Source organism: Equus caballus, chromosome 22, assembly GCF_041296265.1.
Source record: "Equus caballus isolate H_3958 breed thoroughbred chromosome 22, TB-T2T, whole genome shotgun sequence".
NCBI classification, from domain to species: domain Eukaryota; kingdom Metazoa; phylum Chordata; class Mammalia; order Perissodactyla; family Equidae; genus Equus; species Equus caballus.
This window is the reverse complement of record NC_091705.1, coordinates 2,900,881-3,043,551: the sequence shown is the minus strand read 5'-3', so window position 1 is coordinate 3,043,551 and position 142,671 is coordinate 2,900,881. Positions and strand designations below refer to the sequence as shown.

Here is a 142,671-nt window from a genome sequence, read left to right as displayed (position 1 = left end):
CCACCCGGTGGTGTTGGCCCACCAGAAACTTCTCTACAGGGAGTCTCAAGAGCCTTCTGCCCCTGCTCCCCAGACGGCCGTGGCAGCCTGGGCAATCGGATGCACTGGCTGGCAGCTGTCCTTCCCAAGGGCGCAGCATCCAGGCCCAGGAGCACACCCAGGAACCACACCTCACCTCGAGGGGGAAGGGGCTCTCAGCTCACTGCAACATCAATGCTGGGATCTCTGGCATGAGCCCCCCAGCCATCCCCCCGCCCCTGCCCTGGGGACTTGTGTCTGAGTCTTATGGAAATCAGGTGCAAGGTGATAAAATGGAAAAGGTGTTAACTCTAAAATATTGGGATGTAGTAAATACAAGTTTGAGATCTTCCTTCCCAGAGAGAAGCACAAGGGGACGCACAAAAAGGAGCTTCAGGTTCCCTCCTGGAGACCATGGCGGGCTGAAAACCCCAGTGCCCGCAAGGACAAGACCTGGTGGAGACCCGGAGCCTGACAGCCAGGACCCAAGTGGGAGATGCCCACGTGGGGCACCCGTGGTCCCTAGCAGGTGTGAGGCAGGAAACGATGACAGCCGATAGGATTCGGCAAGTTCACGAGCACATGTGAGGGACCCTCTGAGACCCACCAGAAAGCCTGGAGGGAGCTCTAAGAGAGCCAACGTACTACAAGAATAGATGGGGGAGAACCCGTGGCTTTGGAGTCACTCATAATGGCAACTACCCCAGCAGGTAGGGAGGCTGGGGGGACGGAACTTAGTGCTATCATGTTGTAACCAGCGTGGTCTTTGCTGTCAGACCCGTCTTCAAATCCTGCAGTGCAACTTGTGAGCTGTGTCACCTCTCTGGGTGAGTTTTCAATCTCCCTGAACCCCAGTTTCTCCATCTATCGAGTGGTGATAGGTTGACGACCTCATGGGGGTGTTCTGAGAACGACAGGGACAAAGCATCAAGGACTTAGCACAGCACCCAGCCGAGATCAGGTGCTTGGTAGTGGCAGCCAGGGTTTTCACGTGAGTTGTAGTGGAATTATCGTCTCTCAGAGTAGTACTAATAGACAAAGATACGGAACGCAAGTGAGGCCTCAAGAGGGGTGTGTTAGCAACTGGAGTGGATTCAAAAGAGCCGTTCACAGCCAGGCCTTGAAGGCTGAATGAGAGGTCATGTAAAGCAGATGAGGAGGGAAAGATGATTCCAGACAGAAGGAGGAGGCACGCAGGTCGAGTGGCAGCAACAGCATGGAACTCAGGGTGCTCCCAGCTGTCAGTAGACGAGGTGAGGGGCCAGGAAGACTAGGGCTCCTAACTGAGGGCACAAAATGACCAAGACAGGACTAAGCCCTCCGGCCACGTGTCGGGGAGCCACAACTGTGGGGTGCTGGTTCCAGAATGCCCAGGGGCGTCTAAGGTTTATAAATAAATATTTTTCCTTTTCAATAAAAGCAACTTGTGGGGCCAACCTGGTGGCATAGTGGTTAGGTTCACATGCTCCACTTTAGTGGCCCGGGGTTCATGGGTTCAGATCCCGGGCACAGACCTACACATGGCTTATCAAGCCATGCTGTGGCAGCGTCCTACATACAAAGTGGAGGAAGATTGGCACAGATGTTAGCTCAGGGTCAATCTTTCTCGCCAAAAAAAAAGCAACTTGTTTAATGTATAGCCCAGATATCAGCTCAGACCTCAAGTGCCACAGCTCCCCAAAGATCTACGATTGTGAGGTCACTGCCACCTCTAAGTTCTTGCCCCCGAGAACTGGGCTTCACGCATTCCTTCTCTTCCTTGGTAATATTCCACAAACAGGAATCAGCCTATCAGGCACAGCTCCAACAGCAACAATAAAGCAATAAAATGCCTGCTTACATGGAGCTTACGTTCCAGTCGGGGCGGAAGAGGTAAGGACAGACAGACAACAAACAAACAGTCAAGGAAAATATGTTGGATATCACCTGGTGATAAGAGCCATGAAGAAAAAACTGTGTGGCTGGTGAGGGTGAAAAAGCAAGAGACGGAGCCCCAAACCACCCTGCCCTCCACCCCCGCCTCCTCCGTCTGCATCCTCTGGCCTCCTTGGCTTCGCTTAGCTTCCTTTGGTGATGAAGATCTCATGCGCACCCCTCTCCATCCCTAGGAGCACGCTGAGCTCAGCTACTCGGGGCAGCATCAGTGGGTCCCAGTAATTTCAAAAAAAACAACTGTTCTGAAATAACATGAGCAATTAAATTGTTTAGAAAACCTAAGGGTTTGCCAAGAACAAATATCACATTGTTCACATTTTAACTGTAAAGATTACCCAGTGACTCCTGCTTTTCAATCTGATTGTTAAAACCTGATAAGTCAGCTTATTTTTGTTAACAAAACTGCTGGATTCCTCCTGCGACGTGACATTCAACTGAGTTAACAGAGAGTGGAGGCAAAGCTGGACGTAAGGAGTAACTGAGCTCACAGCAAGTGTCTGTTAAGAGACTGATTAAAATGGGTTTTGATGGTTTTAGGAAATGTGGCTCATCTGGGTGTACAGCAGGGGCTGCGGGCTCAGAGGACTGCTCACGGCTCCGGCTCCAGCTGGCGGCACTCCTCGTCAGAGCCTTAGTGCATGAGGCTGCTGACAGCCTGTGTTGTTCAATGCTCAGGGAAATGGTTTTGTTTTGAAGCTTACTGAACTATTTTTGCCCTGTTAATAGAAACAGGCTCTTTCCCCTCTTAATACTTAAAAGTTTCCCAAACTGGTCCTTGTGGAAAATACAGTGGCAACAAACAGCAAAATAACACGATCACCACTCTGCTGTCAGTGAGTGGAACAGTCTGGGCCCCAAAGCTCTGTCCTCGCTGATGGGGACGCCTGTCTGCAGCTCTGAACTCACTGACGGGGACGCCTGTCTGCAGAAAGGCTGTGGGGCGCACGTGCTTTGAACAGGTCGGCTCATACACAGGCCCTCTGTATTCTCTGAGAAGTTAAGAAAAGTATTTAAAATGCGGAAATAAGGCAAAAAAGTGGGTGGCACAACCTTTTATTCCCATACTGAGGAAAAGTTTAACGAGACCACCCAAGGATTCCCCAGCTGTCTAGGGGAATGGACCTGAGCTTGACCCGCCGTTTGCTATTACCTGAGGTTAGACCCTGGGAAATTACATGATATACTGGAGACCTCGAATGGTAGAGATGCATAGAATGTCTGTCCTGTAAATATTTGGGATCATAATCCCAAATATTACAGTTTTATCACCCCGTGGGACATTAACCAACCAGTGGTGGCCCTAAGGCAGCAAACTTGTCTCAGGATGATTTTCCGGTGGGCTGGAACCTCAGGCTTCAACTTCTTTTTGAATCAGCTCCACCATCTTGCCGGTTCCCTTACTAATGAGCTAAATACAGTATTGAGCTTTTGTTCATTCTATGTTTGAGTCTCATTTTTAAACTTTTGGAAACTATATACATTGACAGGAAGGACAAATTATATGTCCTTGGGCGTTGACAATGTTAATTTATTTTTTCCTTTACCTGAGCCTGGGGCTTCACCTGGAAACCCCCACCCTTTGTTCCTGGGAAGAGCTGGCCCTCCCCACATCACTTAGAGAAGATACTCTGATGCCCTCCCTGTTTACCTCCAGGGACCCTGCGGCCACACACAGACCCTCTGCATTCCCATTCTTTGCCTCATAAATGATTAGTTGAACTGCTTGTCGCCACAGACAATCCAGACAAAATACCTGCTACCTTGAATTACCCAAACTCTAGTTAAGCTTCTCTCCCTCTGTAGGGGCATTAGCCGGCGTGCCCCTTTAACAGCCATGTGCCCTTGGGGCTTCTTATCTGGGCTACACGCCAACACTCGCGATGATAGCAGTCCTGGGCCTGGCTGACCCAGCTGCTTTCTCGGGGGATAATTGGCCCCAAGACCCTCAAGGTCTCAAGGAGGGAGCAGGGGCTCTGGTCTTTGGAATGCAGGTCGTACAGGGATGATCCTCCTAGGCAAGCATGCAGCCTTTGTTGCCCTGCCTACTTAAGCAAGCTTCTCCCAGGAGACGGGAGCGGTACGCAAATCTATGTCCATCTGGCCGCAACTGGACACTCTCCCTGTAAGTAAGGCTCAGTAAACTTATATGTCTTGTTCGCAGTCTCCGGGTCATTTCTTTGGGCTCTCAGCATGATACCCGGCCACCCTAGCCCAGCTGGGCTTGTGGCCTTACACCTTCCCCCATCAGGTCCTTGAGCTTTGGCCTTCTCGGCCTGAACTCTAACACCCTAATGTCGAACACCCCCTCTTGAAGTCCCTCCCAGGAGAGCACCCGGTGGCTGTAAGGAAGACGTGCCCTGCTCGGCTGTCCTATGGCGCTGCCTACTTATCCCACTGCCTCCCGCACAGGGTCATGCTAGCCTTGCTTGCCCCGCCCTTTCTGCCTGTCCTTGGAGATACTTGCAGACATCCTGGTCTGGTCCATCTCCCTACTGCAATGGTCCCCTCCCTCATTGCAGGGGTCTTTTCCAGGGGAGTCTCTCCTCATCTAAATCTGAATTTGATTTTATCTGACCCCATCTGACACTGTGAAGAGGAAAGACCCAGTCTTACTGCTCCCTCTGCAGCCTATTCCTCCTGTCCTACCTGCCTCTTCTAGGGATCCAGGTCGCATGCCAGTCCGTGTCCACACTGCTAGCCACGTGCCTGATCCCACAGGGGATGAGTAACTGCTAACATATTCAGTGGCATTCTCTAGAACCTTGAACCAAAATGCATATGGACCAAAACATCCAGGACATCCATAGGCTTGTCAGAAATTCAGAATCCTATGCCCTACCCTAGACCTCAGGACTCAGAATCTGCGTTTTGATAAGACTCCCAATTTATTCATTTGCACATCCAATTTAAGAATCCCTACCACAGAGCACAGGGGCGAGCTCCGTCCAAGCCGTTGCTCTCCCAGCTCTGTCCCCAAGGCCAGTGTGTCCTAAATGGAAGGTCTTTTCAGCACAGCCTGACCTCAGCTGCTCTCTCTCTCTCTCTGCTCCAGCTGCTGAGAGCAGCAAAGCAATCTGCACACACGCCAGTTTATATGCTCTAATCCTCCCGGCTGAGCCAGTCAGCTCTTCACAGGCATAGTTTTCTTTTTATGAGAGATTGTCGCTGCATCATCCTTAGACAACGTTAGCTATTCTCTGCAACTTCTTTTCTTCTCTACGGGAGAAACTGGATTTCCAAAGCATTAAAAATGATGGCTCGGCTGTACTGCACCTTAGAGCCACTATCATTGGAGTCGGCAACATGATCTTCTGGCTCTGTGTATTCTCCTTGCAGCTGAAAAGTACACCCGAGGCCTGCTAACTAGCTTGCCATCCTGCAAGTGAACAACCTACTGGTCCCCAGGCCTCTTTATTCCTTCAGATCATCCGCTCATCAGCTCAGCCTGGGCAAGGGGACGGGAGCCTACGGAGAGAGATGGTGGGGAAACCCCCATTGGGGCAGCCCACCTTGGTGTCCCGTCAGCCCTCAGGGGCATAGGAGGCATGTGCCAGGCCCTGGACTGAGTCACGTGGCCGGGGAGCAGGGCAGGGGGGCTGGAGAGCACTGATGGAGCAGGTAGGGACTTCGGTCCAACTCAGCCACTGGCCGGTTGTGTGATGTAATCAGATCCGGCCTTCCCAGTTGTCTCAACTGTAAAAAGGGAGCGTGTTCTAGAGGGGTGGTTCAACACTTGAGTGTGCACCAGCATCCCTGAGAGGGTGTGGTAAACCCTTGTGGCTGGGTCCCATGCCCGGAGTTTCTGGATCAGCAGGTCTGGGGCAAAGCCTGAGAATTTGCATTTCCAACAAGTTCTCAGGTGACGTTGCTGGTCTGGGGACCTCACTTCGAGAACCTGTGTATGAAGCCCAGGTTCCCAACCAGTCTGCTCCTTAGCAGCCCCGTGGAGCTTCTGACAGCGGCCGATTCCCAGGGCCACCCCCAGAGTTTCTGACCTGGATGAGCAGGACAGCTGCCCAGGGGTCAGCATTTTTCAAAAGCTCCACCAGGTAACTGGTCAGGGTTGAGAGACCCCGGGAGGGAGGTTTCTAAGTTCCCACTTAGCTGTCACATTCTGCGATGCGATGACTCAACCAGAGTGGCCCTGCCCTGAAGGGACCAGCAGTAGAAACAAGGCAGGAGGCCACTGTCGCATGTCGGGATGTCCCTTTCTGAAAACCTGGTGACCAAATGTCCCAGCTCTCCTTAGAGCGTGGTTCTCTAGGTGAGGTCCTGCCCGGCAGAAACCTGTAGAAACGCCAGCTCTGGCCCCTCCCCAGGCTCCCTGGATCGTTGACTCCAGGTTCAGGACCCTCAAGACGGCTCAGACGACGCTGTTGTTGGAAACCCCTGCCTGAGAGGAAGAGCAGCTTTCTCTAACCAAAACCAAACCAAATCCTCCACCGGGAATGCTCAGCGAGGGCTCTGGCCTCAAAGGGAGGCTGCCCCCGTGCCCCTTCCTCGGACCGTGGGAGCCTGAAACACATTCGGTTAATCCTCTTATAAGTCCAGCTGCCCCAGCTGCTCCATGGAGGACCCCCTTCCGGCATGAAGAAGAGCCTACTGGCTTAGGAAGTGCCCCTTCAGGCCCAAGGATCCAGAATCTTCCAAGCTTCCAACCCAAAGCCTCTGCAAGAGTGCTGGGGGTGGGAGTCACAAAGGACTCGGGGGGCCACGGACCATTTCTCATCTCCCTGATGCCTCAGGCCCAGGCTGTCCCACAAGGGTTAGAGGTTGTTACAGGGGGGAAGTTTGCTGTTATGAATTAACAGAAGCAAAATGAGCCCATCCATAGTCAGGGTCTAGACGAGTGGTTCCCAGGCACGTGTATAGTTTGCAAACACTCCCGGGGGGCCTAGGATGAGGCCGAGGTGGGCATAGGGTGGGCTGTGGCCTGCCAGCAGCCTCAGGTTAAAATTCTCGCTAAGTGACCTCGGCAGTTGACATGCTCCCTCTAAGCCCCCATGTCCCCATCTGTCCTGCCATCCTCCTTAACATCCGGGCCAGCCTGAGCTGAGGCTGGGCACTTGGCAGGTGCTCAACTTGCTGAATAAATGGATGGTTTGGAGCAACGTACATACAACAATATGTATCTCACAGGGTGTCTGAAAGGACCACACATGGAAAGCACGAACCTGCTTGGTAAGCCGCCTGGCAGCTGTCGCTGCGCATTAGTGTTGGCCGCGGCTGTCAGTCTGCATTCTCAGGGAGACAATTTTCTCGGGGTGAAGCCCACTGATGGCTATAGACGAAGTCAATTATAAGCCAAGCTATGTCTCATTGATACAAACTGAAAATCTCATTCAAAAAAACATGCATCCAGATTTATGCTTCCACAAAAAGTAACAAGAAACAGCTGTCAGCTGGGCAGTGACCCTATCGCCAAGGGAACGGATCCCTTGATCACAGGTGGCTCTGGCAAGGTAAGCCCTGGCTGTGACCCCCAGGTCTGGCTCTCATGCACACACACACTGCCAGGAAAGCCTGGCGGCCGAGCCCCGCCCACAGGTGGAAATAGCTCCTCTGGAGTCGCTGGCCACTGTCCAAGGGGAAGCTCATGCGGGGCCTGTGCCGGTGGGCTTTCCCATGAAGAAAGCATTTCCAAATTGAGGGAGAGTCTTAGGAAAGCTGCCAAAGAGCCATGGGCTCACCGGCTCCTTCTCAACAATGCATTTCTATGACGACACGTCCCCACCCTCAGTGCATGATGTCAGGTCCTCATAGTGCCATCAAACTCTGTAACTGTCTCTCCTGGGCCCTACCCTCCAGGAAAAAACATGAAGGGACGTTGACCGAAGCACACCCGTTAGGATGAGGGCCTCTGGGGCCTGGCACCCCAAGCTTAAAATTCTGATCTCCGCTCATGTGTTGGGCAAGCCATTTCTTAAAAAATATCAGAACAAATGACTTTCCAGTTTGGCACCAGATGATTGTTACCCTGAATACATGGCCAGGAAGAGTTGGAAGAGGCGGGGGTGGGAGATGCCTACCCCAGCCCCTTTCAGAAGCTGCTCCCCGACTCCCTGACCAGGCTCAGACCAATGTGCAGGAAGAAGACAGGTTTGAGGAATCAGATGGACCTGCATTTGATCGTCCCTCCACAATGGTCTAGCTGTGTGACATTGGACAAGTGAATGAATTGACCCAGCTATGGTCATCTCACCTGAGAGAGGACCAGATGTTCATCATTTTCCAATCTTAGTGGCGTATTAATGACACATGGATGAAAATTCCTCGTGTTTGGCGGAACTATTATAAGAATTGGTGAAGTGCTGGGCCCGTTTCCACAAGTTGGAGCTGGGAGAAGGAGGGAGGTATGGGGTCCTGGCTTTGGAGCTGGAAGAAGCAGGGTTCTTGGTGTCAGAGACAATGAGAAGCCAGGCAGGGAGACAGAGCTGATTCAGCATAAGGGAACCCATCCCCCTGCCCTGCCTCAGATGCCTTGCCTTCTCCCCATGTCCTGGGCTGTCCCCCCACCTCCTGTGGTCTTTCCTCTGCTTCCCTCGCATGGTCTTCTCTTCCCTCTCTCTCCTTTCCCAGAGTGATCTTTATGAACATAAATTAGACCATGCCATGCCTCCTCTGAGAACCCTCCAATGCATCCATCCTGTTGGATTTATGATAAAACCCTGACTCTTCTCAGTGGCCTCCAAGGCCCCATGGGATCCGATCCCTGTCCCTCCCAACTGAACTCACCAAGGCTGTCTGAGCCCTGGGCTTTGCACTGGCCACCCAAAGATGCTCCTTGGTATTGTCACATGGCATGGTCCTTCTCACCTTTCAGAGAGCCTCATCTTTGGAAAGGCTTCCTGGAGCACACTGCCTGAGCTCCTTCCCTCCTCCTTGTTTTCCCTCCGCGCCAGCTCCCTCTGTGCCGGCACAGCCCTGGGACTCAGCCTCATGAAGGCTGGGCTCAGAGGGGCTCTCCCCACCTGGGGCAGAGCAGGAGCCAGGCAAGGGACTGGGGTGGGTGCAGTGGTGAGATATCCCCACTCAACGCCCATGCCAGGCCTCCAGGGCCCTGCACCCACCACAGACTCTCCTTGACCCCACCACCCACCTAAGGCACTCACGCCGTCCTGGGGCCCATTCCTGTACTCAGAGTTGTAAACCGATTCAAGCTCAGGTGTCAATGGGTGGTCATCGGTGGGCGGGTTGCTCCTTGCAGACAACATTTGAGTTTCCCAGGGTCTCGGGGGTCTTGGTTGAGAAGCATTTCGGGCACTGGTACACTCTCCTCTGCAGGCAGTTTTGGACAGAGGGCCTTCAGTTCTTCTCCACATAGTTCCGCAAAAGAGCCTCTCTTTGTGCCTGTCAGAGATCAACGTGCTAAACTGACTGGTGACACCTCTGTGGCTTGAGACCCAACCCTGAGCTGGTAGCCCAGATGCTGGCTCTCCTTGCCTCATTATGTGCCCAGGAGTTTACTCAGGACTCAGCTTCCATAATGAGGGCCAGCAATTGATTCCTGGCACTCGTGACTCTAGAGTGAGGAAGTCATGAGCTTTGCTACAAACATGGTTAAGCTTGTAGGAGACAAAATCGTCACTGTTGACATCTCACAAAAAGTGCAGAGATCAAAGTCGCACCCACCCTAGGAACTGGGTTCTCACTGTATCTCTCCTTTTGTTCATTTATTTATGTTTTGGCTTCGGACAGTCCATAAAGACTGGGATGATGACATTCATACTGAAAGGATGATATCAGGCTGGAATTCATGCTGTCAGGATAAATAGAAAACCCTGCGCTATTTTGTTATACAGCAAGAAATTAATGGCTATCTGTAAAATGTCTAATAAAATGATATGTTTATTCTAGAAGCTGCAGGAACAATCTTTTTTTGCTCTCCCCACCCTTGTGCTGGTTCTCCTTAGTGTGAGATTGTTACTGCACATAGGGTACAATCTGCTTGCCCCAAGACAGAAGCCAGTCATCAAGAGGCAAGATGGTGGCAGAGAAAGCACATTTTATTACAGCTTGCTAGCAAGAGGGAAGATGGCCGACTAATGTCCAAAAGAACCATCTTGAGGGGGCACAGAAACTTGAGGCAGTTAGACGGGCCAGTGGGTTACAGGGAAGGGGTGGGAATGTTGACCCTCTGGTGTTACAGACTGGGAGTGGCCACACCAGATCTTCCAGTTTTCATTGATGACAGCTGTGAGCATAGACTCTCTGTTTGGGGGCCATCACATTCCAAAGGAACTAAAAAGAACAAAGTTATCATTTTATCGCAGCTGGGAAGTACATGCACTAGCAGGGGTCACAAAATCTACAGAGCAGGTGGATCTCCTGGAGGGTGCAAATCCAGTTGGGTTAGTTAGTCAGAGGTCATCCAAAGTTACAACATGGGCTCTTTTCTACAATATGGCTTCCCTTACGTCAACCTTGTGTTGAGCCGGTTTCAAGATGACTAATTAGGGGCTGGCCCCATGGCCAAGTGGTTAAGTTCGCACGCTCAACTTCCGCGGCCCAGGGTTTCACCGGTTCGGATCCTGGGCATGGACGTGGCACCGCTCATCAGGCCACAGTGAGGCGGCGTCCCACATGCCACAACTAGAAGGACCCACAGCTAAAATATACAACCATATACTGGGGGGATTTGGGGAGAAAAAAACAGAAAAATAAATAAATAAAGATGGCTAATTAGCTTGACACAGTCATACAATCACTGCAGGCTGCTGGCTGCACTCTCCTGCCCCCTTTTGTGCTGAGCCGGCAGAATCAGAGCAGTGCACGCCCCGGGGACGGAGCCTCAGGGAGAGCGGGCTTGTTTGCTATGCACTGCATTGACCTCTCCCGTCTTCCTTTTGGTCAGTGACCTACAACCTCCTCCACTGGCAGCTTTGAAAGCCAAGGATAGGGCCCACGGTGCGAGCTTTCTGTGAGGGTGGAGACCTCATCTTCTTGTTCAGACCCAAAGCCCAGCCACATGTGGTGTCGTGAGCCAGTTCACAGAGGGAGCAGGAGGCTCTAGAAGCTCCGTCGGCACGGGTCTCCCCTGGGCTTTCTTGCTCGAAGCCCCTCAGCTGTCACCCACATCTGCTTTTACTTCTCCCCATCACCGTTCCTTTTTTGGCTCCGGGGAAGTTTTCTAAATGCCCAGAACAAGCTGTTTTCAGTTGATTATGCATACATTTTCATTCAATAACAAATTTTATTTCATCCGCTATGTCTAAAACATTATCCTTTGAACATTGAGTCCATTATGAAACTATTGAGATGTAATCTCATGTTTGATGTCATCTTTAAAAGCCAGCGTGTACTGCCCATGTCTCAGGACTCACTAGCTCCTCTTCACGTGCATCATGGCCACACATGGCTGATGGCTACTGCAGCGGCCAGCACACAGTTCTAGATAGCAGAAAAGGAGGAAACACTTACAAAAAGCTTTGAAGTCAAAACTGTACAAGGCCAATAAGAGAAGAGTAATAACAGACCAATCGCTTATCAACATAGATGCAAAAAACTCCAAGCAAAATATTGGCAAACTGAATTCACTCAATACACATAAAAATGGAAAAGATCATGTCAAATTGTTATATTCCAGGAATTTAAAGGTGGTTTAACATTAGAAAGTATGTGTGTGTACGAGTGTGTAACATCAGCGTGAACAGATTATGAAGAGACAAGGCCACTAATTTTTAACGATTTCATCTCAGAGTGATCAGGTTTGGGTGATTTTTAGTTTACTTTTTATATTGCTTATACTTTTTACATATTAAAAAGCAATAAAACTATTTTCATAGCAGGAGAATAATAGGAGAAGAGAAAAACCCAAAATTAGAAATGAGAATGAAGAACTAACAACAGAAACAGAGGAAAAGAAAAAATTTTGAGAGAACATTTTAACTCCATGCAAATAAAATAGAGTGAATGTCACTATAGAAATATATACAGGATCTGTACTTTTCCTTATCTAGAAAAAAGTACTTCTGACCTCAAAAAAAGTAAATAGAATATCTAACCAGACAAGTTAGCATGGAACAGTTGAAGGTGTCACTAAAGGTCTGAAGTCTGCCACCAAAGTCCATATCAGTCTTATGAAATTTGATGAAACCTTCAAATTCAAGTAACAGGTAATTCCAGCGCCATTTAAAATGTTCTAGGTGAATGAAAAGAGAAAGCTTCATGTCTGTCTTTATTCAGTACAAGAGATACCAAATCCTGAAAAAACAGGAATAAATAATAAACAATAAACTAATTTCCTAAGATCACTGATGGAAATATCCTAGTGGAATATAACAAGTAGACCCAGGAATATGTTTAAGAAATGAAATGCAAGCTGGGTCCGCGTTAGGAACAATGGCCATTCATCCACTTCCTGTGAGTCTCACTCCAGCGTTCCCGGAGGCAGAGTCTGAGATGAGGGTTCTCACGCAGGTGCTCCATCATGGGAGCTCCTGGGACACAGTCAGAATCGGAGGCAGGAGCGGCAGGGAGATGCTGGGTGGACAGGAGGCTCCCTTGGAGTCCAGCTTTGGTCTGTCCCACAGGGGGATCTGAAGCGGGAAGAGCACCACCGTCTGCTCCACCTGGAGGCCAGCGGACCGGCTTTTGTAATCGGTACAGCCCAGCGTGACTGTGGGCTGGCCCCACACCCAGGGGGTCTCTGGGAAAAGGGCCCCTGTGGGCTGAGGGCAATTCTCTGGGATACATGGGCGGGGCAGCTGTGAGCAGTTAGTCGCTGGCACTCCCAGCAGCTGGTGGATCTGGAGTGAGGGGCTTGGGAGTGGGGTGCTCCATCAGCATCTCCTACAAGTCAAAGGAGAAGATGCCTGATTGTATTTAAAATTAATACACAACTTACTAAGATGCAAAACTTTAAAAGCCTCACTTTGCCCCTCGAACTTCAAGTTTGACAAAAATTATTATTCTATTTGTATTTCTGGTAAAATTTGTGTACAGACAAGTAGACATTTCCTCTTTGCTTAGTGTTTGGGTAATTCCAGATTAACTGCTAAAATCCTTCAATAAGCAACCCTCTTTATAAGCTTAATTGCTTCAATAGCCTATTTCCGTAAAGCAAACTATCCCAAACTCAGTGGCTAGTCATTACTTCCCAGAATTCCGTGGGTTGGCAATCTGGGAAGTTCTATTGCTGGTCTCCCCTGGCCTCATATGTACAGCTGCATCACTGAAGGCTTGATGGGGATCAGTCAGTCCACGATGGCCCCTCTCACATGGCCGGCACCTCAGTTCTCCTCCTCGTGGCCTCTCCAGGTGGCTGGCCCACGTTTCTTCACAACATGGAGGGAGCTCTCAGGCTGCCAAGAGAGGAGATGGGTGCTTCCAGGTGCCTTGGGCCAGACTCCAGCCTCCTTCTCTCAGTGAGAGCCCGCCAGGAGACGGGCCCAAATCCAGAGAGGCGGAGAGATCGTCTTCCTCTCTGCGTGGAGGCGCAGCAGTGCTGCACTGCAAAGAGCCTCTGACAGGCGGGGACACATTATTATACAAATACCACATTAACTAATTACTTTTCTTCAACTTTTTAAACTGTATTTTAAAATGGAATATACTCCCCGTGCCTGTCCGAGCAGCACTATAAATCTCCCAGGCACGTTTTTCTAAGTGCCTGTGATAGACAGAATAATGGTTCCCCCAATGATGTGCACATCTTAATCCCCAGAAGCTGTGTGTTAGGTTACATGGAAAAAGGGGATGAAGATGGCAAATGAGATTAAGGTCGCTAAGCAGCTGACCGTAAAATAGGGAGAGTACCCTGTATGAGCCGGGTGGGCCCGGTAGAATCACAAGGGTCCTTAGAAGTGGAAGATGGATGCAGAAGAGTCAGAGGAAGACATGGACAATGGAAGCAGGCTCAGAGCCACTATGTACTGGCTTTAAGATGGCAGGACGGGGCCACCAAACAAGGAATGTGGGCAGCTCTAGCAGCAGAGAAGGCCAGGAAACAGATTCTGTCCCGGAGCCTGCAGAAGGGCACGTGGTCCTGCTAACACCTTGGTTTTAGCCCAGTGAGACCCAAACTACAGAATTGGAAGAGGACGTATTTCTGTTGTTTTAAACCACTAAATTTGTGGTAATTTGTTACAGCAGTGATGGAAAACTGACAGCACTTAAACAGTCCTTTTAAATCTAATAAATCAAACTTGGAACTGTAGAAAATCAATGTCGTGTTAAGCATTGCAGTACTGATTTACAAACTTCCTCACATTCCTATGTACTTACCAACAGCAACTAGACCAATTTCACTTTCCAAATTTAACCCACATGTTTATATGTCAGGTATGCCACTTTATTTTCCGCTTTATACAATTGAAAAACAAACACATGGATGGTGCCAATGCTTATGAAGCGTTTTCTTCAATTGAGTGAAACTGCGCCTACTGTGGGTTGGAGTCACCCTGTGGTGCTCCCCGGCGAGCCCTGAGCGGGCGCCTGCATAGGGCTGCTCTGCACGCATTCCCCATGCCTCACATCCACATTGCCGTATCCTGTATTCTCATCTTCAGTGCAAGCTCCTAGAGATCAAGAATCCTGACTCAGACCCTTGCTTCACCTTCCTATGCAGCATTTTCTTGAAAGCAGTGTAGGCTTGATAGCTGTTTGCGAGTTGATCAGCCATTTTGGAATGATCGGCCATCATCTCCATCATTCTCTAATTGCTGGCATAGTTATTTTGCAAAAGGTCAAAATGAGGCACTGAAGCAGACACTGATGCAGCAGGTTCCACTTCTGCTCCCTCTCCATGCAACCCAATGTGTTCAGGGCTCCACCCATTCCACCCCCCAGCTTCTGCTCAGCCAAGGCCAGTCAAGGGCATCCCACCTCTTCTTGCCATGATTGGTTCATGAACCTAGGTTTTGACCAATCATGGCATTCCCCTGGGGTGGGGGTGGGGATGAGGATAAGGGCTGTTACTGGTCTGGGCTGGCTGTGACTTAAGTTGGCCCAATTCATCTAGAACTCTTTTATCTCACAACTGGCCCCTCTTTTGGCAGAAAGTAGGAAGACTAAGCCTGACTCATGATTTCAAACAATTGCATCACCTTGTTTCAGGTCAGAAGGGCTTTGCTAAGTGCTCCTGGTGGGCAGAACACTGACCTCCATCAGACCAAAGCTCACGTTAGAGGAAGCCCCAAAGATGTGTGGGTGAGCCCTGACCTCTGATGATTCATGGATGCAAGAGCTCCGCTTGTTTTGAAACCCCCACACAATCCGTGCTCATCCTGGAACTAAGCTGATGCTCAGGAAATGCCTCACTGGCACGGGCAGACCAGGGCGGATGCCAGGCCTGTACTGAAGGACAGACATGCATCCATCTTGGATGACTGGTACTGTCGGCTGCACTGACCCCAACCCGTGTGTCCAGTGTCTTTTCCTGCTACCGCAAATCAGACTCCCCTCTCCCGGAAACTGAACCTCGCGGAATGCCCACTTTCCCTATGTGGCACACCCTCTTGATTGACCTGCAGCCTCTGTTCTCAACTTCCCCTGCAACTCCACAGGCTAAAATACCGAGCAGTGGCTCCCCAGCCAGCCTTGCAGCTGGGGGTGTCCAGGAGGTGGGGGAGTTCTGCGGGACTTCCTGGGAAGGTCTTTTTCTTCCAGAGAGCTCTCTCTCGGTCTGCCTGCCATTGGCAATGAGGCCTCTGGGCAGGGGCAGTTGTTGGTCGTATTGCAGACCTGCAGTGTGAGCCTGAAGACAGAGCCTGCGTGTTAAGGAAAGGGCCACTAGGATGAGGACGACCTGGATCTTGACCCGCACCTTACCTTGGGCTGACCACTTACAGAATTTCTTATGGGGTAAACAGTGAATATCTTTTAAGTCACGAGAGCTGATTTGGGGTTAGTTGTATGTAAACTACATGCAGACACACCTTTTTGTCTGAGTTGCTCCGTCTCTGCACTTCAGGACTCCACCTGGCACTCGGCTGCCCTGAAGATGACCCGTATGAGCCTGTCAATCGAACCTGCGGTGCTGGTCTTGGCCTGGAGAACTTCCACACGCTCAGGGTCTCAAGGCTTCCCAGGCCCACTGCGGACCAGCTCCTAGTCCCCAGATGTCCCAGCTGCACCCTCTCGCTGTGTGGACGTCGCACAAGCTGGGTCAAAGCCTCTTCATCCTTAAACTGCTCCGAGCCCCCCGCCTAGACTTGGGTGAGCAAAGGGACTCCTCGTGGTGCGGTGAGGATGGCCACTGCCAGCGGCTTCGTAACTCCTGGTCATCAATAGGTGTCATCCGGGCTTCTGCTTTGGCCAAAGGAGCAGAGTCCAGTGAAATTTCTTAGTTTTAAAAGATGAAGATCAGAGAGATCATTTTAATTGACTGGTTTTGATCGAGTTTCAGTGAAACTCCAGAAGCTCCAAACGTGGGATAAGAGAGCAGAGCCGGTGGCATCGGGGTACACGGGATGATGCGGGGTTTGAAGAGCAGGCGTCCAGCACAGCTGGCCAAGGAGATGGCCGGGCTCCCCTCGGTGGCCCACTGCCCCTGATGAGCTTCTCCTCACATCTTTGCATTTTCTTGTGGTGGCCTCTTCAGACCTAACACAGCTCAATCTTACTGCCCTTATGGACCAAGCACTGTGTTCAGTGTTGTTTTTTTAATCTTCACTCCAAGACAAGGAGGGGTCTTGTGAACTTCGACAGCTGAGGGAACAGAGAATTCCAGCGTGGGCCTGGCTTCACACCCCCGAGTGGTTCACGTGGCCTCACCCCTCCCTGGCCACAATGGACTGAGCACAGGGTGCACAGCCGGTCCTAGATCAGCGAGGGCCTCTGGCTTCTGAGCCTTGCTCAGACCATGTGTCAGTCATCAGGAACCCCTCTTCTGTTGACCTAGACTGGGAAAGTGGCAGTCTGGGCCAGGGAGGGCATGCCAGAGCTGAAAGGCCTCCAGGTAAACTTGGGGGTGGTGAGGGCAGCCCTGATGGTGCCAAGCAGCTTGAATTGGTGCACGTGTGGTTGAGGAGAGGGGAGAAGGGAGCAGAGGCTGCCCTGGGAGAGAACTGCCTGCTCCTCCATGCCCAGTGGCTGTCTGGTCCTCCAAGCTGTGTGAGTGCCCTTAGAATAGCATTCTGTTTCGAGGAAGGAAAGAGGAAGGAAGGAAGGAGGGAAGGGAGGATGGAAGGAGAGAGGGAGGGAAGGAAGGAAAGAAGAAGAGCGGAAGGGAAGGAAGATGGAAGGAGGGAAGGAAGAGCTTGGCTGCCTTCCTCCTCTCCATCCTTGCTGCTCCCTGCCCAGCCACAAATGTAGGCAAGTCCAGTCATTTTGAACTGAAAGAGGGACCACATTATGGAAGAATGTAATCATTAGAGTGGCCCTCATATGTCTTGTCACCCCTCAGAACAAACCTCTAGTACATTCTGAACCCAAAGGGACACAGGGACTCATTTTGGTTTGTCACAAAGATCCGGTACCCCAAGCCTGCAGCCTCCTGTGGCTGCTCTGCGTGGTCTCCTCCCTGGTCACTGCGAGATGGTGAAATGAGCTGCTTGCCCAACGTGCCTGATGAGCTAATAAATCACGGGGGCCGTGCGTGACACTGATTTCCTGGTTGCACAATCTCTGTGCAGGCAGGTCCCTGCCCTGGGCACCCCCTCAGCCCCTGATGAGGCAAAGACCCAGCTCTAGTAGGTGGGAGGTTATACTCCAGGCACAGGCTGAGTGTGCCAAAAAGGGGCGTGGCAGCAAGGGTGCCTTAGGGCTTGCTGGAAAGGGTCCGTCGTCCTTAGCACCTGATGAAACACGGCCAACGGGGGGCTTTGTTTTGAACCAGCTCAGTGCTCACCAGACTCTGCCTTTTCTCCTCCCTGCCAGGCTCTCCCAGGGAGCAGGCAGGCCAGTCTGTGCAATTCAACAATGGGCTGCAGCCTCTCACTGGCCAAGGCTCTGTGCGGGGCGTGTGGGGGACCAGGGGGACTGGGCCATGACCCTGGCCCCATGAAGCTCGCAGGGAGGAGGCAAGTGGGCAGCAGGCGTGGAGCTGAACTGCCTGGCTGAGTCTCCTCCGGACGGAATGCTTACTGAGTCACTTTCCTTGTTGTAAGTGGTGATGATAACAGAATACAATAGCAGTACCTCAGTTTGTCTGAATTAAATGAGATAATACATGGAAAGTCCTTAGACCAGTGCCAGGCATAGAGTGAATGACTAGCTACTGCTGGATTAGCTTTTGTTAATCAAAATAAATGCATATTTCCCCAAAGAAAGAAGGGAGGGAGGGAGTCCTATATTTTAGATGCACATAAATAAAGCTGTGGACACCATATAGCCATGAGAGTCTGGTGAGGGACATTTGGTGAACATGCCCAGTGGTTTAAGGCTGACAATGCAGAAGGCAAGTTGCTTCCCAGGGCTGGGATGGGCTGTCGCACCCTGGAACACAAAGGCCTGCCTGCCGAGGGGGCAGGAAGGAGGAGTGGGGACCTTGGCACTGAGGAGGCATCGCACCCTGGAACTGGGAATATGACCTCGCCTTGGGAGCCGAGCCTTGTCAGTGACAGCTGCCCAGAAGAGAGGTCCCCAAACCTGCCTGCTCAACTCCTCCTTGAATTCCTTGAGAAACCCCAGCATCTTTGCAGTGAATTCCCTTTTCCCTTTCAACTGGCTCAAATTGGTTTCTTTTGCCTGCAGAAACAAGAAATGAACCTGAGGCAAATTCCTAAGTTCTCAAATATTTTTGAGCGCTTCCCTTTCTGTCTGCACCAGCTAATGTGCAGCAGAAACCGTGGTGGCCGTTCAGCTGAGGCTTCCCCAAGACGAACGAACGAACCAGAGACGCCCTCTGGACTTCCCTCTCTTCACTCAGGAGGTGGATCTCTCCCTCCACCGGCCCCAGCACACCTGGATTCCAGGACTAATGCCAAGTTTTGCCAGCAGCAAACAATCCTGCGGGCAAGGAGGAGAGGAGGGAGAGAGGATTTCAATGTGGACATCCACAAATGCCGGCCTCAGAAACTGGGTTTAGGTGCTATAATTAACCACTCAAAAAAATAAAATATGAAAATCGGGCCCAGTAATTTTTCCAGATATTTTTCCGCTTAACTAAAAGTCCAGGATGTTTTTTTCCTAAGCTCCTTGGCTCTGAAATATGTGTATTTTGAAGGAAACAGGGCCCATATGTTGCTTATTTACGTTTCACACAAATGCTCCTAGGGAATATTTACTCAAGGTCCAAAGCAACTTCCATTTGTTTATGTTTTTAAAGAAACTCCCCGAACTTAAAAACAGGAAGTCCTTGTTGGCGAGTAACTACGAACTTGGCTCCATGGGTTTGGGCGGCTTGGGAATTGGCAACCCTGATGAGATCAGAGGGCTTTTCAGATTCCCGGGGGTGCACTGATCATCTTGCACCTGGTTGACAAGCGTGGGTTGATTCAACCAGAGACAAGCTCCATGAAGCAGTGGCCTGTGCTTTATGCCAATGACAGTTACATGGACGCTGGTGAGGAAGGGCCAAGGTGCTTTGGTGCCTTGGCAAGATGCCCCCTCCCACTGCCAAATAGAAGTGGCACAGGGCAGGCGAGAGGCGGCAGGATGGCGGCCTGGGACTAGTGGAGAGAGTGGCAAACGGAGGTGGACCTGTATTTGACCTTCCGCCTCTGCTTTTCTCTACCTTGAGCTCCGAAACCCTGCGAGGCTCAGTCTCATCATCTGTAAAATGGGAATAATGCGCCTATCTTATAAGATTTGAGGATCAGAAACACCCATCTAAAATTCCCAGCACAGTACCTGGTGATCAGCAATGGATACCCTTAGCAGACAATACAGGAGAGTCTGGAAGGCACCAGTGGGGGCCACACTTGCCCTAAGCCAGTGTGCTGTGGAGTTTCTGGGTCAGTTTTCAGAGGATGCCTGTGCAGGTGTGGGCTCAGGCAATAAGGAGAACTGAAGTTCATTCCTGTCAGCACTTCACTTGTGTCAGCGCTCTCCAAAGTGAGGTGTGGGACCCCAAGAGAGCGCAAGACGCACAAGACATGCTTCATATTTATTTCGCCTGGATGTGATAAAGCATATCTCCTAATTCTTAGTGTAAGGACTGGCTGCCTCGTGGAGTACCGCAGTCACAGAAGTCCGAGAGTGCTCCTGAGGGAAGGGTGGGAACTCCCCAGCAGGGAGAGGCAGGCCGAGCACCCTCCTTCTGAGTACTGGGCAGCTTACCTGCGCCTGGTGTGTGGGTTTACGTACATGGAAGAATCTTTGCAATTCTTTGGCATGATATAAAGAGTGATCATCCATGTGAGTCCCTGTGCATCTGACGTGCTCAGACAAGCCTTTCTGGAGATGAAGTGGGCGAGTTTCTTTTTAAAAAGGCGGGTACTTCTTTGGCTGAACTCTGTGTGCAAAGGCCAGTCATCAAAAGCAACTGACAGGGTTTCTGCAAACAGAAACACGCGAAAGCTGTCTTCAACGTGAGGGGATGTTTTAACACTGCATGAGAAACAGCTGCTTTTCAAGAAACTCATCCTATGGGGAGAGTGAAATGGGGAACTTTTCCATCCTTGTTTTTGTTTCCAGAAATAACGTGAGCACACCACTTATAGAAACTTTCATATCTGTGCCCTGAAAAAAACTTGCAAATGAAATTTTCCAACCTATTTAAAAATCGTCCAAAGTGTTTTGGTAGATTTTGAAGCTGTTTGTTTAAAAAGTATAAAAATGCAATACCTTGTAAGAAAAACTGTTGGACATCAAAAATGCATGGCATTTAGTAGCCACATTTCCCCACAAGCCTTTGTGTTCTTGGTGAACGGCGTTGAAGCAACGTGGCCGGGCATCAGGTGGTGTGCTGGACCCCTTTGGAGTTTCCTGTGTCCCTAGACGGAGCAGCCAGTAGAACCAGACCCAGAGAGCCCCACACTGAGAAGCCCAGGTTGTTGCATCAGAAAGTGTGGTCCCAGATTCACAAAGCCAGTGGAGTCCACTCCGTCACGGTAGTAATGCTGCCGGTGCTGCTTTAGTCAAGACAAAGGAGATTGGGTCCATAATGAAAAAGGTAAAAGTTATCTTAAATATTGTTTATTTCATCTGTTTTATTTATTTTTTATTTATTATTATTATTTTTTTTTTGCTGAGGAAGTTTCACCCTAAGCTAACTTCTGCTGCCAATCTTCCTATATTTTGTATGTGAGTGGCTGTCACAGCATAGCCACTGACAGACTGAGTGGTGTATGTCCACACCCAGGAACCAGACCCAGGCTGCCAAAACAGAGTGTGCCAAACTTAACCACAAGGCCACTGGGCTAGACCCTGTTCTTATTTTTTTTTAATTTTTTTATTTTTTTTATTTTAATGTATGTTCTATTATCCAGATAATATACTACTTCAGAGTCATGAGTATAGAATATATGCGTGTGTACATATATATATAGGTACACAAATAATGTATTGATATATTGGGGATGAGTTTTTAGATTTTCCAGAATTACAGTGGCCCAGATGTTTCCACTGGGTGGTAGTTCCAAAGAGCTACATGTGATACCAGCCTCCTAGCTGTCCAGACCCACCCAGTCCTCAGCCCGGCAAAGCCTGTGCTCACCAGGCTTCATCTCCCCTGAGCTCTGGCCTGTCTGTTCCTTACCTGGCCCTGCCTGGCCTCAAAACACGTGGAGGCTGTACTTTGGCCAAAGGGCCCATGTGGAGATGACATGCAAGTTAGAACCTTCCAGCTCCGTGCCAAAGTCTCGCTCTGGCCTCCCTGCCTCCCCTTGTGTGGCACCCGGTCTGCTCATCCTCCTAAAGGACTGATCTGATGGGCTGGTTGCGGGACCTGCTCAAGTCACGAAGCTGCACTGTGAGCAGCCACAGGACAGGTCTCTGCTCCCAAACAGGGCATGTTTGAGCCTGGCCCAGCCTAGCCTTCCTCTTTTGTCCTCCAGCCCAGCCCCACTGGACCACCCAAACAAGCCGCTGTTACAAAAAGTATCCAAAACATGGAGATGCAAAGACAAGTCCAGAGATCACCATGTTCCCTTCTGAATGTCATGCTGAGGCACTGTCTACCAGGCCTGCCTGAGGAGCATCGGATCCCAGGGGGCGGGGGCGGGTAGTGCGCTGGTTTTAAAGAAATGCCCACAAGTTCTTTGATAATCCTTGCCTCCCAAAGGTGGAGCTTAATTTCCCTCCCCTCGAGTGGACTGTGCTGGCCGCCTCGCTCCTGGAAAACAGAACACAGCCGAGCAGGGGCATCACTCTGACATCAGTTTCTAAGAAGACTATGCCTCCATCTTGGGTCCTGCCTTCCCTCCCTCTCTCTCTCCATTCCTCTTGGTCTGGTGTCTCTCTCTCCCCCCTCTCTCCCTTCTCCTCCCCCCTCCCTCCTCTCCGACTCCCTGTCCCTCCTCAACCTTCTCTCTCATCACTCCCCCCCGGGGAGGCCAGCTGCCCTGTCTTGTGAACGGCCCTGCAGAGAGGCCCCATGACAAGGAACTGGAACCTTCTGCCAACAGCCACCTGAGCAAGCTTGGAAACGGATCCTCTGGCATCTTCCAAAGACTGCTGCTCCGGCTTACAACTTGACTGCAGCCTGATCAGAGACCGTGAGCCAGGGCCGCCGAGACAACCTGCCTCCAAATTCCCGGCACTCAGAAACCCTATGAGATAAGACACGTTTGCTGTTTTAGCTGCTGAGTTTTGGGGTGCTTTGTCACATAGCACTAGATGACTGATTTGCTTAACATCTTCTGTTGATTGAGGGCAAGACTCCATAAAGTCGTGTGTTAACTTGGGGAATGTTGATAAATTGCAAACGGTTTCTTCTGGCAGAGTAGATAACCCCAAAGATAAGGACTTTATTGTCCTGTAGGACATTAACCAGTTTTGTATGTAATTTTACCATCTTGTTCCATCATCCCTTTTTAGACTATCTCTATCAGTATTTCAGATCTTTTGAACCAGCTTTATCATTTTGGTGATTCCCTCATTAATGAGCTAAATAAATATTTGACACCAAAATATTTGTGAGAGAATCGCGTTTTAACATTTTAGAATCACGCTTCAACATCGTGTACTTTCATGCCTCTGTGTTTTGTTCCTGCTGGATCTGGAGACCAGAAACCCTTCCCTGTTCGAGAGCCACTTGTCCTACAAGACCCACTTCTATGTCCCTTCTCTGAGGAAGCTTTCTCTGAGCTCCAAGGAGGAAGCCGTTTCTCCCTTCTCCATTGTCTTAGGGCTCTCCAGAGAGACAGAACCAATAGCGTGTGGATAGACAGATTGAGCGATCTATATCTATATCCATGGATCAGTCGAGAGAGATTTATTACAAGGTACTGGTTCATGTGACTATGGAGGTAGAGAAGTCCGTTATCAGCTGTATGCAAGCTGGTGATCCAGGAATGCCGGTGGTGTGGTCCAAAGGCCTAAGAGCCAGAGGGCCAACGGTGTAGGATTCAGTCCTGGTCTGAAGGCCCAAGATCCAGGAGCACCGAAAACAGGAGAAGATCGATGTCCTCGCTCAGTCAGACAGTCAGAGAGCAAATCTAACCTTTCTCTGCTTTTTTGTTCTATAAGGCCCTCAACAGATTGGATGATGCCCACCCACACTGGGCAGGGCCATCTGCATTACTCAGTTCACCAGTTCAAGTGCTGACCTGCTCCAGAAATGTCCTTGCAGACACCTGCAGAAATAACATTTAACCAGGTAAGTGGGTGTCTCATCGCCCAGTCAAGCCGACGCCTAAGATTAACCTTCACACCCTTGTTCCCATAGCACTTTGCTCATAATGCTACTAGAGAATTCCTCAGACAATATGAAGGGTTCTAGGTCCATCCCCAACACTAGACCCCCAGGCCTTTCCTGAGGAAGAGAGGCAGGCTGGCCTTGAAAGTAAAAAGTCATTTTCCCAGGAGTTCTCTCCATTTGAGCCAACCCAAGAGGAAGGATGAAGCCTCAGCGTGGAGGAAGATGTGGCTGAAAACCTCGAGACTGGATAGTTTGTCAGACAGAAACGAGGGAGAGAAGTGCCTCAGCTGCAGAGAGCCAGAGAGGGTGGTGTGCCGGGCGGCCGGAAGTGTGCAGCCAGAGGCCAGGGCAGAGAGGAGAGGCCGGATCTGAGGGGGCTGGTGAAGGCGCTCTCCTGAGAAGGCCCAGCACGTGGCTCAGTCAGCACAGCTTCTGAAAGGAGTCTCTCTGCTCGGGGAAATCACGATCTTCACGAGGGCAGAGGGAATGTTGCATGTATCCCAGAATCCACTGCCTCACTCCCAACACATGGTACGTAAATGCTTATTAATTAATAAACTCACAAGTAAATGAATGACTTCAAGATAGTCATTCAGATAAATTTTTTAAAAAACAAGTGTCTTGTAAAGCGTTTTCATCAAAATGGCTGGTAAAATATTCCTCTTCGGTCCTCTAAATACACACCCTTCCCCACCATGTCAGCACCAGCCCTTTTCTCTCTTTCTTGTCCTAAAGCTTCCTCAAGGCTATAGGAGTGTATACGTATCAGCTTCTGCCGCAGAGCAAACCACCCCAAAGCTTAGTGGCTGCGTAAGTTCCCTTTTGCCGCTGTAACAAATTACCACAAATTTAGTGACCTACAGCACTACGGAGTTATTCTCTTACAATCCTGGAAGTCAGAAGTGCAAATGAGTCTTAAGAGCTAAAATCAAGGTGTCAGCTGGGCTGGTTCCTTCTGGAGGCTCCAGGGAAAAATCTATCCCTTGCCTCCTCCAGCTTCCAGAGGCTTCTAGCATTCCTCGGCTTGTGGCTGCATCACTCCAATCTCTGTTTCTGTTTTCACATCTCTTTCCTTTCTGTCTGACCCTCCCGTGTCCCCCTCCTAAGGACCTTTGTAATTCCATTGTGCCCACCTGGATAGTCTCCTCATCTCAAGGTCCTTGACTTGATCGGATTGCAGAGTCCCTTTGACTGTAGAAGGCACATCCTCACAAGTTCTGAGGATTAGGACAGGCCATCGGGTTTTGGCGGAGGAGGAGGGTAGTATATTATTCATCCTGCCGCAGTGGCTTGGAACAACAGCGATGTGTTCTCCCTACTATCTGGGCCAAGCTCGGCTGGACATGTTTCTGATCCCAGCTAGGCTTGCTCATGTGTCTGCAATCAGCTGCTGGGCCAGCTGGGGCCTGGCTGGCCGGAGCTGGGATGGCTCATCTCTGCTGTAGTGGTCTCTTACCCTTCAGCAGGCCAGGACAAGCTTGTCTACATGGCGGCTGGCCAGCATTCCAAGAGAGGGTGAAGGCACGCAAGGCCTCTTGAGACTCCGTCTCAACTGGTCCAGTGTCACTTCTGCCAGTGCTGTTGACCATAGCAAGTCACGAGGTCATCTCAGATTCCAGGAGAGAGCAAACAGGTGGAGCCACAAATTCATATTGCAAAGGTCATGGGTGCAGGGCCGTGGAGGATGGCAGCCCTTCTTGCAATATACCACAGTGAATGTTTAACCACTGCAAAATCTTGAATTCACTGCATATTTATTGAGCACCTACCATGGGCTCTGCTCACAAACAGGCAACAGCCCCAGGAACCCCAAAAATCAGAGACCCCGAAAGCCACCCTTTGTCCTCCCTGTAAGAATTCTCTGCTCCCGACCATCGCATGTTCCAACTTGTTCTATTCCCACCACTCTGCACATGGCAGGTATATCCATCTGCATGTCCTTCCCCGTTCCTCTCCTCCTCACCAGACGCACCCCCTGTCAAGGCCGAAACTAAGCCGACATCAGGAAGCCTTGCGGCATCCCCCAAGGGCGTCATCCACCCCCTCCCTACAGCCCTCTGTGTTAAGGTGTGAGCTGTCTCTCCTAGTCCAAGGCAGCTGGCCAGGTTCCAGCTGGGAGGCAGAGCTGGGCCAGCACCGCACAGCTGAACAGGTAAGCTCTGTTCTCAACAGCGACACCGTGTGGCAGGAGGAAGCGATGGCAGTGTGGTCTGAGCAGGTGTGGGTCTTCGCCCACTTGGCTGTGGAGTGAAGACCGACCCTCCCTCTCCGTCCATAGGGCTCAAGGCCGCTCCAGGAAGACATCCCGGCCTTCCTGCCTTTGAGACACTAAGGCAAACAGGGACGATGAATACGTAGCGGCTGAAAAACAAGTGGCCAGACCATACTTGCCCCCACTTGTTGGAGCAGGCCAGCCTGGTTACACATGAAACTTAGAGCTGCTTTCTCAGCGGCACGTTTTGTTTTTGTAACTTTTTACTTTGATATAATCTCAAACATAAAGAAAAGTTGCAAGCATAGTACAAGGAACTCCTCTTTACTTTTCACCTGGATTTACCAATTAAGTACATATTGTTCCATTTGCTTTATCATTCTCTCTCTCTTTATATATATATAAAATCCACATATATATATATGTGGATTGTTTTCCTGAACTGGTTGAAAGTAGGAGAAACTGTCTTCCAATTTACCACTAATTTCGGTGTGTGATTCGTAAGAACAGGGACAATCCCTTGCATATCTATAGTTTTATTATCAACATCAGAAAATTTTACATTGATGCAATTCCATTGTCTAACGCATAGCCCATATTTAAATTCCATCAAATGTCCCTATAATGTCCTTTACAGCAATATTTTTTCCAATCAACATACCTTTTTAAATCCTTAATTGATGGGGGATCGGTGAGCCGAGGAGTCGAAAGAAAGATTTCTTAGACTCTCAAGATCTGGCAGTAGTGCTCTTTTATTTAGAGAATAGTGTGGAATAGCATGGGGACAGGACCCATGGGCAGTCAGAGCTCCTGCTGCTGCCCCCGCTGGCATGGGGACAGGTCCCATGGGCAGGCAGAGCTAGTGTGTGGGGACAAGACCCACAGGCAGTCAGAGCTCCTGCTGCTGCCGCTGCTGCTGCCCCCGCTGGCATGGGGACAGGACCCATGGGCAGGCAGAGCTGGTTCGTGGGGACAGGACCCACAGGCAGTCAGAGCTCCTGCTGCTGCCCCCGCTGGCATGGGGACAGGTCCCATGGGCAGGCAGAGCTAGTGTGTGGGGACAAGACCCACAGGCAGTCAGAGCTCCTGCTGCTGCCCCGAGTTGAGGGTTAGGGCTAATTTTATAAGGCATGGGTACGTGACTTATTTTTACTGGAGAAAAGAAAAGATGATGTAAAAAGTCATTAAATGATTTCAGTGCAGATGGGGTCTGGTTATTGTGCGGTCATATAACTTTAGATACGAATCTGGCCATATAGATCGGCATGTAGGTGAGGATGCCCTGGGCTTCTCTCCCTGGGGCGGTCCTAATTCATACCATAAAATAAAGTCCACTGGGTCGTATAGTTTGGCATGTAGGCCAGGTCACCTTGGGCTTCTCTAGCTGGGGCAGCCTTATTCCACATCATTAATGACTAAATACGTAAGTTTGGTTGACAGAATATTATAAGGGATTGAATAACAAGTCAAATCTGTCCACATTTTGCACCCAGCGGTGCAGGGTAGCACAGATCCAGTCGAGCTGTGTGGTCAGTTGAAAGAGGCAGGAGCGCTCAGTGATTCCCGGGGAGCGGACCTGGTATGAGTCAGAGGGAAAGACGGTGAACCGTGTTTGCAGCGCATACTTTCCTGCAAGGCCGAAGGCCCCTCCCGCCAGTCTCCAGGCAGGAGGAGGGCTCTAGTAAACTCACGACAGACACTGCTCCAGAAAAATCACCCCTGGCCATGGCAACGACAGGGCGTGAGCAAATAGAGACAGAGACACACCACGCCAGGAGCAGCGCCCTCGTGTACCACTGCCAATGTTTGCTTCAATGCAAAAATCAGTTTCCATCCCTGTCTGCTTCTGTGATGAGGACGCGGCTGAGGTGGGGGTGAAGGATTGGCCGGGCTGTGCTCCAGAGCACCTCAGGGGCGCAAGAGCGGGTTTCCCACTCAGTCCAGGAAACAACATGCTTTCTTTAGCTTCGCCGCCTACAGCAAATCTTACTATTTGCCTTCTGAACATGAAGTCGTCATTCAAAATAAAAAAGGGGATGGGGGAGGGCCACACTTGGCCGGGATGGCGCTGATATCAGGTTATGTAACTTCTCCCATGACATTCCACTGAGTACAGAGGGAGACCCCTACACAAAATGTATCCACCAACGGTTGCACGTAGAGAGAGTCCAGGCTGAAATCACACCGATTCAATGGGAAAAGCTGTCAGGTCCTGGGAATCTCTGTTGTTCAAGACAATGTCTTATTGCCCTCTTCCTTCCTGAAAGCTCCCTAGCCAAGACATTCTAATCACAATCCCCACGTATTAAGCTGCCTTTTGTAAGATCTGGAGCACGGATTGCGACAAGCAGTGGACCGTGCATGGAACTTTTGGTCAAACTTTAGTAGATTTGGGAGAAAATAGCATCATTTGTGGGCCCATTTAGGGCTAAATCATGCCATACAATTAAACCGGATCCCACACAGTAAATTGCTCAGCATGTGACAGGTCAATGAATGCAGAGAACGTTAGTGACATGAGAAAGCGACTTGAACCTGAGTCACCAGGGTAGGTCTCCTGTGAGAGGCAGAACTTGGACTAGTCTTGAGAAGAAATTCAAAAGGCATCTTAGGCGAGCCCCTCCAGAAGCCGACTCTAGATTAAAGATCCAAGGGCAAGTTTCTTTGGAAGGTGAGGCCAGGAGCCCAGGCAGGGGCTGGGAACTTGATCCGAAGAAGGGAAGGCAGCAAGTGCAGGCGCCTGTGTGGGGAAGCCCTGGGGGTCAGGGGAGGGCACACACTTGTCAACCCTGAGACCGAAGAGCTGGGGTGCTCACACCCAGTCCCCCAGCCATTGGCTGAGAGCTGCTCCTGGGCCTGTGAATTCCCTGGCATCTTCAGTCTGCCTGTGGGCCACAAAGCTGCTGCATCAGGCGGCAGAGAAAGCCCTCTGAAAGCAAAGACATGCCCTTGCAGGTAGCCAGAAGACTGATGAGCCCTGGAATGTTAACAGGGAGGGGATACCAGCAGAGCAGCAGCCGCCCCTGCTACAGTGACATTTACCTGATCCAAGGTAACGTGGAGTCACGGAGCCCAATCAAATGTGGCTCACACAGCAAGTTGCTAATGATGTGCCAAGTAGAAAAGTACCTGAGAAGGTAGAGAATGAAAAAGCAATACCAACTGAAGTTATCAGATGGAGTTCCCTATAAGAGGTGGATTTAAAACCTGTATTTGGAGGAAATTCAAACTGCCTAACATTGCTCATCAACTCAGAAGGTCTCAGGAGGTCTCGAGTATTCATTATTAACCCGGTCAGGCTCCAGGGGCTTCTGCGCCAGTTAACAGAGATTCCCGTTGGCTAGAACACCTGCTGAGCCAGCCTGTGCCAAAAAGGGTCAGTGTAGACAAGAGCAGGATGTGGTGTTTCTGAGCTTGTAGGTCAGCGCTGCCTCGCGCGAGCATCTTCCAGACGTTCCCACAAGCATGACTAGCCCCCCCAGAGAAAGGAAGCTGAAGAGCTGTGGGGTCACCAGCTCAGAAATGTACTTCAGAACACTGGGCAAAAGATGACCACATTCTGAAGGCCGGGCCAGGCGGCATCTGCAGGAGCTGCTGGGACAATGCCTGGAGGGGCTGCCTACCCGTGTCCCACCAAGAGAGCCCCCGGCCCTGCCCAGGAGGAAGGAGGGAGCACAAGGACTTGACACATTTAGACGAGGGAAACAAGGAGCTCTCTGTCACGGGCACTCTTATTTTTACTATTATTCCCACGACTATTTATTGGGCGGGCACCGTGACGGATGCTGCCCATTTTCTCTTCTCAATGTCATCTTCTTTATCCCATAAAACAAATCCTGTGAGGTGGGTGTTATCAATACCCCAGAACGTGGTTCCCTGCTCATAGACACCCAGCTGTGCTGGTGAGTCTGGAATTCCAACCCATCACTGCCTGCAAGGAAAGCAGCCCAAGGTTACGCCATCCTGCCTCCCCCACGCCTCAGTGCGCGCCCTGCCCGGAACACTGCCTGGAACGGGGGAGAAAATGCACAAATAAATGTGAGTCAGTTAAGTGACCTGCAAGATACGTGCCGCTGGGAGCCCGTCGCTAAGGAGGCCCAGTGGCGGTGCCTCTGGATCCCTGCCCCTCTCAGGAAGCCAGGAGTCCAAGGTGGCTCAGAAGACACGAGCACAACGCGCAGCAGGCTGAATTCTCACCTCGGGCTGCTGTGGGCAAAAGCCAAGCTGTGTTTCAGTTCCTTTCTTCCAGCAACAAACCTTGTTTATGCCCTAAATCAGAGGTGTTTGTCGTGAGGAGATAGGCCCTGTGGGTGTAAACAGGAGCTCCGTGTGCTCGCGAGTCAAGCCTTCGTTACACCTGTTTACGTGGGCGCCCTGGGCCGGGGATCCAGAGCCTGGGCCAGCACAGCCCACGCTCAGAGCTGCCGGAAGGACGCCAGCCTGTTACTGAAGCCCCTCGGAGCCCAGGGTTTCTTCGCTGCCTGTTACATTCCCCCTGCTGTGCATCCCCCCATCCTCTCGTTTTCTCCCAATTTGGCGTATTGCCCAGGACCTCTAGCATCCAGAGGGGTGAAAACGTGATCGTTCCTTTATCAAACCACAACTCCTGCCCCTGCTTCACCCCCGATTTTTGAGAAAGGAAATGAAGGAATGCCCCAAATCAGGTGAGAACCAAATATTTATACAGCAAACCCAATTTTATTAATGCAATTAAAAGGTAAAAATGTTTAAGTCATATCATGGTGCTTCTGCTCATTTTCTGATTCTGATTCTCTTGGACATGGTCCTGACACATAAGCCCAACCTTCCTCTCATCTATCATCTAGAACGTTTTCTCTCTCCCCTTTATTCTTCATACCCCGACCTCATCCTTCAAAGGGTTTGTGACAGTTCGCATTAAAACATACACATACACATCAAAATGGTGAAATATACACAAGTCAAATCAGCTTCTCCTTCCTGGCACACAGGCAAAGAGCAGACAATCAGAACAATGGAAACACAGTTATGCTGGCCTCTAAGAATTCGTAGTCGCTCTATTAATTAGTGTGAAATTAATTAGCTAGTAGAAAACGTATATATTGGTCTCTGCCCCGCTTCCTGGCACACAGCTCCTAAAAACCCTTGTCATTTCCTAAGTGACAAGAGCACTAGGAGCATCTCTGGTTCTAACATTTGGTCTTCGACTCTGTCCCTGACCAGAGCTTCTAAATCCCTGATAAGGGACTGAAGCATCTTTCGTTCTAATGAGGAGACTCTGGGTGGCTCCTGGAGGGGGCTGGTCACCAGACAGACCAAGCCATGATTAGAGCTTGGCATTTTCAGCCCCTCCCCACCCCCACTTTTCTTCAGAGAGGGGAGAGGGGCTGGAAATGGAGTTAATAATTGGCCATGCCTACATGAGGAAGCCGCCATGAAATCCCAAAAGTATGGGGTTCAGGGAGCTTCCAGAAGGGTGACACACCCAAGCTCCACAGGGACAGAAGCTCCTGCGCTCGGGCCCTCCCCAAACTTGCCCTGTGTATCTCTTCATCTGGCTGCTCATCAGTATCCCTTATCATATAATATCATATCCTTTAATAAACTGGTAAATGTGGGTAAGTGCTTCTCTGAGTTCTGTGAGCCACCCAAGCAAATTAATTGAAACTGAGGAGGGAGTCACGGGACGCTCTGATTGGTAGCCAAGTTGGGCTGAACTTGTGTGTAACCTGGGCATCTGCTGCTTACACTTGGCATCCGCATGGGGCGGGGGCAGTCTTGTGGGACTGAGCCCTTAACCTGTGGGGTTCTGTCGCTGTCTCCAGCTGGGCAGTGTTGGAACGCAGCTACAGTGTAGGCCACCCAGCAGGTGTCCTGGAGAGTTGCTTGGTGTGGGGAAGCACCCACACACATCTGGTGACCAGAGGGTTGGGGGTCAAGTGCTCTGTGAGTGTGGGAGGGGTGTGCGAGTGAAGGAACGCACTGGAGAGAGATGCACAGCAGGGGAAGACCGGGATTTCCCTCCACAAATAGTTAATATGATATTTTAAGACTTAAGAGAGACTAACAAGTGTTGCAGATGTGGTGGGGAATTACGAATTCTCACACACCGCTGATGGGAGTAGAAATGTGAAGGGAGACTTTGAAGGGGAAACTGGCAATATCTGGCAATGTTGAAAATTGGGCTCCCTCATGACTCAGCAATTTAAATTCTAGATAATATGGACATAGATCCCTGAAATGTATGCATAAGAAGGTATGTATATGACGTGGGGTTTTTTTAAGCACTGTTTGCAACAGGTAAAAACTGAAATGATCTAAATATCTACCAGCATCAAACAGGTAAATTGTGATCTATTCATACAGCAGACACACTGTGGTGGTTAAAATCAACGTGCTAGATGTGTATTCTCAATGAAGAGCAATCTTTAAAAACAAATGGTGCTAAGGGGAGGGGAGAACGTGTAGTTATATACAATGGGGACAGAATTTCAGTCTGGGAAGATACGCAAGTTCTGAAGATAGATGGTAATGGTTGCACAACAGTGGGAACGAACTTAATGTTGATCAACTGTAACTTAAAAGTGGCTGGGCCAGCCCTGGTCGCCTCGTGTTTAAGTTTGGGGAGCTCCACTTTGGCAGCCTGGGCTTGGTTCCCCAGTGTGGACCTACACCGCTCGCCTGTCAGTGACCATGCTGTGGCGGCAGCTCACATACAAAAAGAGGAAGATTGGCAACAGATGTTAAGTCAGGGCGACTCTTCCTCATCCAAAAAAAAAAAAAAGGCTAAATTTTACATTATATGTATTTTACCACAAAGGGAAAAAACACAAAATCTCACTTGTTAAATAATTTGATGTACTTTTCTGTATGTTTAAAATATCTCATAATATAAATACATGCATAGATAAATAAACAAATAGACATGAACACTGCTGACTCCAGCTTACCCTAAAAAATCCTTTAGGTAAACAAGTATCTTCAGGGCAGGCCCAGTGGCATAGTGGTTAAATTCGCACACACCACTTCGGTGGCCCAAGGTTCCCCAGCTCAGATCCCGGGTGCAGACCTACACACTGCTCATCAGGCCGTGCTTTGGGAATAGCTCACATAGAAGAACTAGAAGGACTTACAACTAAAATATACAACTATGTACTGGGGCTTCGAGGAGAAAAAGAAAAAGAAGAGGAAGATTGGCGACACATGTTAGCTCAGGGCCAATCTTCCTCAAGAAAAAAAGCATCTTCTAAAATCCAGATGTTTGGAGAGCTTGCAGCATGTCGCACTCATGTACATTAGCTCCCTACCACATTGCTGCCACCCACCTGGAAAGGAGCCGTGGGTGGTAGGAAGTGGATGACGGAAGTTGGGTCATGAGGCATTGCTCAGAGAGGGCAGGTGGCACGAATTGCTGGTTGACCAGGTATCTGAGGGAAGTCTGAGGACCAGTGGAGGAGGAGTGGGTGAGCCCACACAGCCTGACTCCCCCGGGTACCTGGCCGGGCCTAAGGGGCAGAGCTGGGGGACAACTGGCACGTCCTCCTTCACTGCTGGGGCTCGTGTAACTTGGAGCCATCAGACACCAGCTGAGTTCACTGACCACCGAAGGACAGTGTGACTGTTCTTGACTCTGGGGCTTTCATCAAGGTAGTGAGGAAAGTGTCTAAAATTGGAACCATGATGAATTCAGATGCACTCGGCCATCCTGCTTGTTGGGAGACCCCCTGACTTGAGCTTTGCCCAAACCGCTCCTTGGAGCCACCCGGCGAGTGTCTGCCACGGGCTGGAGAGGGCGAGGGGGGGTGCCATTGCCACCGGCCACCAGAACCAGAATCTCCTGGCAGAGAGCTGCCGACATGAGTCCAGGCACCTGCCCTCACGCATCCCCCGAGCTTCTCAGTGCCGTGCACGCCTCGCTCTGAGACATGCTTTCACACTGGCTGTGGAAAGGAAATGTTGGGGCGATCGCCCAAGCAGAAGTTCCCCACTGGAGAGCTAGGCACGCGGGGCCCACCCTGCACCCTTCTTGACCCTCAGGGTTGACCTGAGTCCGTGCGGGGCAGTTCTCACTCTAGATCCGGGTCAGCAAACCTCTGCTGCAAAGAGCGGGTGGTAAATATGTCAGGCTTTGCGAGCCATTCCGTCTCTGTTGCAACTAGTCAACCCTGCTGTTGTGGCTTGAAAGCAGATCTAAGCAAAATATCAACAAATGGATGTCACTGTGTCCCAGTAAATCTATTTATGGATGTTGAACTTTGAATCTCATATAATTTTCACGTCATGCAATATTAATCTTCTTTTGATTTTTCTCCCAACCATCTAAAAATGTAACAACCATGGGCCATGCAAAACCAGGCGGCCGGACAGATTTATTCCAAGGGTCCTAGTTTGCTATCCCCTGCTCTACACACAAAAAGACTATTGAAGCCGAAACCACGATCTCTGACGGCAGCTCTGTAAGAGGAGAGAAGAATGCGGAGAAGGAGGAAATCTAGACCCTCCCATTAGGACCGCCTAACCCTCTGTGGTCAGGCTGATCGTCTGCTCTCCACTCGGCTACGCAGCTGAAGCTGAAACACAGAACTCCGACAGCGACCACCACGCGCACGGACGCCTGCCCTGGGGCCCTCACGGCGCCCTCCTGGATCCTGATCCTTCCCACAGCCGATGCGGCAGGTGCTGCTAGCATTCCCATCGTTCAGGGGAGCAAACTGAGGCACGGACATGATGAGGAGCCTGCCCAAGGCCACGCAGGTAGCATGGGGTAGATTCAGCACTGGGCACAGGCGGTCTGGTCTCCGCCTCCGTGCCAGCCCCGTTTCCAAGGGGACAATTCCAAGGATGCTGATTTAGGAATGTGTTGGTGCCGCCCTGCCTCCACCCAGGGTCCTGGAAGGTCTGTCTTATTGCTTGTTTCCAATGCCTTTCTCCTCCCCTTCTCCATGTGTACAGGCCCAGCAGGACACGTGGGCATCTATGCCCAGGCTGGAACACAGTGGAAGCTGCTGCTCTGGCCCACTGTCCCTGAGTGACCTCTCAGTCACACACATGCCTCCGCACCCCTCTCACCTGCTCTAGGCTGCACTGAGTCCATTGTAGGAGGTAGTTAGGACTGGGTCAGTAGGCAGGGCTTGGGTGGAGTGGCTGTCTGCAAAGGGTGAGCAGCAGTGTGTGGGGTCCAGGGGAGCCTCTGGCCCCATGGGGGCAGCAGTGGGGAGCAACAGGCAGGGCTGATGGTAGAGCCCCCAGAACACCCCCGTTCACCACGTCTGCCACCATGGCCCTGGTCCTCACCTGCACAGCCCTGTCTCCTGCTGCTGGCTCCCCTTGCGGCTGCCTTTCAGTCACGCACATTTCTACCCCCATCAGTAATGTCTGAGAATTCCCACTTCCCCACCTGGTCTCCAGGACTTGGATTCTTGAAAATTTAATTTTTGTCACTTTTCCAGGAGTGAAATTGTATCTCATTGTTTTAATTTGCATTCTGGCTGTACTCTCAACTGAGTGGTCAAGAGAGGCCCCATCCAGGTGTTCTCTCTGCCTCAGGGCCTTTGCGCCTGCTGTTCTCAGTGCCTGAGAGATTTTCCTCAGATGTCCACATAGCACCTCCCTCTCAGCCTCAGTTCCCCCTTCACATGTCACTTCTAGCCTGAGCCTTATGACCCCACCCAGAAGAAGACAGAATTTCTCTCCCCCAAAGGACCACAGACCCCTCCTAGGAGTGGCCTGGCCTCCATGTTCTCCCCTGCAGCACTGTAATACTTTGTGAAAACGAAGCACCATGTGCGCAGCAGCAGAGCTACAGCGGGAGGAGGAGCCACGTGACCAAGGAACTTCATGTTGAATTTATACAGAACTAGATGACCAGAGTCAACAGCGAAAACACAGGCAGGACTCCAAGACTCGAGGCTCCCTCCTGAGGACTGAAAAGAATGGCCCGGAGCACAGTGACTGTCTTCCTCTTAGAATGCGCTTCCACAGAAATTAGAATGCCCATCTCTTTGAGTCTTTATTTTGCCGAACTTGTCATTGACTATTCAGACAACGCGTTATTGTTTAAGCTTTCACAAATAAGACTTAAGTTTCATCGAATTGTTCAGAGCGAGGTAGTAAACGGGCAGCCCGTCAGAGCTGGCGCCCAGAGGCCTCAGCCAGCTTGGGACGGCCACGGCGGGGCCCAGAGAAGGCACAAACTGGCCACCCCTGGAGCGCCAGAGGCTGGGGCAGTGGGGGAGGAGGCCGCATTGACAACAGCTGGGTGGAGCCGGGAGGGGTAGGAGGGAGCCGGGCCACCACACCAAGTTGCCCCCTCACCCTCCTCAGAGCAGCACGGAGGCCGAGTCTTGCTCCCAGGTGTGACCCGAACCCACCCTTGTTCCCCCTGCCCCTCCAGCCGGCACAGACCAGCTCCAGCCCAGACCCCTGGCACGGCCTCCTCCGAGACTCTGCACCTCCCCTCCGCCTCCGGGCACCGCTCCGGGTCCAGAAATCTCACAACCTGGCTGGGCTATGACCCCCTTCTTCAAACTCAGGGACCACAGAAATGTCCTCGTCCTCTCTCAAGGCCTTTGCAACTGCTGTTCCCTGCCAAGGACCCACCCTGGCCCGGCCAGCAGCTCCCCACCCTCGGGTCTCCACTGGGCCACCACACCCCAGGGACGCTCCATGTGGGGGTCTGCGTGTGTAATTGTATCTGTGTTTATGTGCGTGTGTGTGTTTGTGTGTCTGTGTGTGTACTTGTGCCTCTGCGTATATCTGTGTGTCTATATGTGACTATGTATCTGTATATGTGTCTCTGTGTGTCTATATCTATGTGTGTATATGTGTCTTTGTGCATCTGTGTGTGTCTGTGTGTATTTGTGTCTGTGTATTTGTGTGTTTGCATATATGTCTCTGTATGTGTGTCTGTATGCACGTGTGTCTATGTATGCATATATCTGTGTGTCTATGTGTGTGTGTGCACCAGTCCAGGCGTCTCCTTCAGCTGCTGCACAAGCACCTGCAGGACGAGGCAGCCCTGACTCTGCCCTCTGCCCTCTGCCCTCCTCACCTCGTCATCCCTTCCCTGTGCTTCCTGGCATCACCTCTCAGATAAACCACCTGCTCTAACCCAAACTCGCCCACTCAGAGGGCAAACTAGGTGCCTGCCCGGCTTCCCCCGCCCCGTGGTGTCCAGCCCCATGGAAGGCGGTGGGCAATGGAGTGCTCTGAGCGTCCGAGCACCTCTGCCCGAGAGCTGGCAGGGCACCCCTTCTCGCCAGCTGCCCTCAGTGGCCGGGCTTCGGTCCTGGGGAGACGCCCACAGGTCCCTGTTCTCTCAGACATCTCTCTCCATCTTCCTCTCTCTGAGGGCCCCTTGCCCTCTGTCCTGGTCATAAATAAATAAACAGACTCAAACCGTCTGCTAATGGACCATGAGCTGCCTTGTGTTTAAGGAGTCCCAGCATTACTGCCCGAATCCTAACAGCTGTTAAATTAATCAAACGAAGGACAATGAAATTTGTACAACAGTTGTGCAAAGGGGAATTCTAAAATAAGCGATATTAACAATAGCACAGTTCTGTAAGGTTGGCGTGTGTCATCACCACCAGTTGCCACGGGCATCCTCAGAGATGGGGGCTTCTCCCCACTTTACAGTCTAGAGAAAGGTCTCGGGGGCAGAGGCACCTGCCTGGATCCATCACAAGTTTCTGGCCCATGTCCCTAATACCATGTCCTTATGCTATTGTTTTTTGGGTCACTGCTCACTAAGAATTGGAGGATATAATGTTTTCTAAAAGATTAACATAAGAATGAAGGTACATCGTAGCCTCTCCATTGCTTACACACCAAGGAGAACGAACAGGCTGGAGAGGTGCTCCCTGAATGACAGAATCGTCACGGTGTCCAGAGCACTCGGCAGTGGGGCAGGCTCAGCACAGTGGCCAAGAGCCCAAAGGCAGTGGAGCTGGACCTCTCGGTGCGGCTGCATCATGGCTTGAGGCTGGACGGACTTTTCACTAAGGATTACAGGAAGGGCCTGGTCCTTTAAATCATCACTCATCGCTTGTACCCGGTGGGAGCACGTTGCCTTCTTCACCTCCACACCTCCCCTTTCTGCCTCACCTTCCACTCTTAGGAAGCTTTGGTTGTGGTTTGCAAAATCAGTCCCAGGGCCAAGACCCTAAATTTGGCCTGGAATTTTTGGGCTCCACCTTTTGGCAAAGGACCACGGAAGTGGCCTTTGGTCCACCCTACAGGACACTCTGCCTCCGACGCTGTGTTTTTCAGAAGGATGTGCTGATTCTGCAATCCCTGTCTCCTGGGCTGGGTGTGCATCAGCAACGCAGCACAATCGGTCGCATTTGCTGACCCATATACACCATTAATCTAGCCACAGCATTTTCCCCCAACTTGCTCTAACGCTAATGAGAAAATTTTTCTCTCTATAGTTTGTACTTCAAAAGGTTTTATTTTCTTAGCTGCTGAAATCACTCAGATTTCCACTGACGGTGAGCACTTTCTGATAGTGCAGAATGATGCACGGCGACCTGCTCAATGGGACTACCAGCCCCTGTTCTGAGCAGACACCGAGAATGTGGTTCTGGTTCTCAGCAAATCTCCTTGATCCTGGGAACAACAGCAGAGGGCTTGTCCTAGCCCGACATTTCCAGCACAGCCTGTCTGTGTGGAACCCCCAGAGGACTCAGGGGTCTCAAGCTGTTTTCTGAAGTCATAATACTTCTTATAGTTTAGTTCAAGACCTAAAAACGAATGTGTCCTTTTATTAGGGACTTAGTGGTCATTTCTGATCTCTGGGAAAGGTGGGCTCTGGGAGGCCCGGGCTTCAGCCAGCCTTGGCCAGTAAGGCAAGAGCAGAGGGTTCCCGGGCCTGGCCGTCCTGCCTCTCAGGGAGGATGAATGGGACACCTGGCTGGTGAGCCGTGGACGCTCGGGGAGGGTGCAAATCTCAGAGAAGTGGAGGTGCTTGTGATGGACAGCCGGGGCCAGGGGCCTCCCCCGGGCCTCGGGCCCTGAGTGTCCTCTGGGCTGCTAAAGCTCCTCTTCCAGCTTTGACCCGACTTTCAGCAAATGACATGTTCATCTTGGGAAACCTTTCCTTCTCGCCGCGGCTGTGAATCATCGAGTGACTTTTACACACTTGTCTGCTTCTCCTTGTTCGGTCCCTGTCTGAGAGGCTTCCACACACAGAGCCCTCCAGGCCCCCACAACAACTCAAGCAGGCAGCAGGAGGGAGTGAGCGAGGTGCACAACAATGACCCTCGTTCAAACCCGCCGCAGGGAGCCGCCAGACGTGGATGGTTGTTCCGAGGTCCAGGGTGCTGCTGCATTTGCCTGGTCCTTGCTGATCTCAGGAAGATCCACCCTGGGGTAACCCATTTTGGCTTCGCTGTGTTTTTCCCTCTGAGCCACATGGAAAGTTTGAGCAAATGGACTTTGGCAGAATCTGAAGGGGGTCTGTGTAGTGTAATGCGGTCCCCGCCCAGACCCCAGATGAAGGAAGGAAGAGGACGCCAGAGGAAACGGCATCTCCGAGCAGTGGGCTGGGTCTGATCTCCCTCAGGCCCCAGAACCCGTGAGCGCCCCTCTCTCGTGCCCAACCCAACCCCTGCCTCCCCTCACAGCCCAGGCCGTGAGTCTGCCCAGAACTCTGCACCACCTGGGCCACGAGCTCTGAACCAGCCCCGGGCACCCGGGCAGGCCTTGCGCAATGACATCCTTTAAAATATGCATTACACAGATAATCTGCTTTTGTAGAAAAATTAGAAAATGAAGAGAAGCAAAACCAAAAAGGTTAAAATTAGCTATGATCCCATGTCCACACCCCTAAAGATCTGCTGTTTTTCTTTCCAGTGTGTATTATACATAGGCACATACATATATTTTAGAAAAATAAGTTCATTCTGTAATCTGTTTTTCTCCTAGCAACTTGTTTTTTTAATCACTATTTGAATACATTGCAAAAGGGTCAAGCACTCTGGGAATAAACAGGGGCCCCTGCCGCTCAGCCCTCACACTCAGCGGCACCCCCGGCTGGGAGCCCTCTCTCTGGCACAGAGCGCAGCGACCGACGAACACCTTCCGGCGGCTCCGGGGGCACTCGTTTCTCTGGTGTGGACACAAAGAGGTAGCAGTGCTCAGTCAGAGTATGTGTATACGCTTTATGTCAATACAAGTGCCAAATTGTTCTCAAAATAGCTATATTGACTTGTTCTCCCCAAACTGGAGCAGCTGTTTTCCCACATCCTCATTTTAACGTTTGCCAGCCGCCTAGGTGAAAGTGTTATCTGGCGGTGGTTTTGGGTTAAATTTCCCTGAACACCGGTGATGTTTACATTGGCTGCTGAGTCGCCTTTACCATGAACAATGGCACATATCCCGGCCCCTGTGTTGTTAGTGTTTTAAAATGATTTTAGAACTTCTTGCTACGGTCTGGTATTAAATCTTCATATGATAGATTTATAACATTTTTCTCCCAGCTTGTTACATGTCTTATAACTTCACTTATGATGCCTTTTATCATAGAGAAGATTTTTTAAATTATTTTTATGTAATCCAAACTTTCAATTTTTTCCACCGTAACTTTTGTGGGTTTTACCCTATTTACATCAGCGTCATGGCATACCAACCACAGATTGGTTTTTATAATCACCTCTTTCTCAAAAATACATTCCACCAATATCAGTGATATAAAAGAGGGATCTAATTTTTTCCAAAGGTTTGTCGGAGGATCGGACTGAATCCGAACGTCAGTATAGAGCGCGCCAAAACGCCCCCGAAACCGCTCTCGCCACGTGCGGTCATCACTTTGCATTACGTGACCGCGCTAAAATCAACTTCTGTTCGCCCGGTTTCCAGGAGTGCCGCGTCTGAGGCCGTCTCTCGTGGAGCTGAGCGCTCATCCGCGTGCCGGAGTCCCCTCCCTCTGCCTGTTCTTTTCCTCTGCCCAGAGCTGGGCTAGCGCTGCAGATGCGGCCGTGGCTGAGCCGAGGAGACGGCCTTCCTCCCTCGCCTCCCTCCGCGGTGTCGGGGGGCTGGTGCTCTGCCCGGCCTCACCGGCCCCACTGATGCCATCCCGCTGAGGAAGGGAATGACCAGCCTGGGACTTCCAGACTCAGTTTCCCAAATAAACCACCTTGAAGGACGTTGGGTGCCTCCACCCGCTTCTCACAGCCCTGGACTCCGGGCCCCCAACAGCTCCTACCTCTGGGGCTGCCTCCTTGGAGTGCTGGGGGCACCTCTGCCTCTGCTGCTCCACGGGTCTGTCCCTCTCTGCTTTCTCTCTCTCAGAAATGCTTCGGCATGGCTGACCCACAGAGGTTTTCCCACATGTAGGGAGGAAGGTTTATTCTTATCTGCCGTTTTACTGGATTTTGGATGATCTGACCTTCTCATCCCTCTTCTTGAGAGTACATCATCATTTTACCTGAATCCCACCTGCGCATGTTAAACAGCGTGGGGCTCGTATCCTTTCTGATTTTTAATATTATAAATAATCACCATGAACGCCATTATACACATATCCTGGATCATTTGTTATTTCTTATGATAAATTCTTTTCTTTATTTATGCTTTTTGGTTTAAACTGGCTCCGAGCTAACATCTGTTGCCAACCTTCCTCTTTTTTTTCCTCCCCAAAGCCTCAGTACATAGTCATATATCCTATTTGTAAGTCACTCTAATCCTTCTATGTGGGACGCTGCCACAGCACAGCCTGACAAGCAGTGTGTAGGTCCACACCCAGGATCCAAACTTCCGAACTCTGGGCCACAGAAGCGGAACGTTCGAACTTAACCACTGGGCTACCAGCCAGCCCCTCTTATGATAATTCTTAGAAGGAGATCCAAGGAGTCAAACTATACGACCATCTGTATGGCATATGACCGTAGTATTACCAACTCGTCACCCAGACGAGTTACATCTGCTTATGTTCCACCATCTGTAGAGAGGACTCGTTTCTCCCTCCTTCACCACCCAGTTAAATCAACTTCTCCACTTGATTTTTTTCTACCTAATGGGTTTGACTTTGAAATCAAATTAAGGACCTCTAGGCTCCTATCTGGAATTTGTCCCATGGCTTTGCAGCTGACTTTGATAAACTTACTAAGACTTGGTTGTCGTGAAATAGGCTCTGAAGTGACAACTATACCTAAACATCCGTTGCTGAGCTCCTGTTTCTGGTCCCCACCATGAAACCCATGTCCTGTCCCTGTCAGACTTGCAGACTAGGGAACCCAGGAAGGACCAGCCTGCTGGGGGCCTGTCTGCCCTCTGCCAGCCCTGCATGGGTTCAGTGCCCACTGTGAGTCATGACTCCGCCATCATCTGGTCCCCTTCAGTTTCTCATTAAAATTCCAAACTCCTCCATAAAGCATCTTCGCTCTGAGTGTGAGAAAATCATGTTTTTGAGAAGTTAAGTAACTTGCCTGGAGCAAATCCAGGATTTACACTCAAGTCCGGCTACCAGCACAGCCTGAACCACCATGGAAATTGCTCAACTTGTGCCAGCAGCCCACCTTCTCCCAGTCTTCAAGCACCGACATCTCCCATGATCAAAGGGACGTGATCAATTCTGATGATGTCAGACTCCACCTCAGAGCTGACCACCCCTGCTTCAAGCATCAACTCTGAGGAAAACCATCGTGAACATTACTACAAAGATGGGAATCGTTAAATGGCGTGTTTCATGGTGAGTTCCCAGAGCCCAAAACAAATATTGGCGGCCCAAAAGTAAGTTTTAGTGAATGAACAAATGCTTAGTTGAATCTGTTAGCTCACAAGGTGGAAAAAGATGAATAGAACCAAACGAAGAGCGTGTGCGTTTATTCCAAGAAGCATTTCAACGGAACAGCCACCACTGGCCTATCCTCCCGTGGTGACTGTGCCTCCGGCCCACTTCCTAGTAACTCAAGGTCTGTTCAGTCTGTGAATTAAGGTCAAAAAGACTCTTTCCTCCTAGCCCTAGTGAGGAAGATTTTGCAATTCCTTTGGGTTTGGCGGTGGATGAGCTTGGCACAGGCACTTCTAAGGGTGGGGCGTAAACCATGGGGACTCCGGGGATGTAAGAGCCCAGGGAGTCTGCATGGAAGCAGGTGACCATTAATAACAAGGGCCTGCGAGTAGATGACCCCAACCAGGGAGCGGAGATGAGAGGCTCCAGGGAGCATGGAGGAGCCACCAGGAGAATCAACTGTGAAGCCCTGCCAAGACCAGAGAGGGCTCAGCCCTGCCCACACCAGCACCGAGCAAGTGAAAACTGCCCTGCCATCGCCACACCACCCACCGCCCAGCCGCCCCCTCCTGCCCTGTCCTGGAGGGTCTGAACTGAATGTGTCTCACGGAAGGCAGGGGACAGACAAGCATGCAAGCCACCTTCAGAGGGCCGCCAGCCACAGCAGGCCTGAGAGGTGAGTGACGCTTTGCAAAGCTCAAAGCTTCTGCTTGTGACTGTGGGCCAGTCAGAGCCAGCACTACACTCACATGGTATTTTCTGACCTAGTGAGCCTAGAGGGCTACTTTTTGTAACCTGGGATGTCCTTCTAGCCCACCAAAGACATTCAAAAGGACTTGGGGAAAGACATAAAGGTACTACGTCTAGCTTGTTCTGGCCACACCTTGGTCACCTGGTCAGGGAATGAGCCCCACCTGCAGAGGACTTGGTGGACATCCACAAATGTCACTTCAGTGCATCCTCATAGTCTGTGAAGGGTTTTTGGGCGTTGTAGAACCACCAGTTTCACTTCTCCAGTGGTTTGTTTGGATTTCTGACAGTTGCTGTGTAGTAGTGGGACGTTCCAAGTGGAATAGCTATCGATGAAAGGGAAGGGACGTTTTTTACTTGGGAAGAACTATGAAGCCTAAAGTCTAACTTTGTCAAGATGCATGGCAAAGGGTATCTCAGAAACACAAATCAGGTGTCTTTAGAGAAATTAAAGGGAGAGAAATGTAACACATAACCTGGGATGATTAAAAATCTTCATTAAGGAATTATTCCTTAAGATCCAATTCCAAATTGTTAGCCAGTTGGGAAAATTTTAACTGGTCTATTTGTTTCTTGCTAAATTCTTTTCTCTGCAAAAGCAGACGAGCTTTGCTTTCCACAATGAATATGTATCTGAAAATTTGCCAATCAAATTCTGTTTTGAATGTCTCAAGAAAGCTTGCTACTTAAAGGTCTCACCCCATAAAACACTTTTATAAGGGTGTCAATGAGGTAGTCGACCTATAACTACAATAAAAGGTAATAGGCTGATTGACAGAATCAGTACCAAAAAGGTCTCAATGAACTAGAGAGACTGGCCAAACCCATCAGGTGGTATTGACCAGGAACGCGGCAGTGCGCGGGAGGATGGCACGAAGTAGCAGGAACCTGTAGCTTGGAGAAGAGAACATGTATGTGGGGGAGAAGCAGGGGAGGACTCAGGAGGCTCTTCTCCAGTGAGAGATGAGACCTATGTTAATATCCCATCGAATGGGGACAATCGGGAGAGACAAGGGGCCTGTAGGGAACGACGTCCCATTCACTCTAATGAAGAACTGGAAGAGTTCGAGCTGTCCAGGACAGGAGGACTCACTTAGGGGCAGGGAGCTCTCTGTCTGTGGAGGTATTAAGCAGAGACGCCATCAAGAAGATTCTATCACTTCGTGAGGTGATGAGCTGGTCAGTGTCCTCCAGTGGTTGCTTGGCAGTAGTGAGAGCCCTGTCTTTGGAGGTATTAAAGTACCAATTGGGCATGGGTTGGCAGAAATCACAGCTCTGCAAAGGTGAATCGTCAGCCTTTTCGAAACCCACTCTGCAGGCTCTGCCTGGCTGGCCACACCAGCACCCCCCTGAGAAACTTTTCAAAGTGACAGAAGTCCAGGTGTCACAGAAATTCTGATGCACAGTTTTGAGCTGGAGCCAGCTATACTGGTAAATGTTAAAAACTGGCTCTCCAGAAAACAGAAAACATCCTGATTTGTAGTGTTTGCTGATTTCCGTGGTGTAAACGCTCCCACTGCGGCTAATTTCCCGGCGAACGTGGAGCAGGGAAGAGGTGTGCAGGAGCCAGCGGTTACAGAGCACGCACACCAGAGGGACTCAATCAGTGAAACGAACCTCCAGAGCATCAATTATGGGAAACTGTAAAATAGCAAGAAAGTGATGTGTTTTGGGTAATTATTAACTTTGTTTTAACATGGTTTGTTTCATTGGAGTTTACATAATTTACGCTTTAATAATGGCTGTATTTAACAACTGGCTCTCAAAAATCCTGGAAGTTTAACAATCAGCTCTCACGAGCAGGTCCAAGTGGGCTCCAGCATCCTGGGGAGGGCCAGCCTCAGGCCTTGAACGTGCCCTACACCATGTTCCGACGCTGAGTCTGGAAGAGTTCCACAAGCCCTTTCTGCTCTGAGCCTGCGCGGCTCCCGTGTTCCACAGCACTGGACAAGAGGCCACTCTGGACCAAGTGGCGAGTCACCTCTTCCCACGGCCGTGTGGGAGCTTCCAGCACCTGCAGGTCAGGTCAGGGATGTAACCAGGCGCCTCTCCAAGGAGCCCTTTCTTCACTTGGTCTCTGGTAGCTTTCCTGTCTGTCTGGGGTGCTACAAGGCCTCAAGCAGCGGAGAATCTGAAAACAACCATACGCCGAAGGAGTAACTTTAATTTCATGGGGGCAATGAGAGAAAACTAAAAGGAAAGCTGGGGTCTTGGAGCAGATCACCAGGATGAAGGTTACAGGAGGGCAGGGATCCTGGCCCCAGTTCGGAGGCTAGAGTCCCCACGTGACGGGTGAGCAGTGAACACTGAATGGATGAAAGAGAGAGAGACTGTAGAGCCGGCAGGAGGGAGGGAGCGAGGGAGGAAGGAAGAAAGGATGGGAGGAAAGAAGAAAGGATGGAAGGAAGGAAGGAAATAATTCCTTTGAGAGGATTCCATCTATTATGAGAAATAATACTAGATCAGCTTTGTCCTAAACAAATAAAAGCACCTTTGAAAAAAACGATCAGACACCCGCTTGGTTCTAAGCACTCTCTTTACGTTCTTGTTTATCACTCACAGCATCCTTAACTGCCAGTCGCCTCAGCCCCGGTTTTCAGTGGACCCAGGAACACCTCCCAGGTTGCCCCAGGTCACACACACAGCCACAACTGGCAGATGGACTTCAGATAAGTAGCTCCCCACCCCCAGCCTCCCTCTGCTCCTCCTCTCCCCTGACTCCCAGCGCCCACCCCTCCCCCCCAGGAGCTGATGTCCCACTGAGGAGAGACAGCGAAAAACCCAACTATGCAGCGTGTCCCTGGATGCTAGGTGCTGAGGGCAAGATAAACGGTGGAACAGAGATGGGAGCAGGGTGGCGCAATTTAAAATAGGAGGACAGAGTCATACACGCAGATATTCCCCCTCCAAGAAGGGGACCTTAACTCCCTTCTCCCTTTGGAGGGTGAGCTGGACTTAGGGACTTGTTTCCAAAAACAGAGGATGGAAGGGAAACGTGGGAACTTTACATTGGAGAAACCTGGCAATGCCACCTTCGGCAACAAAGTCGGGAGGGTGATCCGTGCCCCCGTGTGCTGTGATGAGAAGCCGCTGCAGCTCTGTGGAGTTCTCCCCAAGCCCACAGTCACAAGAAAACATCAGAGAAGCCAGATTGGGGCCATTCTACAGAATTCAGAATGGAATCGGGGTCTCTAGCTGGCTCAGTTGTAAACCCTTCTATGTGGTGCATTGCACTCAGACTTTAAATTGTAGATGCTGGTGACCTAGTCCCATGCCAGCCCAGGATAGGTGCGTGAGACTCCAACGGGCCTGGGCCCCTCAGAGAACAGCTCACAGGCTCAGATGGAAGCTTCTTTCCTTTGCCAGAACTGCCCCCCCGTTTCTCTGCTGGGGGCTGCCCATGGCCCTGCTGGGAGAAGCGCTTGGCTGGGCTCCTCCACAGACCTGCCTCTCCAGGGTCACACGCGGGAACCCAGGGTGGTGCTCTGTGCCTCTGACAACCCAGGTCCAGGAAATTCCCTCCCTTCTGAGGAAGGGGAGGAAGGAGCACTTTAGGTGGGACTCACGACCTCCCCAGCTAAGTGGGAAAGGCAGCCAGGGATGGGCAACTGCGCAGTGTCAGCTCTGGGCCGGCCCCTAGCAGGTGTCGCAGGGAAGGCAGGATTTCGGCTGATAAGACCCAGCAGGCCTGCACTCTGACGGGTCACGTCGGCACAGTGCTGAGCATGCGTGTTCACTTCCCACGCGGCTGTGGGAAAGTACCACTAGTGTAGACAGCCTAAAGCAACAGAAATTTATTCTCTCAGAGTCCTGGAGGCAACAAGTTCAAAATGAAGGTGTCACACTCCCTCCGGAGGCCCCAGGGGAGGATCCTTCCTCGCCATTTACAGCTTCCGGTGGCCCCAGGCATCCCTTGGCTCGTGGCTGCCTCCCTCCAGTCTCTGCTCCATCATCACAGGGCCTTCTTCCGTCTGCATGCGCCCCTCTCTGTGTCTCTTCTCACACCACGGGGACACCAGTCATGTTGGATCAGGGGCCTATCCTACTCCAGTGAGACCCCATCTTAACTAATCGCATTTGCCATGACTCAGGAGGTGTGACCTTCTGTGCTCCCATTCTAAGGGTCTGAGATTCCAGGGGAACATGAACTTGGGGGAGACGCTATTCAACCCAGGTCAGGATGGAGCCCACATTTGAGGTGTAAGCAGGAGTCCACTCAAGGAGCAGTTGCTGTTAACAGGAGGTGGTGGAGACACCCCAGTCAAAGTGAAACAGCAGCCAAACCCGGGTCCTGACTCCCAGGCTCCAAGCCCAGTCCCGCAACTCAGCAACTACCTGACTTCATCAGCACTGCTTAATCCCTGTCAACCCCAGCTTCCTCATCTTAAAATAGAGCTGCCATTTACACTGCACAGAAGGTGGGGATCTTTTAGTGCTCAGTTTCTGGTGACGCTGACCACCCCTTCCAGGGTGAGCAAAGGGAAGGCCTGGACATGAAACCACCCAGGAGCACACGTCCTCCTGCTGGGCATTCTGCACCCGCCACCAATAACAAGAACAACCTGGGAAAACCAATTTGAGAGCTCAGCCCTGCTTATTCCAAACATTTCCATCCTGCTCTTTCAAACAGCTCTCCCTCCCTGGTCACAGCTGGTCCACCAGTGTCCCTCATCACTGATAAGACCTGGACAGCATTGCTGACCCTGGGAGCACAGACTTAATGGACACAGAAACAGATAATAATCACCAGTGAAACCAGACAAAGGTCGAAGAGGAGAAGAGCCCGGCCCCTCCCGGCCCTCCGGAGGCTGCCCTCCTCCCAACGGGAGCGCAAGGGGCAGCAGGCCCGCCCAGGAGGAAGCAGCTCATTTCCACACCAGGCTCCCAGACACACCTGTTCTCATTCCCCCACGAAGCAAGGGTCCCAGTGTCAGCGCAGGGAAATACTGCTCACTCCTTTCTGATAGCGAAAACGAAATCCCGGTCACTTATGTAGGCGGAAAACCCATCCAGCTACGTAAGAGAGCAGCATTCCCGCGTGGACAGCTACCCCTGCTGCCCCATGGCCAACACCAAGGATTGCAATCACATCGTGCTTCACTGTTCCTAAAAGTGCTTGACAGACACTGTGCTCCATCCCGGTCCTCACAGAGCCCCATGACCCTAACTAGGCCACATTCCCATCCCGACCTACAGATGCAAACCTGAGGCTTGCAGCAGCTGCCCGAGGAGGCCCAGCCAAGGGTCAGAGGCCGGACTCTGACCAGGCTCAGCATCCCTTTAACTGTCCCGTGCTACCTGGGGAGCAGTTTCTGTCCTTTGTGAATTGGTCTGAAGTAGACACAGCCCCCCTTCCCTGCAAGAAGACCCCACCATCATCTTTAGCCCACAGGGGTCACCCCACAGGTTCTGGTAACTTTTCTTGTATATCAGCACACATATTTGCATCTGAGGAGCCATGGGCAGTGGTGTCCAGTGGAGAGAGCTGGAGACTTGGGTGGAAAAAGACGGATGTCAATCTGATCTCCACTGGGTTTGGCAACATTGGTTCATTTGTTGTCATGGGGGGATAATAATGCCTGCCCAGCATCGGGGTGCAGAGGCATAAATGCAACATTTATAGAGATCAGGCTAGACCTCTCTGTCAACAGCAGCCATTATTACCCCATCAAACACTCAAAAGGCTTTCTTGAGAGGAGAGAGGACCACATCATCAATGAGACAGACGTTGGCTTGAATGTAAGCAAACTCTCCATTAGCGAGAAGCCTCATTGCCTGATGACCGATGAATCCAAAATGCAGCGTGACAGATTCCTGCTCAGCCAGCCTCCTGTTTCCAACACCGCTCCTCACTCCTGAGCCACTCGCTTAAGCTAAGCAAGAGGAAACTGACCTGGGCGAGCCCAGGGCAGAACCCTGAATAGCCCATTCATCTTTCAGTAGCTGACAATGGGCTGGACCTGTCTTTCAGAGCACAAGAACTTAGCGTCAACAGAGCCTGGGTGTTTTTTTAGCTCCTGTTAAGCCAGCATTACTTTAGATATGTGGAAAATTCACTTGCAAGCACAGCATTTTTGACAGCTTGTGATTTGCACTAGGAAGTGACTCAACTTCCTCCAGGACCCAGGCGGTCACAGCGGAAAAGGAACAACTCAATTTGCCAGGAGCAGAGATCCAGCCAGCGGCATCATAATCATGGAACATAGACTGCTAATCTGGCTGAGAAATGGCTACAGGACAGGAACTTCCAGACTGAAGAAGGGCTTCAGGAGTCCAACACAATGTATGAAACTAGACCCACACTACAGCTCCCTACGCATCCTGGAAAGAAACCATAAAGGTTTATATAAAAACCAAAGGTCATATGGCATCGACTTGTCCACAGCCACTCTGGAAACCAGAAGACGTAAATCAATGCCTTCTCAAATCTGAAAATAAACAATTTCCAACCTAGAATTCTCTACCTAGCTGACCAATGAAGTAAGAGGGTAAAATATGGACATTTTCAAGTGTGCAAGATCTCAGAAATTTACCTTCCTTTCTCTCTTTCTCAGGAAGCTACCAGAGTTTGTGCTCCACAACATTGAGCTAATGAATCAAAGAGCTTGGAGAAGAAGCAGAAAAACACAGGCGAGGAGAGGGCATCCCAAGACAAGTGCCAGATGAAGGTGCCGGGTAGCAACTGTGCACCAGGCATGGACCTCAGTCTAGAGAGAGGGGTCGGGGGCTCTAGGAGACATTTCTCCAAGAGAAAGAAATTACAGAGCATCTAAAATGGATAGATAATCTGTGGCACATTTAGACAATGGAATATTACTCAACAATAAAAAGAAAAGAGCTATCAAGCCTCAAAAGGACATGGAGGAAACTTAAATGCATATTACTAAGTGAAAGAAGCCAATCTGAAAAGGCTACAGACTGTATGATTCCAACTCTGTGACATTCTGGAGAAGGCAAAACTATGGGGACAATAAAAAGGTCAGTGGTTGCAGTGGTTAGGGAGGAGGGGGGGTGAACAAGTGGAGCACAGAGGATTTTTAGTGAAAATATTCTGTATGGATACATGTCATTTTACATTCGTCCAAACCCATACAATTTACAACATCAAGAATGAATGCTAATGCAAACTGTGGATCTGGGGTGATAATATTATGTTGATGTGGGTTCATTAACTATTAACAACTGTGCCACTGGTGGAGGATGTCGATAGCGGGGGAGATCATGCAAGTGTGGGGAAAGGGGAGTATGGGAACTTTCTGTACTTTCTGCTCAATTTTGCTGTGAACCTAAAACTGCTGTAAAAAATAAAGTCTTTTTTTAAGGAAGAAAAGAGCATCTGACATAAATATCTTAATTTAAATAACTGGAGAAGAGTTTGACAATAAATTAGTGATTCTTATTTGAAAAGTACAAATAAAAAATGAAACAATTATGAACTTCAGGGAAAACAAAAAGTCACATAGGGGAAAAAAAGGAATCATGGTATACTACAGGGCTCATCTTCCAATGATAGTGACGTAAACACAAAATATAAACACTGAATAGGAACTGCACTGAAACTGCAATATAGCTAAGCTGAAACGAGGAGGCAGTGTGGGCATGCGTGCCCCGGTGTGTGCTGCAGGCAAGGAGGATGTATGTGGGAGCGAAAGGTTCGTATCCCGCCTGGGCCGCCTGAGGCCTGCCCAAGAAGAAGCCCCGAGTCTGCCTTCTTACACTACAGCTGCCTTGAAGACTGCAGAGGAAGGCAGCGCCCACCTGCTCTGCCCTGGAGCCCTGATCTCTAGAGCAGCCCTGAAGCGGGAAGCTGTGAGCTGGCATGCTGGCCTTGGGCCCACGTAACCAGGACAGTGTAAGAGATTGAGGGGAAACCAGGGCTGTGGCCTGTCTGTGTCCAGGTCACCCCACTCGATGAGGCTCTTCTCTGTGACAGCCACCCACATCCCAAATGCATGAGGCAAAAGAAGCGGCTGCTGGGCTCCTGCCATTGAAGATGCTAGGCACACGGGCCTTCATGTCCTGCGTCCCGGGACAGAGTGGTCAGAGACTAAAGTCTGTTGCATCTGGTGAGTTGAGCGCCTATTCGAAAGCACTGCTGTTCTGCTGCTGCACCAGGGGAGGTAAATCCCCAGCTTCATAAAGACAGTCAGTAGATGATGTCTAAGTCTGAAAATCAAGATGTAGTGAGATAAACGTGATTTAGAGATAGGAAGTGAACCCGAAGAGTCAGTTAAAGGAGATGAGTGAGAAATAGGCGTGGGCTGGCCCAGAGGCCGGGCCTCATAGCGTGATTCAACTTTTTAAACTATGTACATGTATACATTTGATAAAGATAAATAGTGCCTTTAAAAAGTTTTTTGAAAGATAGGAAAGAAATATATAACCTATTACAGCCTAGGTTCGTGAGCTTCAGGCAGGTTTTTATCTCTTCTAATTTTCGGGGGTTGTTTCACATGTCCTAACAAACATTTGTCACTATAAGATGAGGAACAAAACAAATCTGTTTGCAGGATTGGAGAGAAAAATGGAGGTCAGCCTTTGCGGACTTCCTTGAAGGCAAATGTTCTAAACAAATTTCAAAGCTTCTTCATAGCTGGATTTATCTTTCTAAGCACAAATTTAGTTGTGCGTGTGCTGACGCAAATTTCTAACATGACTGTTCCTTATTGAATATCATCGTAATTATTATTAGGAAAAACTGAATAATAGCCAACTCCTACTGCATCTGTGTTCCATGCCAGGCACCGTGCTGAATTCTTGACTGGAAGTATCTTATGCAAATTCCAGGGACAGCCTTTTGAGAAGGTGCCTTTATTACCCTCGTTTTACAATGAGACATTTGAGGCCCAAAGAGGTGCCTCGTCTGACAGCAGAGAGCAGGAGGCCAGCCACTGGCCCCACACAGAGGGGACACAGGCTTCCACACAGACAGGACACAGGCCCCACACAGACAGGACACGGGCCTCCACACAGACGGGACACGGGCCTCCACACTGACAGGCCATGGGCCTCCACACTGATGGGACACGGGCCTCCACACAGACGGGACACAGACCTCCACACAGACGGGCCAAGGCTCTCCACACAGACAGGACACAGGCCCCACACAGACAGGACACAGACCCCACACAGACAGGACACAGGCCTCCACACAGACAAGACACAGGCCCCACACAGACGGAACACGGGCCTCTCACCTTTGAGTTAAGTAGGGCCGGAAGTAGGTAGGACAGTGGTAGGTAGGACAGTGGCAGGTAGGACAGTGGTAGGTAGGACGGTGGTAGGTAGGGCCAGAAGTAGGTAGGACAGTGGTAGGTAAGACGGTGGTAGGTAGGATGGTGGTAGGTAGGATGGTCATAGGTAGGGCCGGAAGTAGGTAGGACAGTGGTAGGTAGGACGGTGGTAGGTAGGATGGTGGTAGGTAGAGCAGGAAGTAGGTAGGACAGTGGTAGGTAGGACGGTGGTAGGTAGGATGGTGGTAGGTAGGGCCGGAAGTAGGTAAGACGGTGGTAGGTAGGATGGTGGTAGGTAGGATGGTGGTAGGTAGGGCTGGAAGTAGGTAAGATGGTGGTAGGTAGGACAGTGGTAGGTAGGGCCGGAAATAGGTAGGACAGTGGTAGGTAAGATGGTGGTAGGTAGGAAGGTGGTAGGTAGGAAGGTGGTAGGTAGGATGGTGGTAGGTAGGATGGTGGTAGGTAGGGCCGGAAATAGGTAAGACGGTGGTAGGTAGGACGGTGGTAGGTAGGATGGTGGTAGGTAGGGCAGGAAGTAGGTAGGACAGTGGTAGGTAGGACGGTGGTAGGTAGGATGGTGGTAGCTAGGATGGTGGTAGGTAGGGCCGAAAGTAGGTAAGACGGTGGTAGGTAGGATGGTAGTAGGTAGGGCCAGAAGTAGGTAAGACGGTGGTAGGTAGGAGGGTGGTAGGTAGGACGGTGGTAGGTAGGATGGTGGTAGGTAGGGCAGGAAGTAGGTAGGACAGTGGTAGGTATGATGGTGGTAGGTAAGATGGTGGTAGGTAGGATGGTGGTAGGTAGGATGGTGGTAGGTAGGATGGTGGTAGGTAGGGCCGGAAGTAGGTAAAATGGTGGTAGGTAGGATGGTGGTAGGTAGGATGGTGGTAGGTAAGACAGTGGTAGGTAGGACAGTGGTAGGTAAGATGGTGGTAGGTAGGATGGTGGTAGGTAGGATGGTGGTAGGTTGGGCCGGAAGTAGGTAGGACAGTGGTAGGTAGGACGGTAGTAGGTAAGACGGTGGTAGGTAGGACAGTGGTAGGTAGGGCAGGAAGTAGGTAGGACAGTGGTAGGTAGGACGGTGGTAGGTAGGATGGTGGTAGGTAGGACGGTGGTAGGTAGGACAGTGGTAGGTAGGATGGTGGTAGGTAGGGCCGGAAGTAGGTAGGACAGTGGTAGGTAGGACGGTGGTAGGTAGGACAGTGGTAGGTAGGACGGTGGTAGGTAGGGCAGGTGGCAGGTAGGGCAGGGAGTAGACTGAGCAGGTAACAGGTAGGTAAGGAGTCCCACTCCTGACTCTTAAGATGGTAAGTGACTCACAAACCCTCCGGCCTGGCAGGGATGAAGCCTGGATGTAAATCCCGCTCTTCTGACTCCTTGATCCCTGTCAGTACAGACCTGACAGCTGGCTTAGGTTCCCCTGAGCCACGCTATCCAGCCCCACCCTCATCCCTACCACCGTTTGTTCCCGTCGGTGAAATCACAGACACCCTATTTTCTAAAGTCCAACATCTCCCTTTGGACTCTGTTCATATGAAGGAGATTCCACTTCCATTACCTGTGCATTTCCCAGGCTGTGGCACGGTTTGGTTTTTTTGTTTTATGAAGTGTCTGCATTTATGGGGTTTACCTCTAACACAACATAAGCAATGCTCCATGTGGGTTCATTGCTGCCCAGCACTGGGGTTGCTAGGTGGTTTCCACTTCTGGAGAGCATTCCTGCCACAGGGCAGCCTGCCAAAACCTCAAGAAGGTCAGTAACCTGAGCCTGGCTATCAGCCATCGAGGCAGGTGTCCTGCTGAAGAGGGGAACCTGGTGGCCTGCACCTGGGGCGCCAGCAGTGGCACCAGGAATGCTCAGAATACCTCTCCTCTGAAAATGAGTGCACTGTGGCTCCAGAGGAACTCCCCTGTGGCCATGCCCAGTTGAGGGGCTGAGACCAGGGCCCCACTTCCTCCTTGTCCATCCTTCCTCCCGTTTCCAGCATCCAGTCTCCCTAGTCTGGGGAAGCGATTCTTACCCAGAGGTTCCAGCTGCCTTTACCCCTCAAGGCAGCTCACTCCATGACAGCAGGGAGGCATCCTGCCCAGATGCAGACCAGCCCTCTGGACGTCCAGAGGTGTCCCCAAGCCATGTCAGCCCCCATCCCAGAAACAGTCAACAGTACCTCCCATGCTCTCCCTCTGGACTCACCTCCCTGGCAGCAGCCGAGCCCAGGGCAGCCCTGCCCTCGGTCCATGCCATGAGTCAGAGTGCTCACTGGAGAAATTTAAAGTGGCACGCTCGTTCAACGCCAGGCACCGGACAAGACGTGTGCTTCCATTACCATTAAACCAAGAACGTCAGGTAGAAAAAAGCTCTGTTGTCCTTCGCGTTTTGACAGCAGGAGCTGTCCAGCAGGAAGCTGGTGTCCCTGAGGTCGGGGCACATGTGGTTCTAACCAGGCAGCCAGTATTGTCCAGTGACAGCATCGATGATCGCTGCTCTGCCCTCGATGACTTCCTTTCGGTGGAGGGGAACATGTCACACATCATCAGCCCCAGCAGGCCTCTTGCTAGAGCAGGACTGAGCCCTCTCTGAGAGGGACTGTGACTTTCCTAGAAACTTGGGCCCCGAAACTCACTTGAACTGAGGTAGTGTTTTTGAGGGTGCAAGGTGGCCCAGCACAGCTGTGGACACTCAGGAGGCAGCAGCAGCTTGCTTGTGCCGAGAAGCACAGACATCTGCCCTGAAACAACAGCACTGAAACCTCACCTCCAGCCGTTCTCCAGCCCAGCTCCCCCAGCCAGCAGCCATCCACGCATTCACCCACTCAGAAATGACGACCGGCAACTCCCCTGTGCAGGTGCTGTTCTGGGAGACAGCAGGGACTACACAAGGTCCCTGCTTCCACGGCACTCAGATTCTTGTGTGAGGAGACAACCTACAAGCATCTATGTTACTGAAACCAAAGCAGGTCCCCTCCTGGCGAGTCACATCAGACTCCCCACCAGAAGCAGCTGTCCCACAAAGTGAAGTATGTTTGCAGCAAAGAGGAGACCCAGGGGAATCCTCTCCAGAGTCATGGCGTCCCCGAACCACGGGAAGCAGGGACCTTTTATTTGGGATGGGGAATGAGTATTCCAAAGGGAGAGGTGGGAATCCTCTTGCACAAGTTCAGTTTGAAATCGTGCTTCCACACGCACTGCAGGTGATGGCAATAAGGCCTAAGCTCTCCTGGAGAGATCTTCGCATTAAAAATAAAGCAAAGGTCATAGGTCTGCTCTTGTGGTGAGGCCTCGTCCATTCCAGGTGGTTGGTAATGGCATCTGCTAAACACAAAAAAAGGGACAAAAAACAATTTGGAAAAACAGGTAAATGCTTCCAAACCCAAGCTTGAGTTCCTTGGGGCAATTGGTCAGTGAGGAATAAACAAACTAGAAAAGCATCCAAGAGTGAGAGATGAATAACAGAAAATTTACATGGGGTTGGTGATAGGGGCTGTGGTCACTGGAGGCTGTCAGGGGAAAGTGTCTTCTCAACAGGAAGGTCCTTCTGAATGAGAGTAGTGACAACTGCACGCCTCTCAGAACAGCCACTCCTGGTGAGGGAGAGCCAGGTGCTGCCCGAACCAGGGCCCTCCCCGTCCTGTTCACTTAGGACCTCTCAGAGCAGCCACCCCTGCAGGCCTCGTAGTGAAGATGAGGAAAGTCCCAGTGCTCTGGAGGCCCATTCGGCTCAGCAGGGAGGCGGGCGGGAGATGGGAGGTCAGCTCTGCCGTGCACTGTGCTAGAGCTGGGTAAGTTCCCCAGAGGCCCCACTACGTAACCAGCGCTAACGCTGGTCTCTCTGGGGAACCCTAACCACAGGGCCTCCTTGGCAAAGGTCCCCCAAGCACACCTGCAGGCCACTCTGGTGCAACTCCCGACCTGTTCCCCTCAGGGCTCCCCGTGTCCCTGACACCACAAGCAGGAGCACAACGGCCATGAAGAGGCCACAGCGTGATTGCGTTTCAAATGAGCTTTGCTCCAAGTCTGGTCTCAAATGTTTATGAGCGAATGGGGCAGAGGCCTTTTCAGAAAGTGGTGTGTGTGAAAACAAGTCGGGGAACCTGCTTCAGGAAAGGAAATCCTTTCGGAGGAGCCAGGAAAGCATTCAGGAAGAAGGAGGGGCCGGAGCCTGGGGGCCGGAACCAGAGGGGCCTGAAGCTCTGGGAATCAGAGAGCGGGGGACAGGACCAGGAGAAGGCGTGGGTGATGGTGACGGGGCTGGAGGGTAAGGCCTTGTGTGGCGGTAACCACAGGCCTCAGGAGGCCCCCTAAGAGGAGGAGTTTTGGTGTAAGGAAAACTTTTTGTCTTTTCTTTTTTGATTTTCTTTTTCTTCCTAAGGGGCTTTGAGAACATATTTCCCCAGTCTCCAGCTGGGACTTGCGTTTCGGTTGAGAGGAGGTGGGAATTGGGGTTTCTGTTTATTCTACGCAGCTCTGCACCATTTCCCAGCCTGCAAACCTTGTGCCAATACAGTCAAGATGTTTAGGAAAACAAGACACACCAGCTCCAAAGCAGGTGGGAGACAGAGCCCCATAAGCCCAGAGAGAAACAGCTTTCGGCCTGGGGGCCTCAGCGGCGTGGAGATGGAGACGCCCCTGGGGCTCATTCGTGGGTTTGCTGTGAAGCATCGTGTGCTCTTCTGCTGTCAGGACAGAGTACCACTGCCATCAGCAGAAAACATTGCTGCCATAACAGCATGGTGGAGTGACATCTGTCTTCATTCTGAAGACCTGAGGTGCTGCCCTCCAGCCACCACAAGGATAACGTTTCAGGCCACACTGCCGCAGGGGTGTCACGAAGGGTGAGAGCATGCCACCACCGTGAGACACAGCTGTTCAACTGCACTGATCTAGTCCCAGGACCGAGAGACTGATTCCAGGAGCCGGAGGACAACGTGCTTCGATTTGTTCTTTTCTGCTTGTTCCAATCTTCGTGTTTCTCCCCCTTTACAGATCTCATCTCGCAACATCTAACCTGAATCTCTCTCCCCAGCTAATGCATATATATATAAACTATATATAATATATAAACTATATAATGTAAATATATATATAACTTCTTAAAGTTTCAAATGGGGAAATGAAGGGGTTCAGCATATGCCACCTCAAAACCTGCCACTTTGGCACGATTATTTTGAGATTCCACAGATGCAGAAGGCACCCTTCCTGGAGCTTTCCTTATCTGAATAAAGGCGGAATTTCTGAGAAATGAGCACAGCCATCGATCCCCTCTCCCCGGGAGGTTTCACAGTTGTGAAGAAGACAGAAAGTTGGCCCTGAGATGGACCTGCACAAACAAACCTCGCTCCATTAGTTTCCCCAGATCCCTACCCTCCTACCGTCTGCCGCCCTTGGACGCCTGAAACCTTTTCCTTGGTCTTGTCACTCTACACAGCAGTGGAAGTGCTCTCACTAAGTTCAATGACAGTGGTAACGCAACCGCCATGCTTTCAGGGACAAAGATATTTTTCGCTTTGAAAGGGATTTGTACAATATCTAAATTTGAGAAAGACAGCCCTGGAAGCCCCAGTGGACATGCACCACTCACATGTTCCCTCGCTGGCCCACTCACTGAAGAGCCAACGGCAGCTCAGCCGACTCTACTCTCACTTAAGCTAAGGTGTTGGTTCTTCACCCGGGTCCAAACTCATCCGGTTGATGTTGCCTGAGCCACATCCCACATGTTTCAGCATTGAAGGCCAGCCCTGCATGTAACCGGAAGATGACTTGGCTATAGGCTGTGATGTGAGGGCGTCCCACAGTTCTGATGTACCCCACATCTCTCCCATCAGCCTCTCACTCCACCGGATATTTCCACCACTAGAGTCCCTTTTGTAGGTTAAAGAAGAAGATCAATACCCTCAGCCAAATGGCAGGACAATGAATGAGAGGAATGGAGAATGGAATTTACTCCACTTTCCGTCCACGTGCCAGGTACTTAATCCTCATACAGCCCACCAAAGTTACCACTATTATCCCCACCTTCCAGAGGAGCAGGCCGAGACTCAGGCAGGTTGAGTTGCACACCAGCTTCACATAACCAGTAAATGGAAGAGCTGAAATTAGAACTCAGTTCTGTCCGGCTCATTTTACCGTGTTGGAACGTCTCATTGCCCGCCATATTTTTGGAAAATTTGAATCACCAGGGCACTTAGTGTTTTAGAAAAATGCTGATGAATGAGACAGAGGAGAAGAGGTTTTTAAGAGGAAGGAAGGACACCAGGAATACGAGGGAAGAAAACCCTGGAACACTGAGAAATGTCTCCAGGAGGGAGGTCCCTCCAGGCGGGACACAGAACACCTTGCTCCTTGAGATGACTTTGGGGGAGGTTGAGAAAGAAAGGCCTCACAGGCAAACTTTGCTATTTGTCGTAATTTTTCCTGTTCTCACTATAAGCATCAGTAATATTTGCTAATTATTTAAGTACTTATAACCAAGTTCCAAAATAAGTATAAAGTAGTTCAGCTGTGTATTGATTCCATCCCTTCATTAAACGCAGGAGGATAGAGAATATATCTGTTTTGCTTCCTGCTATGTGTTGAGTATCTAGACCAATGCCTGTACCAGAGCAATAATAAGTGGCTGTTAGGGCCATCTATTTTGTAGGGTCTCTGGGAAAACCTAGAAAACCTTTCGTAAAATATAGACTATCACCTACTCAGGTGAAATGTCCCGAAATGCTGATGCTCTAAGACTCAGCCCAGAGAAGGAAAGCTTAGCACGTGGAATGAGCAGGACGAGAAGCCAATTAGGGGGCTCTCGGTTTCCAGCAGAATTCCGACTGGGCCTGCCTGGGTCCTGCACTTGTAGGTGCTCCTATGGCAAAACTCATTTGGGTCTTTCTGTCCCAGTTCTGGCTCTACCAAATGCTGTATCTCAGCTTGGGCCAGTTGGCTCCAGCCTCTCGCTGCTGATGTCACCCTGTTATTGACACCCATCTATATCTGGGTTGTCTCCAAGTTCAGTCTCTGTTGCTGCCTGAGGCCCCTGATTTCCCCACTCAGAGCCACCGTCCCACCTTCAGACATGCCTGAACCCACGGGCAAGCCTGCTCCCAGCTCCCCAGCTCCAGACCCAGGCAAGACAATGGACAATGGACAACGGAACTGGCTGCAGATTGCTATAGTCTTTCCTGATTTTCACAGTTTTCGTCTTCTCTCTGACTTTCAGACCTCTCTGCGCCTCCCTGCTTCTATTCGGCTGCCATAGGAAGTCTCTGAGGACCAGGAAACCACAGCATTGGGTGTGTCACCTCTGTGTGTGAAGCAGGAGGCACGAGGGTCTGAGGGACAGCCTAACAGGCTCTTCCAGAGTGGAATACGTCCGTTCATGGACATTGGGGCACCTATTTTGGTAACAGAGAGACCTTTTTACTTACTTCTTAGGTCTCGGTCTTGGTCAGGATACTGAAGCTTCCCATGTGAGTGACCTGGGGCTGAACAGTGCCTCCGTGATTATTTCTTCTGATATTTAAGCGAGCACTTGACACGTCTTTTCTACTTTTGTTTGAAAGGGATAGCCAATGTAATATGAGTCTCTAAATAGAAAAACAGTCCTAATATTGTATTAAATTAAATGGAAAAACACACATGAAAGATTAATGGCGTTTTTGATCTTTAATTTATTTATATTGAAATCCTAACTCTCTGAAGGAAGCTAATGTGCATTTTATCTCCCCACTTGCAATTTTTGTGACTCTACATGTCTAGTGCTGGCGTAGTGGCATGAACTCAAGAAATGTCGTTGAGGTAATTAATTAGATGAACGGCCTTTCTCTCAGATTCAACCCATGTTTAAGTCACACAGCGTCTTGTTTTGTTTTGTTTTACTTTTTTTTTTGTCAGAGTTGAGCCAAATCTCAAAAGCAGGTGCCAAAACTTCACAAAGCAAAAAAATCTGAAAGATGAAATTAAATTTAAAACAAAAATTGAGCTGTGACAATTCAAACATAGTTTTGCCAATGCCTCCCATTCTGCTTGCATTATCTCTTACAATAATCAGCCATTGACTAAAAGGGAATTTTCCAAAATTTGACAAAACCTCCAACATTTGCCAGAGCACCAAATTAGGTCTAACTGCTAGGTGAACACCAAAATTGTTCAAATAATTATATGCCCAAAATGGAAATAAAATAGTTTCCTAAGTGATATTTTCCAATTTTCTGATAAAGAAAGATTGCCCTTTCATTTGAACTGATCATGAGAACCTTGGTTTAGTTAGAAAGTGGGGTTACCAAGGAAGTGCCCTCCTTGCCAGCCCCTCGGGCACCATGCTCAGCAGCTGGAACCTTGTCTTTCCCCAAAGGGGTGAGGGTTCAGGTCAGTAATGAATTTCGTGGTTTCTTGGACTGGATGGCCCATTTAGAAGGGTGGCCTGTGCAATTTCTTATCTTTTTTAAAAAAATCAGGATTTATGGGTCCGCAGGGACCTCAGGAGAGAAACACACTCATACTTTTAGACCCTAGTCTGTTTCCACCAGTTCTAAACTGAAATTGATCTGAAGAAAGCATTAGAAAGCAGCTTCACAGGCAGAAAGTAAGGAAGGGTGAGAGAGAGAGACGGAAGGAAGGAAGGAAAAAGACAGCCTTTGATTTCTCTCTTACTTTATGTCTGATGATTCAAATTGAAAAATTAAATAAGGAAAATTTAGTGGATTCCCTTAGATTTAAATATTCTAATTATTCAGATTGTGTCAGCCCAAGAACTCAAACAAGTTTTTCTTTACTTATGGAGACAGCGGTATGCTAGGAAAACTATAATAACAGAAAACTTTTGCTGAGATTCTTGAAAAAAAAATGTCTTAGGCTGGGTTCTCCCAGGACAGATGCTGAAACAGGGATTTGGGGACAAGTAGGTTATTTTGGAGCCATTTCAGGAAGCAGCAGTGGGAGGGGGAGGCGAGCCAGGGCAGAGAGGACAAGCAACAAAAGATGCTTCAGTGTGGGGTTAACGCTGTGGGCAAGGGGGCCGGTCCCACCAGGATCTTCCTGGCCAACCACTGCAGACTCCTCCCACCAAGGGGCAAGGACACAGGTACCTGCTTGATGACCCACCATCCCTCGCTGCTGTATGGGAGGGAAGAGGGGGTGTGGACTCCACTCCGCATCCGCCCTCAGGCTGAAAGTCACAGGAATCCATCAGCATGTTGGAAACCACCAGGGTGGGCCATGGGGGCACTGATAGCATCTGCTACAAAAAATAATTCTGTTATTGCATATGAACCTGAGGTTCCCTATTGGCAACCCTGTTTTCCCCTGGAATTCTGTTTTCACAGAGCAGGTATCAGCCCCACAAGATTTCTCAGAAAAGCTGATAATGTGCTCCAACTGAATTGGCATCCTGCCTGGCATCCAGGGTCTTTGAGGATGATTATTTCCCTCTTCCTCCCCACATCACATGCTTGGGCCTCCAGCAGATCAGTGCTGGAAGTAGATTGGGAAAAGACCCCAGGGTCTTCTGGAAAAGAATGGTGCCTCTTCCCACTCTTTCCATGCTCCTTGCCACCCTCCATCCTCTCCCAGACAACTCTGGCCCAACCTCTCCCTCCACTGGCCACAGGGGAAGAAACAGCAAAGGTAGCATTGCCTGGTACTTCTGAGCTGAGGAAAAGAGGTGAGATGGTGTGGAGCCTGCCTTCAAGAGGGTTTAGAAACCCTTGGGAGTAAGAAGGTCTTGGGGAGAGGAAACAGGGTGAACTTTCGAGGGCATGGTGAACCATGATCAGAGCAAGGGCTTGGGGGACTCTGTGAGCCTTTCTCAGTGGCTGAATTTGTAGACTACATCAAACCCTTCAGAAGTTAAAGAAAACAAGAATTAAACTCTGAGGAGTGAGCGGCTTGGAGGTCGCCAGGCAGCCCGGCTACTCCAGTTATCAGGGCATGTCTCCTCATGTTTCTCCTCCTGTGGTTGGTGCCTGAAATGGTCTCTATGGGGAAATTTCTGAGCAGACCCTCTCAGGACCATGGGGACAATACCGTGTCCTCTGAGAGCGTTGGTTCAGATTCGCAGCCCAGGGTCCCCACTTTGGGGCCCCTAAATCTAGAAGAAGAAAACCCAGGATGGGCTTTCTGGGACCTCAGCAGCCACCCTGGCAGTGATATAACTGAGTTTTTCCCCAAAGTGACCATTTCCCTGTACAGCCTTTAAAACCTTCAAGCCGCGCCTGCCCCAATTCCAGGGCCTGCAGAGGGTCCAGTGTGCGCTACCTGTAGACTTGTTCACTGAGATTCTTGGCCTCATATAAAACACTAGCTCTTGGCTGCCCTCACTGGAAGAGATGCAACATTCGACAAAGCTCACCACTCAAGCCCTGTTGCCTTCTGTGTAGACCCAGCAGCTTGTGCCAAAGGCCAGAGTCCTGTTCCTGGCTCCCTGGCAAGCCTGCACAATCTGCAGGCCTTGAGCCCAGCACACCCACCTGGCCTTGATCAGGTTCTGCCTCTACTGTAGCCCTTCAGCCCTCTTTCCTTAGACGCCCCATCAATCCAGGTCCTCCATGAGGCCTGAGAACCCAGACTGCAAATGCGGCTTCACTCCTCAGGGTCAGGGTTCTCAGTGCTCTCTTTTATGCTCAGTTGCCTTACACACTCACACACACACAAACATGCATACCCACACACAGTCTTTCCAACTCTTGCCTTGGTTCAAGAAGGGGTTTTCCTACCCATAATTTGCAGAAAAATATTCTTTAATGTTATTCAGGACTAGAAAGTACATAAACTTGCATGAAAATATTCTTAAATGCTGTTGAAAACAAGAAGAATTGCAAGTGTCAAGATGGCAGTGTAGGTGGACTCTGAACTCCCCTCCTCGCATGGACATAACTAATTTACAACTACTCTTGGAAGAATTAACCCTGAGAGAGAATTGAAAATTGTATAAAAAGAACCCCTGCTACAAGAGACAGTCCTGACTGAGGTGGAAGAGGAAGAAATGCCTTTCTGGAGAGAAAAAAAAAGGCACCTTCACAAGCTGCAGTGCTTCCTGGCTGGCTGGGTGCAATCCTAAGGTGTGCAGCCTTCCCTGGAGGAGCAGGGGACCTGAGCAGGGGAGAATTACCGCTACAAGCAGCTTTTAGACTCAGCACGACTGAGACAAGTGTCACAATATCTGGCATTGCTGGCTATTAACAACAACAGGGAATACTCCCAGAAAAGTTATCAGCCATAAGGGAAAGAAAGCTGGCTCTTAAAGGGCCCATTCACAAATTCACCCATTTCAGAAAGCAATCTGAAATCACCAGAAAGAAAAGTGCACAGTCTTTTGATGAAAAGAGACTCACCTGGTAGGCTATGGTTGCATCTCGGTGAGAGGTGAGACCTCTCCAGGGACTGAAACATTGGCGGCAGCCATTGTTGTGACCTAGTCCAAGCATGCTGACATAGACACTGGCAGATGCCTTTGGAGTTCTTCCTCTGGCCTATTAGCTCAGGATCTGCCCTACTCACTAGAGCACCAATTTAATCCAGCTCAGCCAGGGCAGGCAGCCTGCCCTAGGGACTGGCCCCACCCAACAGTAAGCCCTTGAGCAGCTTGTGGGTCCACATAGGCAAGGTGCCTGGAACCTTTGCAGACAGGTGAGTGGGTCCATCTCTGCAAGGCAGGGCCTGCATAAGGAGCCGGTGGAGTGAATGGTGCATTGGTGGAGTGTGTGGGGGCCTCTGCAGCGGAGCAACTGGGTCCACTTCAGGGGGTCAGGGTACACGCATGGGGTAGGACTGTATTGACAGTGTATGTGGACCTGTGGGCCATTGGGTTTGTCAACTGCAGAAGACTTTTGCTTCTCAAACAGCCACATAGGGGACTGACCCCTCCTTCCAAAGCCTGAAACAATTGAGTGCTCCCATGTTAAGGGCTGGCCCCACTCAGCTGTAATCCTGAGCTGACAACAGCCTTGAAGGCTGGAGGCCTACAGCAATTGTAAGCCCCTGAACTTAACAACCAGCCATGCTGGGAGCCTACTCACTTAACAGAAAAGCTGCAACAGGAATGTGTTATTAGAACCTGCAGCCAACTGTGCTGGGGCTCCCCATGCCAAATAAACTCACTGAAGGGTCCATAGCAGCCACACAGAGCTGAGCACCATAACCAGCAGGCCAGGAGGACAGCCTAGCCTCCCAGGGAAACTGCAGCAAGAGCAACCACCAAAATTTGTGCTCCTCTTGCATGAAAAATACATTCATTTCATCCCAACAGGCCTATTAACCCCAATGAGTTAATGAGCCTTATCTTTTTCCAATATCAACTCTAAAGTCCAAAGTCTTGCCTAAATATCGTCTAAATCAGATGATGGTGTGATCCAGGGTATAATTCTTCCTGAGGCAAAATTCCTCTCCAGCTGTGAACCTAACAAATGAACAAAACAAGTTATGTGCTTCCAATATGCGATGACAGGACAGACACAGGACAGACTGCATTTCAAAAAGGAGAAATAGGAAAGAAGGACAGGTCCCATACAAGTCCAAAACTTGGTTGGGCAATTCCATCAGATCTTAAGCCTGGAGAACAATCCTCTCTGGCTCGATGCCCTGCCTGCCAGGCCCACCTGGGTGACAGCATCACAACTCTGTGGGGCTTGGGGCGGGGTAGTTTGGCCACTTCAGCTCAGTGGGGCACAACCCCCACCCCCTATAGCTCTCTGCAAGCCCCCTGCCCTCAGAAACCAGGGAGGAAACAGCCCTGCCCCTGGGTCTGTGGTGAGAGTGGCAGTCCTGACGATCTCTGAATTGCCTCTGGGGTCATTCTGCCATTTTCTTGAAGGATGAAGCATTTTCACGACTAAATGCTCCATTGTCCAGTCCTGTGGAATCAAAGAAATCCAATGGCCTTCCTTCATTCCTCCCATTTGTCTGTCCCCTTTAGTTCAAACTGGCAGTGTCCCTGCCAGGATAATCCCAACTCTGTCCCCAGCTTTTGCTGAAGTGGCTGGTTACACTTGCGGTTCACATCCACACTAATTGCCTTACCAATATGGATAGGCTGAGAATTTTTCAAATTGTGAAATTCTGGTTCCTTTTTGCTTAACAACTCTTTCCATTTCTCTCTCTTCTCTTGCATTTCACTACAAGCAGTCAGGAGGATCCAGACCGCACCTCCAACTTCTAGCTTAGAAATCTCCTCAGCTCAGTATCCAGCTTCATCGATCATGGTTCTGTCTTCCACAAACACTAGAACACACTCCAGCCAAGTTCTTTGCTGCTTTATAACAGACATCCCCTCTCCTCTGGTCTCCAGTTACACATTGCTGCTGGTTTCCATTGGAGACCTCACCACAATGACCTTAATGTCCACATTTCCACGAACACTCTGTTCCTGATTATTTACGTGTTCTCTAAGAAGATGGAGTCTTTCTCTCCAGCTCTCTTCTTTTCTTTCTGAGACCTTACCAGAATTGCCTTTAACATCCATATTTCTACCCACAGTTTCTTCACAGCAATCTAAGCTTTTTCTAGCATGCACCTCAAAACTCCTCCAGCCTCTACCATTACCCAGTGCAAAGCCACTTCCACATATTTAGGTATTTGTTACAGCAGCTCCCCACATCTTGGTACCGAAATCTGTCTTAGTCTGCTTGGGCAGCCATAACAACATACCACAGACTGGGGGCTTCAACAACAGAAGTTTGTTTCTCACAGTTCTGGAAGCCAGCAGTCCGAGTCAAGGCGCCGGCTCGTCCAGTTCCCGGCGAGAGCTCCTTCCTGGCCTGCAGACAGCACTTCTCGCTGTATCCTCATGGGCACAGAGAGAGCAAGCTCTGATCTCTCCTCATAAAGTCACCAACCCTATTGGATCAAGGCCCTACTCTTACAATCTCGTGGAACCACACTTACCTGTATAAAGTCCCTGCCTCCATGTGCAGTCACATTGGGGCTTGGGGCTTCAACACAGGAACCTGGGGGGGACACCGACATTCAGTTCATAACACTCCCAAACCTTCCCCTCGTTAAGAGTATCTCTAAGGCACCCCGAGCCTGTCATCTGCAGTTCCTACTAGACATGACCCTTCCCCCTTTTGCCAGATCCACCCCGATGTGGACCCCAGCTCCTTGGTGGCTCCTGCATGGCAGCGGCCTGCCTGCGGGCCAGGACATGCTCGTGGTTTGGCTGTCAAGTGAAAACACTGTGTCTGGCATTGTGTGGGTCACAGCAGCTGGAGGAAGAACCAGCAAATTCACCAACGATCAAGGGGTTGGCAACCTCCATTCCTATGGGCAGCTCTTGCCTCTCTGCCCCTTTGCCAGATCACACACACAGGGTTGCTATTCAGAGCACAGACACAGAGCCAGGCTGCCTGGCTTCAAATCCCAGCTCTGTCATTCATTAGCTGTGTGATCTTGGGCAGGACATTTAACCTCCCTGTGACGTGAGCACAATAGTAGCCCCTCCCTCATAGGGCAGCTGTGAGGATGCAGTGAGCTAATACAAATGCCCAGCAGAGGGCAAGAGTGAAGGGTGTCAGTTCCCCCACCACAATGACCCACCTGGCACTCTACCCCTGGTGCCAGCAGTGTCTCTTCTCTCTCCTCCAGGTCACGGAGCGTAGGGAAAGGACAAGCGCCCAAGCTCTCTGGCTCCTTTCGAAGACTCTCCAGGTGGAGCGAGAGTCTGACCCAGCCCTGCTCTATGATGCCCTGGGGTCCCCCCAGCTGCCCACCCTGCTGGCAGGTAAGGGAAAGACTTTAGATTTTTCTCAGAAATTGTACTTTTCTCAAATGTATTTAAAATGAGGCCATTGGGAGATTGTTATGCCTGATCATTATATGAAGAAATTTTATTTCTCTCCCACATCTTTCTCTTTAGAGCTGCAGTCACTGGAGAAAGCAGCTGTCATCATCTCAGAATTTCTGACAGCAGATAAAGCGTGGCCAATGCTGTGTATCAGAAAATAGTGATTCATTTTCGCAACTATATTTGATCCCTTAAACAGCCTCCTGAGAGGCTATTTTGCTTAGAAAATTCTGAAGACAACTGAAGAGAGAACAGGAAGTACAGAAAAAGGGGAATGCCCTGCTGGATATTTCAGAATGTTGACTCTGCTCCAGTGAATCTGATTCTGGCTGCAGCTTTTATTAGTAAGAGAGTCATTTCTTCCCACCCCACTCCCATGAAATGAATGTCAAACATTTAAAGAATCTCAAGTTAAAAGGATACAAATTATTAACCTCCCTCCCCCTTGGACCCACACACATCTCATCCTTCCATCAGAACAACAGGTTTTATGTCAAAAACCATGGTATGGTTTTAAGAGGTGTGTGGCTTACGTCAGTTCCCCAGAAGATGCCCCTGAGACGAAGATCAGTGGGCAATGATTATTAAAGGAAGGGCTCCCAGGGGGAACAAGCAAAGGAGAGGAGAAATGGGACAGGGAAGGAGGAGGAGTCAAACACTGGAGAGACTCAGGGGAAGTCACCCAGACCCCGCCATAAGCCACTCCCGAAGGCGCCCTAGGGTGTGAGTCCAGCTCAGAGTGAGGACTCCAGGCACAGGTGGCCTGTCCTATTCCCACAGTCAGGCTTTTCCTGGGGGCTATAGGTGGCCTGGAAGCAAGGGAAGTGCTCAGCCTCCAGCTCTGTGCTGGCAGGCAGAGCAGCGCCAGGACCCTGGAAGCAGCCCTCTGAAGAGGAGCTGTGCCCTGTAGGCGCTGCTTCTAGAGCAACTGAAGACAGGGAGTCCAGGATGGGTGGAGGCACCAAAGAGCGTCTGGTGAGCCCAGCACTGCTCACAACTGGAACTCATCAATGTAGTTTACACCCTTGCTGCAAAGGAGAAGTTTCACTGAGATCAGAAGACAAGTGAACTGGGCCTGCTCCCCATTGCTGCACTGAAGCCACTGGTCAGTAGGAGACTGATAAAGAAGAAGGCAGCCCCAGTATCAGACCCATCCCCAAAGTCCCCGGCCAGACAATCCCAGGAGGGAAAAGTCTTCTGGTCTAGTGTGCCAGAGTTTAAGACCCCTGGGCAGGACACCGCGCTGATGCTCCCTCAAATCCACCTTGTTGACAGCATAGCTCCACCTCCAGCCTTGTTCAGGAGTCTCTCCTTGGCCAAGCAGCTTGGTGTGGAGGAAAGGGTAGAGGTCTTGGCATCACACTCGCATTAAACATTTAATCTCTCGAAGCTGCATTTCTCTAGTGAGCGAAATAGAGATCATCTCCCTACTTGGCAGGGAGGTGGTAACAAGTGGCGAGAACACACGTAAAGCATCTAGCCCACTGGAAACACCACGATGCCTTTTAGTCTTTACCCTCATTCTCTTGTCCTGAGAGAGAAGCAGCAGCCAGACCTGGAACCCTGGATCTCTGATGTATAGAACACACCTGCCCCTCCGGGAGACATTCTTCTGGATCCTAGCACAGAGCTGCTGCGTACTGGTCTTCATGCTCGGACCCCTGCCACCTGCCTCCAGGCTTCCCTGTAAGGCCCAGACCTCCGCGGGCTCCTCCCTCAAAGACCCTCTAGCCACCCTCACACTCGGTTGCCTTCAGCTAGCACTGACCCACCAGGCCTTGCAAGTCCCTCCAGTTCCTTGGTTCTGCTCCCTCTCATCAGTACCATTCTGTTGCTTGCGCAGCATGGAGATGCCTCTCAATTTGTAGCCAAAGAATAATAAAAACTCTCTATGTGGAAAAGAAATTTAGAATGCCCCGGGCTCGTGGAGCTGGAAAGGACTTTGGCCAGGCAAAGCCATTTTTAACAGAGTTAATGGCAGGACTAGGAGAAGCCATGCTGCAGAAACGAAGAAGCCCAAGATACCAGGAACTTAACACAGAGAACGTTGATCTCCTGCTCCCTCAGAGGCCGCCGCGCATCCGGATGGTTCTTCCAGGCGCTGTCCTCCATGCAGTGACCCAACCATTCAGGGGAGCATTTCAGAGGCTCTGCCATCTCCACCTGTGGGCTCCCCTGCAGGTGACGTGGCTGGTGAAACAGAGAGTCAAGCAGGGCTCAACCACCTGGGATAATGTCCACCCACGTCACGTGTCCTCCCTAGGAAGAAAAAGAGAATCAGATCTCACGCTGTGGGTCAGTTGTTTTCCCCAAAACTACACTTTACATAGAACCCAAAACTGGATGCTTCGCTGTTTTAAGGGACAGGGAGGAAAAGTCCTCTCACAGGTCCTCTTCCCACCCCCGCCTCGAAGGACCAGCCTCAACCCTCTGTCTCTGTGGAACAGAGGTGCCAATCCAGGGACAGGGTCCACATCTCACCCCCATTTGACACATTCAGAAAAGACCAGCAAAGCTGGGGCCTCCCGGCCATCACAAGACCTCTCGCTGGCAGCCGCAGGCCTGGAAACGTCCCAAATGACTTCTGTGCTCTAGGACGGACCTATAGCATTTCTAAAGCACAACAGATTGAATGAAATTGTCTCCATCACAGACTTCAAACAAAACACCATGCAATGTGTTGACACAATTCTATTTAAATCATGCTGCAGGATGAGGAAAGGGGATATTCAGTACTTCCGTATCTTGAAAAGCCTTTGAAGTCCTCCTGAGTACCCAAGAAAGTTTAGAAATTCTCCTGATGTTAGAAAATGTCAGAGGAAATGCCTGATAACAAGGGTCAGGATGTTAAGTAAAGAGACAGGAATTAATCTCCATTCATTAATAGGATGCTGACGTGACCTTTAAATTAAATCGAAGCCATATCATTGAAGAAAAGGAGCTGCTTATGAAGTTTCCTCCCACCCCAGCTTCCACCCTCACTCCTTTGCTGATGACTCCCTGCTCCCTTTGTCCCTTCTCCGGCTAAGAACGGGGTGCACATCAGGGGAAGCCAGACATCTGTGCAGACCAGTCTCTCCACGGGACCAAACCCACACCCAACCCCTTTCCTCAGAACTGCCCAGCTTCCAGGAAAAACCACTACAGTTCCCCAGGCACCTGTCTCTCCCAGCCTCTCCGCCTGCTTCTCCGCAGCCCACTGGCCACAGCGCCATGCCCATTTGACCCACACTGTCCCCGTCCCCATCGTCTCTGCGCCTACTACAGGCAGGAGCCTCTCAGGAGGTGTCCCAGCTCCAGCCTCGCTTTCTTCCAGCGGCTGCTGCCCAATCTGCTTTTCCACGGAACTCCTCCAGCGAAGCCTCGCTCCCCTTCTCAAACCTCCCACTGGGTCCCAGACAGAGTCCTCACGCCTCCCTGGCTGCATCCAGAAGCTTCTGGCCTTCACAGAGGCGTCAGTGCCTTGCCCTTGCCCTGAGATGGCTGCCAGCCTTTCCACACTGCATGATGAAAACCCGCCATCCTTCCGAGATCCCTCACTTCTGTGGGCCACACTGTGGCCGCCTCTGCCTGCGGGCATCGTGCCTCTGACTATACTTTCTGGGCCCTGGTGGCTCCCTGGGCACAGGGATTGCATCCTCATAATCTTGCCTCCCACAGAGGATGAGGTTGCTAAATACAGTCACACACAGGCATGCACACACTCACACACATATACACACACACACACATAAATGCACGCATGCACCCACATACATACATTCACATGCACACACACACATGCAACCCTACCCCATCATACTCTCTGGCCCTTCATGTGGAGAAGACCTGAGCAATGTGTTTCCAAAAGAGGAAAGGAACAGAGAGCTGATTGGAGACTGACCCAGCCAGCAAGGACGACCTTCACACGGTTTGTGAAATACGCTCTCTAGAGCTACGCTGTCCAGGACGGGGCTGCCGGACACGTGTTCTATCCACGAAGCTCTTACAAGGTGCCATGTGCTGTCCGTGTGGAACACACACCAGATGTTGAAGACCGTGTGGAAAAAGAATCTAAAATGGCTCATTTTTATTGACTACATGTTGAAATGGTAATACTTGAGATGTGTTGGGTTAAATAAAATATATTATTAAAGTTAATTTTACCTCTTTCTTTTTGCCTTTTCTTAAATGTGGCTACTAAAAAGGGTATCACATATGTGGCTCATATTTCTGCTGGATAGCACCTCCCTAAAAGCAGGAGTCAGCAAACCAGGGTCCACCCTGGAAGCCTCTTTTTTGTTTTATGCTTTTGTTTTTGTGAGGAAGATGGTCCCCGAGCTGACATCTGTGCCAGTCCTCCTCTGCTTTGTATGTGGGTTGCTGCCATAGCACGGCCGACGAGAGGAGTATGTCCCCTCCCCAGGATCCAAACCCTCAAATCCCAGGCTGCCAAAGCAGAGCACACAGAGCTTTAACCACTCGGCCATGGGCTGGCCCCTGGAAGCCTCTTTTTGGAACACAGTCGTGCCCTCTCCCTGATGTGCGTCCATGGGCGCTCCACGACAGCATGCCTGAGTAGTAGTGACAAGACCATCTGGCCTACAAAGCTGAAAATATTTACTCCCAGCTCTTTGAGATAGAGTTAGCTGACTCTGTTCTAGATTTACACAGAGTGAAGGAGTGGGAGGGTATGCCACTTTTAGGGAACAGAGTAAAACTCCATCCACCATAATCCAGGAGGCCACAACATGTGTAATGCTAGTTAACCAAAAACTCCTTGTAAAAATTTTCTTAGAATTGCCTTAGTAATTCAAAAGTATGTTTCCTTGGTAACACAATTATCAAATACATTGATAACTCAGTTATGGATTATCGCTGTTAGAAAGTACAGGACCCTGAGCAGACTCCATTTTCAGCTTTGGGAGTATTGGTTTTATTTTTCACGACATGGTTGGTAACTGACAAGAAGGCGAGCTGATGTTTCGGGGCACGTACTTACTGCATGCTGGGCACTGAGCCAGGGGCGGCCACAGACTATCTCACTTCTTCCAATTTCCGTTTTTGAAAGTGAGTGGCTTTCACTTATTCTAGACCTCATCTCAGTGGAGACCCTGGAATGAGCAGACACGGACCTCCATCCAAGAAGAACTGCTAACTCCCACGCAGAAGGCGCTTCGTTTCTAGGTTGCTTCTGCCTCCACAGACTGAGAGCAGTCAGGCGCTGTCCATGCCCCGGCGCTGACCTGGGCCCAGGCGAGGGCTGCCAGGAACTTAGAGCAGGTGGGAAGGGAAGGAGGAAGAGAAGACCCACTTCCATTTCTCTCACCCCGTATGAGAAGGAATGCAGTGTGGGCTGGGGATGGACAGCCAATGACACGTGGCCTTATGTGACCAGGTCACTCTCTTCCGGAAAGCCCTTAGCAGGAAAGAGTGCAGCTTGCTAAGCCCTGCTGCACACTATGTTTAGCTGAGGAGACCATCTGTTCCCGACTCCGGGGAGCAAGTGCTCACATTTCGAAAGTAAGACACAGCCCAGCCAAATAATCTGGACCTCTCTGGAAACACACTACTGTGTTAACCCAGCTACTTGACCTCCTGCCTTCGGAAGTATGTGAGGGAAATGCTTGTCATGAGCTTTTATGACATCTCAGCGTGATCCTGAGATCTAATTTCTCCCCTAGAACTTGTTCCCAACCCACAGAGTGAGCTGAGATTTGCACAAAAAAAAAAAGCTAGTAAGAGAATGTTCTCTGGTCAATGTGCAGGGAGTGTGGGGTAGGAGGAACACACTGGTGGCCCGGGAGGAAAGCAGCCTGGGCAGTGTGCCTAAGCATCTATCCATGGACACCCAACACTGTGCTTGAGGCAGACATTAGAAGCTCCTTTTGCCCATGGCTTCCCAGGGGCCTCCTCCCAGCTGGCCCCCCGCTGGCCCCCTGGCAGAGCTGCTGCACTGGCGGCAGCACAGTGCACTTCCCACCCAGAAGTGCACCCCTGCTGGTTTTTAATGTCCAATTACGTCTCTGGGACCAGGGCCATGACAGTTTGGGGCTCCATGACTGAGCATGTTGGAAACACGGGCGCTTTCCAAACCACAAACAAATGACCTGACTTTCAGAAGAAAAAGAAACTGAAAAGTAATGGAAATGCCCCTTGTCCTAGGAAAACTACTCTTTTTCCTAGGAAATGGTCAAGAGTGACACAGTTCTGCGTCCTGGCCAGAAGATTCACATGGCTCCGTAACAAGCCCGTCATGAGACTTGCTCTCATTTCCCTTCAGTTCAGAACAATCCGAAGGTGGAAAAGCTGAGGGGTGGGAACACGTGCATTGTCTGGCTGGTATCTGACCTCCAGGAGCCTGGGCACGGTGGCCCTCCTGTACTCCCAGTGTCTCGTCTGAGGATCAGCATTGGGGGGCCCCAGGCTCCATTCACAGGCCTCTTCTGTCCACTTTCCCGCCCCTGGAGAGCTCTCCAGCCCATGGCTTCAAGTGCCATCTGTAAGAAACAACTCCCAAATTGTACTTCCGTCCACGTCTCCCCCAAGCTCTGCACAAGCATCTACCTGCTTGCTCAGCAACCTCACATAGGTGCCCTGAGCAGCTCAGACTCACTCCTCACTCCTCCCCATCCCGCTGGCCTGGTCTCCCCTCATCTCTCCCCACCTCACTTGACAGTAACTCCATCACTGCTGCAGCTTGGCACTATCCCAGTCCACTCTTTCTTGATGTCTGAGCACCTCCCACCACACCCATGGTGACCACCCGGCCCCAGCCTCATCCTCATCTGCCTGGGTTCCTGCAATGCCCCAAAACTGGTCGCCTCCAAGAAGCCTAGACTCCTCCCAGCAGCCTGGACGCTCCTCCTAAACCTCCCTAGCTCAGAGCCTTGCAATAGTGCTAGCTGTCCTTCTGAGGAAAATCCATGGTTCTTAGTAGGTAATTTGGCCCCATTGACTGTTCCATCTGATCCTCATCCCCGTCCCTGTCCCTGTGCCCCACACCAATCCCACCACGTTGCCCAGAGTTTTCCCTCCACCTGGAATGCTCTCTCCGGATATTTACATGGCGGGCTCAAACACTTCCTTCAGATCCCTGCTCAAATATCTCCTCCTCCGGGAGGCCTTTTCTGACCACCTGATGTGAAAGAGTAATCGCCCAAACCTGCGAACCTCCACCCTTCCCCAGCTGCCGGTCCTTTCTCCCCGGCCCTAATCCTTGGAAGGCATGGAATATATTTACATCTTTACTGTCTGCCGTTGCTCCCTGCCTCACTCTAACATGAGCTCCCAAGGGGAGGGCCTCTGAGTTCGCTCACCGCTGCATCCCTTCTGCCTAGGGCAGCACCTGGCAGACAGAGGGCTGGGGAACGGATGTCGAGAGAATCTTTCAACAAGGCGTTTCCACCTTGTTGATTTCCACAGGTACAACCCCTCTCCTAAGGAATTCTGCACCGAGGAGCAGAGACACTCAGATTTTATGCACAGACTCCACAAAGGTAGCATGATTTGCCTTTTTAAATGTTATTTCTTTCAAACAAACAAAAAGTTGCCTCATCTTAGATTGGAGCTCCCAATCTAAGCTTAAATATAGAATTTAAGCACATCCTAAACTATTGACTGAATACTGCTTGCTGTGTTTGAGGCATGGTGTCGTGTCTGCAAATACGAAGCAGGAAGCAGGAGCTCCCAGTGTGTCTGGCGGCCCCTCTCGGCAGCGTGCGAGGCATCTGAAGGGACCAGCCTTTATAGGACTGGTTTGCATCTTAGGCCCATAAACGTGGATGTGAAAAAAAGCCATATTTTTAACTTTTCTTTTTAAGTTGAATTTCCTTTATCTTTTCGTAGGTGATGCCTTTCAATGGTAGAACATTCAAAAAGGTACATAGTGCAAATTAAGTCTCCCTTCAGCTCCCCAACCACCTGGTTGCCTTCCTTAGAGGCCATCAGGGTAACCTGTTTCCTGTCTGTCCTTCTAGGTATTTCTATTCAGATTCAGTTACAAGCCAATACATATTCTTTATTTTCTTGGATATTTGTAAGTCTGACTCCAATCCTCCATCTCACTCAGCTGGCAACAAAGCCCCCTCCATTGGTACTGGGCTCGCCCACCACCCCGGGATCACAGCAGAGCCTAGAGGCGCACGCTGTGGCCCAGGAAACGTGAAAGACCTCTGACCTTCAGCCCAGCACAGCGGACGTCCTCATCACCCGCACTCCCAAGGGTGCTTGAACGCATGTACCTCTTGTCTCAGCTTAGAACACGGCCATCTTTCCCAGTCCTGGCACACAGATGCCTAGGATTATCCTCTCCAGGAACACCAGAGCCACCATTCCTCTCTGAGTAGGGTGCCCATAAAATTTGTCTTCCCAATTGGGAGAGTTTTGAGTGATAAGGGTGAGATTCATAATTACTGTCTGGGTCAGGACTAGGCTGAGGCAAGAAAGTGCCTAGGGTACAAAAGCTAAGGAGGCGCCCCCTCTCCAGGCAGTGCAAGTGCAGGGCTGGCATTTGCATGACCCAGAGAGTAGGCACCTCCTTAAATGTTCTGTGCCTCTTGCCTCACCCCAGTGCTGCCCTGATTACTGTGGTAGACAGGGATGGAGCTGCCTGCCTTTGGCAAGCCAAAGCTGGGAATAAGCCCCTCCCCTTCTGAGACCCTTGATTGTTACAAGACCTGCCTTTAGCACCCCCAAGCTCCATCCTCAGACAGGTAGAGGTAATAATTCCCTTTTTTCTGGCCACTGCTACCTCTACCTGTCTCCCCCCTGGCAGAAGCCCTGCCAGGAACTCAGGCCAGGAAGGAGGTTGTCTTCAAGCCCCACGTGAACTCCCCTGCTGTAGAGGGGCACAGAACCTGGCCTTCCACTGGCACTGGGAGGGGCAGTACCAGGGAGAGGAGACAGAAATCAATGCGCGTGTGAACTAGCTGCCCTGTCCGCACTGCGGTCTGCTAGGGTCTTCGTACCGTGAGGCTGGCAAACGTCAACCTAGCACAGAGAATGTGACATCCGGGCTGTCCAGGACACACACACAAAGCAAGCAAGAAGCAGGTGTGGTGCTGATCCAGCCCCCAAGCCCACTTCTGGAGTGTTTCTCGGCTTAAGTGGAAAATGAAGGCAGTACCACAGCCCATTTCCCTGTCTGTACAATCCCAGCTCGGCTAGGATTTCAGATGAGCACAAGACCGAGACCTGAGCCAAGAAAGCCCCTCACTCCCAACCTCAGGTGAGCCCCAGCAGGTCGGCAGGTGGAAGGGGTCCCCACCTCCCCCCCTTATTAACTCTCCTTGTGTCCGTATTTCCTCCATGAGCCAGAGCTGACGTGGCCCAGACAAAGATGCTCCATGTCAGAAGCAGAACCAACTTTCCCTGTAAGAGCTTGGAGCACAGCAGGACGTGGTGCAAGCTGGCCGGCATCTCTGGATGGTGGCGAGCACAGTAGGATGTGGTGCAAGCTGGCCGGCGTCTCCTCTCCTGAGTCTTGGCTTTAACCAAAGCCTCGTGCCTAGCTGAAAGTGACTTGATGAAGAACAAATACATTTTCTTGTGTCTCCCACCAAAAGCTGGTCTCTCTGGTATGTCAACTCAGCGTTTGTCTAGGTGCAGTAACCTGGCCCAGTTCTGTAATCCTAGCACAGAAAAGGAGGCTCTGGGAGTGAACCTGAGCATGAAGAAGTTAAACAATCTCCCCCGGGCTAGAAGAAGAGAAAAACTCTGAGATGAGCTTTGCTAACCTGCGGCTGTGCATCCTCAGCATAATCAACTGTTGTTCAAAACTAACCAGGTCCTTCCGTCCCTCCCTAGTATATGAGTGAGCTTCTTTCCCAGGGAGTCAGGTCCAGACGTCAAGATTCAGCCTCATGAGGCCAAACGCGGGCTGAAGATGAGAACTAACCAGAAAAGTCCAGACAGTCAAGGGAAAAGAAATTCAGTCGTCAAGGCCAAATACTGGCTGGTGGGAAGGCACCAACAACACGGCCACATGCTCCCCCACCTAAAACCCCAGATAAAAACCCCTACCTTTCTCCCTTCAAAGATGTGAATCCGAGTTCTAACTCCCACCTCCTCATCTGGCTGCTGTTCAATAGCAAACCCCTTTCCTTGCCACAAGCCTGGTGTTTCAGGGTTTTCCTTTATCGGACCTCCTGTGCAGCAAGCAGAAGAACCTGTGTTTGTGTGCAGTGACAGGAGCAGGAAAGTGCTCTCCTGAGGGGTTTAGACCCAGCAGGAGAAGGTCAGACGACTTTCAGGGAAAATGCAGACATTCTGAGCAGCAATAGGTGGGACATGAGCCATGGCAGCAACTGCCCACATCAGAGGGAAACACCTACCTGGAGCCCACACACCAGAAAGTCATGGGGTTGTCATGGAGGACAGTCGCAGTGCCAGGCCACGGGGCCAGTGGGGCTCGAAGGCCCGCCACACTTCTGCCTCTTTGCTCCTCCTAAGACACTAGTTCTCTGTGCTGACGGGATACCAGACTCACCCGGAGGACTTGAAAAGGCCTGGGCCCCACCCTCGGAAGAGTGCGATTTTACTGGTTTGGGGTGTGGCCTGGGCAGCAGCGCTTTTCAAGCTTCAGGGTGGTTCCAATGGGCACGGAGTCTGAGAACCACTGTCCCGAGACAGCCACTCCCCGTCACACCCGACCGCACCCCAGCTTCTGGCCTTACTGCCTTCCGAGAAGGAAAGACTACCTCTGCAAATAGCTCTCCTTTCCCTTCATGATGGATTTAGGCACAGATGTGACTTTCCCACACTCTTGGGATTTCTTTGTAGATACTTGGGCATTTAAAGCAAACCAGACCTTTTGCTGAAGTGACACATGTGCATGAATGTGTGTGTGTGTGTGTGTGTGTGCCAGGGTGGATAGGATGACTGTAGGAACCCAGGGAATGTACAGTCAGCTGTAACCAAGGTATTTAATCAGTAAAAATGAAAACACACAGTTAAGCCTCTTCATAGGGAGCCTGCACGGTGCTCACGCTTCAGGCTCACCCGTGTCAGCCAGGCACCAGCTGCTCCTCAGTCCTGACAGGTGAAGAGGCAGAGTGCCAGCCTCAGACCGCGCTTCGTCTCCTTTGACAAGGTAAGATCAGAGAGGTCGCATAGGCAGAGGCCCAGAGAGTGCCTTAAATGCAGCAAACCTGCACCCACAGGGTGACTCCTGATCTGCTGATCCTTCACTTTCACCCCCACAGCTTCTCTCAAGAAATGCGATGGCCAAGAGCCGTCGCTCCCCACTGCCATCTTCCAGCATAATTAACCAGCAGAATGGAGAGAAACATGAATTTCCCAAAATTCAAAGACAAAATGTAAACATGATTACAAGTGGCTAGCTTTTCCACACACACAGTTGTCCATACCTTGGGAGTGGTCAACCAGCAACGAAAGCATCATTTCTTACTACTTGACCACCCTCAGAGCTCAGATGCATTCTGCTCTCACTCTCCTCTGGAGAGGAGGCTCTGCTGCTCCCTACGTGGGAACGCTCTTGTCCCATCCTTTCCCGATAACTCCCATTTATCTTTGGGGCTGTTTAGACCTCCCTTCCTCCAGGCGGCCTTCACTGATGCCCTAGGCTGCATTGGGTGGCATCTTCTGTGCCTGTTGCAGCCGTGGCTTGCCTCTACCCCAGCACCTGTCCTCCTGTCCTGAAGTGCCATCTCGAGTGTCTATCTTGAGCCACTCCTACCTCTGTGCCCAGACCCTGAGAGCTTCGTGGGCGGGGATGAGAGCCCACCACAGCAGTGACAGCACTTGATATGTGTCAGCACAGGGGGTGCTCAAAGAATGTTAAATCAACTAACAAACACCCTCCGGACCCACCTCCCAGGCCACCCCACATGCAGACAACACCCTAGGATGCTCACAGCTGGCAGAAGGCTGGATTTCTCCTGACCGGGAGCCAGCTGCCCCATCTGGAGTGCCTTGAATGTCCTCCACGGACCAGGCCTGGGCCACACGTGCAGTTGCTTCCTCCCGGGTCTCCCATCGCTCCTCCCAAGCTGAGCCACGGCCAACTCAGTGTTCTCCCCAGGGCACACTGGAGGCTTTTATTCTATGCTCTAGGGAATTGTTGTGTGTTGGTGACACTTGATTCAAAATACAAAATGGCCCACACGTGTGCTGTGCCATTGGCACCAAGCATGCACAGCAGAGCCACCTCCTGGTGAACCAGGGTTATTGCCTTCCTAGATTTCTCACAAGGCTGAGGCTGGCGTCAGATCAGCCTACCACGTATACAACTTTAGATAAAGTCACAACGAATGTGGAGAGTTCCTTCACACTTGGTGCCAGCACGTGCTTCCCATGAGCTGGATTTCGATAAGAACTTCCTCCCAGGCTCCTGGCTGGTCAGGCAGAGTGACCGCTGGATGCTGGGGCACTGGACCTCATCCCGCCATGGAGTTTCTCCAGCTGCATTATTTGCTTCATAACACAACTATCTCTGTAACAACATGGAGCCTCAGCTCCTCCTCAACCCCCAGGAGAAAGGTGGGTGGTCTTTGCTGAGGGTCTCCCCCATGCCCATGCTCCTGTTTAGAGGCTGACCTTGCCCAAGGATGTGCAAAACATCAGAGCAGAAAACTTCCATCCAGGAGGAGACAATGCATCCTCAGTGGTCACAGAACTAGAGCAGCTGGGGCAGGAGAGGCTGCGGAGGCCTGGCCCAGGGGAACAGAACATGCCGCCACTCAAGGAGGAAGCCTCATCTAGCAAACCGTCCGAGGACCTGCTTCCAGAGACCACGGCTCCCGAGAGACCATGGTTCCTGACAGACCATGGCTCCCGAGAGACCATGGTTCCTGACAGACCATGGTTCCTGACAGACCATGGCTCCCAAGAGACCACAGCTCCTGACAGACCACTGCTCCCAAGAGACCATGGTTCCTGACAGACCACGGCTCCCAAGAGACCACGGCTCCTGACAGACCACTGCTCCTGACAGACCACGGCTCCCGAGAGACCACCGCCCCTGAGAGACCACCAGCCCTGAGAGACCACTGCTCCCGAGAGACCATCGCTCCTTGTTCCATCCTGCAACATCATTTGTGTTTCGCTTCTGTTTGATTTGGCTGAGCATTAATGACATGTTTGCTAATCTAACGACAGAGAATCCCAGAGGAAAACTCTCAAAAGGATGAAAGGCCCACGAGATGAGAGGATTCCAAGGAGAAGGGACACGTGTCCCTAGAGCACAGCATGCTGACTCACAATGTCTGTGGTTGATGAACACCTTTTCCTAATCTCTTAGGAGAGCTTAATTTGGGGGCACCTCTTTATGTGCTTATGGACCATTCCTATATTCCTTGGAAGCACTTTTAAAGGCCTCTGAAAAATTTTCAGGCTTAAGCACAGGTTCCTGAGGTTAACATGGGGCCTTCCATGATCTCCTTGGCCCCTCCACGCTCTTCCTTCCTAGACTCCTTTCCTTTGTTCAGAAGCCTTAGACCAGCAGCCCCCGGAGCTCTGATTCCAGCGGGGTGTCCTAGAATTCAACTCAACTCTGACACCATCAACCAGGAGATAGTGTCAGACACCACAGGTTAAGGGCTCAGTAACACAAGACTGCCCCCACTTTAGATGCCAATCACAAGTCCACATTGTCGTGTGAGCTTCTCACTAACTGGCTATAGATCGGAGGTTCCCACGACCCCCTCCTTGGATTCGATTAATTTGTAGAGTGGCTCACAGAACTCAGGGAGACATTTTCCTTAATGGATCACCAGTTTCTTATAAGAGGATTTCACTTAGGAACAGCTAGATGGAAGAGACACATAGGACAAGGTTTGGGGGAAGGGCTAGAAGCTTCCATGCCCTCTTCAGGAGCACTACTCTCTCCGAATCTCCACAGGTTCACCAACCTGGAAGCTCTGCAAACCCTATCCTTTTGGGTTTATATGGAGGCTTCACTACACAGGCAGGATGGATTGAATCATTGGTCGTGGGTGACTGATGCAACCTCCTGCCCCTTTCCGCTCCCGGAGGTCTGGAAGTCCAACCCCCTAATCAAGGTTGGTTCTCCTGGCAGCCAGCCCCCATCCTCCCCCAAGTGCTTCCCAAAAGTCACCTCATTAACATGACGAAAGACATCTTTATTGCTCTTATCACAGGAAATTCCAAGGGTTTTAGGAGCTCTGTGCCAGAAATGAGGAGCAAATATTGGTGTATGTTTCTTATGACATATCACAGGGACCGAGGTGGTTTCAGCCTTACCCTAGCACTTCCTCAACGAGGAACATTCTCCCCTACAGGGATTCTGATGCCAACCACGAGGGACAATTTTTGGTCACCATGTTGTGTTTGAAACACTCATGGAGTACAGCAGGAATGGAATTCCGTCAAGCATAGTTCCTTCACCAACCCCATCTTGGCTGCACTGCTGAGGGAAACGCTGGCGAAACAGGATCTCAGATCCCAGAGGCCCACCCCACCACAGGACCTCCAAGGACAACACAAGAGTTTCTGTTTCCAGGACAGACTAGGGCTGAGCCTGATCTCTGCCGGCCTTCCTGATTTGCACATCTGGCCCCCCAATCCCACCAGCCCTCTCATCCCCTTCATAGGTGCTGCCTTTTGCCTTGGACCCTAACTGGTCCCACCTCCAGCGGGCGTGTGCTTCCTGGTGAGGGCCGAGGAACTCCACACTTCACTCCTCTGGGGCTCTGTGCACAGGACAGCATCCTTGGAAGCCACTCTGCAAACACAAGCTCATTCTGTATCGCTTTCAATCCTTCCCTCCAAAGCCTCCACCCCAGGAAAATGGCAGACTTGCGGCCCTTCCTCCGTCTGTTCCGTATGTTCGGTTCTGGCCGATGATTCGCCCGTGGGTGAAAGGAGCCCTGAACCAGGGTGAGGAGACATAAGGCTGGTCTCCGTTTGCAGCGGCAGAGCTGATGAGTTTGGATGTGGGGCTCAGCCCTGTGCACAAGGGGCCCTGTTCCGACAAGCAGGGCTCTGGCAGCTCTCTCCATCTGGACCTCACTAAAGGAGTCAGGGCAGCCACAAGTGTTTTGTCAGAGAAAGTCCACGGGGAAGCTCAGAGCACCAGAGTGAGGAGGGGCCTTGAGGGGCCCTGGCTTCAAGCCTCTGCACCCTCATTCTGGGGCAGTCACGCAGTCAGGAGGCCTGCACCCAGAGAAAACCGGATTTCTCCTCCCCCGGGCGTCCCTCCCCGAGCTGTCCTGTGACACTTGGGCTTGAATCCTCCAGCAACTCTGCATCTGAGTTAGGGCTTTTATTCTGGGGAGACTGGGCCCCTATGTGGGGTTACCAAGGTCTCACCACCTCTCTTCCCAGCCACCCCACTGCTCGCACCCCTCAGAGAAACTCACCAGCAAAAATTCAGACGCGGCAATGCTCAGGGCGGATGTCGGGCGTGGCAGACAGTGACACTGGGAAGTGATGGCAGTGGAGGAAGGGCGCTTTGCTCTGAGAGAGAGCATGGAGCCAAGGCGCCACAGAGGGCAGACCGGCCACACCCAGACCTTAGCCCCAGCTATTTCCACCCCAGAGATGCCGCACCCTCTGCTGCAGGCCCATGGGGCAGGAGGAAGGGCAGACCCTCGAGCAGTGCAAAGAGGATCCAGATGGTGGGGGCACGAACACAGAGGTGAGTTGTCTTGGCAGAGTCATGGTGGTGACAGCGCTCAGAGGCCAGCCAGGCTCCAGGGAAAACAGGATTTCTTCCTTCATAAGCAGGCAGCTTTTGGAAGCATATTCTGAAAATAATAATAATAATAATCTGCAATGAAAACCACTTTGTAACTCCCTGAGATGAGCTGCGTTGAAGTGTAATACAGAACTCCAGTGAGTTGTCAGCCAGACGTGGAGGGTTTGGGGCAGGCGGTTGGTGTCACCTCTGGACCACTCGTGCCAGGGTGACAAGAGACCCTGGCACTACAGAGTGCTAGAGATCAGAGGTTCTGGAGCAGGTACCATCTAAACAGAAATTTTCCAGAGTGACTTCCCACTCTCTTCTCTTGAAAGGACCTCAGTGTTCTGTCAAATGCCCCCACCTCTAAATAACAGCTGAGTGCCTACTGACACCTTGGAGGGTAGGCAAAGGTGGGCCCATCTCACTGTGTTTACTTTGAGAGAAGCTGTGTAAACCATATTTCTCTGAATCAAAAATATCTGCCTGATCATTATTTCAAGTGGCTCTGTCACTTTCTCTGACATATTTTCATAGCAAGAGGCCTGTCTTGGAGACCAACTGCCTCTCATTTGAATAATGCAAAATGTATAAATTGTACCTAAATTATGCTTAAAATGTACTTACCTATTAACGTGTGTATGTGTGTGTATATATATATATATATATATAAAACCTACTTGAGTCCTAAAAGCCAGCCTTGATAATACGCAGTCTACTGTCAATACCTGTGCTCCTTGACTGCGGGGTCAGCCAGATATCACGCACAGCCCAGGTCTGGTGATCTGACAGAGGATAAAAGCAAGAAGCTTCCGGAGTCACCAGCAAAGTGGACGGTGCTGCTGTTGTGAAAAGCAACATTAAGTAAGACAACTTGCCATTCACGGGAACTCTGTTTTGACTGTTATGTAGTTAGCGCACCATTAGGCATCACCCCTAAAAACGTCCAGGGGCTGATCCACTCGGGACCTTAGCGTCCTCAACCTAATACTTAATTATTCACTGAAAACCAGAGTCGCAGTCATCCACTGCGATGTAAACACCACTCAAACTCAGTGGCTGAAAACAACTATTTATTATTAATTTCACTGTTCTGAGATGACTGGGTTCAGCTGGACGGTCCTCACTCGGGGTCTCTCAGGAGATTCCTGTCAGATGGTGGCTGGGGCTGGAGTCGTCTGGAAGCACAACCAGACTGAACGTCCAACATGGCTATTATGGGCTGGATCATGTCCCTGCCCCCAGACTCCTATGTTAAAGTCCTAACCCCCAGGGTCTCAGAATACGAGCTACTTTGGGAATGGGGTTGTTGCAGATGGAATTAGTTAAAATGAGGTCATTTTGGAGTAGGGTAACTCCTAATCCAGTGACCGGCATCCTTATAAAAAAGGGAAATTTAGACATGGAGACAGACACACATGGGGCAAATACCACGTGTGTGAAGATGCGGGAGGAGATTGGAGCACTGCAACAGAAGCCAAAGAATGCCAAAGATTGCCAACAAGCCACCAGAAGCTGGGAGGGAGGCCTGGCACAGCTTTTCCTCCAAGCCCTAGGAATAAACCAGCTCTCCTGTCACCTCCAGCTCAGATTTCTGGCCTCCAAAACTGAGGGCAGCAAGTTTCTGCTGTTTGAGGCACCCAGTCTGTGGTTCCTTGTTACGCAGCCTGACCAGGCTCATACAGAGGTTGCTCACATGGCTGCCTGTTGATGCTGGGAACTCAGCTGGGGCTGCTGACATGGGCGCCTCTGCGTGGCCTTTCCATGTGACTCGAGCTTCACCTAGTGTGGGGTCTGGGTTGAGAGAACGAAGGTCCCAAGAGGAAACATCAGTAGGGTGAAGCAGCCCAAGACAGCAGGGAGGAGCCTCCCGACACAGCTCTCCCGCTGCACCTGTTGGTCCGGCAGGTCCGAAGGCCAGCCCAGATCCAAGGGGAGGGAACTCAAACCCCACCTCTCATTGGAAAGAGCAGCAAAGACTTGTCAGCCATCTTTAATCAACCACACGAGCTATCAAGGAAAGAACGTTGCACATGCTTGTGCATCTGTGCTGTGAAGTAAGTGATTTTATTGTCAGAAAACCATAGAAAGGGTGAGGGCAGAGGAGACCGAGGGAATCTGTTCCCACCATGAGGAAGGTCCCTCTACATTTGGAACCTAAAAGGGGCTGTCCCCTGGGGGCACAGAAGAACAGGGAAAACTATTTTAAAAAAAGCTCCAGTGACATGAACTGCAGTAGAAGAAAATGAACTAAAAATGCAGCCACGTGGAAACACCATTAAACAGAAATGGTGAAAGAGACAAAAATCTCAACAGCATGGGTGCCTGTCAGAGACTTCCACAACAAAATAGCACCCAATTTCAGGGCACCTCCTGGGATCCCGATGCCCTGCTCCGTCCGCGAATCTCGAACACTCTCGGCTTCACGCTGGAGCACAGGGAGGTGGTGGGGGAAGGAGGGGGCTTCTCACCGCCCACCTGTCTGTGGAGTGAAACCCGCTCTGCCTGCACCGGCACATCTGATGTGGGTGGTGCTCCCGCACTAGATTCTGTTCCTCTTGGAGCTAATGTGCTGGCATGACAAGCTGCTGGCCAGAGCCTTAAAGAAATGCTAAGGAGGACATGACTCTGAGGCTCTGTCTTCCAAGGGATGGTCAACACCCCTTTCTCCTGCGAAGAGAGTTGAGGAGGACAGCACAGTCCAGCGAGCTGACCAACCCCGGGGCAGCCACCAGCAGAGGTTAGGAAAAATTCCTGGAGGACCTCTGACTCCTTATCCTGCTTGTCCTCCAGAGACCACCCTAAAAGAACAAAACACTATGTATCATGTGGCAGACGATGGAGAACGTGAAGAGAGAAGAGACTAAGGATGATTTACCCAAGGCACTTCAGCAAGTCCCAACAGGAAGTCGCTGCTGAGACCGCAGGGTCCTACAAAGAGCGATCTCCCCCAGAGGCCACATCTCCAGTCCAGCAGGATGAGGAGGCACGGTATTTATGGTCTGCCAAGATGCAGGTTTCCAGAACTGCAAGGAAAGGCAGGGAGAGGAGTGCCTTCTGCTCCCTCTCTTCCCCCTGCTTCAATACGGCAGCAATGACCTTGGGCAAAGTCCAGTCGCTGGCGCTTTCTGCCTTTTTCTCACAGATTTCCTGGTCAAGGCACAGGTTTGGAAAGTCACGGAAAGGGTCTAGATCTCAGATCCCCCACCTGATAGACGTGTGAGGCTGAGCTAATTATTCACCAGCTCTGAGCCTTGTTTTTTGATCCTATAAATGGGGATAATAACATCTATCTCATGAAATTGTTAAGAGAATGAAAAGATAAGAATACATCATGTACTGCCTGAAACACATTAAATGTTCAATAAACAGGAGCTACTATTATTTTCTATGATTCTGAGACTTTCTGCTGTATTACAAAGCAGAGCACCCAACAGGCAATTAACTGAATACAATGCATATATTAAAAGACATCTAGAAAATTGGGGGATGTAATAAGCCCCACTGTATAACACATCAAACTGGGATATATATTCTTGTCATAAGTATCTGGAGGCTTTCATCGTCTTGTTCTGCCAAAGTCACTGATGGGCTAAAAGCAAGAGATGGAATGTGCAAAACTGGCATTCTGCCTTAAATCTGGGGTCCACTGAGGCAGAAGATCTAGAAAACCAAGGCCCAGTCCTCAGACCATCTCCATCATCCGCAGCACCTGCAACATGGAACAGCCGGCAGCTGAGCATCTACATTTGCAGATATTTTTCCAGGTGCTTACTTGTGGCTGCATTCTCAAAATTATACACTGCAAATACCTGGCCGCCGAGACATCGGGCTTGTTTTCAACTGGCATAAAACATTCTGTGACAGATCAAGAATCCATTGTCCTTCGTCTTGGGGACCTCCTCTGAGGACTCACGTCCAGTGCTCACACCACTGATGGTGGCTCCTGACCAAAGCAGTCAGTGACTATGATGGAGAAGTTCATCTGGATAAGTCCAGCCCAGGAAGGGAGTGATGGGGACCACCCACACCTGGCCTAAGGTGAGCTCAGAAACACATGTAGAGAGCGTGGAGGTCAACTTGTCCAGGGTCCCTGGCCTCCAAGACATCGCCAAAAATTGGTGCCCCCAGAGTAATGCAGTTCAGACATCTCTCCAAGAGAAGATGGTGGACAGCCCCAAGCTGCCACACCTTCGTGTCCACTGTGGCACTTCCACCAAGACCTCACTCTCCCCAGGCTGTTCCCAGCTGATGCCTGAGCATGGTCCTCCTGCCAGAGTGGGAGCCCTCCAGTAGGCAACCTTGGCACCAAGGTTCCCCCTGGGCTGGCTAGGATTTCTCAGGGCTCTCCCTCCCCAATCCTCCATCCTTTGATTTCTACTTTCATGAATATCAGAGCTGCGTTGCACTGGCTCTCTCAACCCTTTCTCCTCTATAGACAAGGATCTCCCCATAAATCTCCTGCGTGTCTGATTTCATCTTGGCATCTGCTTCCTGAACTGACACATCATCCAAATTCACCGTGATCACATCTAATGGCAAGAACTCACAGGAAGCCTGTTTCGCTTTGGCATGATTAGAAAGTTCCTTCTTATTGTTTCATCAGGGTGTTGGCAGAAAACAGATTTCAACTCAGATGGTTTAGATAAGCACTTTAATGGAGGGAGACGTACGCAAGTGTAAGGGAACAAACCAGGGGTGATGGAGCCTGTGGAGTGGGCAACCCCTCGAAGCTGTCTACACCCTAGGGCTGAAGGGCTGGGGAGCTCAGCGTTCCTGCAGCCCGGTGGGACTGAAGCCACTCGGGGTGCAGCCACCGTGAGCCGTGGTGCCAAGACAGGGAGGGGCAGAGGAAGAAGTGCCACAGCCCAGGCGGGCACAGGAGGCAGGCCACAGGGCACTGGGCAGGGCGGGGACACAGGGGGAGGGGCAAGGAGAGAGCAGCATCCACTTACCAAACAGTTCTGTCTCTTCTTTTGTGACCACTTGTGGGTCACTGGGTATCTCCTTTATTGCTAGTCTCGTTTTGTGTCCTACCCATGATTGCCTCAATATTTACTTTTTCATTTCAGCATGATATTTACTTTTACCTTTTCCCCACCTCCTCTGGGTTCACTCCACAGGTCCCCATGCAGCACACTCCTCGGGCACACTCCCTCCTTGCCAGGTCCCTCGTGACATCAACCAAAGCCAGAATGAGCCTTCCATGGAGGGCATGCCGCAGACGGGGACCCTGAAGCCATCTCCCTCTAGACACACTGTATCTTGGCCGACTGAAAATGTTTACCCAACCACAGGACTCTGTGAACCTCTGTTGACAGCTGCGGATTCAGAAGTCAGGGACCACCAGAGACCGCCTCATTCCGTGGATTGTTTGTGGTTAAAACTAGTTTCTAAAACTGACCATGGCCCTGCCCACACCAAGCCCGCAGATCTGCGGTGATCAGGCACAGGGCACTACACACCCACTCAGTGCTTTGAAACCAGAACCAGAGTCCAAGAAAATGTCACCATCATTGAGTTATGATATACAAAATATGTGAAACATACAACAATCCAAATTTACTCAACAAATCCCAAGGGAGTCGATTGCTTAACTGTTGTGCTTTATATGGGAGGGCCACGTGATGCACAAGGCCTGGAGTTTCACCTGCGGTAGTAGCTTGACTGATGCACTGATCCAACATGATGCCATAGCTGTGTCACAGAAAAACCCGGAAGCTGTGGCATGGGATGGAAACAAAGAGTCCGCTTTACCAGCACAGCATCCCAGACCATGCAACTCTTACACAGGAAAATCAGGGCTTAAAGTTACTGCAAGTTTTTAATTCTAAAAACTATAATATTACAGAAATTTTTGAAAAATGGTGAAACACTTTGATTTTTAATGGAATTCTCTGACAGTTCTTTTCAGGCACACATCTGCTGCAGAAGGAAAGAGCCCCTCGACTCAATTGTCTAATTTCACCCTGAGAGTAACGTCGGTTTTCCAGGAGCCAGTGGCCGGTGGAGTGAAAGCCCGTCTCTCCCAACTACCAGCAACACATACCCCAACCTCCCTCGGACCCTGCAGAGACACACCACCCCCAGAGACCTTGGGGGACGGAGGATCCTGGCAAGGGCTGTCCCCGTTGCACGCGGACCTTTACAAAAGTCACCCAGCCTGCACCTAGTGCCTGTGGAGACGATGAGGAGCTCACTCCCCATGGCCTGAGTGGAGGGCAGGGCCAGCTTTGCTCATCTCTGCTTTTTCAGTACTCAGCCAGGCCCGACCTGGCCCAGAGTGGGTGCCAGGCACTGTGCTCACATACCTCTCTCTCACTCTCTCGTTCTCTCTCCCTCTCTCTCTCCTCCCCCATGCCTACGCATGGGACCAGCCACATTGTGAGGAAGCCCAGGCCACGTGGGGAGCAAATGTGGAGTCCCAGCAGAGAGCCAGCAGCCCCTCCAAGCTCATGGGTGGATGACTTCAGATGACTCTAGTCCCTGGCCTTCACATCTTCCAGATGAGGCCTTGTCATGGAGCAAACACAAGCCATCCTGCTGTGCCGTGTCTGAATTCCTGACCCAGGGACACTGTGGGACATAATCAATGGTGATTGCTGTTTGAAACCCCAGATCTGGGGGCAATGGGTCATGTAGCCATGGACAACCACCCAGGCGTAGGGGAGATGGTCAGCAAGTGCCTCAAAGCTCCAAGCCGCTCCTCCTCCTGCCCACCCCCTGCCTCTCCCCGTGGCCTTCCCATGGCCCAGCTCGACTCTCTGCTCTCTCTTTAACTGAAGGCCCTAGTTCTCATCCCAGCACTGTCCCTCTTGCCTCTGTGGTCTGTCTGCCACTGTCTATGCCATGCATTCCTCCCTCCGCTGTGGACCTGGCCAGGTGGTGCAGCTGGGTGATCTGTGGGAGACCCAGCTCCCCAGTTAGAAGTGACATTCCAGATGAAACGCCCTGAGAGCTCCACTGCCTCCACACGAGTCACGCTGCAGGGAAGCACGGTGGTAACGAAGTGACTTCTAGAAAGAAGTCCCTAATTGGGATCATCTTTACGCCATGACGTTCAACCACATCTGAAGTCAAATTTCAAGTGGCCCGCCTGGCACCGCCACCTCCTTCTCCCTCAGCTTGCTTGCTCCACCAGCCCCCACTGCCCTTCTGGAGCTGCACCCAAATGCCAGCTGCTGGCCCCTCCCTCTGCTTCCTCACCACCCGGACGCTCTTTTCTTACCCCTCGAAATTCTCACTATAGACAAACTCATCCATTCTATGAATGGGAAGAGCCCTATTAACCACAATGACGCCCAATTATAAATCCAGGCCGATTTCTCCCCTGACCTCCAGTTTTGATTTTCCAACTGCCTGGGGACCACCCCACGTGGGCGCCTCATGGACCTCATGCCCCAAAGAGGCTCAGATGGGGCTCTGGCTTCTTCCAGCACATGGTGTTCAAGGCAAAAATCCTGATTCCTCCCTTTTCCTCACCCCACCAGCAAATCCTGTCAATGTAATCTCCAAAATGCATCGACCCATGGCCCCTTTCATCCATTTACACTGCCACTACCTCCCCTGGCCACTGCGACCTCTTTCCTCAAGTACTTCAAATGTCTCCAGATTGCCTCCACCCCAACCCCAGCATCACCATCACCAGCATCCCCACCCACTCCACCCCCACCACCACCACCACCACCATCATCACCATCGCAACCACCCCCAACACCCCACCCTTCTTCACCACCATCACCATCACCACTACCCAGACCACCCCCCCACCACCACCATCACTGCCTCCACCACAACAACACCCATTCCCACCCCACCCCCAGCCTCCTCACTACCACCACCATCACTGCCCTCACCACCATCACTTGCAACATAATCATCACTACCACCATTATCCCCACCACCCTCACCATCCCACCACCATCACCACCAATATCACCATTACCATTACCATCAACAACATCCCCACCCCCACCATGACCATAACCATCACGCCACCCCTACTTCCACCACCTCACTACTATCAACATTATCCCCCCACCACAACTATAACCACCAACATTACCAGTCCCCGTACCCACCACTGCCATCACCATCACCCCTACCACCACCATCACCACCCCACCAACACTACCCACAGCCCCACCATCACCACTACCACCATCACCCCTCTCACTACCACCCTCACCTCCAGTATCACCATTACCACCACCACAACCCCCACCCCCACCCCATCACCCCCACCACCACCATTTCGCTAGCCCCCATATCCAACCCTACCATCATTATTATCACCATGGCTACCACCACCACCATCACCCCTACCACCATCAACACAACCCTCACTCCTATCCTACCCCCACACCCTCACCACCACCACCACCATCTGCACCCCCACCATCACCATCATCAACCACCGTCACCACCCTCACCACCACCACCACCACTGCTCCCATCTACCACTCTCTCCCCACCCACAGCTCTGCAGCTCATTTCCCATAGAGTTACAGAGGTGATGCCCTTGAAAGTACATGTATTACATCACTGCCGTGCTTAAAACTTTTCCAGTGGCTTCCCATCAGTCAAGAACAAAATTCCTCTCTGTTCCTGGCATCTTGGCCCAGTGTGATCTGTCTCTGGAGCCCCCACCAGATTTGTCTCATGCCATTCTCTCCCCACTAACATTGTGCACCAGCCATTGGGGTTGTCCTTCTGCCCCTTGAACTTTCCCAAATCTTATTTCATGGCATTTGCCATAACTGTTCCCTTTGCCTGAAATGATCTTCCCATCCTCATCTTTAAGGCTTGTCTTAAACGTCCACTCTTGGAGAGGCCATCTCTTAACAATCCTACCTAAAGCCATCTTCACTTTCTTATTCTAGTGACCTAATCTTTATGAGTTATTTAATTTCAAATAGGTCAGGCTGGTTCTGGGTTCTATCTCATTCTCCTGTTTGTTTCCCTCATAACACACAAGTGTGCCCCAACCTTCTTTGCCATTCTCTGTGTGTGTGTGTGTGTGTGTGTATGTGTGTGTGTGATCTGTTTTCACCACTCAAGGGCCAAGACCATGACTATTATTTATTGCTGCATCTCTAATGGCTCTAAGCCGACACTCAGTTAACATCTGTTGAATGAATGAATGAGCATGCATGGTGGGGCCATACCAAGGACACGGCAGGCTTTCATTTGTAAGCCTTAATCCTAGAAGATGAGAAATGATGCCAAGTTTTGTCATCTGCTGATGTTTTCTGGTGAATGCCCTGTCAGGGACATGGAAAAATAGGAAAAAAATTCAGAGACTTGTTTTTTCCTGGGTTTTTTTGGTTCATTCATTCATTCACAGAGACTTGTTAATCACAAGAAAAGAGGTCCCTTTCTCCACAGACTCAAAGAAGGAGGCATTGTTCTGCCTTGTGAACTCTGTCTGAGACCATCCGATAAAGAGCTGACACAGCGAGTCTCCCGGGACTGACGCCAGCTGCGTATTAGCGGTCCAGAGTGAGGCCACCTTCATTTCTAGGAGTGACATAAGGCAGGGAGGCAACTGCAGGTCTGTTTGCCCCACTAGAGGCTAGGTACCTTCAGCCACCTGGCATTATGACTGACGTAGGTGTTACTGAACTAATCACAAGCTGGTGACCTTGGCGCCAAGGTTCTCAGCTAACAATATGTTGTTTCGTTGCTTCAGCTGATGAAGCTCAGGGAAGTTATTTTTGCTTCTGTGTGTGCCTCTGGAGTTACAAGGCAAGTAGGGAAAGAGAAACCAGAACATTCTCTCCAAAACATTGTCAAGTTCCCAAAATGATACTTAGCAAAAAGGCTTATCTGTCTTTAAGTATTAAAAATGGTAATAATGACAAACATAGGCTATTTCAGAGCCCCACATTCTGTCTTTCAGAGACAGGAGACCAGATTGCTCTCTCAAAGATTGCCTTGGGGCCAGCCCAGTGATGCAGCCATGAAGTTTGCACATTCTGCTTTGGCAACTCAGGGTTGGCCAGTTCAGATCCTGGGTGCAGACCTATGCACTGCTTATCAAGCCATGCTGTGGTGGACATCCTACACATAAAGTAGAGGAAGACTGACACAGATGTTGGCTCAGGGCTAATCTTCCTCAAAAAAAAAAAAAAAAAAAAGGTTGCCTTGTTTATTCATTCCAAAAACACGTATTCAGCCCCAATCGTGGGTCAAGCACTAAGCTATAGCCCAAAAACAAGAATGAGCAAGACACACCCTGCCCTCCAAGAATTTGCCTGTAAATGGAGAAGGCAGAGAAATAAGCAAACAGTCCCAAAATGGTAGGACAGGGCAGTGACAGGTGTGCCCAGGTCACGTCCAGATGGGAATATTGAGGAGTTGGTGAGGGGGCAGCAAGGGCAGAGCCAGAGGAGAGAGCTCTGGAAATGTCATTTGGGTGGAAGTTAATGATGTCAGGGGGAGGTGGGGGATGGGATTAAGTAGGGCTGTTAAGACCTACCCTCTTGCCTCAAGGATTAGCATGTAACGCTGCTAGATGAAGAACTTTTCCCACAGGAGGCTGGGCAAGGGAAAGGCTGGTGCCAGGAAGGCTCACCTTTTGGAGGTCAGAGTCTTGTGCCCTCTCTTTGTAGAGCACTCAGTGACGATGTGGTTTGATGTGTTATGTCCCATCTTCGCGAAGACCTGGGAAGCTCTTTCCTTCTCCACTATCTGCCCAAACGTCTGCGAGGAGAATCCCAGCTGGGGCTGGGCCAGGCGTTGAGGTGTGAGGATGAAGAAGACGCCATCATCTCCCCAGCTGTGACCACAAAGCAGTCTTTGAAGGCCAAGCTGGCCTTGATGGCAAGTTCAATGGGAACTCTCCAAACATTTGCTGGTTCAGTTTCTTCCCCAACTTTGTCTCTCCTTTCCTCTTAAACTCTAGCCCATGGCACATGTACCAGGAACACACTTCTGGAAGATGGAGAGGGTATCTGGGGAGCACAGACAAAGGACAATAGTACTTAAACTTTTCATCACTATCATGTTTAGCAGATGTCATAAACTCTCGAAAATGATTTTGATTGTGATAACTTTGGAATACAGAGTCAAATTTTTTTTATAACTGCTAATTATGCAAAGCAAACCTCAGACATCATGATATGTCACCCCCTAAATACTTGGCATGGAGACAGGTTAAAATTTGATTCTGGGAGAGCCACCCCTGATGGCCTAGTGGTTACAGTTTGGCATGCTCAGCTTCAGCAGCCCAGGTTTGGCTCCTGGGCACAGAACCACCCCACTCACCTGTCAGTAGCCATGCGATGGCAGAGGCTCACATGGAAGAACTAGAAGGACCTACAACTAGAATATATAACTATGTACTGGGGCTTTGGGGAGGAAAAAGAAGAGAGAGAAAAAGGAAGATTGGCAATAGATGTTAGCTCAGGGTGAATCTTTCCCAACAAAAAAACAACAAACATCGATTCTGGTAGGTTCAGGGCCGTGTCTCCAGAAAAAATAAATAAATAAAAATAATAAGCCTAATAATCTTTGACTCACAAAGAACATACGAAAGGAATGGATTTTTGGTCTACAACTTATAAGTTTAAAAAAAAACCAAGTTTTGATATGGAGAGTGAATTTCATGAATTGGGCAATTCCAAGTAAATTTAGACTATTGTTTATCCTAGGCTCCATATACAGCAGTCGCTGCCGCATTCAAAGTACAAAAAATGGCCACATGATACCTTCCAGCCACTCTCCAAAAACATCATCAAGTGAGTATCTGTTTCAGCTGTCTACTGCTTAGTAGCAAACCAACACAGTCCTTTGTGACTCAAAACAACAACAATTTGTTAGTTCTCACAATTCTGTGGACTGACTGGGCAATTATCCTGTACTCATCTGGGCTCACTCGTGTGGCTCCACTTGGCTGATACTGGGCTGGGTGGTCGATGACAGCCTCACTCACATGTCTGGCTGGCAGTTGATGCTGGCTGTTGGCTGGGGCACCTCGGACCTCCTTGACATGGCCTCTGTCCTCCAGCAGGCTGGACCAAACTTCCAACCACTATGCAGGTCCCAGGGCTCCAAGAGAGTGACAGTGGGAGCTCTCAGGGCTCTTGAGGCTCCAGAACTTGCCCAATGTCACTTCCTCCACATTATTTTGGTCAACGCAGTTCACAGGGCCAGGCAAGATTGAGGGGATGGAAATACAGGCCCTACTCCTTGATGGGAAGAATATCAGCCCCACAGTGCAAACGGGTGGGGCGAAAAATTCACTGATTTCACTGAGATTCACTGGGGGCCCTTATTACAACCATCTGTCTCCCTGTGTCAAGCAGAGCACAAATTAACCTCAGATTGTGCAATGCATGGAATTCTGCTAAAGGTTTCTAGGAAGGCAGATATCCCCGAGAGATGGCCCTGATGCCCAAGGGGACAGGCTGCTCCACCTGGGGGGGATGCCTGGCCCAAAGTCAAAGCTGCACATTTGCCACAGGTCTCATGGGCCTATTAATGTGTTTCCTTCAAACTTGTGAGCAAATGACCAGCGGGAGCGCCTCCCAGTGGCCTTTGCCTGAGGCACTGTCCCACTCAGATGTGCAATTTCAAACCAGCATTCATCCAGGAGATGCTACCCAGCCGACGTGCGTCAGCTACGCATCCAGTGAACCCATCGATGAGAAAGCGCGTTCTCCTGGCCTCACTTTGGGGTGAAGATCAGTTTATTCACTGCTATTCAAAAAGAGAGCAAGGTCACCCGAGGACCCTGCAGACGCTGGCTCACCCAAACTGCTGTTCTTGGTGAACCTCTGCAGGTTCGTTCTCGAGGTGGAGCATTTTCACACTCCATTTCCAGGCTCAGTCCCCCAAGGAAACTGCTCCAGACTCTTGAACAAACTTGCAGAAAAGCCCGAGGTCTGGTCAGCACAAGCATGCCCCTCCTGACAACTTGAGCTCACCTGGGCAGGAAGGTGTAGCGGGGAGAAGCACCGTCTGTCCCCACCTCCGTACCCCGTCCCAACCACCCTGCAAGCTCAGGGACATGGGCCCCACTTCTTAAGCAAGCACTCTAAATTCAACAACATCCTGGCGAGTCACCAAGAGCTGGTGTCTCATTCATCCATGGTTATCTAGCAAGATTTCCACGCCCGCCAGCCACAGGCCCCAAGCAGGTCGAGACAGTTCCTGTGTATCCCCCGACACATCCTAGCCCCAGCACCTCATCTCCTCCCAGGCCATCCCTGCTACCAGGAACAGTCAGGGGTCTGGTTTGCAAGTAACAAAATCTGAAGCCAACTATCAGGCAAAAGGGGAAATTTCGTGGAAGGTTTTCAGAGCCCACAGAATGGACGGGAAGTTTGAGAACCACTGTCTTACGTGCTATTCCAGACTCATCTGACGCAGCCGAGGGTCTCCCGGAAGCCTTCCCAGTTCAACGACATCTGAGCGGAGACCTGAGGATGGACAAGAATGGTCAGTGGTGGGGAGTCAGGAAGGCCCAGCAGAACCCTCCCCTCCCCTCCAGCCTCCCTCAGTTCTGCCCAGCCCGCTCTCTTGCACTAGACTTCAGGAACGAGAGAAAACCAGGCGAGCAGACCTGAAAGTGACCTGGGGGTGGCCTAGTCTGGTCTAGTGAGAAAAGCACGCTCATGGGGTCAGAAGGTGGGAATTTTTGTCCAGGACCCCAGGAATAACACCAAACAGCTCTGGGCCTCCGTCCCTTCCGGATGAGGGAGCAGCTGTTACTGATGACTTTGAAGGCCCGTCCAGCTGACGTTCTGATGGGCAGCAGAGAATCCGGGCACGCCTGCACTCTGACGTCAGCTCTAGAAAATCAGGACCAGGTCTGCAGAGCAGTTACAACAGCTGCTCTTTCCTGAGCATCTGTGAAGCCCAGCTCCCGTTCTAATGAACTTCACTCTGAGGTTCCTAAATTCCAGCAGCCCCCCGACTCCCATGTAACCTGTCCGCCAAATGTCTCTGGGTTTCAAAACTCTCAGGGTACAAATGTACAAATGTACAAAATGTGCCAGGAAAAGGACTCCAATACATGCCTCCTCCCCACACACACACAGAGGACGCCCCTATGTGGGTCCACAAGGCCAGCTGTTAGTGGCAGTGGCACATGACATCTGTCTACCATGTCCCTCTTCCCCTCTGTGGCTATCCCCTGTTGCCTTCTGCTGTTCACGCACCAGCTGCCACTCAGGAAGGAGCCCGACATACCACAATCCACTCCTGACCTCCCTCACTGTGTGGACGCTGGAGCAGGGCCGGGCCCTCGTAGGGTGAGGGAACTCTCTCCGACCCTGTCACTAATGTGGCTACTTGGTCCCCGAAAAAGCTCAGCCTTTACCCACATTCCACATGGAGTTTGCTCTTTTTTATTTATTTATTTATTTTTTTTGGTGAGCAAGATTGTCCCCGAGCTAACATCTGTTCCCTTCTCCCCAAAGCCCCAGTACATAGTTGTACATTCTAGTTGTAGGTCCCTCTGGTTGTGCTATGTGGGACGCTGCCTCAGCATGGCCTAAAGAGCAGTGCCATGTCCACACCCAGGATCCGAATCAGTGAAAGCCCCGGGTCGCCAAAATGGAGCACGTGAACCTAACCACTAGGCCACAGGGCCGGGCCCTGCAGGAGTCTTGAGGAGCCGTCTCCTGCATCTGGCCTTGCTCACACCCAGTCCACAGCACCGCGTTCAGATGTCATGCCCTCTTCCCTAAGGGCCGCCATGCCCAATCAAATCCTTCCCCCTTCCCCTGGTTCAAAACCCAAAGCCCCGGGCAGAACTGGTTACATGATCTGCTGGATCCAGTGCAGGCTGAAAATTTGGGATCCCTTGTTCAAAAATTAAGAATTTCGAGACAGCAACTGAAAAGCAATGAACCAAGTTCAGGGCCCTCCTGAGCCAGGGCTCTGTGCGACTGGTTGGGTCGCACACGGGGAGGCTGACCCTGGTCCCCAGGACATGGATGGGCATCCTCTGGTGGTGAAGAGGGTCTCATGGGCAGTGTCGGGTGCTGGAAGACCCGATGACACACAGATGGGGAAACTGAGGCACTGCATGTCTGCGCACTCACCCATGGCTTCCTCCCATTCACTCCCCTCAAAAGTGCTCAGCGAAGGAATTTAACAGTTGAAGGAAGGAAGGACAGAATCAAGGAGGCAGAAGAATCAGGATCTGTGCTTATGTTTTCCGGACCCTTCCTCACTGTTTCCATTCTCCCACCTACCCAGTGTATTGAGGGAGCGGTTTGCCCCCAGGAAAAGTTGTCATGTTTACTTCATGTGGAGCTCAGAGTGACCCTCCTTTCCTACCCTGCAAGGAGCTCAGGCCCCACCCTCTCAACTGACCCTCTCAAATATTTACCAACCTCCTCCCGGTGCCCAGACCTCTCTGTGCTGCTCGAGATGGGCCTGGCCCCCAGCAAGTCTGGGAACAGAACCAGGCTCCCGGGACCGAGGGCCCTGCTTGGAAATGAGAACCCACGCTCCTTTGAGGAGGACCCTAAGCCGAAACTGCACGTCTGTCCTTCCGCCTTCGCCGGGAAGATGTCTCTGGAAGGCCCGGATTATTCCCCACCAACATTTCTGCTTGTGTCCTGAGCCCAGCGTGAAAACCCGCTCACCTGGCTCGAGCGCAAGCCTCCTGAGGAGGTGCCGGCATCCCCCCCCCCACGCTGGCGCCGACACGAGGGCCCTGCGGTGGGCTTGTCCTGAGGACGGCTTGCATTTGAATCAATTCCACCTCAGTCTTTCTTCTTCTTTTCCTCTGCCCTATTCCTCTAAACAAACAACTATTAGCTAACAACGGGGAGAAGATTAAACCAAAGTAATCTTTCCTGTGTTCTTGTTGTGTCCAGATCTCGCAGGCACCGCGCCCTCTGACCCTGATGGCACTTATTCAGTCAGTGGCCCTGCCCGCAGGATGCTCAATGCCCAGGGTGAGACCTCCTGATGTTGTAAATGGCCCAAGGGCAGCGAGCGCCTGGCTCTGCCCCAGGGCCCACACACAGAGAGCTGCGCAGGGTGGGGCCCCGCACTCAGGGATTCCGGTTTTCATTACGTTTAGGCAAAGCTAACCACACTGACATTCCTGGTCCGCTAATCTCAAACATTCTGATTTCTAAAGTGCGATGAGGAGCTTACACTCCAGAAGACAGAGGGGAAGAAGACAGAAAGGAGAGACTATTCTGTCCTAAACGCCCAGGACTGGCACGCTAACAGGTGCATGGAAACCAAATGCGGCCCTTCAGGTGACTCCCAGGGTGCTGCCCAGGGGCAGCCCCTTAGAGAAATCCCGGGCTGATCAAAGCAGGCTCCTTTCTCTGCCCCACCCCTGCCAGGGTTTGGTTTCTAAATCTTGATTTTCACATAATGTAAGACCTCGTTCATCAGAATCGAAGTGCCCACAATTTTCAGCCATCACATGTCTTTTGGTTATTCATCTTCTAAGATGAAGTCCAACAAGAGAAGCTGATATCTGGATTAACTAGGGACAGTCCACGTGTGGATTTCCCCATAAAATTAGGGAATGGAGCACCAATGAAATAAACCAATGTGGGGTGGATGCTGTGCATCCCCCAGACACCACCCCATTCCCCAGCAGTCCAGGGTCATTTGCCAAACGCTTATTGCTGAGCCCTCCTCCGTGAAGTTCCCTGGGCCAAAGACAGCCACACTGTCCTAGGCCCCTCGTGAGTCCCTTGTCATCTACCTTCCGACATGTGTTTCATTCATTCGCTCATTACCAGAAGAGGTTCCAATGCACAGCAAGCCTGCAAAAGTTGGGTGACAAGGGAAGGGTGAGTGTGCAGGGGAGTGGAACAAACCAGAAGTAATGACCCAGGGTGCAGGCACGCGCTGAATATTCAGTGTTTGCCAGATTATTGACCTATGGATGGAAACACTTGTCAATAACTAAGGATTCACCCTGCCGAAAGCAAAACAGTCCCCCTCCCACGCCCCCTGGACGTGCCAGGCTCCAGAGCCTGCATCCCACACCAGCCCAGCGAGCGTGATCCGAGCACTGTGACTTCACCACGTGCTTACACCAGGGCGTTTCCACTTTGGCACCAGCGACATTTGGGGTTGATTGTTCCCCGTTGTGGGGGCTGACCTGTGCATTGTAGGATGCTTGGCACCATCTCTGACCTCTACCCACCAGCCACCAGTAGCACCTCCCACCAGTGTCTCGTAACACCTGAAGACGTCTCAGACACTGACAAATGTCCTTTAAGGGGCAAAATCAGCCCCCTTGAGAACCAATGGTTTAGAGTGACAGGCTGGAAGAATTAAATATTTCTTTAGGGAAAAAAAATCTGAATTATCTATCCTCTGCTCTGCAGCATCCTTTTTCAATAAGTACCGGCCCTAAAAGGCTCTACCCTCTCACCTCTGTTGGCAAGAGGCAAACAAGATCCCAGACTCGACAGGAATTTGTTCCAAGCATCCTGTTCTCCAAGGTTCCGTTGTATCAAGTTTCCCAAAGACCAAGGTTTACTGTATCAGGATTTTGTCTCCCTTCCCCTGAAACAGCTAGAACCCCCACCTGGGAGCAGCTTTTTTGTTCCTTCATGCATCCCATGTATTTACTGAGCGCCTGTTACTTGCCAGCACTGTTCTCAGGAAGGAGCACAGAGCTGTAAACAAAGCAGGGGCCAGCCCAGCCCTCAAGGCCCTCCCTCTCCCGGAGGGGAAGGGGAAAACGCACAAGACAGGAATGCGCACCTGCGGTGAGCGGTCGTGGAGAATCACAGCACACCAGACACAGTGGGTTTTAGGTAGAAGGGTCAGGGAAGGTCTCCCAGGGGAGGTGAATTTGAGTGGAGCCAGGACAAAGAGGGTACCCCGGGCAAGGCCTCCACCAGAGTGAACAGTGAGCGCAGGGCCCCAAGACAGGACACACGCCGAGCGCTCTGGAAACAGACAGGAGGGCACTGTGGCTGCCGTGGGTACGGGTGCACAAGGGTGGGAGTAGGTGGGAGTAGGAGGAGACGAGGTCGGCGAGGTGAGGGGGGCATATATCACACGTCATGCAGGGACCTTGATGGCTTGGATATTTTGGTTTTTGGTCAGAATGAGAGGGAAGCCATCAAGGAGGAGGGACAACTTACGTTTAAGGAAGCACCCTGGTTGCTATGTTGGGAATAGGGAGGGGCCTGGGCCAAGGCAGAAGTGAGAAGACCACGTAGGACCTGTGTGTTTGTTGGGATCAGCACAAAATCCTCAAATAACAGATTTCAATAACATAGACATTTCTCTCTCTAATGTAAACAAAGTCCACAGATAGGCAGATCAAGGCTGGCCTTGCGACTCCAGATTTCCTTCCAGCTTGCTTCCCTACCATCCTAAATTGCTGCCTCGTGGTCCCAGGTGGTGCTTCTGCTCCAGCCAGTGCAACTGCATTCCAGCCAGCCAGAATGAGGAGAGAGTGAGGACGGATGCAGCCTGAGCCGCTGGACTGACCAGGGACGTAAGTCTAAACAGGATCCGGACTCCTGGGGAGGCCGAGGCTCTAACCCCCATACAGGAAAGGCTCCTGGGCCCCCAGCCAGAGCACCCACGCTGAGAGGACCGGACCAGGGCAAGGGGCCGCATTAATGTGCAGATCCTGAGTCTGCAGGTCTGGGGTGGGCCCCTGGCAGCCAGTCCCTGGGCTGTTCACAGCAGCACGAATGCCCGTCACAGCAGAACAGATTAACAGATTGTGGCATATTTAGTTTTACATTGTGGCTACTACTCCCGTTGTACAGATGAGGGAACGGAGGCTGGGGGTTATGCGCTCTGCCCAACATCTCATGGCTAGAAAGTGGGGCAGTGAGGGTGATGGAGGGAGACCCCCAGCCCCCACATGGGAACCCAGGCTGCCGGGGTCCTTGATGGGCTAGGAGCAGCTGCTTCCTCAGTTGGTATGTGAGAAAAGCAGCTCTACCGGGGGCTCCTTCTGCCCTGGCAACCACATCATCAAGTTAACTTGCAGGAAAAGGTCCTCTGCAAAGTCACTGGCTGTGAGATCTCGAAGACCAGCAGGGGGCAGAGGGAGCCGAGATGGAGATGCGGCGCTGCTCCAGCAGCACTCAGCTGCCGTGGGCACGTGGCTGCCTCCACCCCAGGCACAGCATCTGAGAGGACATCGGTCAAGGTGCCTGGGATGTGGCCCAGCCAGAGAGTCAGCACGAACATCACAGTTCCTATGCTTCTCCTCTGTTTTGTTTTGTTCTTTTAAACTTAACTCTCAACGATCAGAGTTTCACTTGAAAACTGGAGCTATTCATTCAAGAGCCCTTCCTCGAGGGCCAACAGGCTGTGCTATCTACAAGCTCAGCCCAGGCCAGGACAGTAGGAGGGTGCTGCCCTTTAGGAACACCAGCCTCCTGTGGGATCTGAACTGAGAGCACGCTGCCTGCGGCTGTGACGGGTGTGTGATAACGCCTTGCTGCTGTTATGGTACATGAGACGTTCTAACACCTCCCTTCGCTGTGACATAGGATGCGTGACAATCCCTCACTGCTGTCTGGATACCAGCCCCTTGCCCAACTTCCCGCACACCCACTGTGTGCTCACAGTCACAATCTCTGATTGTGTGTTGTTGCCAACACGTAAGCAAGTGTCCCTGAGAGGGAAGAAGGGAGAGAGGGAGGGCCATCTCTTTTAATTGATCAATTATATTTAAATTAAGTTTTATAGGTGCACATGATTTTAAAAATCATATAGATCATATAAAAGTAGAGAATGATATCAAAAGGGAAGTAAAATTCTCCCTCTACCTCCCGCGCCACTCGGCCACCACCAGCTCCAGGGTGGGAACGAGGGTGCTAGGAGGGTCTGGCCCCATACAGCGTGCGTGGGCCAGCAGCAGCAGCAGAGTGACAGCAGGTCTGTTGTCACGGCGCAAGTGTTCTGAGCCGCTTCGGCTGCTGACTTCCCACCCATAGCTCCGTCTCCCAGGGTCTGTCAGACGGAGTGGACCCTGCCATGGAAGTTCAGGATTTTAGCTCGCGCCTGAAAAGCTGGTTGGTTGTTGGGTTTAGCTAGAGAAAGTGGCATGCTCAAGGTGACAACCCGTCATCCTGTTTGCCTGGGAATGAGGGTTTCCTGGGACGTGGCACTTTCAGCTCTAAGACGAGGACAGCCCTAAGCAAACTGCAGCGAGTGGTCACCCTGGCTCCAGGCCACACAGTGTGGATGAGAATTGGCATCCTGAGGCAGGGCCTCATCCTCCAGCCTTAGGGACAGACGGGGAAGAGCCTGCGGGCCCGCACTGCATGGACACTTGGAGGAGGAGCCTCCTGCCTCAGTGGGCAGAGTTGATGCAGGGCCTGAGAGGCGGGTTCAACCCACATTCCCAAGGACAGTCACACAGCAAAACCACCAGGATGTGCCCAGCACATGGGCAATAACCAAGTACACCCCAGCCTGGCCTTTCCCAGATCTCGGCCAAATGGACCTGCATCACCTGACCGTGTTCCCACTCCCACCCGTGGAAACGGGGGCCCACCCAGGATTTGTGCGAGCGTACCTCTTGGGGGAGGACTCCAGGCCGGACAAAGCTCCCTGACTCTCCAGCAGACGCTGGACGGCTGAGTTCCCTGGCGCCTTCAGTCTTACTACATCAGCAAGAACTGCTTCTAGACAGAGAGGACACACAGAGGCTGGACACCTGGCCAGGCGCCGCGGAAATCGCCACTGAGCCTGCACGTCACAGCCAGAGCCAAGTGACCTGACCGTGACATTTGAAGCTGGGAACCCTGCGCTTGCCCCAGAGCCCAGAGAAGAGCTTGGTAACAGCTGAAGGCCGAGCAAAACTGCCCTGACTAATACCAGCTTGGCACAAGGTGGACGTAAGGGAAGCCATACAGTAGAAAAGACACCGTGCTCACTTTGAATGACCTCTGAATAACCAAGCCAGCTAGATGTGGCCCCTCCGTGAGCTCTACCTGCTCTGCAGATTTTAAGGTACCTTCCAGCTGTGTAAGTAGAAAAGTTTGTTCTTTTGAGTTCCTTGGGAATATGATGACCCTAGGCAGAGTCTATGCTGATAGCCATCATCAATGACAACAGAAATACCAGGGTATAGGGCGTTGCTCCCGTCTCTGAAGCTTATCCAATCAAACAAAAGACTATAAGGAACTAAGACCAGATGTCTGCCCCACCCAGAGACCAGATGTCTGCCCCAACTGAGACCAGAGGTCTGCCCCACCCAGAGACCAGGCCCCTATGTAACTGGCCCGTAGTCTTTGCTCTGTAAGATGGTTCTTTTGGACATTAGCCGGCCATCCTCTCCCTTACTAGCAGGCTGTAATAAATCCCTTCCTCTCCTACCACCTTGCCTCTTGACATTGGCATGTCTTGTGGCAGACAGATGACCCCCCTTGGGCAGTAACATGACCAGATTGCAAAAGTGTCATCTCGATGTGGACCTACCCATGTCACATGAAGGGGTGGGACTTGGGGGCTGGATTGAGTTCCCCGGGCAGGACAGCCTGGACAACACCGAGCCAGCCCTTCCTAGAGCCCATGTTGTCCTTACTCTGAGTCTCTGATCAGGACACTGATTTCCCAGTTGGGTCCCCCACCACATTCCACCCCTACCTAGAGGGGCTATGAGGCCAGACCCTGGAATGGAGGAACACGGTGTGAACACCATCCTTCCCAGCTTGGCGCCCTGGCAGCCAGGAGACACCCTCTAAACCTCAGCAAGATGGGCGCCAACAGTGAAGACACCTCTGTGAGGAGACTCAGGGAACCCATCACATGGTGAGCACAGTTCCTGACAGACATACTCAATAAATGATAACTAGGAGGTATAATTAGATGCTACTGAGTAGACGGAAAACAAGTTCTGGCAGAGTCTCTGAGAATGGGCTGGCCACATCAGGGTGCGTCAGCTGCCTGGGTCAAAGCTCGTGTGCGGGCGCTCAGATCTGGAGACCCCTCGTGGTGTCCATCTCAGATTCGACTAGGGGAAGCAGGCTGCTTGAGCCCAACTTGAGAGCCACGGCAGACACAGAGCTGCTTGCTCCTCACAAGGCCAGCTGAGGCCTCACGGGGACATGTCCTGCTGCCCTGCTCCCTGCCCTTCTCCACGCAGACTCTCTGATGAACTTCCTGCACACCAGTCTCACCTCAGGACTCCCTCCTCAAGGAAGCAACCACCCAGAGGGACGCATCAGAACTGCGCTGAGCACCTTGAGACATTCCCTCCTCCCTTCCTGCAATGTCACCACGGGGGAGATGCTCCTCCCATCGCAGACGAGGCACAGAGGGGCTGCGAAGCTACTTGCAGTGGGAAGGGCCCACGAGATCCACAGGGGATGTGGAGGGGCCACAGGTAAGGGAGCGCTAAGGAGTGAAAAGGGGCCAAGAGGCAGGATGTGGGGAAGGGGCGCATCTGGCGGGATGGCTTGGAGAGGACGGCAGCTGCTCAGTGATGTCATTCCCAGCAATATGCAGGAGGGGAGTGTTCTGGGAAACGAGCACTGAAGGAGGCAAGAGGTGGTTGCAGACGGGAGGCAATTGTCTGGGGTTCTAGCCTCATACAGTCTGGAACCAGTGGCCCTGTGTGCACACTTCCCCCACCCCAGAGCCCCTGCCTCGGCCAGGACTGTGCACAGTTCTCCTAGGAGCACCAAGAAGGACTGTGGCAGGAGCCAGCCAGGCTTTGATGGTTTTTCCAGATTTTGTTTTGTCTCTTTGGCAAAAGGGCAGAGTTGCAGCCCCAAGCTCCAGGTCAAAGCATTCTCCTGTTTAATTATCCCATTTCTTCTTCTTTTGTTTTTTGTTGCTGAGGATGATTAGCCCTGAGCTAACATCCACACCGGTCTTCCTCTGTTTTGTATGTGGGTTACTGCCACAGCATCGCTGACAACTGGTATAGGTCCACGCCCAGGTTCCAAACACAAGAACTCTGACCCACCAAAGTGGAGCGTGCCGAATTCAACCACTATGCCACAGGACCGGCCACAGTTATCCACTTCTTATACCTAGGAACTTGGGGTAAAAACAAAATTCCTTTTTAATGGGCAGAGGGACTTTGGACTGCCATTTAGACCAAGGAAAAGCATTCAGTAGGTGTTTATCATATTTCCTTCAAATGAATGCAATTACAAAGAATTTGGCCACACTGTTACAATAATGTAATATTTTACCTTTAAATAATTAAAGTTTTAAAATTTAAATTACTTTTAATTTAAATTTCAATAACATTAAAAGTTGTTTTTAAGTAGTATTGTAGGGGGCCGGCCCCATGGCTGAGTGGTTAAGTTCATGCACTCTGCTTCAGCAGCCCAGGGTTTCGCTGGTTCGGATCCTGGGCACGGACATGGCACTATTCATCAGGCCAGGTTGAGGCAGCATCCCACATGCCACAACTAGAAGGACCCACAACTAAAAAAATGTACAACTATGTACTGGGGGGATTTGGGGAGAAAAAGCAGAAAAAAAAAATTGGCAATAGTTGTTAGCTCAGGTGCCAATCTTGAAAAAGAAAAAAAATAGTATTGTATCGTGAAATGGGTTGCCTCCCCTTGACTCTGAACATGCAGAGCTGCACACAGCAGCGGCGGTCAGCATGGGGGCTCGGGCGGCCTCTTGCACTTGCTCAGCTGCAGGGGCCCGGGCTGGCTGCGGTGTGGTTCTTGGGCTCCAGCAGTTTGGGAGAGGCAACACGGAGGAACTCAGGCAGCTGGTGTCAGTGAACACAAATAACTGTGGAGCAAAAGCTGGTGATATCTATAGGGGATTTGTGGCAGCTGTGTGGCCTTCCGTTTCTTCAGTGGGGAAATCTGCTGGGTTTCTCTGCAGAGCAGGTTGCCTTGAGCCTGGATCGCTCCCACCGCATGGCTGCTGATATAGCCCCTGCTTTTCTTCCTTGTTCCTAGCTGTCTGTCACACAAAGGAACCCACATAAGGCTATCAGCAGATTTCTCAGCAGAGACCTTGCAGGCCAGGAGAGAACAAGATATAGTCAAAGCGCTGAAAGAAAGAAATTGCCAGCTGAGCACACTTAACCCAGCAAAGTTGTCCTTCAGAAATGAAGGGAGATAAAGCCTTTCCTTTACAAATAAAAGCTGAGGAAATTCATCACCACTCAATTTGCCTTACCTGTCGATTTGCCTTACAAGAAATGCTAAAAGCTGTTATTCAAGCTGAAATGAAAAGAAGCTAATTAGTAACACGAAAACATGAAAATATACAAAACATTGGTAAAGGTAAACATATAGTCAGATTTGGAATACTTTAACACTGTAAATGTAAACATGGTGGTGTGTTAATCACTTTAATATAAAAGTTAAAGGACAAAAGGATTAAAAATCGCCACAGCTACAGTAATTCGTTAATGCATATACAATATAAAAGTGGTAAATTGTGACTTTTTTGATATGATTTTGTCACATAAAAGGGGGACTAAAAGGGTAGAGTTTTGTATGAGGTCAAAGCTAAATTGCAATCAGTGTAAAATAGACTGTTACATCTATAAGATGTTTCATGTGAGCCTCATTGTAACTACAAAGCAAAACCTACAGTAGATTCACAATAGATAAACAGAAAGGAATTTAAGCATACCACCAGAGAAAATCGATTCACAAAGGAAAGCAGCAAGAGAGGGAGAAAGGAACAAGGGTACAACAAAACAGACGGAAAATAATTAATAAGATGGCATTAGTAAGTTCTCACCTATCAATTATTACTCTAAATGTAAATGGATTAAAGTCTCCAATCAAAAGACATAGAGTAGCTAGATGAATAAGAAAGCAAGATCCAACTATAAGCTGCCTACAAGAGACTCAATTCAGCTTTAAGGATATACACAGGCTCAAAATGAAAAGAAGGAAAAAGATATCCCATGGAAGTGGAAACCAAAAGAGAGCAGGGATGGCTATACCTATATAAGACAAAATGGACTTTAAGCCAAAAACAGTAACAAGAGACAAAGAAGATCATTATGTAATGATAAAGAGCTCAATTCATCAAGAAGGTATAACAATCACAAATATATATCCACCCGACATTGAAGGACCTAAATATATTAAACACATGTTCACAGATTTGAAGGGACAAATAAACAACAATACATTAATAGCAGGGGACTTTTATACTCTACTTTCAACAATGGATAGATCATCCAGACAGGAAATCAACAAGGATACGTTGAACATGACCCCTACTTTAGACCAAATGGACCTAACAGCCATATATAGAACATTCCATTCAACAGCAGCAGAATACACATTCTTCTCAAGCACACACAGTACATTCTCCAGAATAGATCATATGTTACATCAGAGAATAAGTCTTAGATAATTTAAGAAGATAGAAATCATAGTAAATATTTCTTCTGACCACAGTGGCATGAAACTAGAAATCAATAACAGGGGGAAAGCTGGTAATTTTACAAATATGCGGAAATTAAACAACACTCTCCTGAACAATCAACCAATGGGTCAAAGAAGAAACCAAAAGGGAAATAAAAAAAATCTTGAAACAAACAAAAATGGAAACAAAATACATCAAAATCTAAGGGATGCTAGAAAATCAGTTTTAAGAGGAAAGTTTACAGTGATAAATGCCTACATTAAGAAAAAAGAAATATCTCAAATAAACAACCTAACTTTACACTTCAAGGAACTAGAAAAAGAAGAAATTAAGACCAAAGTTAGCACAAGGAAGAAAATTACAAAGATCAGAGCAGAAATAAATGAAATGGACAACAGAAAAAAGAATAGGAAAGATTGATGAAACTAACAGTTGGTATTTTGAAAAGACAAACAAAATTGGCAAAACTTTAGCTAGACTAAGAAATAAAAGAGAAGACTCAAATAAACAAAATTGGAAATGAAAGAGGAGACACTGCAACTGATGCCACAGAAATACAAACGGTCATAAGAGACTGCTGTGGACAATTATACACCAACGAATTGGATGACCTAGAAGACATGGAGAAATTCCTAGGAATACACAACATACCAAGACTGAACCAGGAAGAAAACTGAAAATCTGAACAGAACAGCAATGAGCAAGGAGATTGAATCAGGACTCAGAAACCTCCCAACAAAGAAAAGCCCGGGACCAGATGGTCTCACTGGTGAATTCTACCAAATATTTAAAGAAGAATTAATGCAAATCCTTCTCAAACTCTTCCAAAAAATTGAAGAGAAGGGAACACTCCCAAACTCATTTTACAAGGTGAGCATTACCCTGATTAGCCAGATAAGGACACTACAAGAAAAGAAAACTACAGACCAATATCATTGATGAACATAGATGCAAAAACTCTCAACAGAATGTTAGCACAGCAAATTCAACAACGTGTGAAAAAGATCACACACCTTGGTCAAGTGAGATTTATCCCTGGGGTACAAGGATGATTCCACGTATGCAAATCAATACATGTAATAATAAGCGTAATACACCGCATTAATAGACCAAAAGATAAAAATCATACTATCATCCCAATACATGCAGAAAAGGCATTTGACAACATATGACATCCTTTTGAGTTTCATTGAGCTCAGCAAATTGAATACAGAAGGAGCATGTCTCAACATGATAAAGGCCATATATGACAAGCCCACAGCTAACGTCATACTCAATGGTGAAAATCTGAAAGCTTTTCCTCTAAGATCAGGAACAAGACAAGGATGCCCAGTCTTACTATTCCTATTCAGCTTAGCACTGGAAGTCCTAGTCAGGCAGTCAGGAAAGAAAAGGAAATAAAAGGAATCCAAATTGGAAAGGAAGAAGTAAAACTGTCCTTGTGGGGCCGGCCTGGTGGCGCAGTGGTTAAGTGCGCACGTTTCGCTTTGGCAGCCCAGGGTTCTCCAGTTCAGATCCCGGGTGCGGATATGGCACTGCTTGACAGGCCATGCTGTGGCAGGCATCCCACATATAAAGTGGAGGAAGATGGGCACGGATGTTAGCTCAGGGCCAGTCTTCCTCAGCAAAAAGAGGAGGATTGGCAGCAGATGTTAGCTCAGGGCTAATCTTCCTCAAAAAAAAAAAAAAATTGTCTGTTTGCAGATGATATAGTCTTATATATGGAAAATCCTAAAGACTCCCCCAAAAAACTGTTAGAACTAATCAACAAATTCAGTAAAGTTGTAGGATACAAAATCAACATACAGAAATCAGTTGTGTTTCCATACACTAACGACAAAACATCTGAAAAAGAAAACAACCCCATTCACAACAGCATCAAAAAAGTAAAATACTTAGGAAGAAATTTAACCAAGGAGGGGAGAAATCTGTACACTGAAAACAACAAGACTGATGGTAAAAAATGAAGATACAAACAAATGGAAAGCTATCCCATGTTCATAGATCAGAAGGATTAATATTGTTAAAATGTCCACATTTCCTAAAGCCACCTATAGATTCAACGCAATCCCTTTCAAAATTCTAATGACATTTTTTGCAGAAAAACAAAAGACAATCCTAAAATTTGTATAGAATCCCCAAAAAACAAGAATAGCCAAAGCAATCTCGAGAAAGCAGAACAAAGCTGGAAGTATCACACTTCCTGATTTCAAACTATAATACAAAGCTACAGTGATCAAAACAGTATGGCACGGCATTAAAACAGACACATGTACCAATGGAGTAGAACTGAGAGCCCAGAAAGAAATTCTCACATGTACAGTCAACTAATATTTGACAAGAAAGCCAAGAATATTCACAGGGAAAAGCATTGTCTCTTCAATAAATGATATTGGGAAAACTTCATACCCACATGCAAAAGAATGAAATTGGACCCCTATTTTACACCAGTCACGAAAATCAACTCAAAATGGATTAAATACTAAAACATAAAAACTGAAACTGTAAAACTCCTTCAAGAACACATAAGGGAAAGTCTCCTTGACATCGGTCTCGGCAATGATTTTTTGGATGACACAAAAGGTACAGGCAATGAAAGCAAAAATTAATAAATGGGACTACGTCAAACTAAAAAGCTTCTGCACAGCAAAAGAAACAACAACCTGCAGAATGGGAGAAACTATTTGCAAATCATATATCTGATAAAAGATCAATACTTAAAATATATAAAGAACTCATGCAACTCAATAGTATAAAAACGATCTGATTGGGGCCAGGCTGGTGGCGCAGTGGTTAAGTTCGCAAGTTCTACTTCGGTGGCCTGGGGTTTGCTGGTTCGGATCCTGAGTGCCAACATGGCACTGCTTGGCAAGCCATGCTGTGGCAGGCGTCCCACATATAAAGTAGAGGAAGACGGGCATGGATGTTAGCTCAGGGCGAGTCTTCCTCAGCAAAAAGAGGAAGATTAGCAGTAGATGTTAGCTGAGGGCTAATCTTCCTCAAAAACAAAACAAAACAAACAAACAATCTGATTAAAAATTGGGCAAAGGAACATTTTTCCAAAGACATACAAATGGCCAACACATACATGAAAAGGTGCTCAACATCACTAATCATCAGGGAAATGCAAATCAAAACCACAATGAGCTATCACCTCACACCCATTAGAATGGCTGTCATCAAAAAGACAAGGGATAAGAAGTGCTGTAGAAGATGTGGAGAAAAGGGGACCCTTGTGCACTGTTGGTAGGAATGTAAATTGGTGCAGCTGCTATGGAAAACAGTATGCAGGTCCCTCAAAAAATCAAAAATACAACTACCATATCATACAGCAATTCCACTTCTGGCTATGTATATACCCAAAAGAAATGAAATCAGAATCTCAAAGACAGATCTGCACTCTCGTGTTCACTGCAGCATTGTCACAATAGCCAAGATATGGAAACGACCTAAGTGTCTGCCAGTGGATGGATGGACAAAGAAGATGTGGTATATATACAGTGGAATATTATTCAGCCATGAAAAAGGAAGAAATGCTGCTGTTCACAACAAGGATAGACTTTGAGGGCATTATCCTAAGTGAAATAAGTCAGACAGAGAAGACAAACACTGTATGATCTCACTTACATATGGAATCTAAAAACACCAAACTCGTTGAAACAAAGAGTAGAATGATGATTACCAGGTGCTGGGGTGGGGGAAATGTGGAGATGGTGGTCACAGGCAACAAACTTCCAGATAGAAAATAGTGAAGTTCTGGGAATCTAACGCACAGCATGGTGACTACAGTTAATACTGTATTACACGCTTGAAAGTTGCTAAGAGAGTAGATCTTAAATGTTCTCACCATTAAAAAGAAAGGGTAACTATGTGACGTGAGGGAGGTGTTAGCCAATGCTATGACAGTAATCATTTTCAAATAAAAAGTCTATCAAATCAACACATTGCACACCATAAATTTACACAGTGTTATGTGTCAATTACATCTCAATAAAACTGGGGAAAATTTTTTTTTTTTAAAAAAAAGAAGAGGCGATGAGGACACAGATACCCAGAGGGAAGACCACATGAAGACGGCCGTCTCCAAGCCGAGGAGAGAGGGCTCAGAAGAAACCAGCCCTGCCAACGCCTTGATCGCAGACTACTAGCCTTCAGAAAGTGACTGGATAAATAAATTTTCCACATGTGAAGAATAAGTTTCTGCTGTTTACGTCCTCCAGGCTTGGTGTTTTGCTGTGGCAGCCTGAGCCGACCACGCAAACGATGACCTCGCCCTCCCAGCCTGGGTGTCCTCATCTGTAAAACGGAAATCGTCACAAACTGTCGCGAAGATTTCTGTAAACTATGTATAAATCCATACACAGAAGGAAGCAGTCATTGTCTAAGACAGTAAAAACAACTTTTAACTCAGAATTGCGAAAAACAGTTTTCAGTTTGGAGCATCAATTTGCCTTTCCAAAAATCAATCTCCACAATTCGTGAGCTGCTGCCAGTCATTAATCCTGACAGCGCATGGTGATAAGTTTGCAATCCTTTTACACAGTTCTTTAAAATAAAGTATCGTCTGATCTGGTTTCTAACTTACAAGGTTCGTTCCTAAGCAACAAGCAGCAGCTTTAAGAAATACTGACAAGAGCCGAGAGAACCAGGCTTTGGAGAGGGGATTTCACAGATGTTGGGGGGGCAGGGCTGTGCTGGGTCAGCATAGCTGTAACTGTGTGCCCACCTCTGTCACCACTGGATCCTTGCTCTCGGGGACACCATCTGCTCTTCTTCTGGGAGGCAGTGGACCCCCGAGGCAGGCCCCAAGCCCTGGTGGACCATTTGCTTAATATCTGGGCCCCAAAAGGAAAATTATCCCATGTTCCCAGTCCTCTAAGCCCCTGGGGCCACCCTAGATGCCCTTCCCAGGCCCAACATGGCCCTCTAGCTCCCAGCCATTGCTCCTGTTCCCAAATCACCAAGGTCCAAAGCCCACACTCTTACCCAGAGCTGGGAATGCAGTTTCTGTAGCGCCACCTCAAGTTGGTTGATCGGTTTGTCGGGGTCCATGGGTGAGCTCCCTCCTGCCCCTGCCCTGGGGGTTCCCCCAGAAACAGGCCTCCATGCCCTAAGACCCATGCGCCCAGCCAAAGTGAGCTGGCCTTGTGAGGCCTCCTGGTTGTCATGTGCCATGGTCCCCCTGCCATGTCATGTACATTTCCCCTCCCCACCTGGCACCTTCCCCATGCCCGTGAGCACCCAGCAGCTCCCCACTCAGTCCCACCCATCCCTTCTCAGTGGGCGCACACCATAGTTTCAGTCTTCTTCCTCCATGAAAGCTCATCACACATGAAGCCAACCAGACCCTACTGGTGCTTGCTGCTGCTGAGGTCAACAACGGGTTCCAGCAGTGTAACAATCAGATCAAATGCGGGTGGATCCCTCTCTTGTGCAGCTTTGCTATGTCCACCAACGTGTTGATTTCCCACCTTCTGAAAAGATTAGATCCTCGAGAGCTAAAATGGCTACCCCAGCTGAAGGACTTTATCTGAAAAAGGGGATGCTGATCTTGGCTCATGAGACATCTTGGATTTATTCTTTGTCACCACCACCCAAGGACAGAAGTTGGGAGAATTTCTCCATCAAAGACAATTTGTGGAGCTCACTCTTCTTCTGCATGGCTATGATGCAGGGTCGGTGAGCCGAGGAGTCGAAAGAAAGATTTCTTGGACTCTCAACATCTGGCAGTAGTGCTCTTTTTATTTAGAGAATAGTGTGGAATAGCATGGGGACAGGACCCATGGGCAGTCAGAGCTTCTGCTGCTGCTGCATGGGGACAGGACCCATGGGCAGTCAGAGTTCCTGCTGCTGCATGGGGACAGGACCCATGGGCAGTCAGAGCTGCTGCTGCTGCCCTGAGTTGAGGGTTAGGGCTAATTTTATAAGGCATGGGTACGTGACTTATTTTTACCGGAAAAAGAAAAGATGATGTAAAAAGTCATTAAATGATTTCAGTGCAGATGGGGTCTGGTTATTGCGCAGTCATATAAGTTTTAGATACGAATCTGGCCATATAGATCGGCATGTAGGTGAGGATGCCCTGGGCTTCTCTCCCTGGGGCAGCCCTAATTCATACCATAAAAAAATCCACTGGGTCATATAGTTTGGCATGTAGGCCAGGTCACCTTGGGCTTCTCTAGCCAGGGCAGCCTTAATCCACATCAGCTACACTCCACTCTCAACAGTGTGGCACACACAGTTCAAGGGTACAACAAAACGTCACTAAGCGTGATGAAACTCAATGTCTCCCATGTCTGCCACTGTCCCCCATGACCACCCACACTCGTGCTGCCTGTACTTGGCCTTGCTCCCTCCTCTCTTCTGCATTTTCTTCATTTCTTCCTTTGATCAAATATTTAAGACATAGGATTCCTGTACGCAGAGGCTGGGCTAAGCTTGTCTCCCACAAAGATGAAAAGGTTGCACATCTTATCCTCAAAGATGCTCCAGAAAGGAGAACAAAACAGTTGCAGAACTCTAAAAGAAAGCAGGAAAGAAGCAGTGTCATGTGAAACCTAGTTCTCAAAATCCAAACCACCTGGGTGGGGGGGCGTTCTTACAGCTTTGGATTCCTAGGTCCTGCCCACGCTGACTGAATCAAAACATCGAGATGGGTATTGGGATCTATATTTTAAGCAAGCCCTTTGTGTAGTTTTTTTGCCTGTGGTTGCACAGCACATAGTTTGAAAACCAAACTGTCAATAGTTAGAGACAAGCACTCATATAAATAGGGAGCTCCTCTGGCCTCGGATGTAGAATGCTTTAAATAAGAGGCAGTGCTGGCCCGCTGGAGGAGGTGAAAGAAGGCAGGCGCCTTGCGATAATCCAAGTGTGACGTCATGACTGAGGGGGAGGGAATGCAAAAGAGCAGGACAGATATAGGAGATGTGGAGACAGAAGGGACTGAAATGACCCTCCCGAATTAGGTCTCAGAAGCAGAGCCTGAGATGGGGATGTGGGCGCCCATAATTTGAGGGAGGCCTCAGGAGAAAGAGAGGGAGAGAGGCAGAATAGGGCCAGCTAAGCATGGACCTCAGCCTCAGCTGGCCCCAAGGGTGCGTGAGCTGTGCCATAGGCTGATCCTACTTGGAGACATGGGTGCCATTGTAGCACTGTTATTGCCAGCCAACACGCGCAGCAGCTAGAGGTGAGGCAGTGACCAGTAAAAGGACTCGGGCAGGGCACCAGCAGCAACACACTCCTGGAACACCCAAGGCTTTCAGACCTACCCACAGGCCCAGTTACAAGCCAAAATACACTCCCCAAGAGGGTGCTGGTGCTGGCTGAGCGAGGCACTATTGGTGTCAGAAGGAGAGAAGGAATTAACCTCTGAAGAAGATGCTGCTTCTTCCGAGATCTGATGGCTTTGTTTACGTGGCTTTTCCTTGGTGTTTTTTCCTAAGCAAAATATACTGGAAAATTCTACAAGAGACTTGAAGGGGACTGGAGAAGGGAAGAAGGGGGAGGTGACAAATGCAATGGCTTAGGAAGATAAAGGTATCATTAACAGAGATAGATGACGCTCACATCTTTTTTCTGTTTCTCAGATGCTCCCTAAAGCCATATTTGACCTGCTCAGCTCTTTCCCCCAGGGACCCAATCCCTGGTGCATTAATTCACCCTTCCCACCCAAAAGCCTCATCAAAAGCCTCAAATCTCATCTTCTCTAGATAAAGGTGAGCTATTTACTGATATTTGTACAAACCTGTGCTTAGCAGGAAATTTCTAAAGAATCATTCAAATGAAATGCCAGACCTGGAAAGAGAGAATCATTTCACTGGGAATGGATTTTCTATTTTCCTACAAACACCAATGATGTCTCCCTCAATCATCCATCCACACTCATCCAGGCACATCCCCTTTTGGCTTGGAACTGGTCCAGTGAGTAAAGTGAAGGCAGGACAGGTTGGTTCAAGGACTGAGGGCCAGGTGTGCAGCCTAGATAAGTGGGCTCTGACCTTTGTCCCTGTTGGACCCATGGTTGGACACGAGAATGGCGTAGCTGTTCACAGAACTGGTTTCTGCCGAGGTAGTAAATGTTGTTTCACAGACAGCAGGGTCTCTGGGAACTCCTCTTCTGCATCGCCCACTTACAAAACATGATCTTCTTATTTCAGGTGGTTTAGATTGGCCAGTGGTTGGTGGTAATAAGAACATCAACCCTATCATCAACTAACTAATCCCTGAGGATTTTCATTAAAATTATTAATTACTACCCACTATTGTAAAACATCAGTGTTTCCTGAATAAATACTGCTTTTATAACCTTTGGTTTCCATTTTATAATAAATTTTTCAAACCCTTCCTATATGGATTTAACTTATAAGAGCTGTGATCAATGAACAGCCACCAACACATATGAAGAAAGACAAATCAATCATCCAGAAGCCGGCTGCCCCTGGCCTTCACCTGTGTCCTAGGCCAGAGGAGTCCCTCCTCTTGTCTTCGTTTCCCTGCTAAGTAAGCCCCCTCTGCCCACTGGAGGGAGGCAAATACAAGGGAATAACCCACACCTCCCGCCTCACCGGCGCTCCCCTTCCTGAAACCAGATGCCCTTTTGTCTTCCATCAGCTCCCGGTTAAATAACACTACCGCCCTTAATGCTGCCCCTTTTCAGACTCCGCCAGGGGGACAGCCTGCGGCGCTCACACCTCGCTGAGGTGCCGGTCCCCGTGTGACCTCTCTGCCTTTCCCTGCAGGCTTTCTTAATCTCCTACTTAATGAAACTTTGGCTGACGGGCCTACAGAGAACTCCTTCAGAAAAAGTACCGGATGACCATCTACAAAGGGCTGCAGAACCTCCAGCCTGGAGGCTAAGGAGCCGCTTCCAGCCTGGGAGGCCCAGGCAGCCCAGTGGGTTCCTCCCGCGTCCACTCAGGCCTGAGGCTGGGCCCCTTAGTTGCTATAGCAACTGAATCAGCACTTCATCTCACCTCTCAAGTGACTTCAGGCCAAGGTATTTTTGGAGAATAAGGAGCCTGGAAGAGGAAAAGGTCCCAGCTGCTGCCCTTTTCGGGAACTACAACTAAAGCCCCTCCCCCTTAAATCCCCCCAAATAGCCCTTCCCTCTCCCCAGGGATTTTCCTCCATGAATCATCCACCTGTTCTGTACTTTCAGGTCCTTAAATCGTTTAAGTGTCCCCAGGTGACTGTGTGAGCTCTGATTCATCACACCTCTGCAATCCTTCCTGAGCTCAATTTACTCTGAAAATAGCTCTATTTTTCCATCTGATTTGCCATTTTCATTTTTCTCTCCTACTAGAAGTAAATAAATTCTAATATTCAGCAGATACAGAAGAACCTATGGAAAGAGTGAACTATGACTAATACATTGGCTGTCGCAAACAACACAAGACCCTCAAAAACACACCACGTGATATGATCATGGTGACTGCCACTTATTAAGAGCTTCCTCTAGGCCAGCTACATCCCAAATTGGCCCCTTTTACTTCTCATTGTGCCTGTACCCCGAAGCAAGGTCAACCAGGCCAGCCATCCTGCAGCTCTGCAGCCGCTTCTGCTGACCTTCTGCTCTCCTGGGACAGACGTCTCCTGACGTCGTGTTCGGTGTTCCTGCTGTGCTGACGGCTCAGGACAAACCTCCCTCAGAAGCTGACCACAGAGCGGCCACTGGCACCAAAGTGACGCAGGCTGGCAGGGGATCCAGGAGCTGATCCAGAGAGCCGTTGGTGACAAAAGGAGGCCAGCTAGATGCTCCCTGTCTATTACTTCAGCCCTAATGCCAGCCAGGGAGGGGGCCACGCTCAAAGGGCTCTCGCTTTCAGTCTCGTCCAAACTGAAGAAACTTTTCCAGGAAAACTGAGTTGGGCCAAGGGCAGCTCTGGCAGCGTTTCTTGGAGCCCTTTGTTCTCCAGGATCAAATCTGCTGATGAGCAGCCACGCATGCAAGTGATACAGACCATGAGCTCCTTCATAGCCACCTCACGACCCTCAGATCCTGCCACTGAGGATACTGCGGGCCTTCCCAGGCAGGGACCTTGGGGGATCCACGTTCTGCAAGTGCCCTAGAGTGCTGTGACCCTGCACAGGAGCCCCTTCCCAGGAGACGCCCCTCGACCCATCCTTGTCACCTCCCGCGAGGCTGCCCGGTGAGGCCACGGGCTGTGTGTCCTCCCTAAAACCTCTACCCTCCAGGGATGGAGAGGGAGACCCCTGCAAAGAGGAGCTCAGTGGGCCGCACGTCAAACACAGCAAGCCCACACAACCTCAGCTTCAAGCTCTTTGCTTTCTCTCACTCAGTAATTCTTCCACCCAAATTCAGCCCTGCTGCCAGATCCTACAGAGCTGCCCATTTTCACATGCCACAAAGCCCCCTTTCTAGCACGTTTTTCTTACTCAGTGCCCCAGGGGCTGCTTTGGTTTGGCCTGCCCACCATGTGCCCCACCCCTTATCTAGGGTTTGAGTTGATTCGACTGGTCACAGAGGTGGCCACAAGCCTGGGCCGAGCCAATCAGATTACTCCATGCTTTGTCACAGCTAAGTGCTTGTGGCAGTTACTCTGACTGAGTTACAAATTAGCCCCAAATTTAGTGGCGGTGTAACCGAACTCAAGGGGTTTGCCTCTTGGCGAGAGCAGAGCCAAAAAGCACAACCAAGACTGAAGCAGGTGAAGAAAAGTTTTATTGCTCCCACAAGTGATGGAGTACACCAGGGATATTTCCCAAAAGCAATGTCTCCCTGATGAGCTCAGCACCGTGGGAGACTTTATACACAAGGCTGCAAGGATTACAGTTATTTGTTACAACTGTGTAACAACTGTGCTTCCCATGTGTATCAGGTAAGTAGGCCATTACACAGTTCAAGGTAACTTGTAGACACTTGGGGCTGGAGGGTTTTGCTGAAAGCATGCAAGTTTCTCTGCAAGATGGCAACATCTGCAAGACCGGAGGTCAACTTCTGAAAAAATAAAACATTTATTTCTCCTTGCTGGGAAACATTTCACAGCCAAGGTTAGTCATTGAACAGATTCCCAATAACCCTTTCCTTGCTGGTTCCCCAGTCACAGCAGGAAACAGTCGTTTATTTCATCCATGGTTTCTGTGGGTCAGGAATTTCAATAGTGTACAGTGGGGACAGCTGGTTTCCGTTTCATGATATCTGGAACCTCAGCTAGATAACTCAGAGGCTCACTCACTACATGTCTGATGGTCAATGCTAGCTGTCACCTGGGCCTCATCTCCTCCTCAGACAGGCCACTCTGTGTCCTCTTTCCAGCTAGAAGTTCAGGCTTCCTCTCAGCGTGACAGCTGGGTTCAAGGGCAAGCGTCGAGAGAGACAGAGAGAGGGACAGAGGGAGAAGTGGAGGGAGTGTGAGAAGGAGAGAGAGCAAGCAAGCCAGGTGGAAGCCATCTCACTTTCTATGACCCGGCTCAGAACACAACTTTCCCAGGTTCCGGGGAAAAGAACATAGATGCTGCCTCTTTTGCGAGGAGTGCCATTCAAGTATCAAGATCTGATATGGGAGACAGACAACAGTGTGGCCACCTGTGACTATGTGATCTGCCATAGCACACACCAGAGATGCAAGGCAGGTGACTATAATAGTTAGGATTAGACTTGATGGCATCTAACAAATGGACTCAAAATGAAGTAAACAAAATAGAATTATATTTTTCAGTCACCTAAAAGAAGTCTGTGTGTATGCAATCCAGAGCTCTTGGGGTAGCTCCCGTGAAATCACAAGGGAACCAAGTCCTTCCACCCTCCACTCCACCATCCCTAGGATATGGCCCACATCTACCTGGTCCAAACGGGCAGCCAAAGCACCAGCCATCACATCTGCATTTCAAGTAGTGGAATGGAGAAGGGAGAAAAGATGGTCTACACTCCATTCTTTCAGGAAGTCCCACACAACACTTCAAATTATATCTCATCAACCAAAAGAGTCACATGCCAGGTCTAACTGTGAGAGAAACTAGGAAGCATGGTCTTCAGGCACAGTGGGCATGTGACATTACAAATCAGGATACTGTTACTATAGGAGGAGGCGAGCACGGAGTTGACTGCAACTCGCTAAGACGGGGCTTAGGAAGAAACGGCTGAGAGGACTGACACTTCATCCGGGAGAGCAGGGAGAGACGATATTCTCTATCACTGATGGGACAGGGAGCAGAGGAGTAATTATTTATTTCAAGCTACAAAGGTAACCCCTGGAACTAAACATAATAAAGTTGGCTGAGCGTCTGTCTTGTAAGTGAGCTTTCCTTATAATGGAGTCATCGGAGACTGTCTAAAGTTGATAAATGAAGCAACTGAATTACAAGCTTATTGTTTAGAATTATAGAGGTAACAGCCAAAGAGACAAAAAATAGAAACAGTGGCCAGTGTTTGCCCCAGGGACGTAGACAGGGAGGGGAAGAACGACAGGACAAGAGGCAGTGGCTTTTCCTTATAAACTCTTGTATACTCTTTAATAGCTGTACCATGTGCCAGAACTCGGGCCTAAATCTTTAAATTAAATCAAAGGCAGCCTCTGCTCCACTCAGGGTGGAGCACAGCAGAGTTACTAGAAAGTGGACACAACCACCTGGCCATTTGCTGACGGCTGCCCTTCTCCCCCTACTGAAGCCAGGCCCTCCTGGGACTATGGAGGGTGGGCTGCGAGGCTTGGGGCACGGCCAGTTCCCCTTGTCAGGGCCCCGTGGGCCCCCCAGCAGAAATGGGATCCCTCACGGCTCTGAGCACCCCGAGGGCCCCGTGGCCCGAGTAGGAAGATCAGCCTGGGAGTGTTTGCCTGCCCTGACCGTCTCAGCGCATCCAGGGGACATCGTGAGGGGCAGTGTCTTCTCAACAACTTCTCCCCACCATTGGCACCTAGCCGGCGAGAACTGGCTCCCTCAGGGACCTTCGCCCCTGAACTGATCCTTCCACCCACTCATCATTTTTGCCATTTTGTCCTACATACACTGTTCATCTATCGCCTTGAAACCTCCCCCAGGCAGAAGTTAAAAATCCCAAATATTTGACCACAACATTAACAAAGCAGCATTTGAGACAGCACCTCAGAGATTCCAAACAGTACAACTCTGCTGCTTTGGGAGGCAAAGAGACAGCCACTTCCCCAAAAGGCTCTACGACCACTCCTAGGGAGAGAAGAAACAACAAAGGCAGCGCAGTGTCCAGACAAGGCTGCTCTTGGCCTTCGCAGCATTTTCACACGTTTGAGGAATGGAGCACTTCCATTTGGTGACGAGAACACCCTCACAGTCTCGGAGCTGACCAGGCAGCAGAGACGCCCCGGACGCTGTCCCTGCGCCTCCGCTGTGGAGAGCAGCTCCTGCCGGAGCCTGGACGACACTCATGTGGCCACTGCTGTGAACAGCAGCTCAGAACCGCGAGCAGGCCGAGTCTAGGCGGCTTCAAAGGCGGGCAAACTACACTCCAGGCAGGTCTGAAGGAATGGCCAGGGGAGAAGAAAGTAATACTTGATTTAATACTTGACGACCATGAGACATCAGAATTCCAGGCATTGTTTTTATCAGCAGACATTAGGAGGCCTTAGCTCTATGGTTGTTTCCTGCCAGCCCTCAAAGCCCCTCTGAGCCTGACCCCGTGTGCTCTGTGCTGTGGTTGAGGGCACTGCTTCTCAAGCTGCGGCCCCCTGACCGGCAGCTCCAGCATGCTCTGGGAGTGGGTTAGGAATGCAGTCCTATGGCGGCTGAGGCTCTGGCACCTGTGAGATAACAACCCTGCAGAGGGTTCCGATGCTCCCTCAAGTCTGGGCGCCTCTGTTTGCAGTTTGTTAGCACTAGATGTGTTTGGTTTTATGACTGCCTGTCACCAAAACAGAGCTGATGACCAAGGCATTGACCCTTCGCAGGACTGCGACAACCCCTCTGGACAAGCCCCAGGAGTTTCCGTGTGGAGAGAGTCTTGTCTTCTTGCTCACTGCTGAGGCTTGTTCCCCTACAGCAGACTCTGAGACAGTCGTTCCAGTGCAGGCGAGCACTGGGGAGGTGATCCCAGGACGCACCTGATTGGGGGGGCAGGGAGAAGAGCCAGCCCATGCTATGTCAGTGGGCAGGCTGGCAATGGGGGAGGCTGGGGCCAGTCCCTGGGGAGCTCCAGGGACAGTGGAGGGCATGCCCCAGAGATGTCCCACCCAGGGCTAGAAGCCTGGAATATTTATCCTCCACCTGCCCCATCTGCCATTGTTGAGGACAGCTCTTGGGTGTCGACCCCCGGGCGTCCTGCCCTGGGTGATGCTAGGGTCTGTGGCCAGAGGAGCCTCCTCTAGGAAGGAGAGTGGAGGCCACTCACTGTCTGCTCCATGCAGCTTCCCCAGGCCTCCAGGGAGAGAAAAGTTCTCGTAACTTCCTTCTGAGCTCCTAAGACTGTAGTTTCTGGTTCCACTCCTCCTCATTGATCAGGGGCTCCTGAGTCCCATCTTCCCTGGATGCCTCAGTGTCTCCAGTTTGAGAGCTGCCTCTCCAGACACACAGAGCAGCCCTCGAATCAGCTCCTCACTCAGACGTCTCTGCTGACTCTGGGCAGAAGGAGGGCCACACAGCCTGGCATGCCCAGTGCTCGGGTGGGAGAGAATCCTTCCACGGAGGACTGAAACTGGGGACGCAGCGAGACGGAGACACACGGAACATTTGAGGGTCTGCCTAGAAGTTGTGAAGTGGGATATCATTGGGGTTTTGATTGGCATTTCCAGGGCAGGTCATTTTACAGGGTCATTGTTTCCTGATGACCTCACTTTGACAGGCTTCGTGCCCTCAGCTCAAAGGTCAGCTCCTTGAGGGTGGGGATCGAGAAACACCTCGCCTTTCCACGTGTGGTCAGCTCACAGCACCCATGGCTTAAGCAGCTACACACGGGCATTGGTACCCCCAGATCTGCAGTCACCCCGCTTGACTGGGCATCTGGGGGTGATAGCCCTGGCACCAGACACCTCATGGTTGCACCCAGCAACACCAAGGGGTGGCCTGTACAGGACACCGAGTGTGCAGGGTCACCCAGGGCTCATGTGCATGCACGACCACTTACAATGCCTGCCCCAGGCAGCACCATTGTGCCCACCCACCGGCCTAGGCCCTGCCACTTCAGTGGGCTGCAGCTGATTTCCAAATACCTGAGGGCTTTTTTCCAGACTTGTGGAAGAAAAACCTCTCGGCCTCTCTTGCCAGCAGGCCAGAAATACCAGGAAATGACATCCTCCCTGCAGCTCTCCACTCTCAGGAGTCAGTGTGCGCATCCCCCAGCTCCCTCTTCCGTCTCCAGTGGGACCACCTGCAGGCAGGTGTGTGCTATGCTGCCATTTGCTGAGTTCTGCAGCGTGGTTTGGCTCCAGCCGCCCACAGTGGGAGCTAGCTGAGTAATCTCCTAATATTCTAATCCTGACACCACTTCCAATGTGTAGGGTTTTTTCCCCCACACTAAGCAATTCTCCAATACCAGCTGGGTGTCCTACAATTCAACTCAGTTCTGACACTATCTACCTGGAGACAGTATCAGATCCCAGAAGACTGCCCCCACTTCAGATGCCAATCGCCAGTTCAGCGAGTCCCCTGTGCTTCTGACCAGCTGACTATAAACCAAAGTTCCCACAACCCCCTCCTCGGCTTCAATTAATTTGTAGAGCAGCTCACAGAACTCAGACACATTTTACTCACTAGATTGCCAGTTTATTATACAAGGATATGACTCAGGAGCAGCCAGATGGAAGAGATGCACAGGGCAAGGTATGGGGAAAGGGGCAGAGCTCCCATGCCCTTTCCAGGTGCAACTCTCCCCACATCGCCACATGTTCACCAGCCAGGTGCTCTCCGAGCCCCGTCCTTCAGAGTTTTTCTCGGGGCTTCAATACTAGGCACGACTGATTGAACTACTGGCCTTTGCTGATTGAACTCCATCTCCAGCCCCTCCCCCCTCTTAGGTGCTTTCCAAAGCTCACCTCATTAATATAACATAAGACACCTTTATCCCTCTCATTAGGGAATTCCAAGTGCTCTAGGAGCTCTGTGCAGGGAGGGGATGAAGACCAAACAGGTGTCTTATTATAAATCACAGTGTCACATCTGCTTCCCCGTCTCCATCCCCACTCCCCTTCCGGTCCTCCTGAGCCTTCCAAATCAACAACTGGCTTCAGTGCCTGCTCTGGATCCGCTTCCTGGGGAATCCAAATAAAGACGTCCACCAGGCACCAGGCACTTCATACACATTAATTCATGGAAACTGTTTAGAAGCAAAGCAATAAGATGGCCCTCCGAGAGTTAAAAGTCAGCAAGACTGATTGGAGCAGACATATGCAATGGCACCTTGGAGAGAAAGGAGGCTCCCTGCCCCCTGGCTATGACGTCAGTGAAGAGATGAAGATATCTACCAGCACAGTGCAGAAATGAAGCACACAAGACCAGGGTTGGGGATATTCACAGGGGCAAATGTGGGCAGTGCTGGTGGAGGGAGCTGTGCTCACAGGACTCCGTGGTCTGGTCTCCCTGGTGACACTTTCCCTCCTGGGAACAGAGATCCTTCAGGCCCTGTCAGCTCCGTGCCGCTGGCTGAGGGGCTCAGGCCATCCCCCTTTCCTCCCACCCCCGTCTCCTTCTGGACCGTGCTCACGGAGTCGCCTGTCCACGCTGCTGTGGCTCCCACCTCACCTGCCCACACAGAGAGAATGTGCTGTCTTGCAAAGGGGAGTGTTCTAGTCCCTGGGAAACTGGTTGTGGCTATAGATGAACAAACCGACAGCCGTCTCGGAATCACAGTCTTGTGACTCATTTTCAGAGGTCAGGAGGGAGCCCGCCTCAGGACTGTGGAGAGTTCTTTGAGGTGGTGGTATCACCTTGTAAGGCCTCGCGGGGCCAGGTCTTCCTTTAGCTGCAAGTGGCAAACCCAGTTCCTACAGACTGCGTCCTGTGGGCTGGAGGCTCTCTCCTGCAGCCTCAGGGCAGGGCCTCGCGGTCCGCAGGGATGAAGATGAGAAAGGGTTCTGGCTCCCTTGCTACGTAACAGACCACAATGAACCTTAGTGGCTTAACAGGGCAACAATCATTTATTTTCCTCACAAATCTGCCATTTGGGCAGGGCATGGCAGAGAAGGCTCATTTCTGCTCTAAGCCACATCAGCCCAGGCAGCCCAACTTGGGCCTGGAGGGTCCATTTCCAAGGCAGCCCACTCACAGGCCTGCTGGCTGTCGGGGTAGCAAGCTGGTTCTTCTCCACAGACCCGTTCATGAAGCCAGGGCTACACACAGCTGGAGAGCCCAGCAGAGGCCGTATTGCTGAGTTCACGGCAGCATCGTTTCTCTCCAGCTCTGTCACTGGAGGGCTGCCTCACACGATCACATAGGTGCCACTGACGAGGGGACCTAACGCATCTCCTGATGGGAGGTGGCAAGGCAAGGTTCTGGACGAGCATGTGGGACCAAAATATTTTTGGGGCCATTCATGGAAAATACAATCTGCCACAGTCAGGAAGGAGAAACCACTGGGAATCAAGGCAGCCACTCTGCACAGCTCATGGGTGTACGTGAGCATGTGTCTGTCTGTCTGTCTTAGTCCAGCCCTCCCTCTCCTTCTCTCTCTCTCTCTGGTCACATGGCTTTACGCTTCTGCTGCATCATCTCCTCTCTGTGCTCATGGCCATGTTTCAGCTTTTAAGCTTACGGGCCTCACTTCTTCCCAGAATCTCCCCAAAAGTCAGGTCCTCAAGGGACCTCCCAGAAGTGTAGCCCCAGCTCGCTCTGGTACAGCTCGGATGGTTTTTTTAAGGCAAGGGGAAAAACCAACACGTTTCGTTTTGGTGGCAGGGCATTACAGGCACAACTGCCCAGCGCCCGCAGACGGTCTGTCTCCAAGTCATGTAGCCTCTCGCGGCAAACGAATGCTGTTAGAGCCTGCACCAGAGAAGTATGTCATAGTGGGGAGCAGCTCAGTCCTGTGCTTACAGACATGAAGCCCTGTCAGTCAGGCCTGCCTTCAGAGCTGCCAGCGGCTCAGCACGTGTGACCAGATGTGCCCTTCCTCCTGGGACGGACTCCATGTGACAAATGGGGCCGCTGCTTAGGCCAGGCTCATCTTCCGGATGGTGCCCATGGGATTTGTCGACAAATCCTACCAATTTGTCAGTATGCCTGTCCCTAGTTTAAAAGCCAGTTATTGGAAGAATTGCTGGCAAACAAAGCAGTTACTGTCATACAAAACGTCAAAGCATATTGACACTGTCTGCATGCCCCCTTGTGTTTGCCCAGCGGTAAGCACTTACCACACATTGTTTCATTCACTCCTCACATCAACCTAAGGAGATGGCTGTTATTACTATTCCTATCCTACAGATGAGGCAGCTGAGCCTCAGGGAGCTTACTCATTTGCCACAATCACTCTACTAACACACTAAAACACAGTAGTTCAGTTACAAGTACCTTTGCATTTATGCACCTTTTCAAATAGTATTTAAAAATGAAAGGAATTTATTAGCTCTTGAAACTGGAAAGTACAAACTTCAGGGCTGATTTCATTCCCAACACAGTCATCAAGGCCTAATTTCTCCCCACCTCTCCTGTCTGCAACGTTGTCCAGGGGCTCTTCCTCAGGGTGGCAAGATGGCAGCAGCTGCACCATCCACACACCACATGTCCAAAAGGAGAAAAAGAAAAGCATTTCCCCCAAAGCCCCTAGCAAACATTTTCTCCAAGCTCAGTAGCCCTAACTGGGCCTCTCGCCACCCCAGAACTGTGCTCAAGGCATACAATGCCAGTGTTACATCCCTTAGAACCAAAGATGTCTCTAACCACCCAAACTCAAGGACTTCAGGGGGAATAAAAATCAGGCTTGCTTCCAACGGTGGGGTGGTGACTGTTAGAGAGGAGTTATCACAACTAGAATGTTATGGAGCAATGCCTGTCTGTTCATTCAAACAATATTTATTGAGCCCTTGCTGTGGGTCAGGCACCATTTTAGATGTTGGAGACACAAACTGAAAGGTTCGTGCCCTCCCACCCTCCTGCTGTTACCAAACACAAACACAGGTTCATTTACCCGTAGCACGAGAAGGCCAAAACCCAGAAACACCACACTCATGACAAGGAAAGGGGTTTATTATCACAAGGCAGCCAGACGAGGAGATGGGAGTTAGAATTCAGATTCACGTCTTTGAAGGAAGAGAGGCAGGGGTTTTTATCTGGGGTTTTAGGTAGGGGACAGGGAGCATGTGTCCCTGTTGGTTGGTGCCTTCCCACCAGCCTGTGTTTGCCCTTGAAGACTGAATTTCTTTTCCCTTGACTGTCTGGACTTTTCTGGTTAGTTCTCGTCTTCAGCCCGCGTTTGGCCTTGGTGAGGCTGAATCTTTTTCTTTTTTGGGTCGTGGGGGGAAGATTAGGCCTGGGCTAACTACCGCCAATCTTCCTCTTTTTGCTGAGGAAGACTGGCTGAGCCAACATCACACCCATCTTCCTCTATTTTATATATGGGACGCCTACCACAGCATGGCTTTTGCCAATCGGTGCCATGTCCGCACCCGGGATTCGAACTGGTGAACCCCGGGCCGCAGAGAAGCAGGATGTGCCAACTTAACCACTGCACCACCGGGCCGCCCCAAGGCTGAATCTTGACATCTGGACCTTGACTTCCTGGGAAAGACAGCTCACTCATATACTAGGGAGGGACAGAAGGACCTGGTTAGTTTTGAACAACAGTTGATTATGCTGAGGATGCACAGCTGCAGTTAGCAAAGCTCATCTCAGAGTTTTTGTTCTCTTCTTCCAGCCCAGGGGAGGTTTTTTAACTTCTTCATTCTCCGTTTCACTGCTGCTGGCTCTGCTGCCTCCCAGGGCTAAAGCCTTGTGTTTTTACAAGACCTTGGAACTGGACAAATGTTCTTCTAACCAGCTTTTCTAGGTTTGTGACTCTGTGACTCCAGACTGGTCATCTAATTTCTGTCTCTTGGCCTCCTCGTCTGTAAAATCAGGAATAATGATACCTCCCTCAAAGTTATGAGAATGAAATGAAAAGGGCTTACATGGGAAATACAAGGAAACTTAAAGCAGCAGGACGTCTAACCTGTATGTTGGATACAGTAAGTCAACTCTCATTTTCATTCCATTAATGCTGTGATTTCGGATTTTTGTACGTTAAATTCTAATTTCACTCTCAGGCTTTATGAAGACATTTTGGTGTGAACACTGCTCCAAAGATGCTAGTTCACCCTCTCTACTCAGTCGCCAACTTATTTTTTTATAATCCAAGTTTTTCACCTACTTTATTTAAGGTGGGGCGGGGTCATCTATATTAAAGGGTCCATCTAGTTTCTAAATTTGTCCTGAAACCTTAGGAATTCAAGCAAAGGTACGCCAGACAGCAGCCAGGAAGGTATGAGTTGAATGCACACACACTCTAAAGATGCCACGACATCACTACACCTCTCCAAGCCCACGGGGCTCCCACTGTTCTGCAAGAATTATTCAGCCTCTCAGACTCGCGGTTGGAGCTGAGAATCTCGTGCCTCAAGAAATCACATTTTTAAATTTCTGCTGTAAACTGTTAAACTGCCCAAGTTGCACAATGCTGTAAGCTGTAAGTTTCCCAATTTCTACGCTAACCTGTTCCATTCTGTTGAACCTGTTGTTGTCAACAAAAATTCGGTTAAAAATCGTCCCAGGTTCCACATTAGGTGAAACGCAGCTGGTTTCAGGGCTGGAGAACAGAAAGAATCGCAATGCCAACCAAGCTCCCAGCCAGAGCTGAGGCCAGCCGGTTTTCTCCGAGCACCTCTAGTCACAGGACACAAGAATGTAAACTGCTATCGTTTCCCTTTTTGGCCCACTTTTGTCGCTTCCAGACTTATCCACAACTTCAACTTTCTCTCACTTTTAGTTGAGCTTCCCACTGAAAACTGGTTTTCCTCTACGGGTCCTTTAGGAGGTCAACCCTAGGGGGCTTAAACCATAAAGGACAGTGGTCAGCTCAGGTACTGGTCAGGTAGAGTTCAATGGGGGCTCGACCGGCTTCATCCTCTCCGTGGACTTAACGGCCCTGGTGCCACCGGGGGCCATCCTGGCGCCCCACGTGCTATCTGTCTGAAAGCTTAGCTGGGTCACCAGCTTCCCGGCTTCCCGTGACTGCATCAGGTCGCGAAGTTTCACTAGTCTAAGAACAGGTGAGTGGGGCACGTGGGACAGGACCCTCAGCGGGACTGCTCACCTCCGCCTTCCTCTCTCGCCAAGCAGCCTCCACGCCGCTGAGAAAGAGCGGACTCCCCCCAGCTCCGGGGGACGGGACTTGAGAGCCTTCATCCAACCAGGGATCCCACCTAACCAATTGGGCGGATCCTGTGATCCGGTTGGACCAATGAAAACTTGAGCATAGTATGCCGTGGCCTTCTGGGAAGGCGCGTCACCCGGAAACCACTTCCTCCCTTCAGCCACACCTGGGCGGAGTTAACCTCCCAGGCCGCCGTCCCACTGGCTGTCACAGCTGCCCGTCACGGAGAGACTAGGAGGTGGGCGGGGCCAAGCCCTCGCGTCCGCGCGGAGCACGCCGGGCCGCGCGCGGGAATCTGCTGGGGGTCCCGGCGCCGGGGGAGCCTCCTGGGAGGCGGAGGCGGCGGGCAGGGCGTATCTTCCCGGCCCCTCCCAAGGCGGGCGGCGGGGGAGAGCACGGGGCCTCGGCCGGCCCGCCCGCGACCTTCGGAGGCGGCCCTTCGGGGGCCGCGGCCCGCGCCGCGGCGCCTGACTGCGGGCGCCGCCCGCGCTGACGACGTCCTGACCCTGCAGCGGGACGCCGGCCCGCCGGCCGAGGTCCCCGCGGAACCCGGGTGGCCGCCGCGCAGGTAGGGGCCCTCCCCCTGGGATCTGGCGACCAGCGCCGCCGGGATGCCGAGACCGCCCGGGCCTGCGCCCTCCCCTCGCCTGGCGAGCCGCGCTCCTTCGGTGCGGCGGCCTGGGAGCCGGGGGCGGGCGGTGGGCGGTCGGGCGTCCCCGGCCGCGCCTCCTCGTCGCCGCATGGTTCGCCTGGACGGCACGGCCGGGGGCGGGCGGCTACGGGCGGCGGAGCTCCGGGCCCGCGGGAGGGCGTGTCCGCACCGGCGGCCGGGCTGCCCTCCGCCCACAGCCGAGCCTGGAGCGGCGCGGGCCGCGGGCGTCAGCGCGGGGAGGGAGGGCGCGGCGCAGGCCGGCCTGGGGCGACCGGGCGGCTGCGGGCGTCCACGGCCCTCGGCCCCGCCGGCGCGGCCCCCGCGGGTGGCGTGGGGCGGTTGTTGGAGCTGCTGGTAAACAAAAGGCTTTGTCCGCATGCAGGGATGAGCGTGTGCGTTTCCAGCCGCGTTGTAGTAGCGCTTTCCTGTGGGTCCTTGAGTGAACGCTCGAGGGACAGAAAGCACGGGACAGCGGCGGTTGCGGCGCCCCCGGCAAAGCGAGCGCTGCGGCGCCTGCGCCCTTCGGGGCTTGCTAGAGCTGCGGCTCCCCTGCCCGCCCCCCGGGGCCCGGCCTGTGCCCGCGCGGACGGTGCTTCCTCGCCCTCGGGGCCGGGCCGGGGCCGCGGGGCGCGCACTGCGGCGGGAGGGAGGTTCGGCAGCCCCCGGACCAGGCGCGGGCGCGCTCGCCGGCTGGTTTGGGGCGCCGCGCTGAGGTCCCCGCCCTCCGGCCAGCAGGCCGAGGCGCGGTGAGATGGGCGCTGGCCCGGGCCTGCGGTCCTCTCCTGCCCGTAGAGAAAGGGTTGCCCTTCGCGGGCGCAGCAGACAGCACTCACGCTCTCTCCGCCCTCCTGCCCGCAGCCCGCCGGCTTCCGTGGGCCGAGATGGCGGCCGTGGACTTCAAGACCTACGTGGACCAGGCGTGCAGGGCGGCCGAGGAGTTCGTCAACGTCTACTACACCACCATGGACAAGCGGCGGCGCCTGCTGTCCCGCCTCTACATGGGCACGGCCACGCTCGTGTGGAACGGGAACGCCGTGTCGGGCCAGGAGTCCCTGAGCGAGTTCTTCGAAATGTTGCCCTCCAGTGAGTTCCAGATCAACGTGGTGGACTGCCAGCCCGTGCACGACGAGGCCACCCCGAGCCAGACCACGGTCCTCGTCGTCATCTGTGGGACCGTGAAGTTCGAGGGCAACAAGCAGCGGGACTTCAACCAGAACTTCATCCTGACGGCGCAGGCCTCGCCCAGCAGCACGGTGTGGAGGATCGCGAGCGACTGCTTCCGCTTCCAGGACTGGGCCAGCTAGCGCGGCTGGGACAGGGGGCGCACGGGCCTCTGCGGTGGCAGGCTGCGCGCCGGGCCCGATGGCTCCCTCCGAGCGTGTGCTTGCTTGTCATAGCTGCCTTTTCAGAGTAGTAAAATTTTCTATTTTTGTACTTGCCCAGTAGACACCCTGGTTCTGGCAATTCTGACGAATAAACAATAATACCAGTGTTATTTTTTCCCGTTGCCTGATATGTTTGACTAGGTTTTGAGAAGGGGGGATGAAAAGGAGCGTTAAAGGCAGAGGGGTGGTCGGAAGCGCCTGCCGAGGTGAGGCCCGGGCCGGCGCCCCTCCGCCGCCACGGTGTGCACGCAGGTGTGCCGCAGCCAGGCTTCGTGGCCTCTTCACACTGGAATCTCTTGGGACACTGAAAATGACCTCTGCGCAGGCCACGCGTCCTTGACCAATTACGCCGGAATCTGAGGGTAGGGTGCGGCGCTGGCATTTTTGAAAAGCACCGAAGCTGTCTGAATGTGGTGTTCGCTCTAGAGTACACGGCAATCCCTAGCAGAGGGGCTGGGGCCTGCCTCAGGACCTTGGCTGAGGTGAGGTGAGGATGCGTGAAATGGTAGCTCATAACTGCCTGTAAATGATGCGGCTGTATTAATGACTCGTGGAAAAAGAAAGTGAAGAACTGAGGTTGGGGGTTGGGGAGCCATCAGAATTAGAAACTAGTTTTATTGACCCTAGACACCAACTCTAATTGCGTTTCTCCAGTGGAAAAGAAGAAGAGAAAACTAGAAGGTTCCATCATCCTTTGATGAATAGATGAGATCTCATGGCCACATGGCTTCCCCAGTTAAATCTTCTTTGACAAGAGTGTGCTGGGTTTGTGTCAGGGTTGTTAGGATTGGAATGGCAACGTTTGGGAAGGAAGAGAATACTGATGTGTTCGGTGGCACAGATGGCAGTTTCCTCCTAATTCTCCCCTCTCCAGTTACTGAAGCCCAGTGCTTAGCGGGACAGAGCACCCACCCACAAGACGTCCCCCTGGGTCTGACATACGACTGAGGCCTGGCCAGTGAAGTGGAAGCAGAAGGGTGGGGCCTGTGGGAATTTGTTTCAACAGACCCTTCCTCTTCCTGCTGCCTGCAAAGTGGCTGTGATGGCTGGACCGTGGCTCTGGCTCAGTGTTGAACAGCGAGGACAGACTGGCTATACCCTAGAGCTGGGATTGTATTGAGCTTGAAGGAGCCTGGGTCTCTGCTGACCACATGGAACCACCAAAATGTCCCCGGTTTCCCTAACCCCAGACTTCATCTTTATTTAAATGAGAGAAATAAATCCTTTCTTTAAGCATTGGTTTGAGGCATGTGTCGCCTGCTGCAGCAAAACCTAATCTCAAGCAAAGAAAAAGATTTGCAGCAGGGGCAGACAGTGGGTGTGTTGGGGACAGCCTCGCCATGGCACCCTGGGAAACGGCCCTCAAGGGGTTCAGAATCTAATCGGGAGGCAAGACACTGAAACGGTAAATTAAATTCCATTTCAAAGCCACATATAGAGTGGTCCAGCCAGTCTTGCAGATGTGTGCACAGCAAGCCTAGACGAGCACTTCCACTGAGGTGGTAATAAAATATGTGAGACACAAAAGAGGGTCAAGCCTGGCTGCAGAGTTGGGAGAGGGCGAGCACTGTCCCATGGGGAGGAGAGTAGGGTGGGGCAGGAGGATTGGTGCAGAGACGATTTGCTGGGCTTCAAATCTCAAAGTCCCCGCCCACCGGAAGGGTCGAGGTGGGATGCCACCTTCCTCTCCTCAGGCCTGGGGAGAGGGCACAAGGCCCATCGGGCCTCACAGAGCTTAACGTCAACTCCCTGGGGTCTGAATCACATTGGCCCGAGGAGCTTCAAGACAACAGCTGTGGGTGGCCCCATGGGACACTAAGTTTGGGAAGTAAAAAGTATAGATGGTGTTGGAGGGCGGACCTCTACTGGCCTCCCAATATCCATTCTCCCCTCCTTGAGGAACAAGAGAAAGTGGGTTTTTGGTTGGGAAAGCAGTCAAGTGAGAGACCAGCCTTCCCTAGACGACCTTGCTGGGGGCCCTGCGACTCGATGGGCCCAGGAGGTGTCCAAGGAGGGCTGTGAGACACTTCAGGGAAGTCGCCTTGAAAGAGTGGGACAGCCAGTCTTTCCTCTTTCCCTTCTCTCGTCTCTTCCAACCTCCCTCTGTCCTGCTGTTTGGAAAGCAGGTTTGAGGGTTGATATTCTAGCAGCTCTCTTGGGCCATTGAGGTCCATTTGGCCACATGCGAGGGATGGAGTAATGGCGAGGAGGCCCTGGGGTCCCTGTCAACCTCATGGGCCTCTCACCATCCTTAGATGATCCCTTCCGGCTTCTCTCAGGATCAAGGAATACACTTCCATCTTATTGAAGCCACTGTCGTTTGGCAGCCTTTTTACATGCAGCCAAAGGTAATCATCAGTGGCAAACTGGAGAAAAGTAGGTGCAAAAAAGGACAGGCATACTATTTACTATATAAAGAACTCACAAATCAGTAAGGGAAAAAATCAATAAGAATCAGTAAGAGGAAAAAAAACCAATAGCACAAGAAAAGCATTGAACAGGCAGTCAAAACTGTATGTGGAAGAAAGTGGAGAAAGTGGAGAAGGAAGGAAATGATGCATGATCTAACAATTTACTGTAATGGAATTAGGCACTGTCTGCGACGGACGCTGGTGGTGTCCCCACATCCATCCCCCTCCCCACCGTGTAGCAGCCACCTATGTGACAGCAGGAGGCGCCATCACCCCACCCCGTCAGACAAAACGGCCTGGAAACCTCAGACTGCCCGGTGCTTGGCAGGACGGGAGCTTGGTGCTGACTGCCTCATAAGGGAGTTAGCAGAAGGTGGAGAGAATGCGGTGGGAGCACTTTGGGGAGGTTTCCTTGGAGAAAGCTGCCCCCTGCTCCAAGGCCCGTCAACAGGGAGGAGTGGTGAGGTCCCACCTCCGAGAGAAGGGGCTTCCGCAGGACCTGGTGAAGGTGACAGGAGCTGCCTGGCGTCTGCAAGACCCCTGGACACAGGTTGAGGGCACCTCAGGGCCAGGGCTGTGGCGTATCCCTGCGATGGCTGGCTTGGGGAGGGCATTGCTGCCCACTTGGGAAGGATCTCAACCCCTCTGACAAGGAGCAAAGGGGCCTGAACCCCGAGTCCTGGACGAAGAGCTGGAAGGACTGAGGGACGGGACAGGAGAAGGGACAGTGGCTGCTGCATGGCGGGGGCTGGGGGGGCGGTGCTGGCGCCTGTACTCAGAGGCAAGCCTGGGTCCATTTCCTGGGCTGAGACTTGGGCCTGAGCGGGGAGCCCAGCCTGGGGGCATCTCGGCTCTGAGTGATTGGGCTCCTGGGAGAGTCCAAGAAGAAGGTAGGCGTGGTCCTCAGGGTTCCTCAGAGTTGCTAGGGGAGCAAGAGCCCTCCAGAATAGGAGGTCTTTTCTCCAAGGCAGGAAGACCTCAGCAATGCTGAAGGACCTCAGAAAACCCACTCAGCTGTCCCAGGAGAGAAAAAAATCACAAGTTCAGGGCCCGGCGTAGTGGCGTGGTTAAGTTGACATGCTCTGCTTCAGCGGCCAGGGGTTCACTGGTTCAGATCCTGAGTGCGGACCTGCACACCGCTCATCAACCCATGCTGTGGCAGTGGCTTACATAGAAGAAGTAGAAGGACTTACAACTAGGATATACAACTATGTACTGGAGCTTTGGGGAGAAAATAAAAGAAGATTGGCAACAGATGTTAGCTCGGGGCCAATCTTCCTCACCAAAAAAAAAAATGTCATAAATTCAGAGAAAGCAAACTCCTCCTACCAGAACACTCACCTCCAAAGGCTTGCAGTTGAGAAACTCAGGGGATGTGGAGGTGGGTGCCGGGGGCCAGAGGGTGTCTCTGCCTCCTCCAAGATGGCGGCTGGCCTGGCTGAGGGGGAGAGAAAGCATAGAGCCTTCTAACACTTAAGGCTTTGGGGGGATTTAAGTGAATGCAGGACTGTTTCATGTCAGAGCGAGCACAAGGTGTCCTCAAGGTGATAGAGTGCCCCCACTGAAGGGACCGTGGAGCTCGTGCTGCCCTGACCGCATCTCACTGTCAGACATCATTTGCTCTGTGGGTCTCAACTGTGTGGACCAACCACCCCGGTTTGCCCAGGATTGAGGGGGTTCCTGGATGTAAGCTTTCACTGCAAAGATCAAGAACGTCCCAGAGAAACTTGGATTAGGTGTTACCCTGCTCTCAGCCCAATTTATGCTGCAGACCAGCAAACTCGACCCGTGCTGTGGCCTCTGGACATAGGGAAGGAGGGACTGGGGCGGGGCTGCGGCCATTAGTGCTGAGAACAGGAGGGCATCACGGGCCTCAGAGGGGGGACATGTCTCACCAGCCACCAGGGATCCTGAGCACAAGTGTGGCTCCTGTGACCGAGAAACTGGGTTTTCATTTTATCTTAATTAATTTCAATCTGAACAGCCACAATAGCCATTGGTCCCTGTTACCCTGGATGGCACAGCACAGGGAAAGCCCTGGTCCAGTGGAAAACCGGAGATGAGGAAGTGTTGTCGCTGCCGGGGCCTGAATGCCCAGAAGGGACAGCGAGCTCCTTAGCAGGATTATGTCTCAAAATCAGACGGGTTTCTGCGGTATTTATCCGGCACAGGACATGAAATGCAGACACCCGGCTTCTGTCTCCTAAGGAGAGAATTTCTCCTGCCATCAGGGCTCCATGGAGGCGAGGCCTGAAAGACCTTGTTCCTTGACTTCCCAAGAACATTAGGAGCCTTACTGCTTCCTGCCTGAAATGAGGCGTAAGTCGGGCTTGAAACCGCTCTGGGGAATACCGCCCGGATGTAGATGAAGCTGGACTTGAGATCCGGACTGAAGGGTCCCCTGGCGCGCCGCCCCATTACACCAAGGCCCTTCCCTGCCTGCGCTTGGCCCTCAGCCTGCTCGGGGCTTCCCGATCCATCTCTGCTCCACCGGCTGTTTGGAGAGGAGGGTGACAGGGGACCAGTCAGCTTATTTTCACTGACTAGCGTGGGTCTAAAAGGCGATCCACTTCCCAGAACATTCTGTCTTCCACCAGAATCAAGTGGGAGCAGAACGGATAAAGCTTTCATCTGAATCTGCTGCGTTAGCCTGATGGTGAGCACCTTTACTTTCTTTCTAAGGAGTGGGTGCACGTGTGTGAGTGTGTGTGAACTCCTGTGCGCGTGGGCCCAGCCAAGGCGACTTAGCCTTCCATCCTGCCACAGAAGGTGGCCCTTCCCCAAACACTCCTCAACCACCCCCAATCCCAAACGCACAGACCTGGCAACATTCCTGTTGCGTTTTTATTTTTCAGAATTTCAGAACAGGGCCAGTTATACGATAACGAAAAAACAGAGGTCGTTACAAGGGAACCATAACAAACAGCAAATTTCTCAGCAGATGGGCTGCTGGTATTCAGTGTGTGAACTTCAGCCCAGCATAGGGCTGCAGCAGCCACCTGCCACATGGGAAACGTGGCCTCCCCATTAGAGACCACACGGAAGGCATTCCCACTCTTAACGCCCTTCCCAACCCCAGAGCAGGAGCACGCGAGAAACTTCCTATTCATGTGGTTGGACCAAGTGAGCAGTTTCAAAATGAAGGTCTGGTGGAAGTTCCATTGTGGGTCGCAGCCTTCAAACTTCACTGTCCCACAGATCACAATGGGGACCTTCATCTGGCTGTCCGTTTCGAGGTGCTTCACAGGCTGGCAGTGGACTGCACTGCCATGGGAGGAGCTGGAAGCCAGCGAGCTGAAAACCTCACCCAGGGCCTCCTGCCCAGAGACTGGGCTCCGTCGCACATCAGTGTGGCATCCTCCACGTCCGGCAGGACAGTCGGTCCTTCTTCTCATCCATGCTGGGGTAGTAATCATCGACAAGCTCCGTGTCAGCCTTGTTCACCTGCTTGTGGCATTTCTTGAAACTGTACAATGAAGAGATCACAACCCCAGGTGCTGGACAAGGGGGCCTGGGAAAATCCTCCATCTCAGGACAGCAGGGGCTGCAAGCCTGGGCAGGGGCCTGGGAATGGCAGTCTTCAAAGACCGACCCCTATTTCTAGAGGCACTCTAGAAGCCTTCTAGAAAGCACTTCTCTGGACCCTCACCTGGGCACTGGCTAGGCATGCAGATCCTTAGACCCTACTACTGACCAAACAAGCTGTCCCTGGTGATTCTGATGCGCGCTAAGGCTGGAGGACAGATTTAGGGAATGGTCGCTCCTTTTCTCTTGCTGGGAGACTCTGAACAGTTGGAGGAGTACCAAGGTTAAAAGGCGGGCGTTGCAGAGACATGAACAGGGCTCAAATTTCAGCCACTGCTGCATGTCTCCACGCCTCAGTTTCCTCAGCTGTACAGCAGGGCTCGTCATTATACCTGCATAAATGCATGCAGTGTTCTTCGACAGAGCCTGCGACATGGCTTATTATCCACAGAAGTGAGCAGGCCCGGTGTGTACCTTCCCAGCTTGGAACAGACCACATTCAGAAGCTTCTTGATCTCCTGGTGTTCCCTGAATATCTGAATCGGAGTTAAAATGGTCCACAGGGCTCCCCTTAGCTTTGCTCACTGTCCACTTCACACCCTACCCCCAATTTCTCTTCTGCCAGAATGCTCCAAGTCACTCTCCTCCTCCCCGAGGCCCCAGCTCCTGTGCCTCCCACCCCTGCTCTGTCAGGGCTTCCCCACTCCTTCCTCAGACCTCCCCACCACTTCCCTCTGCTCTGCCTGCCCACCCCTCTGCTCAGCCACTGTGGCCTTCATCAGACCCAAACCAAAGCCACAGAAAGAAACCAGCAGACCTTGCTGTGCCGGCCTCCTGGCTGCTGTGTGACCTGAGCTGACCTGCTCTGGGACCTGGCAGAGGCTGTGAGCCGGGAGGGCAGGACAGAGAGACGGTGGGCTGCCTTCTCTCCTCTCCTCTTCTCCACACCATGAGGCTTGTGGACTTGGGCCAGAATAAAAAAGAACCCACAGGAGGGGTTATTGAGGATCACTCCTCAGCTCAATTAATTTTTTAAACTTTAGTTTTAGAATAATTTAAACTTTACACAAACTTACAAAAATGAGAAAAACTAGTAACCTCTTCACCTAGATTTGCCTTACAGTTAATTTTCTAAACCAGATTTATAAGTTCATGTTCCCTTTCATCTGTTTCTACAGGCTGCAGATATAGCGGTACTGACAATGTTTGTTTCGAGGTACCCTTGCTGGGATGAAGGCGATGGGTGCGATGGGTGGAGGAGGGGAGAAGACACTTACAATGCAGACTTGCATGCAGGACTGAGTGCAAAACTGCCCCATCGTCCTGTAATCTCAGTCATGGTGGACGTGGGGCAGAACTGGGGCCTGGATGTGGGTCCCTTCCCTGTCCCACCTGCCCTGCTCTCGCTTAGAGCCCCTCCCTGGCTCCCGCTGGCTTCCTGCAACCCTCCCAGGTTGGGCAAGGTCTCTGCCCCAGGGAAGGCAAGAGGCTCTGGTGGGTCCGGCCCAAAGGCTGGACCTCTGGGGCAGCGTGCTGGGCAAGATGGGAGAGGGCAAAGGGCCTCCTGCAGGCAGGAATCCCCACGGGCAGAGAAGAGCCCTGGCCTGATGCCCGCCCTGCGGCTGCTCGGTACATGTAAATACAGAGGGAAGAGGATTCTGCAAGCTTCTGTAGGGTTCTGTGTGAGTTAGCCATGGCTTTATAATGCTGGATAACAAACATTCCCAAAACCTCAGCAGCAGAAGCTTTTATTGAGTTCAGGTGCCATAAGGCTGAGGCTTGGCTGATCTCATTTGAGTTTGCAGGTTCTCAACTGGGCTGAGCTGGTTCACCTTAGCTGGCAAGTCTCTGCTGCATGTGCCCTCATCTTCCTCCTGGGATCAGAGGGCTTTCCCAGGGTCATCTGATGGCGATGGCAGAGTGCAAGCAGGTACAGGCTTGACCTCTTGAGGCCAAGGCTTGGAACTGGCACACTGTCTCTCCTGCATATTCTATTGGCCCAATCAAGTCACATGGCTGAGTTCAGGGTCAACAGATATGGAAATAGACCCTGCCTCTTAGGGGAGAAGCTGAAAACACATGGAAAAGTCGGTGGGCACATGTGGATTGAGGAATCGAGGCCATCGACTGTCGATACAATCTAGCCAACCCCTAACGCATGAGGGGTGAGACTCCTTTAGGAGTCTGGCCCTGCAGCTGAGACTTCACAGGGCAACGGGACTGGAGAATCCTAAATTTCCCACAAATCACTTGAAGATGAGTTTATCCTCTCAGATTAGGAAGAAGAGTCTGGTGGGAGCTGACTTTTAGGCTACATAGCTGTGGGGTCTTTGGGGAAGATCAGATATAAAATGTTCCTTTGTTTGACTTTAAACATCAGCCCTGCCTCCCCCACAACCTTGCCTAATTCGGGCAGTCTCTCCCTTGTAAAGAGCCAACTGGAAACTGCAGAAGGTTGCTTTGTCCTCTAGACACAGGGCTGGGCCTGGGTGAGACAAGGAGCCAACTAGGGTGCAAAATTCCAGGAGATGCTGCTCTCAGGGCCGTGCTGGTGCACGGTCAGCGTCTGAAGCAGCCCGGGAGCCAGCGCCTCCTTTCCCCATGTGCCTCAGGCGCCCTCTCGCCTCACCTGAGTGTCTGCCCCATTCAGACGACCAACAGAAACAATCTGGTGGCCAGTCAGCTTTCCTCTTGCCATTTCCATGTGATGGGCGGGGGCAGGGTGGGAGTGGAGGGAAGCTTATGAAGAAAGAGGTGTTCACAGCATCCTGAAGGATGCCAGTGAATCCGGGAAAACGTTTGCTACACAGGACAAAGATAATTTCTTTACCATTTACAGAGCTTCTAAAAATCTAAGGCTTAGCAAAATGGAAAACTTGGAAAAGGACTCACGCATGCAGATCACAGAAATACAGATAGCCTACTGATAGCAGACAAGGTGCTCACCTCAACCGCATTTTAAAAATGCACGTTTTAAAGGAGGACCATAGTGGATGTTGTGGCAATTTCCCTGGAATCCCCTTTGTAACAGGTTTTCAGGGGATCGAACTCCTGCTCATCTCTGGGTAAACCTCCTGATGGGTCTCAGGCAGTCAGAGTAATCCTGATACCAGCCCTGATATTGGTTTCCCCTACATTAAACCCAGCACAAATGGGGTTAAAACCACAGCATTCATCCTGTTTCCCTGCTTACTCCTCAGCTTCCCAGCACCAGAATCCATCATCCACCACGGAGGCAGACAACCAGCAGGCAGACAACCAGCGATATGCACCTGGAGATTCCCTTATCTCAACATCCTCTTCCCACAAGCAGCCTCACAGGGCCAAACACAGGCTGGTGGGAAAACGCCAACCAGCAAGGCCACAGGCTCCCCCTCCCTACAAGAGCTGCGTTGCTCGCAACCTCTAAGACCCCTTGCCTCACATGTGTTGGAGAGATGAGGTGACTTTGAGGGCTCACTCACCTCCCGGCTGAGGTCACTCAAAATAAAAACACTTCCCTTGCCATAAGCCTGGCATTCCAGTTTTATTTGACCCCTCTTGTGTGGCAGGTAAAGAACCTATATTTGTGGCTGGGAACAATCCTATTGCCCCTTAAAGAGTGGCAGGTTCAGAGACCTGGGCCCAGCAAACAGAACTGAAGAGCAGAGGGGAAAAGGAAATTGTATTCTTGGTAGCTTTGATGCCTTATGGGACTAATCTGACCCCAAAGCCCATGTACTCGACCTCCAGGTCTTATGGGAGTCAATGAAGCCCTTGTAACATCTAAGACAGTTTGATGGGCCTTTCTGCAACTTGCAATCAGTTGTCCAACCAATATGAATCACCACTTTTCATATATCATAGTGATAATGGAGCAAAACATTTTGCTGTACCCAGTGTTGGCCAGGGTCCAGGAAAATGAGTATTCCTTCCCAGTTGTATGGGGTGTTGATTGCTGCAAGGTCTTCTGAGGGCAAGTGCCATTTAAAACTCCCTCCTTTTATTCCATTTCTATGGATGTGTATTTTGCCAATGTTACATTTCTATGCATATGTATTTTGCAAATGCAATTGCCCAAATACCCACATCTATATACAAGACAATTGGTCCTAGCAGTCTTTGTGATATTAGTGAAAGCACCCTAAATGCCCAACAATAAGAGATTTAAAAGTTATATTTCCAGGGAATGGATTATTCTGCAGCCTTGAAAACAAGAAGTGATGCGGGGTCGGTGAGCAGAGTCGTTGAAAGAAAGATTTCTTAGACTCTTAAGATCTGGCAGTAGTGCTCTTTTATTTAGAGAATAGAACAGCATGGAGACAGAACCCATTGGCAGTCAGAGCTGCTGCCCCAAGTTGAGGGTTAGAGCTAAATTTAAGGCAGAGGTATGTGAGTTATCTCTTTACAAGACAAAGAATATGTAAAAAAGTTAAAATGGTATCAGTGCCCACAGGGTCTGGCCATTTGGCGGTCCCACAACTTTTAGATAAGAATCAAACTGGATTGAGTAAATGGCAGAAGTCACCACTTGAATATTATCCTCAGCTAAAGACAAAGGAGGATTGGGGGAGGGGGGTCAGTTACATGAGGTTGCCAGACAGTAAACAACTTAAGTCCTTGCCTCTGGCATTGATTAAGAGTTTCTACAGATAAGGCCATCCCCCTTCTTCCTGGCACAGAGAGGGAGGCATCTTTACAGATAGAGGTTTCCCTTAGAAATGTAAATATTTCCCAACAAAGGGACAAGTAAGCAAATTCCACTCCTCGGAGCCTGCTTCTCATCTGTAGTTTTAAAATTAACCAGCCTAAAAATCCTCATCATAAACCGTTTTAAAATTAAGCAGCCTAAAAATCCTCATCACTATTGTGGGGAAAAGGCATTTGCTGCTGTATATCCTCTTAGACTCTTCATTTTTTATACTGTGGATGTCTTTCTTTTTAAATTGAAATCTCAGTTAACAATCAGCAATGTGTTTTCGCAGCATTCAAGTTGTGGGCATTCGCAGAGCAGCCTCACTTCTCCCCACAGAACGGCCCAACCTGAGCCTGACCTGAGCAATGAAGTCTCCAGGTAGATGTTCCATTGAAACATATTGGGGTCTCACAAAAATACATCTATTTTAAAATTTTAAAAATCACCAACTACCCTTGTGAGAAATAATTTAAAGTTCTGGTAATTTGCCCAGATTTAAGGCAGGTGAAGTCATGTGCTAAAACTC

The 142,671-nt window shown here is 50.8% G+C and overlaps 1 protein-coding gene and 4 long non-coding RNA genes across 9 annotated transcripts; 1 reads left to right on the top strand and 4 right to left on the bottom strand.

Moving 5' to 3' along the window:
- Positions 1-11,132: 11,132 nt before the first annotated feature.
- On the bottom strand, positions 11,133-16,766 carry LOC138920110 (uncharacterized). Its single transcript, XR_011430788.1, has 2 exons — positions 15,831-16,766; positions 11,133-12,744 (listed from the first exon to the last, which is right to left on the bottom strand). It is a non-coding gene; the product is annotated as an uncharacterized lncRNA (long non-coding RNA).
- Positions 16,767-19,848: 3,082 nt separating this feature from the next.
- Positions 19,849-23,649, bottom strand: LOC138920060 (uncharacterized). Its single transcript, XR_011430698.1, has 2 exons — positions 22,408-23,649; positions 19,849-20,906 (listed from the first exon to the last, which is right to left on the bottom strand). It is a non-coding gene; the product is annotated as an uncharacterized lncRNA (long non-coding RNA).
- Positions 23,650-44,974: 21,325 nt separating this feature from the next.
- LOC111769943 (uncharacterized) lies at positions 44,975-66,487 on the bottom strand. 3 transcript variants are annotated; one of them, XR_002802773.2, is made up of 4 exons: positions 63,854-65,152; positions 61,610-61,761; positions 54,736-55,853; positions 44,975-45,442 (listed from the first exon to the last, which is right to left on the bottom strand). It is a non-coding gene; the product is annotated as an uncharacterized lncRNA (long non-coding RNA). The 3 variants fall into 3 exon arrangements; XR_011430816.1 differs by lacking the exon at positions 44,975-45,442 and adding an exon at positions 66,402-66,487 and having other exon boundaries at positions 55,597-55,850; positions 61,610-61,758; positions 63,854-64,917; XR_011430815.1 differs by lacking the exon at positions 44,975-45,442 and having other exon boundaries at positions 55,597-55,850; positions 63,854-65,504.
- Positions 66,488-67,619: 1,132 nt separating this feature from the next.
- Positions 67,620-129,557, bottom strand: LOC106782381 (uncharacterized). Of its 2 annotated transcripts, XR_011430813.1 has the most exons (7): positions 129,438-129,557; positions 96,287-96,363; positions 93,516-93,894; positions 83,668-83,781; positions 82,620-83,006; positions 81,888-81,982; positions 67,620-69,558 (listed from the first exon to the last, which is right to left on the bottom strand). It is a non-coding gene; the product is annotated as an uncharacterized lncRNA (long non-coding RNA). The 2 variants fall into 2 exon arrangements; XR_011430814.1 differs by lacking the exons at positions 67,620-69,558; positions 129,438-129,557 and adding an exon at positions 103,434-103,617 and having other exon boundaries at positions 81,360-81,982.
- Positions 129,558-129,724: 167 nt separating this feature from the next.
- On the top strand, positions 129,725-131,644 carry NXT1 (nuclear transport factor 2 like export factor 1). 2 transcript variants are annotated; one of them, XM_023626000.2, is made up of 2 exons: positions 129,725-130,065; positions 131,008-131,644. In XM_023626000.2, exon 2 carries the CDS (start codon positions 131,031-131,033, stop codon positions 131,451-131,453), a length of 423 nt encoding a protein of 140 aa, XP_023481768.1. In that variant the 5' UTR covers positions 129,725-130,065; positions 131,008-131,030; the 3' UTR covers positions 131,454-131,644. The 2 variants fall into 2 exon arrangements, with proteins under 2 accessions (XP_023481768.1, XP_070103344.1); XM_070247243.1 differs by lacking the exon at positions 129,725-130,065 and adding an exon at positions 130,356-130,503.
- Positions 131,645-142,671: the final 11,027 nt, after the last annotated feature.

What these genes read in the sequence shown, in the direction of transcription:
- NXT1 (XM_023626000.2), top strand. Translation starts at nt 131,031, where the DNA reads ATGGCGGCCGTGGACTTCAAGACCTACGTGGACCAGGCGTGCAGGGCG.